The sequence below is a fragment of the Vipera ursinii genome (genome assembly GCF_947247035.1).
Source record: "Vipera ursinii genome assembly, chromosome: 6".
Classification (NCBI taxonomy): domain Eukaryota; kingdom Metazoa; phylum Chordata; class Lepidosauria; order Squamata; family Viperidae; genus Vipera; species Vipera ursinii.
In genome coordinates this window covers 68,059,900-68,174,128 of record NC_139515.1, presented here as the reverse complement: position 1 = coordinate 68,174,128, position 114,229 = coordinate 68,059,900, and the positions used below count along the sequence as shown (strand labels likewise).

Here is a 114,229-nt window from a genome sequence, read left to right as displayed (position 1 = left end):
AATCGCTCTCTATATTTTTCTGAGAAGCTGATACATATTCTATGGTGCATAAAATATTTGCAGCAAAAAAGATGAGAAAATTAAGTTTTTAAACTTCCTTTTTAGCAGGACACTAAACATCTTTAGTAATGATATCTCTGCTTAGTAAATACTATTATGCAAGCAGATAATTAGAAACATGAAAAGCAGATAATGCAATCTACCTAAAACAACATGCACTTCCTGTTTTACTACATTTTATAACTAAATGTTACTTCATATAGCAAGTATATTAGAAAAAAATTTTTAAGATTCACCCATGCTTTTGATTGAATTCATATATCACACTAAGCCATAGTTTGTTGAAAAGACCTTAGTAAGTTTAATCATGTTAAGCCAGATGGCATAGTTTATAAACAATAATGGCTCACACATAATGATAAACCAATACTAAACAAATCCCTGATTATAACTTGGAAAAGGAAAAAGTCACTTTGGAAAGAGATGGGGGTTGGGGGGGCAGAACATATACATTTATAAATAAATAAATTACAATAAGCCTAATCATTATAAAACCACTTCATTCTAAAAATGCCTTGCTGGCACATTGCAAGAATGGAAACTTGTGTTGTTAATGGAGTACAAGCGAGAAATTATTTATTTATTTATTTATTTATTTATTTATTTATTTATTTATTTATTTATTTATTAATTATTGGCATTTATATGGCACCCTATCTCCCGAAGGACTCAGGGCGGCTAACAATAACATACAATAATACAGAAGTTAAAAGAAAATTAAATGGCCCTGTAGAATAAATTAAAATTAAAATTAAAATAAGTTAAAAATTAAAGTTAAAAATTAAAAACATAATTAAAATCCCTGTCAGTCCAGGTCAGCCTGGTGGAAAAGGAATGTTTTGAGGCCGTGGCAAAAGGACTGGAGATCTGGGGCCATCCGAAGCTCAGGGGGGAGCTGGTTCCATAGGGCTGGCGCTCCCACAGAGAAGGCCCTCCCCCTGGGGGTCGCCAGCCGACAGTCTAGCCGACGGTACCCTGAGGAGGCCTTCTCTGTGTGAGCGCACTGGGCGATGGGAAGTCGTTCCCGGCAGCAGATGGTCCTGCAAGTATCCCGGGCCTAAGCCATGTAGGGCTTTAAAGGTAAGTATCAGCACCTTAAATCTCACCCGGAGGACAACCAGTAACCAATGCAGCTCACGCAGGAGGGGTGTAATATGGGAGTATCGGGGTGCTCCCATCACTACCCGCGCGGCCGCACTCTGCACCAGCTAAAGCCTCCGGGCGGTCTTCAAGGGCAGCCCCATGTAGAGAGCATTGCAGTAATCTATACGGGAGATAACGAGTGCGTGGGTGACTGTACGTAGGGCATCTCGGTCCAGAAAGGGGCGCAACTGGCATACCAGGCGAACCTGGGCAAATGCCCCCCTAGCCACGACTCCAATATGATCTTCAAAACTGAGTCGTGAATCCAGGAGGACGCCTAGATTGTGTGCTCTATCAACGGGAGATAACATCTCTCCTCCCATAACCAAAGATGGAACCTCTTGGACTAAACGAGGTGTGGTACGTAAAGCCACTCAGTCTTGGCCGGGTTGAGCCAGAGCCTGTTCTTCCCCATCCAAATCTGTACCACTTCCAGGCAACGGGACATCACATCGAGGACATCACTGGGTTGGTTCAGGGTGGAGATGAAAAGCTGGGTATCATCAGCATATTGATGATACCTCACCCTGAAGCCACGGATGATCTCACCCAGCGGCCTCATATAGATGTTGAACAGGAGAGGCGAGAGTACCGACCCCTGAGGCACCCCACAACTAAGGGGCCTAGGGGTTGACCTCTGCCCCCCTGCCAACACCGTCTGAGAACGGCCCGAGAGGTAGGAGAACCACCGTAAAACGGTGCCTCCCACTCCTAACCCCTCAAGACGTTGCAGCAAGATACCGTGGTCGATGGTATCAAAAGCTGCTGAGAGATCTAATAGGACCAGGACAGAGGAATAACCCCTATCTCGGGCCCGCCAGAGATCATTCACCAGCGCGACCAATGTCGTGTCTGTGCTATACCCGGGCCTGAAACCCGATTGGTACGGATCCAGATACTCAGTTTCCTCCTGCCGTGCCACCACGGTCTCAACAACTTTCACAAGAAAGCGAAGGTTGAAGACAGGACGAAAGTTATTTAAAATAGCTGGATCCAATGCAGGTTTCTTGAGGAGGGGCCTTACCATCGCCTCTTTCAAGGCGGCAGGGAAGTACCCCTCACTCAGTGAGGCATTGATAACTGCTAGGAGCCAGCCTCGTGTAACCTCCCAAGACGCATAGACCAGCCAGAAGGGACACGGGTCCAACAGACATGTGGCGGCACTTAATTTCCCCATGATCCTGTCCACTTCATCCGGAGTCACAGGGTCAAACTCTTCCCAAATGTTCTCGGCCAAATCCATCGTTTTCCCCTCGTCAGATACTGCCCAGTCAGAGTCCAGACCAGCCCGAATCTGAGCAATTTTGTCCACCAGATATTTACTAAATTCCTCGGCCCGTCCTCATAAGGGGTCCTCTCCCGTCCCTTGATTTAAAAGGGAGCGGGTCACCTAAACAGGGCGGCCGGGCAGTTATCTGCGGACGCAATGAGGGTGGCGAAGTAAGCACGCTTTGCCACCTCCATTGCCACAAGATAAGATCTAGAAAAGGATCTTAACTGTGTTCGGTCAGACTCGGACCGACTGGTTCTCCAAATGCTCTCTAGGCCCCTTCTCCGGCGTTTCATCTCTCGCAGGTCCATGGAAAACCAAGGAGCAAGCCGGGACCTGCGCCGGGTCAAAGGCCGCAAAGGCACAACACGGTCGAGAGCCTCTGAAGCAGCCCGTTGCCAGGCATTAACTAAGGACTCGACCGGGCTTTGGGAGAGGGAGGTAGGAATCAATCCAAGCGCCGTCTGGAACCTATCTGGGTCCATCAGGCGCCTGGGGCGGAACCACCTCCCGGCAGCGGGGGGTGACGTGACGGAGGCCCAACCGCAGGAGATAATGGTCTGTCCATGAAAGGGGTTGAGATGTTGGAGTAAGAAATATTCTAGAAGTGTAAAAAGAACCATGGCCATGATACTGATGGGCTGTTGCCAGAACTGGCCTAAATAATACAGTAGTACCAGTTAGTTTCATATGGGAAAAAAGGTGGGGAGAGGTTGCCAGGTTCTATATAACCTACACAGATATAAAACAGTCTGATGCAGAATGATATGTCCTCTAAACCAGCAGCTTGCAACTTTTTTTTTTTTGGCAACATGGACCAGTTTCATGGGAGAAGGGATGGTTTCAGTTTTGCAAGTTTGCCCACTGTTCACCTCCAGCTGTGTGTTCCAGTTCCTAACAAGCTACAGACCGGTACTAGTCCAGGGCCCCAGAGGGCTGAGGACTCCTGCTCTAAACTAATGTTTTTTTTTCAACCCTGGCAACTTTAAGATGAGTGAATTTCAATTCCCAGAATTCCCTACACAGGATACTTTAGAATTATGGAAGTTGAAGTTCACCCAACTAAAAATTGTCAAGATTGAGAAACACTGCTCTAAACCCATTAAGTATGAGGTCATACCATGTTTCCAAGAAACATGCAACCATATTTTAAGAAAATTTAGATAAACTGGAACAGTTGGAGGTGGTCTAGAGACTGAAATCACAGTCTTAAAAAAATGACTGAGAGAACCTGTTGTTTTGCCTTAAAATGAGAAAACTCTTGGCGCTTTGAAGAATATGAAGGAGTGTGAAACTCGGTGTTCAAAGGGCAAGTTCTGTTCTGTATTGTGCCAGCATAATGAACATAGAATAACAATCTAAACTGCAGGTAGGCATATGCCAGGTGAATATTAGTAAAAAGTAACTAATTTTAAGAGGAATTTGACTGCAGAACCAAATACCAATATGGAATTTTCTCTACTGGATAACCTTAAGTAGAGACTGAATTATAGCTTTTATTAAATATGGTTTAATTTGGATTCCTAAACTGAAAAGGGGTGTACATTTCCAATTCCCTGAATTGAAGGGAAATGGTAATTGTTTTCCACACAGAGGTTTCTCATGATATATTACATCTATAATTTGATGTTTTGCTGTATGGTGTTGCTTCTTATGTTCACAGGAGGAAAAATACAATCAGGATGAACATATTCAATAAAGGCCAGACTTCTCTGTATTTAAAATATTTGGAAAGAGAGAATTCTGCATCCATGGCTTGTATAACAGTTTATGACAGAAAACATAATTTTATAGCATTATAAAAGGTGCAGGTTGTAATTTGCCCATCTAGCTAGCAAGAATCTTCCTGGGTACACAGCTCACAGAAAAAGAAACAGAAAGATATTAAAACAGTAGGTCTATTCTTGGATATCTCATCCTCTTCCACATTTCCAAATCAGGCTTTTATTATAAAAATTCTGTCTTGCCTCAAATATGGATGTCATCTTCAATTTGTAATCCAGGAATAATGGGGCCTGATGCCATTGACAAATGGCATCTTTTTCTTTTCCACATCTAGAAGCAGAGTGTTTCCTATCAGTGGTGTGATAGGCTGGATTGGAGGATGCACAGCAGGCAATTCTTCAAAAAACAGCAAGGAGTGGGTCTGTATTGTTGTATTGCTTCTTTTTTTTCTTACAAACAAAAGATTTATAAAGTAAGAGAAATATAGTCATACAAAGCTTTTCTGTTAGTAGCTAGAAATTCTCAAGTCTGGAAGTACCACATCTTAAAATTTAACATACTGATTTACCTCAGGGAAGACTAATTTATTCTAAATTAATCTACTTATAAAATATTTTTTGATTCACTCAATCGTTGCATGATTGAATGTTCCATTCATTCAGAATCTTGTAATAGATTTTTCCCTATTCTTCTTCTTTAACCAGTGTTTAACTTAAACACAGTATCATCTTCCTTTCAGATAATCACAGTTCAAATAACTTTGTTTTCCAGTCAGCAACCTGGACACTGAAAAAAGAACTACTGGGTGTTCAAATTTCTTTAATATGCTTGCTATGCAACAAAGATCAAAGGTGTTTTGTTAGCATGAAGGCAACAACTACAATTCACCTGTTCTCTTCTCATCCTTTCTCCTGCAGGACTATTATCACCAAACGTCCTGCAGGTCAGAACCTAGTTGTTTGACAAATATTTAAACAATATTTATTGCACTTTTATTTACCAGTACTTACATTATTTGGAAACCACTTCAGAGGGCTATTCAGGTAAGATGTAAAGCAGGGGTCTTCAAACTTGGCCCTTTTATGACTCATGGACTTCAACTCCCAGGATTCCGGAGCCAGGCATGCTGGCTGAGGAATTCTGGGAGTTGAAGTCCATGAGTCATAAAAGGGCCGAGTTTGAAGACCCGTGATGTAAAGTATTGTTATAAAAATAGCCAGTTCAAAGTCCAATAACCTTAGTTTGTTCCAATTTTTTTTCAGGTGCTTCGTAAAACATTTTTAGGAGCAGCCCACCTGATGCGTTCCCTACATAGCCTACAACTGCTATCACCTCGTCAATCTGCATAAGGACAGCAGTAAACCCGTTCTTACACGAAGATACTGCAATTCCCATCATGCAAGCAAGAAGGCGGTTCCAAATATACAAAGCAACATCGACGTCATCCAGAGCATCCAGGCAATCACTACGCGAAGGTTTATGACGCGAGGAGCATGGCAAGCTGGGAAAAGTTGCAGAATTCCTTTTAAAAAATAATTCTTACAACGTAGGCATCGCGCTCTGTTCATTGGGTCACCAGCCCCAAAGTCAGAAAAAAATATGCTTGAAATAAAAATGTTTTTGCTAATTTCTGCCTACTCTATACTTTCTTCGCTTTCATTTGTCATAGGGCAGGGGTAGGCAAACCTCGGCTCTTTTATGACTCATGGACTTCAGCTCCCAGAATTCCTGAGTCAGCATAGCTGACTCAGGAATTCTGGGAGTTGAAGTCCATGAGTCATAAAAGAGCCGAGGTTGCCTACCCGTCATAGGGTATAAAAAAACGGAAATTAACGTCGTTACGGAAGCGGGTGGTTTGTTTGTTTTTTTGCTAACTCTCTGGAAAGTGAAACTCTCTGAAACGTGCATATCTTATTTTTTTTTCCTTTAAAAGAGGCACAGTCTCACACTTAATGTCAAACGCTGCTCGCCACACAGTCCAAGAGAGAAATTTTGAAAAATGAATGGAAAACAGTCAAACCGAGGCCTACTACTCCCGCCTTTAACCGTGGTTGGCCATTGAGCATAGCAACAACCAATGAAGCCCAGCCACGCTTTGGCGCGGGGAAACTTCACCTGGAAGACAATGATTGGCAGAAAGATGTCTCCACCTCCCCCCTCCTTTCTTGCTATTGGCTCTGGGTTTGGCGTGGTGCGCTCCGATTGGCGCGGCCGGGAGGCTTTTTTCCCCCGCCCCCTGCGTGTGGTAGTGATAAGCTTGGGGGTCGGGCTGGGCTCGGTTAGTGACTCCACTGATAAAAACCCGGGCAGGTTCTCCCGCGAGGGAGGGGAGGATAGTGATTTCTCCTAATCAATTGCCCTTGGAGGCCCAGGGAAGGCCGGTACGAAGCTGTATCTCTCTCCGTCCCGGGCACCTTTGAGATGAAGCAACTGTGGGGACTTGGCCTTTTATGCCTCCTTCTGCTGGCTGGTGAGTGCGCGTGGGGGGCGGTTTCTGGAATATTCCTTGCGTGGCGGAGGGGGGGAAAAGAAAATTCCTCCCTCAACTTTTTACCTCAAGCTGGTTCTCCTGCCGCCCTTAATACGGCTTTTAGCCTGACTGCCTCGGTGGCCGAGGGAGGAGGGTTAGGGTATTTTCCCTTCGTGCGGCTCTTTCCCTCTGGGGCAGGGGTCGGCAACCTCGGCTCTTTTATGACTCGTGGACTTCAACTCCCAGAATTCCTGAGCCAGCATAGCTGGCTCAGGAATTCTGGGAGTTGAAGTCCACGAGTCATAAAAGAGCCGAGGTTGCCGACCCCTGCTCTGGGGCAAGGAACTTAAAATGGCGGGGGGGGGGTGGTTATCACACTGAGGCGCCTCTTCGTCCCGAGGAGATTTGTGGCTTTTGTGAGTCGCCCTTCTGAGGGAATGGTCCCCGGTTTGTGGGGTGCAGGGTTTTAAAGGGGCGTCCCGAAGGCGCAGGTGTGCTGCCTGTCGGGATAGGGAAGAAAGCGGGAGGTCACCCAGAGGCGTACTACTAACTTTCGGGGCGTGGGGTGTGGAAGAACATTAATGAAAATCCTTTGAACTTCTGGAACTTTAGCGAAAATCTTTTGAACGTAACGGGTTGAACAGGTTTGAACGTCGAAGTTGCTCGCAACTTTTTCAAAAAGCTCAGCAAGGCCGCTTTCTGCCTGTGGGAGTCTGGCCGGAGATTGAAGAAGAGGGAGTTGACGCAAATGGTCCCAGGAAGGGGACGCTGGTGTCGGATTTGTGATTTTTACTCTGGCTGGAATTATTAAGGTCCAATTTGGCACGTGATGCGGAATTCACGCTTCCCCATCCTTTATTGAGGTGCGAAGGTTGATGACTTGAGCTTCTCTCCTGGGAGTACTGTTTAACGTCCACTTGCTGATTGGCAAGAGTTTGAAAGCGTCCTAATCTTTCCAGCCATTTTCACATTTTTTTTCCGTTGCCTCAACATGATGTCTGCTCTGAGATGATTTTGAATGGAATGGGCATGAACCCTGTGTCTATATGATCCTTTAAATGCCACTTCTGGCTCCCCATTCTAATTTTCAGCTGCTTTCTAATGGGAAATGCACCATTTCTTTTTTTACCAATTTCTTGTTGAAGTATTTGATATCCTCCATGCTGTCTGTGTTGTATAGATTGGCAGTTTTACTTTGAATGGTGTTGTGGAGCTAACTTGTCCAAATTATTTTTGCAGCCTCTGCCCAGGCTGAAGAAACTGATGTGGATGGCACTGTAGAAGATGATTTGGGCAAAAGCAGAGAAGGATCTCGGACAGATGATGAAGTTGTTCAGAGGTTTGCTTTTTAAAATGTCTGCTTAACCAGGCTTTATAATTCATATTTCATTCATATTCATATTTCAGACACATGCCTGCTCACTGATTAAAATGAGATACACCTCTAAGGATGCCTGCCATTGAGATCTAACATTGAGATCTAGTGGGATATTGATGATTTATATTAAGATTCTAATGCTGGTGAAATCTTGTAGGAGAACATTTGCCAGATTTATTTTAGGCTTGGAAAACTGGATTGTAATTGTTCTTAAAGTCATAGAATTTGTAAACATTTTGTTACTATTATGTTAAATCTTTCAACAATCTTTTTTCCAAAAGATTGCCCCCTGAAGTATGTTTAATATAGGAAAGCTTGCATGAAAACCTAATGATTATATAATTGCATCCAAAGTGTACTATAGAATTGGTTTAAAAATGAAATTGAAGTCTCTTAAATTTTTCAAGCTGCAAGAAAAGGATAAGATATATAGCTGAAATTGATGCTATGATGAAAATTGATATGTTTTCATCTCCATATAATACCACAGATAAGCATATAATAGTTTTGATATCAAAATAGTTTACTTTTGTGCTTGGAGAACTGATTATATGAGGGACATGCAACCAAATTCTTAGCAAGAATTTTGATACTTAGATAATTTGTATAGCATCTCCATTGTTGTTGATAAATGAAAGATAAATATCTTTCTCATTAATTTGGGCAATTCATCAAGAAGGATTATGTGCTGCTTCTACTGGCTGCATTACCTTGATGAATTTCCAGTTATTAAGAAAGTGCAGATTTATTATAACTTATCAGTGGACATAATACAATTGCTTAAATAGCTGCATGGAAATTAAATGTGAAACAAAACACTGTCCTACAATAATTTATAGTAGGTATATTATAGCTATCCAGAAGGTTGAAAAGTAGTATGTGGAATGTGTAAAATAGAGAGAGAGAAAAGGGGAGGGAGTTTTAGTTTAAAGAAAAGGCAAACTTTGCATTCAGCAGGGGAATTCTTCTGCAGACTAGTGTTTGACTTCACCTGGAGTTGCAGCAAAAGCATACATATGAGTCTAGAACAAATTCTTATTTTGCCAGCATTACTTAAAAATAAAGGATTAATAATACATGAATGGATCTTTGTTCTCTGCAGGGAAGAGGAATCTATTCAACTGGATGGTTTAAATGCATCACAAATAAAACAACTTAGGGAAAAATCAGAAAAGTTTGCCTTCCAGGCTGAAGTAAACAGGATGATGAAACTTATTATCAATTCACTCTATAAAAATAAAGAGGTAAGCCTTAATATACCTATCTAAAAGTTTTGATACAAATGTTTCTGTGCTTATGTCTGCCTACTCTAAAATTTCTTACAGATTTTCCTTAGGGAATTGATTTCAAATGCATCTGATGCTCTAGACAAAATACGGTTGATGTCATTGACTGATGAAACTGCTCTCTCTGCTAATGAGGAACTCACAATAAAAATTAAGGTAAGATGCTACTGATTTTCCTTAATGTTTCTTTAAATTGTTTCATTTTCTATTTTAAAAACATCTTTTGTATGATTTGGAGTAGTTAATGCAGAAATTCAAGTGTGCCTTTCACATTTTAGAAGGGATTGCAGAAAAGGATAGAGGATACTGTTGCATCAGATTCATTTAATAGACTGCCCTTTTTTCTTTAGATTATTCTGTATTAACAGCTTCTTTAGGACAGGTCTATCATTACAGTTCACACACACACACACACACACACACACACAAATCAGCATTGTTAAAACTGATGTCTATTGGTGGCATGTGAAATTCGTATCCAACTAGTTATTTTTGTTTTACAGTGTGATAAAGAGAAGAATATGCTTCATGTTATAGACACTGGAATTGGCATGACAAAAGATGAGCTAATCAAAAATTTGGGTACCATTGCTAAATCTGGTACAAGTGAATTTCTAAGTAAAATAACTGAAATGCAGGAAGAAAACCAGTCAACCTCTGAATTGATTGGTCAGTTTGGTGTTGGCTTCTATTCTGCCTTCCTTGTGGCAGATAAGGTTATTGTTACCTCAAAGCATAATAATGACAGTCAACAGATCTGGGAATCTGACTCAAATGAGTTCTCTGTAATTGAAGATCCTCGGGGTAATACCTTGGGACGAGGCACTACTATAACGTAAGTTTTACAACTTTTATTAATATTTTTATTAATGAAAATACATATTTGGTTTTTATTAAATGCAATGTATTTTGATGAAACCTGCAGAGAAAGATGCAGAAAATTTCTTAACAAAAGTTTCAGTGCTGTGTAATACTTAAAATTGGTATTAAAGTTCCCTCAACTAGGGTAATACTTTTAGCTGTATCTACTACAGTTATAGGCATTACCACAATTCCAATTTTATTTTATGTAGAATACTACAGTGGTATTAGATTGCTGTTTTCTTTGATTAATGGATGGTAATTTTTATACATGATGGAATCAGATTTTATAAAGTAATTTTATAATTGTGTATGTTTGACTAGACAAATGGTAATCTTTGAATGAAATGATTTTTTAACATAATTGCTACAAGGTGTTTCTGACAAAGTGTACATAAAGTCTCAGTTGTTAGGTTAATACATGGTAGAGAGATTTAGTGATAAAAACCAGGTTTCTGTATTGGAGGCTTTGAATTTAACTACTATTTCTTGTAGTTTAGTGCATTTCTTGAACCACCCTTTACTTCATTGTCTTCCATGGGAAGGAAGGATTTGATTGTGACCAAAGATAGGTTAACACACCTTCCCTGATGGTGAAACTTCTTGGTGTTCAATATTACATCCTCTCATTAGATACAGCAAATGTACCATTGTTATCTATATCAAAGTATCACAAAAGAAGTCCGTACCGTCACCAAATGAAACTTGTTTTGATAAAAGGAACAGACTATGAAATGTCAGAGCTCTCTTTGAAATATTTTAGCAGTAGAACTTATCAGTTCTGTGTAAAATATAATTTGCATTGTTGCACTTTTCTTTTAGTAACTTGTTTGTAAGGTTAATAGTTCAATTACCAAAATTGTTTTTAGTTAATACAGCACTGAATTGCTGTTTTTTGTTTTTTGTAGCCTTGTTTTAAAAGAAGAAGCTTCAGATTATCTTGAACTAGATACAGTTAAAAACCTGGTCACGAAGTATTCCCAGTTCATTAACTTCCCAATTTACGTATGGAGTAGCAAGGTACATATTTTGTAATACTGCTAATTGGCATAATATTTAAAGTGGAAGATATATTAGTCATGAAAATCAGTTTTCAGAGATGAAACTTATGAAGAATGGATAATACTCCATATTTGGCACAAGGAAAAACAAATCAGGCAACTTTGATAGGAAAAAATAGGACTGTAGTTAAATGAAATCTCAGAAATTTGTAAAAAAAATATCTAAAATTTGAATAGATTGGAACTCAGTCACATTCCCACCTGTTATTTTTGGTTGCATTTTGCAGCAATGTCAGTTACCAGTGCAAAAATTATAACTTCCTGAAGGCATAGCATTATTAGATTAGCAAATAATATATAAAAACATATATCAATCTTAAACAATGAATTGACATGGAGTCTCTCTTCAGCGTTTGTGACTGCTTGTTTAAAGTACACAATAAGTTTAGAACAGAACAGAATAATAGAGTTGGAAGGGACCTTGAAAGCAGAAAACCCTATACTATTTCACACAAATAAAATTTACATTCATCGCTTATGATAGTTAAATGTATCCTAATTGCTTATGAGAACATGTTTGAGAAATTACTTGAATTGACATGCAATATTTCTGTAGACTGAAACTGTAGAAGAGCCTCTTGAAGATGAAGAAGAAGTAAAAGACAAAGATGAGACAGATGATGAAGCTGCTGTGGAGGAAGTAGAGGAAGAGAAGAAACCCAAAACTAAACCGGCAAGTTTTCTAACATTTAAAATTATTAACAGCTTTTTTAGATTTTATCAAATCAGTTTGTGAAAACTGATAGTTTCATTTTATCAGAGTAAATGAATGAATTTGGAAATGCTTGCAGGTTCAGAAGACAGTCTGGGACTGGGAGCTTATGAATGACATAAAACCAATTTGGCAGAGGCCATCTAAAGAAGTGGAAGAGGATGAATACAAAGCTTTCTACAAATCATTTTCTAAGGTGGGTTTACCTTTATAGCTTGGGACTGATCTGGGATCATGTCTATCAAAATTCTTAGTATCAAGTATGGGGGGAAAATGGAACAATGTGAACCGCTCTGTTCTGAGCTGTGTCTTGTCCTAATGTATTGCTCATATGTGCAACAAGAACAAAAACATTTTCTCCATACATTGCATATTTTTTGCTAGAATGAGTAAAATATCCACTTCTTGCATTTGTAATACATTTATTTTCAACCTTTCTGGAAGTGAGGACTTTAAGATTTGGCTTTCTTTTTCCCCAGGAAACTGATGAGCCAATGACTTACATTCACTTTACTGCTGAAGGAGAAGTGACATTCAAGTCCATCTTATTTATTCCCAGTACTGCTCCACGTGGCTTATTTGATGAATATGGATCCAAAAAAAGTGACTTTATAAAGGTAAAAATAAGATCCAACTTCTTTAAAAAAGCAAGAGAAATTGCAGATAGTCTTGCAAAAGTAATCGGTTAAAAATTTGTTTTGCAGTTGTATGTCCGTAGAGTATTCATCACAGATGACTTCCATGATATGATGCCCAAGTATCTTAACTTTGTCAAGGGTGTTGTAAGTATTTTCAGGGATAATATGCACTAGCCATTTAAGAAATGTATAATTTTATTTTTTTTGCTAAACCTCTGTAAATGTTCCTTTTCTAAATTTAGGTAGATTCAGATGATCTTCCTTTAAATGTGTCTCGTGAGACCCTCCAGCAGCACAAACTACTAAAGGTATGTCTATTACTACTATAGCTTCTAATTAGTCTTCAGAAAAATATCTAGGCCTGTTTTTATATTCTCTACTTCCTACTTAACTTGGCAATGATGGTAATGAAATCTTTCAAGCCCCATTAGAATCAAGTCCTTGCTTGTAGATTCAGTTATTCCGTATGTGGGTTAAAGAACACCAATGGTAAAAGACCATGTACTAGAATGGATTTTATCTATAAATATCTCAAGGCGACAATACTCATCCTATTATCCCACAACAATGACTCTGTGAGGATGGGTTGGGCTGAGAGAGGATGGCTGGCTCACCTAGCTGGCTTCCATGTTCAGGGCAGGATTAGAACTCTGTTTCTGGACTGTTGTTTTAACCACTAGGCCAAACTGGATGTCCTCATATATAAATTTGCCGTACTAAAGATGAGAATAATCTTATTCACAGTTAAATAGTTTCAGAAGTGTGTGCAACAGTATTCATAACAGCTTTGATACCAAAATGGAAAATCATGATCAATACAAGTGGTATATTTAAATTGAGTTGCTGAATTGTGAGACAAGCAGCATATTAATTCAATAAATGTAATATCTGAAAATGGTACATGAGTTGTGTCATTTCTTCCCATTCATGCTGTAATATTTTTAACTTTTTAACTCTTGTATTGATGTTTTTAAATACTTTGTAAACCGCCCTGAGTCCTACGGGAAAAGGGCGGTATATAAATTCAATAAACTTAAACTTAAATGTAATAGCCATGGGAATGTGGATTATTCTGGTTGCTGGACACGGTCGACATATTAAAGGCACCTGTTACAGGAGGTTGAGTATATACATAGGAACCCACATTATGGCATAGAAACTTACATGGTCTTAGTTTTCTCAGATTCACCTGCAATATTTCCCATCAAAGGGAAGAATTTCCCGTTAAGTTGATTTCAACTGCTAAAATCCTCAGCTCATTTGGGTATACCATGAATTGAAATCAGTACATCTAGAAGTTGCTCAGATTGTAAAATGGTGTTCATTTAAACTGGGATCAAAAGATTAATCTTACATATTTTTTTCTGAATTTTTAGGTAATCAGAAAGAAACTTGTCCGGAAGACACTAGATATGATCAAAAAGATTGCTGAAGAAAAATACAATGACACATTCTGGAAAGAATTTGGCACAAATATCAAACTCGGAGTGATTGAAGATCATTCAAATCGGACTCGTCTAGCTAAACTTCTTCGTTTCCAGTCTTCTAACCATGAAAGCAACACTACTAGTCTAGATCAGTATGTAGAAAGAATGAAAGAGAAGCAAGACAAAATCTATTTCATGGCTGGTTCAAGTAGAAAAGAGGTAAAAAATAATTTTCTAGCTAACTCTTTCAATTCATTCTTTTGAAGCTATAAAAATAGAAATATAGCAGTTAAGTTTGTTTATAAAATTGTGGTATCTTGTTCCAGAAATACGATTTACAATGGTAAATGCATTGTTTCCATCGAAAATTTTACAGGATTATGTCATACTAATATTTTGAATTTATCTTATAGGCTGAATCTTCACCTTTTGTGGAACGGCTTCTAAAGAAAGGTTATGAAGTTATATATTTGACAGAACCAGTGGATGAATATTGCATTCAGGCTCTCCCAGAGTTTGACAACAAAAGGTTTCAGAATGTTGCCAAGGAAGGAGTAAAGTTTGATGAAAGTGAAAAGTCAAAGGAAGCTCGTGAGGCTTTAGAAAAAGAGTATGAACCCCTATTAACTTGGATGAAAGACAAAGCTTTAAAGGATAAAGTATGTATTTTAGAATGTATTTAGTATTCTTTCAAAAATATCTTGTGTGCTATATTTGTACTTATGCTATTTTTTTCTTTCTGTTTAGATTGAAAAAGCAGTATTATCTCAGCGATTAACCCAATCACCATGTGCTCTTGTAGCTAGTCAATACGGATGGTCTGGCAACATGGAAAGAATCATGAAGGCTCAGGCTTACCAGACTGGAAAAGATATCGCTACCAAGTAATACATAATTTATACAATTATTTCTGGGCCTCATTTGGATCCTAATTTAATTTGTTTCGTTTTGACTTAGCGCAGTATAGGAAGTTGGCCACTTATGTGTAAGTTAACAAAAATTTGCAAAGTGGATAATCCATGCTGTTTAAGTGCTTGTGGATAGATCAGTGAGGATTCCCAACTTTTTATATTTCAACAAGTAATGTTTCTTCCTGTCCCCTTCCTCCAATCTGCACTAAAAATTCTAGGAAAAAACTGGGAATTGTATTATCTGTGTCAGTAAATGATGTAATCTGAACATTTGTATGCTTAATCTATGGGTGGTCTCATTTAATGTGGCTAAATTGACATAGAAATGCACCAAACCTTTTGTCTTTCTATAAACTGCAATTCTGTATTCATTTAAGTTACTGATTTGTCAGACCGAGGTTCTTTCGTTAGTTTAGTATAGTAGCATTAATTAAGATTGGTTTATTTCTAGAACTTGTAACACGATAGTAGGTGTATCTAATTACCCTTAAAATTGTCATCTTCTCTTTTTAGTTACTATGCAAGCCAAAAGAAGATATTTGAAATTAATCCTAAACATCCTCTCATAAAAGACATGCTCAGGCGTGTTCAGGTAAGAATGTTAAAAGGTACAAATGAATCTAATGCAGTTTTGTACACCTAAAATTTTGGACAGGAAATGCAAAAAATAATTCAACTCTTGCAGTCTGTGAGACTTGATGAGTCTCAAACTTTAAACAATTTCTATAGTATTTTGTGGTGTTTTTTTGTTTTTTGTTTTTTTTGGTCAGGAAAATGAAGATGATCAAATAGTTGCAGATCTTGCTGTGGTTCTGCTTGAAACTGCTACCCTAAGATCAGGTTATCTGCTCCCAGATACAAAGGAATATGGAGAAAGGATAGAACGAATGCTTCGCCTGAGTTTGAACATTGACCCAGAGGAAAAGGTTAGTGAAGATCAGATACTACAATACAGAAGTCACCAACCTTTTCATACTGGCGGCCTGGATGGAAAGGGAGCAGGTGGGAAATTTGCGTTTGCAAACAGGGCCGCGCACACCTGCATGGCGCTAGCAGCCCTGTTTACGCAGGTGCTAGCCGCTATCGGTGCAAACAGGCTGCACAACCTGCATGGTATTAGCAGCCCCATTTGCACAGGCTGTAGCTGCCACCTCTGCTAGCGCCACATGCATGCGCAAATGGGCTGTCCAATCCTGCATGCACAAGGGACCCGTTTGCACGTGTTCATATGCACTAGTCACCGCCACTGCTAGTGCCACACACATGCAAGTGGCTCTGGGCTCTAGCGCAAGTGGGGGAGAGTGCCCACACTGGCCAGCCTGGCCTGCACTCCAGTAGCCAGTAGTCCACGGCCTGGCAGTGGGCCGCGGTCCATAGGTTGGGGACCCCTGCTGTAATACATGCAGGAGGTAGGCTCATGACTTACATTTTGAATTGAACGTGCCAGAATAATTCTTGAGACCATTTTCTTCTTCTAGGTTAACACTTGATTCAAAATATTGTCTGCTTGTCATTCCTATTCTGTTGTACAGGTAGTCCTTGACTTAAAACTACAATTAAACAAAATTTCCTTTGCTAATAAGTGAGGTGTGCCCCATTTTATGTGTTTTTTTACCCTGGTTGTTAAGCAAATCACTACAGTTAAGTGAATCATGCAGTTGTTAAACTTATCTGGCCTCCGCCTTTGACTTTTGCTTGATGGAAGCTCCCTAGAAAGGTTGCAAATGATAATCCCAGAAGCCCAGGACACTGCAACTATTGAAAATACATGCCAGTTGCCAGCATACAAAGTTTGATCACATACTCCAATGGTTATAGGTGTGAGAACTGGTCATAAGTCACTTTTTCAGTGATGTTGTAACTTTGAATAGTTATTGAATGATTGTAAGTCAAGGACTACCCTATACTTGAAGACCCCATTCAACTGTGCTGGAATTACATCAGCACATTTGGCTTATGAAAAATTCAGTATTTCAAGTACACTCATTCAGCAACCTTTATGACACTGCACATCTCTGTGATACTAAAATTTCTGTCTGGAACCTTTAACTGGGCAAAATAGTGCATCATAGAGCAAAACCTTTTCAATCAAGGTACATCAAATGGGCTAATTTACAGTGCATTTACAATACAGGACTTACATGGAATTGAAATTTGTCAAATTTTATAAAACATTTTACAACAATATAAAACAAACATTTCCTGTGGTCAACACCTGATGTTTGAGTGTGCATGAGCTACTTTCAAGGTAGGCACTTCTCTGAATATCTCCATAATTTTTAAAGATTTTTTCCAGTATAAGTAGTCCTCAACAACTATTTGTTTGGTGATGGTTCAAATTATACCAGCACTGAAAAAAGTGACTCACAACTGACTCTCACACTTATGACTGTTGCAGCATCCCCAGTCACATGATCAAAATTAGGTCCTGGCAATCATCATGTATTTACGACGATTGTAGCATCCCAGGCTGTGGGGAAGCCAGATTCACTTAATGGTGTGATGCACTTAGTCATTATTTAACCATGCCAAAAGAAGGTGGTAAAATCAGACACAATTTAACTGCCTTGCTTAGCAATGGAAATTATGCTCTGCCATTATTGAAGGCGCTGTGGAATCTGGTGAAGAAAAATATTTGAAACTAACCCTATTGTGTAGTGATGTCTAAAACATACTTTGTATTGATCAGGGTTTCATAGTCATATTTGTGTCTGTGTCTGTCTGTCTCTGTCATAATCAAATATAATGGCATATAAAGCTTTGCCTTGTTAAATATTTCTGAAAGGTGGAAGATGAGCCTGAAGAACCAGAGGAAGCTGATGAAGAAGTAGAACCAGAAGAGGAAATTGAAGCTGATGAAGATACTGAAGACAGTGAAACAGAAAAAACGGTTAGTGTGGTTAGGAAGAACTGGGGCGGGGGGAGGGAGGGAAGATAACAGGTATATCATAAGGTACCATCTTTTCTATCTGTATAATTTGTCTCAGTTGACAGATGTTTGGGGTGTAAGCATTACAGTATTTACCACCAGCACTACCATTCTGGGCCTTGCGTTTTTGACTTGATTTTAGAACCAAGTATGTCTAGCCTCTTTAACAGTGTCATAATAAACTTGCACTTATTTATTTATTATTTGGATTTATATACCACCCATTTCCTGAAGAACTCAGGGCGGTTTACGGGGCAATTAAAACAATACAATATACAAAGTTAAAATAGAATTAAATTAAATAGCCCCGAAAATTAAAATTAAAATTAAAAACCCAAACCCTCAGTCCAGGCCGGCAAGCTCGAATAGCCAGGGTTTTAGGTCCCGGCGAAACGAGCGAAGGTCGGGGGCCATCCAGAGTTCCATAGGCAGTTGATTCCAAAGGGCAGGCGCGCCCACCGAGAATGCCCTCCCCTTGGATAACTTGCTGGATTTTTGTCATCCTCCTTCCCTCAAAACTTGGAAGCTGTAAGATTCCTGTCTCATGAAGAAGCCACAGTGAGAACAGGCAGGATATTGTTGCTATTTTTAAACTATGCTGTACAAAGTAAAAAATGAAAAGTTGAATCATCTAAAAGTGACTTACTAGGGATTCTGACATCTACAAGATTTAATTTAATCTATACTTTGTTTCTTGCAGGAGTCCACAGATGGCAAAGATGAATTGTAAAATGCACTCTCAAATACTATCCTGTGTTTTGGATGAAGCAGGAATGTGAACTGAATTTGTTTTTTCACTGTAAAATGTTGGGGGGAGGCTTAGGGTTTGGGCAGAATTTTTTTAAGTTGCATTTTTTAAACATTCCTCACAATGTAAATTTGTACTATTTAACTGACTGCTTGGTGTAAAATCTTGTCGTGTACAAAATTAAAATGTTCACACCAGTTGTATGGGACATTGAAGTGCTTATTTACTTGCATTGGATGTAAAGAAAACTTGTAGAGACTCAATTTGGCAGTTACATTCTTCTGTAACAGAAGAAATATTGGAAAAGAAAACACTCGGGACAGAAATTATTTTCTAAAGGTCACTTTAGAACTGCTATCTTTCAATTATTTCCTATTCTACTAAAATGTGTACCAGAATCTTAGCCTGTTAAGGCAGGCTTCTGCTTAATGGAGTCTATTTTTTAGCTAGTTGGCAAAACTTAGGGAGTCTTAACTTTGCAGTAATTCATTCTAGTTTCCTGTGAAGAGGTCTTGGATTTAGTAAATTGCCATTTAAACTTTATTTTGTGAATCACTATAATATATTCCCTAATTTGGGTTAGATTTTGCTGGAGGGAAGGCAGGTGTTACCCTGCAGTGATGCTTTAAGATAAAGGAAGCCATCAAATACTCAAAAATGAATAAGTCATGTCTCTCAAGCTGGTCAGCATCTATTTTTAAACAAGGAGCAAGTAATGGTTTTATATACAGTGGAACCTTTAGCTCAGCCTACTGATTGCATCTATTATATCCTGAGAGCTAAATGGACTTGAATTCCAACAGATCTTTACCATAAAGTTTGGGTAATTTTAAGCCAATTATAAAGGTAAAGGTTCCAAATTTCACATATGTAATATTTAAAGTGACCTAGAAGAGAAAAATTTGGTAATTTTCAAAAAGAAGCATAAGGTAATAAAACAGTGGCTATGTGCACCTTTACAGAAGAGTACTAACTGAAGTTACTGCATGCCATAATAGGCATGTTTTATGCCCATTCTCATGCTTCCTCAAAATCTTGTAGCATGGAGTTTCTGTTCGCTTGTTCAATGTTTTTCTATGATTGGAAGATATTTTGAGTTGACTTAAAACAGTAATAAAACTTGATAACTTGAACAGTGTTAATACAAGGAATTGCTGCAGTTTTATCAAGTAAATGTTTGAATTTCATTCCTAGATTCTGTTTCCGATGTTAAAATTTGTTTTCCCAGCATTTTAATGCACATATTTAGACCCAGGTTTAATGGACGATTTCACTCAGATGTGGAATCAAAATACTTCTGTTAGACCTAAGAATAAAAATATGTATATGAAGAATGTATAAATGATTTGTTCTTTTCAGTTGCCCCATCAAGGTTTGATCCTGCCTACAGTTCAAGATACTACTTGTTACACATATTTAGGGTTAGGTACTTAGGTCTAATAAGTAGTTATAATTGTAGTGCAAAATAAAAATTGAGTCATCTTTACAATAAAGCACTTCTAATTAAATACACTGGATTATGTATTTTTGAATAGATGGAAGTCAGTATCTTTTTGCACTTAATGCTGATACTCTGAATTAAACCTTCAAAATACATAGACCAGTTTTCCCCAGCCAAGTGTGCTGACTATAGTTCCCATGAGTTTCCAGCCAAAAGGAAACGAATTAACGTTTACAGAAGCTGTATATTTAAACATTTATTATCAGAAGTTGTGAAAATTCAAAATAGTCAAGAACAAATACCACTGAAATAAAATTTCTAAGTTATTGACACAGGATGCCTGCTTTGCAGAAAACCATATTACAGTATAGACAATAAAGGTAAAGGTTCCCCCGCACATGCGTGCTAGTCGTTTCCGACTCTAGGGGGCGGTGCTCATCTCCGTTTCAAAGCCGAAGAGCCAGCGCTTGTCCGAGGACGTCTCCGTGGTCATGTGGCCGGCATGACTAGATGCCAAAGGCACACGGAACGCTGTTACCTTCCCACCGTAGTGGTCCCTATTTTTCTACTTGCATTTTTACGTGCTTTCGAACTGCTAGGTTGGCAGAAGCTGGGATGAGTAACAGGCGCTCACTGCTACGCGGCGGCAGTCGGGATTCGACCCGCCAAACTGCCGACCTTCCGATCGACAAGTACAGCCACTGAGCCACCGCGTCCCTTAGTATAGACAATATGGGAGGCTAAACCTAATTTTCAAATGGATACCTTGTTTAATTGGCTTATAACAAAACATGTTTCCAAACACAGCAAATGTAGTGAACTAAAAGTTACAGGTAGTTAACGGAAACGAGCAATGGCTGAGCAGGAGATCACCTTTGTAGGGATAAAAAAGACAGTAGGAAAGGCAAACTTGGACTTGAAAACAATACAGATAGAAAATAAGTCCTTTTAAATATTCATGATTTTCCAGTTATACATGTTCAGATAATAAATGCTAATAAGGAACACTTTATGGAGGATGCAACATTGATTCTTTTACGTTCGTGGTTGTAAAGGTTGAGCTGGCTCATTTGTATTTTTTAGACTCGACATTTCTGTTCTGAGCTCCCCAGCTTTTGGAGGAATATCTGGTGTCTACAAATAAAATCCAAAAACAAATCCATCAAGTGTCCATGTCAATCCACACATTTTAGAATTCCAGTTTATATTTAGCACTTACTAGAAACATTCATTCTCAGACTATGACAGCACCACCACCAGGTGGGTTTGTAACTGGCTGACGAATTAAACATGTAGTCCTCAACAGAACTACATCCACATGGAGGGAAGTAAGCAAGTAAGTAAGATTCCATTGGGTAACCCAATACTCTTCAATATCTTCATAAATGATCTAGATAGAATTGAAGAACACAAAGCTGGCAGGAATAGCCAGCACCCAAGATCCAAAAAGATCTTGACAGACTTAAAACACTGGGCCCTATCAAATAAAATGAAATTCACTGAAGATAAATGTAAGGTTTTACACTTAGGTTAAAAAAATCAACTACAGGTATAGACTAGGACAAACTTGGCTTAATGCCAGTAAACGTGAGAGGGATCTTGAAGTCCTAGTGGACAATCATTTAAATATGAGCCAACAGTGGGTGGCAGCAGTGTGCTGGACCAGTATATATTCAGCTGCTCCATTTTATTTCTAGTTTAGGAATTAAGAACTGTGTTAGTATATCCAGCATTTACAGGGTTAATACAGCACCCTAGCAGCATTGTAAGAACATGTAGCATTTACAGGGTTAAACATTTCCTCAAGAGATGCCTTATGGGAATAGTAGTTTAGCTGTTTAGTGAATACCATGCTTTCTAGTTAAATGGGTAGAGCTTTCATAGTTTATGGCAGGACTTCCTGCCTTTGTCTTTGTATTATCTCTCTGGATGAACCCTGGCATGTGGCTGGGGATATCAAGCTCCATTTTCAACATGTAACTTTGCACAGGATAGAAAGTTCATCATATTTTGACATGGGTTCCGATTACAACCTTGCATTCCAGATGGACCTTTGCTGTAACCGTGAGTTATTGACATTGGATGTATGTGAATATGGTAATTTGTTTATTCCCATTTCATTTGAATTTATTCTGACTGTTTCAAGTGAGATCAGCAATCACACTTCTACTTGAGACAGAACAAGCAGCAAAAAAGCCAATGCAATCCTAGGCTGCATTAATAGAGGGATCGAATCAAGATCATGTGAAGTTGTAATACCATTTTACAAAGCCTTAGTAAGATCACACTTGGAATACTGCATCCAGTTCTGGTCACCACTGGAGGCAAAATGTACGAAGAACGGTTACAGGAATTGAGTATGTGTAGTCTAATGAAAAGAAGGACTAGGGGGACATGAAAAGCTCCTACAAAAACAAGGGAATCAAACTTTTCCAAAGCACCAAAAAGCAAGACAAGAAACAATTGATGGAAATTACCCAAGGAGAGAAGCAACCCAGAACTAAGGAGAAATTTCCTAGTGGTGAGATCAACCAATGGAATAGCTGGCCTTCAGAAGCTGTGGGGGCTCCATCACTGAAGGTTTTCAAAAAGAGACTGGACAACCATTTGTCTGAAATGATATAGGATTTCCTGCTCGAGCAGGGGGTTGCTTAGAAGTCCTCTGAGGTCCCTTCCAACACTTGTTCTATGTTCAGTGACTAGCTCCAAGAAGCAAGTTGAACTAAAAGTGAAAAATTACCTAATCTGCTCTTTGGTGAATCTGATACATAGAGAAAATGGAGCACACGGGGCATCTTTAATAAGCTGTTGATATCTGAACTGAAAAAATCCAAACCACTACTATTTTTATTTATAAAAAACAACTAATTTAAATTTATTTACAAATCACTATTTCTAGATTTTATAGCCACATATGCCAAGTCTAGTGCTTAGGGCGTTTTGTATTCCCAATTACGTCATAGGGTTGTTCTATGGATAAAATGGGGGTAATCCCCATTTTGTACTGCCTTGACCTCCAAGCAGAAAGATACAGCATAGGTTGTCAACTAACATATAAGTAACTTCAGTTAAATGATAAGACACATTTCTAAGTTTTGAGTTAAAACAAAGTGTGTGTTTATTTTTTAAAATTTGGGTTTGTTTGTGTTTTTTAAAAAAAAATCAGGATTGAGTCCTAGGGAGAAGAACCTGTAGCTAAGCCACAAAGATAACCTGCTACAGACCTCTCATCTCTGCAAAAGACAAGACTTGCAGGTGAGGGAAGGCAATCGACCAAAGAGCTACGCAATGTATTCAGAGGGGTAGAAGAAAATCCCAATAGTATGTTATCACTAATAAGGCTCCCTTTCTGAAGCAGAAGACAAGTCAGCAATCAAAAGATGGGGGAAAAGATACTTACAAGGTCAGGTCTGTAAAATTTGTGGACGGTTTGTGCACCAGCAAGCATGGTCAAGAAGGCTGCAGTGAGGATTTTCAAGTATTTGGGCCAACTTACACCGGCAGGCATGGCTCTGGACCTCAGAAGAAAAGAAAATATCGTAGAAGTTAAGACATGGTCTTCCCCAGCAGGAATCACTCTTCTAACTAGCCAGAGCTAGGAAGTATATTAAAAATTGGGAAGGAAAATAATTATTTCAGCAGTCCCAAAGCTGCTTTGGGATATAGAGCAATCTACTGAAATCAAAGCAACAATGCATCATGGCAAGAACATATAGTAATCAAGGTGGTTTTACAAATCAGGGCTCTTTCTCACAAGCAAACAATAGCACTAAGATGGTTGATTAATCATTTTTAAGAGACATTTTCATGAAGCAACTGTAGCAAATGTGTCATAGCTGCTCTAATTTTAAATAAAGGTTTTCTATCCTCCTCCAGCACACGTGTGTGTGTGTGTGTGTGTGTGTGTGTGTGTGTAAATACATGAATTTGGTGATGATGAGGTCAGAAGCTGCAATCTTCTGAACTTCTATTGGCTGATTGAGGAGCTATTGGCATGGCCCTTCCCTATAGCTTGAGATGAAGGGAAGACCACATATCATGTTTTCACAGAACATGTAGAATCTGACCAATGACTTCAAAAGAAGCACTGCAATATTTTATTTTACTTATTTGCTGTCCATTTTGTTTTGGAGTAACTCTGGGCCAGCCATATTATATGGCAGGGGTGTCAAACTCGCGACGTCACGTGACGTCGCACGATGTATCAGAGCTTTTTCCCCATTGCCGGCAATGGGGTGGGCGCGGTTTTGTTGTGACACGTCCGGCCTGCGGGCCGGCAGTTTGACACCCCTGTTATATGGGGTCTTAATATACAGGACATCCTCAAATTACAACAGTAATTGGGATTGAGATTGCTGCAGCTAAGTAATATGGTTGTGAAATGCAATATCACATGATCACATTGCATAGCAACGACAATCCCAGCACTCCTCTTTGCTGTTGTAACCCCAAGATGAATGGATTGCTAAACTGGAAGTGGCAGGAATCCAAGGTGCCATGGCGGGCTGGGGAAGTGTCTGGATCATAATCATGTGATCACAGGGTTGCTGCAATGTCTGTCACTTTTAGGATCAGTTTTAGGACCATGTTTTCAACCCCACCCCCCCACCCCATAACTTGGAACAGTTGCTGAACAAATGAGCACTGGCCATGTACACTAACATGTGCATCTTTTGGAAGGCCAACAAGGGTTTCCACACTTATGTTTTCTATTGTTTTAATTATTTGGGGGGGTATCATTTGCATACTCTAGTCTAAGGGATACTTGCAGGTTACATCCAGTTACCGTCAGCACTCCATTACTCTTGCATCACTGACAGACCAGGTTACAAACAGAACATCACAGAGAAAATCTAACTATATAGTTGCCGAGACTTGATACATAATCTGCTAAAAAGCTGGGAATATCTGGGAACTGTAGTGAAACAGACAAAGGTTCTATATCAGTTTCCCCTTCTAGAACAAATAAAGCCAACAAGTGTAAACCTCTGTCCCAAAATAGCCCAAAGAAATATGTTTAGTAAGGCACAGGAAGACTTAGGATGTACTACTAGGAGGTATGCTGTGACTGTTCCTTCCCACATCAATCTGCATTCTTCCTCTCTGATCCACTGACCTGTCAGCTGGAACTGGACTGTATTTGGACACTGAATTTCAGTGGAGCTGTGTTAAAGAGCCCAAGTGAGATGAAATATTTACTAAAGTATTGCCTTAGGTGTAAAGACAGCTGAGTGACCTTGAGCCAGTCATTCACTCTCTTAGGCCTAGGAAGGACGAATTGGCAAGCCACTTCTAAAAACCTTTGCCAAAAAACCCTGCAGGGACTAGTCTACTCTAGACCAGGGGTCTTCAAACTCGGCCCTTTTATGACTCATGGACTTCAACTCCCAGAATTCCTCGGCTAACGTGCCTGGCTGAGGAATTCTGGGAGTTGAAGTCCACGAGTCATAAAAGGGCCGAGTTTGAAGACCCCCTGCTCTAGACAGTCATCAGAAGTCAAGACTATCACACATCCCGTGCTGGATTATTTCCCTTCTCCCTCCGCGAAACAAAGGTAATACGACAAACTCAGGTCCTACCAAAGTTTCCGAACGGATTTCCCCTGCAAAGGACGCCAGAGAACGGACAAAGCATCAGCGCTCAGCAAACTTGGGTCACCAAGTCCGGATCCCAGCAAGAACGAAGAGAAGGTTCTGCGGCTCCGCGGGGCAGCCGATTGCAACGGCGGAAGCCAACTTTACAACATGCAAAGCCACGTGCCGGAGGACGAAACGTCATCTCTGGGTCGACGAAAGAGAGAAAGGAAAGAGAAAGAGAGCCGAAAGCGAGCCAGTCGGTATCGCGAATTGTGAAGCGTGGGTTTTGTTTCAAGCCGCCTGTATTTTTTCTAGATTTGGTGAAAGGGAATACCTTGAACCCTCTGACGTATGGACCCTAAGTAGCTCCGCTGTCATTGACATTCCCGTTTGGCCGCCTCTTAGTTCAGTGCTTTTCAAACTTGGGAACTTTAAGAGGAGTGGACTTCAACTCCCAGAATTCCTTCTCCGGTATGCTGGCTGTGGAATTCTGAGAGTTGAAGTCCACCCATCTTAAAGAGCCCAAGTTTTTTAAAATATTGCTTTAGTTCAGGGGTAGGCAACCTCGGCTCTTTTATGACTCATGGACTTCAACTCCCAGAATTCCTGAGCCAGCATGGCTGGCTCAGGAATTCTGGGAGTTGAAGTCCATGAGTCATAAAAGAGCCGAGGTTGCCTACCCCTGCTTTAGTTGGTTGCCTTTGCCCACAGGCTTCTGCTAGTTTTCAGGTTATTGTTATCGATTCATTATTCTCCACTGCAGTAAGGGGAACACATTCGGGGAGTAGAAGTGAGCTTGCCTATAGAAATCAATGGAAAGATTAGATTGTTATAGTAGTAGTTCTAATGAACTATTATTAGCGACTGCCTAATCCAGGGTTCTTCAAACTCGGCCCTTTTATGACTCATGGACTTCAACTCCCAGAATTCCTCAGCCAGGCACGTTAGCCGAGGAATTCTGGGAGTTGAAGTCCATGAGTCATAAAAGGGCCGAGTTTGAAGACCCCCTGGCCTAATCAAACCGTAGGGCCAATTTAACTCAGGTCTCTTTCCCCCTGTAACGTATTGCTTCTTTACCCCGCATTTGAAAATAAACTGCATTATCAGTCCAATATCAACTGGCTCCGTTGTTTCCAAATGCGTCGGCGTGTATTTGCCGCGTGCGAGAGCTTGACGCTGTTCAAAAACCGTGATCGAGAAATGGCTTATTATATCTTAACTGGAACTGTATTGTGCACGTTTGAACCAGGCTCTCCCTCTACCGGAATGCGAGATTTCGACTTCAACAATCCTCCGGGCATGACCAAACGTAGAAGGGAATTAGGGGCCTCCGGAAAGCCGATCCATGTGCAGGTACTAGCTCGAGGTAGGCCGCTTTAAAATTTCCAAGTGGGAAATTCAACTTCGCCCTTCAACTCTTTGGATCCGGCTTCCGATCCTGCCAATATTTCGCCCGTGAATTAGGAGTGAGTTTCGCCTTCTTATATTCCACACACACCCCACCCCACCCCACCCCACCCCCGCGGAACTTAGAACATTGCTTTGTGGATCTCTCTTCAACTTTCGTATCTCTACCGGCTGGCTAGTCCCCGGCGTGCTGAGAGCTAGGAGGGCGCGCGAGGCGGCGGAAGGTATAGCGCGGAGGGGAAGGGGCGCCGAGGGGCTGGGTTGGGAGGGGGCTTGGCTGGGCTCGGCGCTTGTTTCCCGGCCTTCCCCCGAGAGAGGAGGTCCGGCTCGTTGGCCGGCAGAGCGGACGGCGAGGGGTGGTGGTGGTACCAGAGCTCGGAGATGGAAACCGAGGAGCCGGGGACCAGGTATTCGCGCGGAGGGGGGGGGCGTTTACACTGCTGGGGAGGAAAGGAACGACACCCACCCACCCACCCGCCCGTGGGCGCCTTCCTGTCGCCGGCTTGGCGGTTACTACAAAGGGCTTCCGGCTGAGCTCCCGAAGAAGGAAGGCTGAGGCCTGAACTGGCTTTTTTAGAAAGGAAATTTTACTGGATCTGGACCGCAAAAGTCCCGACCGTCATCAAAGGGCAGCCTCGCCTTTGCATCTGCTTCATTTCTTCGCTGCCATCTAGGGCGGCAGACAAATGTAATTATTATGGCTTGGTCGCGCAGTCAGCCAGTCGTTTAGACGGGATGTTGCGGCTTTGTCCATGGATCCAAGACCTTCCTAAGGATCTGGGATAGGCAAATGTGGTTTAATAATATTAAAGGTATTGTCACAGGATGGAAGCTTATACAGGTCGAACTACCTTATGCGATTGATCGATGGCGATTTTGTCCACGCTAATGATGTTCTGATGTTTTGGAACTGCAACCTAAGGCATCTAGTACTGTTGATACTATCTCTGCTTTCTCGTGCCACAGTCGTTCTATTTGCAGGTCTTTATCTCCAATTCTTTCTCCTCTACTGTATTCTGCTGTCTCCAGGTACAGCAACATCGACTATCCAGACTTTTTTTTTCTGTTGCAGGATCTTTACTACAAAGGGAAGACATTTTTTTGTCTTCTTTATCAGCGTTGCTAAACCTGCAGATGCTTGTCGGTTTGAATTCTAAAGCCCCAGAGTACTCCAGCTTCATTTTCTATAACTTTGTCTGTTTTATGGTCCTACCAGTTCTTGCTTGCAGGCAAATCCTACTTCTTGAAAAAGTTCCAATGCATCCTTGTTTTGCTTTGCCATGCTGTTGTTTGTAGTCATTCTGCAATTTTCTTGCAACTCTCAACTAGGTGGCCCATTGTTTCTTCAGCTTCTTTACATTTGCTGTCTTTGCTGTCATCTGAATTCTAGTTTTATATGCATTTGGTCTTAAGGCTTAAGCGAGAATTAGCTCTTCTGTTTGTTTTTTCAACTTTACTGCTGTTAGCTATTGTCAGGTCTTATGTTATCTGTTTTGCCTACTAGTTTTTTTAAAGTACTTACTGGCCATATAATACTGTGCCTTGCCATGTCTCATTTTTCTTCTTTATTTTGTCTTTCTCGTAGGCCAATTTAATCTCTGGTATTTCAGAAAGCCTTCATGGTGTACAAGCTTCAATGCATTTTCTTCACTGTCCTTCACATATTTTGCCAATGCTCTTTTCTTCTTCTTTAGCTGTGTGATGTACTTGCAACACTTCATGTTCATCTGTACTGTTTGATAATAGAGTCTGTCAACGTTGCTGTGTGATTGAAGGACATGATTTGTTGTTATTTTCTGGTCTTCCTCTTCAGGTCTTCTATTTTAGCTTGAGTCCAGTCTACTGTTCCAGGTGTGTGTGCATGTGTGTTTGTGCTTGTGTGTATTTCCAAAGGTATGTGTGTGCAAAGCAAATGAGGGCAGGGAGATTGGTTTTTAAAGAAAGCTACTGTTACGACTTTATTGTTATAGTAATGTATTGAAAATCACTGTAAAATGTTGTAAGAATGGGATTAATATCTGACAAATGGTCCCTGTAAGTCTTGATAAGATTTCAGATCTGCTTTCAAATAAAAGATGACAAAACCAGAGCTTGCCCCATATTGCTGATGAGAACCCATCATAAGAAAGATGAAATATAAAATGACATCCTCACCAGACATACAGCTCTCTGGAATCTGAGCATCTACTGAAGTTTTATTCAAAGGTGTTCTTTTACAGAGTTTACTTAGAAAAACAAATTCTTTTAAGATAAGCTAATGTGGATGGCACATTGCTTTCCACTAAGTATCCTACTTTGGATGCAGCCAGAATGAAGAAAAAAAGTTGGCCTCTTCCTGGAAATCTTTTTAATTCATTCTTCAGGTTGACACTCCAGTGTACTTAAATGATTGTAAGTTTAAATTTTAAGGTGCAGCAGAATTACTCCAGAAACTCCAACTAAAGAGCACAGATCTGTGAACACAGTTCTGGATAAGAATGTCCGACCTCACACAACAACTCTACTAGCTTGGTTAAGAGGCTTTTTTCTATTTTTTTTTAAATCTATGTGTAAATTAGTGGCAAGGGACACAGTGGCTCAGTGGGTTAGGACGCTGAACTTGTCGATCAGAAGTTTGGCAGTTTGGCGGGTCGAAACCCGAGTGCTGCATAACAGAGTGAGCGCCTGTTACTCGTCCCAGCTTCTGCCAACCTAGGAGTTCGAAATCACATAAAAATGCAAGTAGAAAAATAGGGACCACTCCGGTGGGAAGGTAACAGCGTTCCGTGCACCTTTGGCATCTAGTCATGCCAGCCACATGACCACGGAAACGTCCTCGGACAAACGCTAGCTCTTCGGCTTTGAAACGGAGATGAGCACCGGCCCCTAGAGTTGGAAACGACTAGCACGCGTGTGCGGGGGAACCTTTACCTTTTTAAATTAGTGGCAGGAAGTGCTGCTCTTTCTTTCCTGCTTTGCACACTAGGATACCTCTGCTTGCCGAACTTTTACTTTATAACTGCTCGGATCGGTGTAAATCATTGTATATGTTCATAGTCTTTATTCCAGAGTAACTGATAAAATGCTCATAAATTATGTAAGAGCACACTTCTATAGGTAGCAAATTTTTAAATTAATTTCAGGAATGCATTCTGAATACAGGCAGTCTTCGACTTACAACTGTTTGTTTAGTTACCATTCAAAGTTACAACGGCACTGAAAAAAGTGACTTATGAATGTTTTTCTCACTTACAATCATTGCAGCATTTCCATGGTAATGTGATCAAAATTTAGACTCTTGGCAATTGACTCATATTTATGACACTTACAGTGTCCCAGGGTCACGTGATCACCTTTTGCAAACCTCTGACGAGCAAAGTCAATGGGGAAGCCAGATTCACTTAACAACAGTGAATCTGTTACTGCTAAGCTTGTAAGCCGCCCTGAGTCTTCGGAGAAGGGCGGGATATAAATGGAATTTAAATAAATAAATAAACAGTGTTACTAACTTAAGAACTGTAGTGATTCACTTAATAACTGTAGCAAGAAAAGTTGTAAAATGGGGCAAAATTCATTTAACAAATGTCTCGCTTAGCAACAGAAATTTTGGTCTCAGTTGTGATTGTAGATCGAGGACTAACTATATTTATTTATTTTATTTATTTTAATTACATTTAATTTACATTTTCTAACAATTTTCAGTTGGTACTTCAGGATGCATTATGTTCACCTAATGGCACAAGCAACAACAGCTTGGTTTTCTTAATAAGCGACTTGATCTTTTTTTGTTAAAAAAAAATGCACACTGAAAAAAATGTGTCCTTGTTGGTTGTTGTTTAATAAAGGGATTCACGTCTTGCTGGGAGAAGGTTTGATAATATAAGACCACTGGTGAAATAGACAGCTGGTGCATTGACCAAAAACTGCTAAACTACAATTCCTAGTATGCCTTGGCTAATTGTTCATGCTGTTAAAGCTGCTGTGAGTTGTAGCTTAGCAGTATCAAGAAAGTAGAGAGAACCGCACAGTATTCACCAGGGGGACTGTGAAAAGGGCCTAAACAGTCATTTTAATTCTTGAAGAAACGCCATCTGGTTAGGCTTTTCTTCAGATAACCCTTTCCCAGCACTCTTAGGATTTCAGTCCAAAAACAAGCAACTAAAGCTAATGATATGAAATAAGTGTAATATGAGCTGAATATGTAGTTTCTTCCTTTAGTATCAGTTGCATTTCTAAACCAAACAGTTCACCACAGAGTGTATTACTGTAATCCAAATTGCATAGATGCAAACTGTATAGATGTAAACCATGCATCTGTATGACTCAATTTTTGCTATGTCATATTATCAAGCCAACTGGTGTAAAATAGATGGCAGCAGATATTTATGTCTTTACCACATTGTAGACATTTGTACACATCTGTATACCACATTGAATGCTGGTCTAGTTTTTGCAAACTAGATCTAGTAGGTTGGTATAAAGCATGCTGATTTCCAAATTTCAGTATACTGTATGATCCTGTACAACAAGGATTATGTAGGGCAATGAATTAGACCAGATCCATAGACCCGGCACCAGGCCACTGCATGCCAGAAATGGGACCACACAAACAAGTGAAACCCCATCCACAGGATGCAGGCAACATGCAAAACTACACCCCTTCTAGTCCACAGAAAAACCTCTCTCCACGGAACCGGTCCCTGGTGCCCGAAAGGTTGAGGACCACTGCATTAGACAATCAAGTTGGGTACCATACTCATCTACTCACATATGAATTTATCCCTGTGTGGAAACAGGCACATGTACGCATTTGATCCCTGCCTTACTTCACTGATTCCCAGCAGTCTTGTCCCCTGTGAGTTGGCTGAGTACTTAATTTGACTCAGTTGCAGGTAGTCCTCGACTTACAATTGAGACCAGAATTTCAGTCACTAAGTGAGGCAGTTTTTAAGTGAGTCATGCCCAATTTTACAACCTTGTAATGGTTGCTAAGTGAATCATTGCAGTTGTTAACTGAATCATGTGGTCCTTAAGTGAATCTGGATTCCCCTGCTGACTTTGCTTATCGAAAGCCAGCTGGGAAGGTTGCACATGACGATCATTATGATCCAGGTATACCACATCTGTTGTAAATACTGTACATGCCAGTTGCCAAGCACAACTGTGTGGATACTGGGCTGGTTGTCAATGTGAGGACTAGTTATAAGTCACTTTTTTCAGTGCCATTGTAATTTTGAACTGTCACAAAACAAATGTCGAGGAGTACCTGTATTAGCTTCTTGCTGTTAATGTCAGGAGAAAACTAGTAATCCTTTTCTGCCCATCAGCTGACCTGTTGGAAGCAGGGGGCGGGCGGGAGGCTTTCGGAAGCTGGATTCTATTTGGTTGTGGGCCCCACGCAGTTTCTTGGCTGATTTTTGCCCATTCCTGATCTAATACATATGGGTTAAGAATTACAGTACACACTGACAACCTGAAAGACACTCATATCAGCTATGCAAATGTATGTCCAGTACTATGGAAATTTCCTCCTTAACTTACTATTTGAAATATTAATTTTTCATCTTTTTTTTAAAAAAAAAGATACTACACTCCTCTTCAACCAGCCTTTTATCCCTTTTCGTACAACCAAACAATGGCTGCAGCTCCTAATCTGGAGGTGATGAATGAGCATGAAGGTCTTCAGGAAGTTTTGGAACCCAACATTGCTCAGGAACCTATTCAAGGTATCTTTATTTATTTTTTTTCCACTTGGAATATTGAGCGCAAACTTGCAACAATAGTTTCTTCTAGAATTTGGGGAAATTGCAGGATCATTTTGTTCTCCAAAAGTTGCAAAGAGTTTTCTTTAAGATAAAATGTATGCTTAAAATAAGTTTTGCGAGAAAAGTGGCTTAAATGAACCGTCATCTTAAATATATAATTTTTATTCTTGATGAAACAGCAAGGTATCTGGATTATATTTTAAAATAGTATGTACTGAATTCTACAATTTTTTTTACCGAAAGAATAATATTCCCACAACATGACATTCAAAATGGGCTACTTCAGTTAAGGTGGCCCTTCATTTAAAAGTTGCACTCGTGTACATATTTGTCCAAAAGAAAGCTTCAATGGGACTACATTTTGTGATTATCTTGTAAATCAGTTATTTTCCATGCATATTTCCCAACTGCCTTTCTTGAGTAGTGCACAGCATAATTTCTTTACCTACTAACACGATGGGACTGCTCATTTCTCCCATCACTTATTCAGGTCTTCTCAGTAAAGCTGCACATGGAGTCATAGAATATTAATTGAAAAGAAAGTTTTCATTCTTCTGTGTACTCTGAAATATAGAACTGAGTTCACATATCATGCTAAATCACAGTTTTCACTCAAGAAATCACAGTGGCTGGACTCACATAATTTGAAATTAATGCAAGCTTTAAATCAACCACCATTTAATCAACAGGACCAATTCACTGGATTTCTCCCATATGCCCCCTGGAAATAGTCATCATAGTCTGTCAAAAGATAAACAGCAATCTAGCCATTCTCCCATTATATGAAAATAATAGATTATTGTTACCTTGCAATTATTGTGCATTATTATACAAATTTTAATAACATTCTGTAATATTTTCTAGTAACAGTTGGTTTCAGAGACATTTTCAAGTGTGATTTCACTCAGTTGCATTAAAGTTTATGACTTATCAATTGCCAGTATTTGGGACAATTTGAAGATGATAGTATTTGTTTGATTAAGGATAAAGATGGGTGTGTGTGTGTGTGTGTGTGTGTGTGAAAGAGAGAGAAACTTTAAGCTCCTTCCTTCCTATATAGATTTTGTAACCTTAGGAAGGAGGTTCTTCAAAACACTAAGAGCTTTTTGAGGATTTTTGGAAAGTAGTCCTCTAAGGAATTGCTATGGGTTGGGAAAACCCAAGTAATTGCATAGTGAAGACACTGATGAACAATGGAAGAACATGGGGGAGAAGCCGTGTGGACTAGGAGAGACAATAAAGTTGCTGATTAGATCTATGTAGCAAAATTTCTCCATTGTTATGTTGGATGATGGTAAGTTTTGCTGGAAAAAAAACAGTTGATAAAGTTAAAAAAATTCAAAACTAAACATAAGAAAATTCTTCTGCTTTCACTGTTAAATAAGAGGTCTCTTCTCTTTCAGCAACTGTTAAAGGAAGGAAAAGAAGAAATAAATCTGAACCCAAAAAATCTGCTCCTAAGCCTGTAAAATCCAAAGGGAAACAGGAAAAAATCACAGATAGTTTCAAAGTCAAAAGAAAAGTTGATCGCTTTAATGGTGTTTCAGAAGCTGAATTGTTGACCAAAACTCTTCCTGATATATTGACCTTCAATTTGGATATTGTAATTGTAAGTCAATTGTAAAAAACAGTTGAAGTATAGATAATGGTTATAGTCAGTTAACTAAGCAATTTGTTGATAAATTCTTGGAGGTCTTCATGACAGCCTGTTGCGAGTGTTGGATATGTTTGGGCTTTATATGGAAGTATAGAGCTCTCTGCTGACATTTAATGACCTTGGATATATCATTTCTGGTTTTCCCTTGCTGAGTCGAAGAATTTTCAGGACCGATTGACTAGACAAAACAGATTATAAGTTCTGGAGATTAAAACTCATGATTTCTTTATTACCTTTGAATTTTAATACTGTATATTGTTTTAATCCGATAGCCTGTATTAGGAAACATAAAGGTGTCAATTTAATGGATGCACATTTAATGGATTTTCAGTGCAACAGACAAAGTTTCCATCTGAGCATGTCTAAAATAACTACAAAATTCATTTGGGTGGAACATGTATTAATTTATATGACAATATTTCTGTACTGACAATTTGTATTATTTGCTTAATGATGTCATCATGCAAGTTATATAAATCACCATGAACAGACCAATTTATTGGACAGTCAGGAGTGACAGATGTCCAGTTTATCCAAGTAGTTTACTTGTATTGTTATTGTTCTTTTCATTACATCTAATACATTTTTATCATGAGCAAAATTAAGATTTCATTTATGTATTCTTCCTTAGATTGGTATAAATCCAGGTTTAATGGCAGCCTACAAAGGTCATCATTATCCAGGACCTGGAAATCATTTCTGTGAGTATCCTTTTTCATGAACCCTGGAAATTTGGTTATAATCTAGAATTTTCTGGTTGTAGTAACAGAAAGTAATAGGTCCTAGGACTAGGTTATGACTCTAATCAAGATTTTATTCTTGCTAGAACAGTTTAGTCAATATGTTTATATATCAATGAAAGTAGTTCATACATTTCTTTTGCATAAATTCAAAGCAAATTATGTGACAAATTGCCTGTTAGGACATACAAAAACAAAGATGGATTTATTGATACCTGGACAGGGAACCAGTAGACTGGACCAAGAAATGAAAAGGTATCTTGAAGAGCACAAAAACCATCCGGTTGATAAGAAACCTGCTTAGATATAACTATGTATACACCATCAGTTGAGCTTGATTCAAGAGAGACTTCATTATTTCCTTTCAATAATAAAGATTATGCTATATTATCTTGACTAGCCTCATTTTGCCTATGATTATAGTTGCTTTGCTATTTTTAAAAGTAAAATTAAATATAATTTAATAAATATAATTTAAAAATAAATTATAGTTTTGATATGTACTTTCCAGAAAATATGACTAATATATTTTCTGACTCCATAGGGAAATGTCTTTTTATGTCTGGGCTAAGCCAAGAACAATTGAATCATATGGATGATCATACTTTGCCACATAAATATGGCATTGGATTTACAAATATGGTGGAAAGGACAACACCAGGTAGCAAAGACCTTTCCAGGTAGAGTTCATTTCAAATTATCATACAGTATGTTTCAGAAAATTATAGTCTTATTTTTTATTTGTGCTATTTTGTCCTCTTTTCAGCAAAGAATTTCGGGAAGGAGGACGTATTCTAGTGCAGAAATTGCAGAAGTATCAACCTAAAATAGCTGTTTTTAATGGAAAATGTAAGTTTTAAAAAAATAAGATTTAGGCATTTGTTGTGGTTAAGCTTGTATTATAACTGACAGATGTATTTCCAATTTTTACTATAGGTATTTATGACATTTTTAGTAAAGAAGTTTTTGGAGTGAAGGTTAAAAAATTAGAATTTGGACTACAGCCACATAAAGTTCCAGATACAGAAACAGTAAGTTCTTGTCTTGCTTAGGAATATATTTTTTTACATTTATGCAAGGACTTTTTTTATTGAAATAATATTTCAGTATATTATTTCAATATATTATTCAATATATTATTTCAATAAAATAATATTTATTTCAATATGTAAAGCAAACATCTTGATGTTTAGGATACAAGTCTTCATTTAAAATTATTGCTGTTCTCTTAAAAGTTTAAGCCAGGGGTGTCAAACTGCTGGCCCGCGGACCGGATGCGTCATGGCGAAACCGCACCCACCCCATTGCCGGCTATGGAAAAAAAGTCACGATACGTCGCAACACGTCATGTGACGTGGCGAGTTTGACACCCCTGGTTTAAGCTTTCAGCAGATGTGATAAAGATCAAATAACTTGGTGACAATTTTAGTATTTGAAAATAATTACCAGTTTGATGACATAATTAGTTGCTTTTTTTTTGTGCAGCTTTGCTATGTGATGCCATCATCCAGTGCAAGATGTGCTCAGTTTCCTCGTGCACAGGACAAAGTTCATTATTACATAAAGCTAAAAGAATTAAGGGATCAATTGAAGGGGGTTACATCAGCTGCTGAAGTCCAGGAAGTGCAGTATACATTTGATTTGCAGCTTGCACAAGGTACTCCATATGAAGTCAAAGTAGTAGTAATGGATTATTAATATGTCAAATCTCCAAAAGTAAATCAAAGTTGGCCTAGACATTTATTTCATGCTATGAACGAATGGTTTACAGTTCTTACGCATTTTGGATTTAATAATTACACAATAATGCAAATTCCATTGTGATTTCTTCTGCAAGGCAAGTCTTATCAATAGAACAGGATATTTACAAGCTTTCAAGCTATAATTTGGTTTTATTCTGAAATAGGATATTGACAAATGGTTCATTTTATGTTTAAGAGTTCAAAAAGTACAATTTCAACATTGTGAGTCTTGTTTATGCAGAGGAAGCTAAGAAGATGGCTGTTAAAGAAGAAAAATATGATCCAGGTTATGAAGCAGCCTATGGAGCAGCTTATGGTGAGAGAACAACCTCTGAGAATGAACAGTGTATCTTTCCCACAAATGGAACAGGTACAGCATGGAAAAATTCAAATTACATCTTTATTTTAATCTTTTTTCCCTGAGAAGGCAATAAAATTGTTTTTTGGGCAAGCTGGTCAGCTGCAATAATTTGAATGCTTTGATCTTCATGACCCCCAATTACCTCGTAATCCTTCTGCCAGTACATTGAATGGATGGAATAAAAGAAAGCAAAGATAATTCCATTTGTCAGTTTAAGCAATATTCATCTTTTGCATTGTATGCAGTGGGAGGGTATTAATTTAGTACAAATGGCAGTTCAAAGTTCTCTCGTATTGAAAATATAGAAAGCAAGTACAAGAGATTTAGCTTTTGAAGCCAACTTCACTTCTAGTCCTGTTTCTTTTCTACAATGTGGGAATGAGAAAGACTGCAAAAATATCCTCAAAAAAAAGCAAGAATCTTGGACTTTCTCTTCTGAAATTAGAGCTTTCTTTCCAATCTCAGAAAAGGAATTCCAGCACAGCCTGAGGCCTGAAATTTTGTCCCAGAAAGATTTGTTTAATTTTTAAAAAATATTCCTAAACATAAAAATGCATTTTGAATTCACTATAAACACATGAACAGCATAAATGTTATAAAATATGCTTTATATTCATCATGTATTTTGCATGTAGTTGCATTTATTTAGATGCTCCTTTTTCCTCCCTTAGTTTTAATAGCAGCAATTGATGTTGGTTTCTTTTTATGCAGCAACCAACATGGAGTACAGCAGTGGTTCTTCTGTTGGTGATGTACCTAATGGACAGTGGATGCCACAAACTTTCACAGATCCGATTCCTGAATTTAGCCTCTCAAGAGCACAAGAAGGAAGAGTCAGTAGTTAGAATCAACTATATTCTATAGTCATGATCAAGAACAGTACCTCAGTTCCCCAACTGAAGCATTTTAATAGCATTGTGCCTCTTAGTTTTTCTTAAGATGAGTCATTTTGGTAGACGAATTAGATTAATTTAAAGAAGTATCCTTTGTTAGAGAAAAAAAATTCTCTCTCTGTCCTTTTTTTTGTATCAAGTTTAGTAGCTAAAATTATTCCATTTTTGCAGTTTTAGCCAAGTGATTTCTCATTTGTGGTGTCCAATGTCTTGTTTTAAATCCATATTTTGTAAGATACTCTGAAGTTCCCTTCTTGGGTGTTGGGATATACCCTATGTGTGCTCCTATATATAAATTAAAGGGCAGAAATTTAACAGTTACCAAACAGTAACATTTTAACAAAATAGTAGAAACCCATTAATAGAAGTAACTCAGACAGAACTCCAAGTTAAGTTTACCTCTCTTTCCCCAAAAAGGACTAGGTGCCTAATTCCCCTTGGGTTTTGTCACTGGTAGTGGAATGTGAAAACTGCCTTTTAAAAAATGTGGGGGTTGAGACACATTTGCCCTTAAATTGAAAAATATTTTTCAGGGACCTAATTCTATATGTTTTATTTGTTTACCATTATTTCAGTTGCAGTTTCTCTTTTCTCTCCTCCTACCACTCTGCTTATAATTTATTCCCAAATTATTTTAGCTGTGAGTTACTACTGGATATGGTGCTCTCTGTAGGCATATGTTGCAACACATTCAGTTGGCATTGCTGGTATCAACAAATGGTTCACTTTGAGTAAAACAACGCTTTTCTATGCAGTCGATATAACTACTTTTGTATTTATCTTTCTAAGTTAGGCTTGGAGAAGGAAAGATGTGAGAACAGGAGTTGCACTATTTTTTCTGTGACACTTAACTGTTCCGCTTGTGGAGGATATGCACCCTGTTAGAATATTCTGTGCTAAATTTGCAATGCAACAGATTGTGACCATTGTCTTTCTGAAAACATAGTTCCTACTGAGAATGTTTGTGCTACCAGTATCTATGCCTTCTTTTCTCCTCCAGCCTGCTTTCTCCTTGAGGGGTGGAGATAAAAGCAATAAAAAAGTAAACAGTTTTTTTTCCAAAATCTATTGATTAAGTGCTTTAGATACTTGAATTATGTACCAGAACTCTATTTCAATGTGTATATAATTTAGATTATCTAACTACTTCAAAAATAGCTGGAAATGTTTAAAATGTTTTATTATATTGGCATTAAGAAGTAGGGTTGTATGGATCAATTTAAAATCAAACCATAGTCACTTTGGAACCTTTCCAGAGTGTTTTGATTTCTTGCTCATTAAAAGATGAGCATATTTATGACCTGCCACAAAATAATGTACATTAATCCTCCAAGCCTATTTGTTTTTAATATTATGATGTGTATCTAGTTCTGATCATGTTGGTTAGTCTCTGTGGAAATTCCATGTCAATAGTCTAGTAAATTCATTTGTAGCACAACTTAATGCATGTTTATTCAAATTGAGCTCCACAATATTCAACAAGGTTTACTTCCTAGTAAGTGTGCTTAAGATTGCACACTTATGCGTCACTGTTTACATGGATACTTTTTTGCAAGTGCTTGAAATGCCTTTGCATCAGGGATCTGGAACACTTTTTTAAGCAGAGAATTATCTTGCTGCAGATCATGCATAGCTCACTATTATGATGTGAAAAGGAGATGACTTGTTTTGAAAGAAACATCCAGGTTAATGAGATATGAATACACATCAGTTCTATAATATGGTGCTTTAAAATGTATTTAGTATGTCTGATCTGCCATTTTTTTTGCAAAAAAAAACACAAATTGTTATAATATTTTCTGGTGCTTTATTGTAACATTGTTTAAAAGTCAATGATTAATTGTATTGGTGTTGTTACAACAAAGCAGTTTTAAATTATTTGAAATAAAATAATGGATGCTTAATTTTATTTGGCCTAATTTTATATATAGAAGATGCACTTAAGACAAAAACAAATTTATTCGAACAGTATTACAAAAAGTATTTTGGTAAGTCCTTATTTACGTAAGGGACGCGGTGGCTCAGTGGGTTAGGACGCTGAACTTGTCGATTGGAAGGTCGGCAGTTTGGCGGGTCGAATCCTGAGTGCCGCGTAACAGAGTGAGCGCTTGTTACTTGTCCCAGCTTCTGCCCACCTAGCAGTTCGAAAGCACGTAAAAATGCAAGTAGAAAAATAGGGACCACTACGGTGGGAAGGTAACAGCGTTCCGTGCGCCTTTGGCGTCTAGTCATGCCGGCCACATGACCACGGAGACGTCCTCGGACAAGCGCTGGCTCTTCGGCTATGAAACGGAGGTGAGCACCGGCCCCTAGAGTCGGAAACGACTAGCACGCATGTGCGGGGGAACCTTTACCTTTACCTTTACCTTATTTACAGAATTATTTAAATAGCGACCTTGGTGTTATAAAGGTTGTTTCCCCTAAACAATGTTTCAGTTTCAGCTCCTGCTAGAAAGAGTGATAGTGTGCATACTTTGTGGCCTCATTGTCCTTGTGGTAAAATTTCATTTTGATGCTTATACATGAAAGCCATGTTCACTAAACATCATCTCAAATATATATAACCATGATCATGCTGAAAACTGTTTCTGATGTCTTAAAGATAAATGGCATAATTAGATCTTAGGACGAATCAGTTTAAAAGTTCCTGAAGGGTCAGGAATAAACCATTTTTCCCAAAAGTCAATGTGTCCACTAGGGTAGCCCCAAGGCTTATATCTCCCATTCCAGTGAAGTAACTTGGCCTCCTGAAGAAAATTCTCTGAGTATCTAGCATCAGGACTCCATCCTATGGGGGGGGGGAGGAAGAAAAATAACATTAGTTTTTACCAAAATTTTCTTTTGCTTAACAATAAATTGCATGTGGATGGCATTTAGTTAAATTTAAATGTGTTCAGTGCTAAACAAGGCTTGTTTACCCTGATCTAAGGTATGTTCAATTCAGCGTACTTTGGGATCTGTAGACATTGGAGTACATATGTGGAGGGAATCCACCTATATTCACACAATGTGTGAGCTGGGCAGCCATATAAATCTATTAAATACATAAATACATACATGCATATATACATACATACATAAAATCCATCAGTCCTTTTCAAATGATACTAGGATTTTTAAAATTCCAACCAAACACTTCTCAGAAGCTTACAGCCACAGAGATATGACTCATGGAGCCTACACAGCCAGAGCCAACAATTGTTGCGGCATAACAATTGTATATTGCAAAGGTCATTAAATTAAGCAGCTCAACTAATGACCCATCCCATCTCTCCCCAATGAATCATTAAACAAATGTGCCAGCATCAAGTTCCCTTCGTCCAACGCGCTCGCACAGGGAGGGTCTTCTCAGGGTGCCGCCAGTAAAAGATTGTCGGCGGATAACACCCAGGGGGAGGGCCTTCTCTGTGGGTGCGCCTGCCCTCTGGAACCAGCTACCCATGGAGCTCAGGACTGCCCCTGACCTGCGTTCATTCCGCCGGGACCTGAAGACTTGGCTCTTTGAGCTCTCTGGCCCAGGCTGAGAATTTTAACTGGGGTTCTATTTTCAGGGATACTTTAATCTTTTTAATTGTCTTTTAACTTTTATATTTTGTATTGGTATGATTTTAAAATGCCCTGTAAACCGCCCTGAGTCCTTCGGGAAAGGGCGGTATATAAATCTAATAAAATAAAAAATAAAAAAATAAAAAAATAATTATTTATTATTTATTAATTATATTTTTATACCGCCCTTCTCCCGAAGGACTCAGGACGGTGTACAGGGCAATAAATATAAAAAGCGGAATACAAAAGTTAAAAAACGATTAAATATTTAGCCCAGTTTAAAACAGTATTAAAACATATTAAAACCCCAACCCTAACCCATCAGACCAGGTCAGAACTGCTCGAATAGATATGTTTTTAAGTCGCGCCAGAAGGAGCGAAGGTCGGGGTCCGTCCGGAGCTCAACCGGCAAGCGGTTCCATAGGTCTGGCGCGCCCACAGAGAACGCTCTCCCCCTGGGGGCCACCAATCAGCATTCTTTGATCAGAGGCACCCTGAGGCCCTCTCTGTGGGAGCGCACTGGACGGAGGGAAGTTGACGCCGGCCGCAGGTGTTGCCGTAGGTAATCCGGACCCATGCCATGTAGGGCTTTGTAAGTCATTACTAACACCTTGAAAATGAGAGGTCAGTGGAGCATGGAGTGCCTCAGAGGTGGGGAAGGCCCTTGGAGGCCTAGGACAGGCCCACACCCACCTGCCCTGGCCCTCCCAAGGACTCCCCCGCCCTCTGAGAAATCCTGTGCTCTGCTTCCCCCATCCCATAGGCCTTTTCCCCACTCCTACCAGGTGTCCTTAGGCTTTCCAGGGGGCTGTAATGGATTGCTTCATTATGCAACCACATGGCATGATTCCATGGCGTATTTCCACTGGCTGAATTGCATTTTGGTATCGATGCCGCTTCTGGAATAGTGCCATGTGGCCCTGTGATAAAGCAATCCATTGCTGCCTTAATGTGGTTTGCACAGTGCTGCAGAAGTTTTCTATAGCTTTCAGAAGCTTCTGCAGTGCTGTGCAGACTTCATTAAGGTAGTAAAATAGACCACTTTGTTCCCTGGCTGCAAGGCGGTGGCCCAGAAGCAACTGCCATTATATTCCACCCAAAACATGTTACCCACATGACACAGGGACAAACTGCTTTGCTTCCTTAAGGAGGTCTCATTAGCCCTGCAGAAGCATTCTACAGCATTCAGAAGCTTCTGCAACACTGGAGACCTTGTTAAGGCACCAAAACAAAGTGGTTTGTCTGACAACCACCATTTTGTCCCCACCCACAAGCAGGCAGGACAAAATGGCCATATTCAGGTTGCCACCACATGGCCCAGGAAAACATGGCTTGTGCTGTGATTCCTCGCCAGCCAGTGGATCCGGCAGCTGAATCTAAGGAATCAGAGTAGGAGGAGGAGGGGGCTAGAGTGACATCAGAGTCAGAGGAAGGCTCTGAGGAACTCCAAGACTTATAGTCTGACAAGGTGCCTGGCCCTATTAGCGCTCAGACTGAGACACAGCTGTGCTGGGAGTCTGAGTTGGACAGTGATGAATCACAGCTGGGAGATATCCAGGATGCACGAAAACGCCAGCAAGAAAGGAGAGTAGGACAGAGGAATGCAATGGGGCGGCTACAAAGGCAAAGGAGAAGGCATTAGGAAGCCACGCCTTGGCTGAATAATAAAAGGGAAGATCTGTGAATAATAAAAGGGGATTGGTTTTTTCCTGCGGTTCCAGCCTACTTATTGGAAGAGGGGTTTCTCCTTGTGAGCATAACAAGGACTCATATAGCCTGGGACAGAACAGCTTGCTCTACTTTCCCAACATGAGGTCTGGAGAGCTTCAAAAGGTAAGTACAGTGGGTGATGGACATGTGAGGAGCAAGATGGAATAGGAGAGAGGTGGGGGGGGGCACTGCAGCATCCCTGTGGTCAGTCATAAGGTTGAATGACCATTGTAACTTTGAAACAGGACATAAGCAATTTGGGGACATCTGTTGTAACTTTAAATGTTCGTTAAGTGATCTGTCATACCTCAAGGACTACCTATATCAACAGATATAATAACATTATTCCACTGTTGTCTTGTAACAACTAATGTGTCAATACTAAAGAATATAATATTCTGTACTTTTATAAAAAAGTGGCACAATTTACTAGTTGCAGAGGAGAATACTGTGCTGAATATTATGTGTAAAGTGCAGCAACAAACAGAATATACATGATCATAAACATTCAGTTGAACATATCTTCCATTTTAATTCTTAAACTATACCACAATGCAAAGGTGTTTTTTTAAAAAAAATAGCCTAGTATAATCAAAGAATACAAGATTAAAAACATGCTTTATCAGAAGCAAATTTTACCTAAATGTCGAATATGCCACAAAGGATTAATAGTTGTATATCTTCCATGGAAAACAATGAGCATTGGAGAAGTGGCCACACCTCCTGCAAGGGTGCTGCTATATAGATTTTCTCTGAAAAAGTTTTTTAGAATGTCAAATGGGTGGAAGATTTATTTTTAAAGCAGCTATTCTACTAAATGGAGTTGCAGTCAATAAAGCAAAATACAATTCAACTAGAACTGTAGAGAAGTAGAACACGATTTGAACTCAGTACAGTGGGTGACTGGGCTAATCACACACCCTCACACTTTCAGTTTAGGTACGCTCAACTTCATTAACTTAAAATTGACTTTTGTTTTTAATCTGAGCATCATCAGAAACTTATCAAACTATTGGTTTGCTAAACTAAATACAATTACATCCTTCAAAAATGTGCAATATTGATTACATACTTAGTTCAAACTACAATGCTGTAGTAAGAATGTCTTTTGCGCTAGTGCAAATTAAAGACATTTCAGACAGTATTGATAATAACGTTAAGTCTTTGTGGTGAAAGTCTGATTGCTCAATAGAGCAGGACAAAATAATTATGGCATGCATTTTTACAATCATCATCTGTTTATTACCAAATAAACTCAATGGGCAATCAGTTCCTGCTATTAGAGGATTCTTGATACATACTCTACATTTTTCTGCATCCATTTTTCTAACTGCTTTGTGATGCGTTGGTGCTTCCATTCTGTCATATTGGCTACAATCACACCAGGATTAAATGTGCAGGTGCTGGGACTTATACCAAGATCTCGGATTGTTTGCTTTCGATAGTCCAGGAAGCCCATATAAGTGTTCTAGGGAAGAATATATGAAATCTCAAAACTATGTGTGCACAATTGGTGGGGGCTATGAGGACAGAGATCAGATGCCTTTTACTACTTGAGACACTACCTCAAATATGGGCTAAGGATTAAAAAAATGTGACCAGGACAAAAATCAATTTGGATTTAATCAGATTATGTTTGTTACGCAGTTTATATTACTTCCATGTATTTAGTTTCTCTGTTCAATAACAAGTATATTAAAATATGCTGGCAACTTTGGGAGGCTTGTTCGGGCCCAGATTCAATGGTTTCTATTTAGAAGTCAGAAGAGCAGATAGAGCAGGGATACGATAGCACGTGGTTAATTATGCTTGTCCTCAACCTGTCTCCCAGAATTTCTCTCCCAGAGAAATAAGAGGCCACATCCATGGAGACAGTTATTGATCATCCACAGGAAAGAGATTTGAATATTTAATACCTTTAATAGTACATAGGATATGCTGCCTGACTGAAATGATCGTATTAAATGTGATGGTTTGAAAAGTCTGATTTATTTATGATGTGTCATCAAGTCTGTGTCAGCTCTTAATGATCACATATTGGTAGATAGATATTCTCCATGATGATTTGTCCCTAACGTCCTTCAGTTCTTTCAATGGTAATGAAGACCCTAGTCTGTTTAAAATTGAGGGGAGATGTTACATGTATAAACTTTTAAAGGCAAGCAGCATTCATCAAAAATTTTAAGCCCGTTTATACAAGTCTTTTCTGTCTCAACTTCCTTCCCTTATTATAGTATTAGTGAAGCACAAAAGAGTTACACTGCTGCACATTCCTGCACTAAAAACACATTCATGTTTGACTCTTGAACAATCTATGTAGATTTCTGGGCATTACTACAGAATCCAAGATTGTTTTATTATTTTTTCAGTATCCCAATATAGCCTACAACCTTGCATTCCTGGAAGTCTCTCCTAGAAATATAAGCCAGTTCTACAAAACTTCTAAGATTAACCTAGGGCTAAGCTTTTTTTTTTAAAAAAGAGAAAAATATATAATCTTCCCCCTACCACCACCACCAATTAATATATCTTAGAAATGTTTTTTTTTACCTGCATTCCTACACTTCTAACCATTTCATGAGTTGAAGGTAGATCACAGTCATCTGAAAAAGCTGCAGCATGTCCTCGGATTAACTTTGTATCAAATAGATCTTGGATGTCTCCTAAGAAAAAACGAGGTTGTTTCCTCTCTCAAGAAATATTATCAATTGCCTTTATATATTCTGATATAAAACTTAAAAAGTCTCTAAGAATTTCATTATAAGATCCTTGCCACTACTTTCTTTTTTTTTTTATTTTATTGCCACTACTTTCAAACATTCACATGTATAAGACAGCAAAGTTGTAACAATGACATAAATATTTTGGAAACGATGTATTAGGAAAAAAACAGGATTTTTCCCCCCATAGCTTACCTTGTACAATCACGTCATCATCAAAATAAATCACTTTTTCATGTTCATGGATAAGTAGAGGGAGGTAAAATCGAACAAAGTTTAGCTGTTGAATGTTTTAAAAAAAATTAACAAAGTAGACAGTAGAAATTCTTTGTATCTAGTTTACTAGATAGTATTATTTAATGTAAATATCTATCCTTCATACAATAACATGTCTAACCTCCACCCAAAACAAGCAAGCACCCATGTAATATACACCAGTGGAATTTTGATTTGCGTGCACATTTGCATGTTGTCAATATTATTTACAAAAAGAAAACACTTGTTTCTCTTTTTGTATTGTTTGGGCTACGAAATCTACTATCTCTAGTGTTTGGGAGATATCTGAACATATCCCTGTTGACTGCAGTTTTGCCAAGAAAAATAAAGAGAATTTCAGGGCCCTTCAAATGCATTCAACTTTCATAATCCCTAAACAATTTTTCCAGCATCCAAGTGGAACCTGTTTTTCTCCAACATAAATCCATTATTTCATGTCCTGCATTTGAGAAGATGAGAAGTGAGAAGTGAGGGCTAGTTTGGCTCTAGTGGTTAAGGCACCAGACTAGAAATCAAGAGTCTGTGAAAAATAAAAAGGACAAGTATAAAAAGTGGAAAGAGGGGCACATAACTAAGGCAGAATATCAACAAATAGCCCGAGCCTGCAAAAATGAAGTGAGGGAAGCTAAGGCTCAAAATGAACTAAGGCTTGTGACCAAAGTCAAAAATAACAAAAAAAGCTTCTTTCAACATATAAAAAACAAGAAAAAAGTTAAGGAAATGATTGGTCCATTAGTGGGGGAAAATGGCAAGAAGGTGACAAGCAGCAAGGAGAAAGCAGAACTATTTAACTCATTTTTTTGCATCTGTCTTTACACAAAGGGAAAAAACAGTCCAACCTACCAAAACCCAGTGCCATAAAAAACAGAAAGTTTGGAGCCTGTCCAAAAGCAACAGTTCCCACCCCACCCGATCACTGCGGGGCCTCATTTCCAAAGACACTCTGCACAGGCTCTGGACAAACTAAGATCTGGGTCTGAAAACGCAGCAAAGGGGTGTTTAAAGGAGGAGGAGGAAGGAGAAAGCGAGAGAGGCCACTACCGAACAGGCAAGGTGTGACAGGTATGGTGGCATGGTAGGCCTGGCTGCGGGGGGTCCTTTGGCATGATAAGCAGTTGCAGGACATGTGGGGCAGCTTCCCTCCCCCCCACCTGCCTTACCTCATGGCAGCAGCACTGGCAAGATGCAGAAGTTAGTACTGCTGCCATGAGCCGAGACAGGTGTCAGGAAAAAAAATAAGACATCCCCCGAAAATAAGGCCTAATGCCTTTTTTTGGAGGCAAAAAAAATATATAAGACCGGGTCTTATTTTCAGGGAAACATGATAGATATGTTCGCTGCCTATAATGACAATAAAGGCACAATAAAAAAAATCTTCCTAAAAAATTGCTTGATCTTTGGTTTCCATAGTTCAGTGTAATTCTATCGGTGTTTTTTCAGCTAATTAAAGGGTGCTGTTATATCCTTGCAGTCTTCTCATTCCCAGACCCCTGAAATTATTTTCAGTTTCTAATTCCTTAGACATCCTTATTGCCCTGCTCTGAACATATTTCAATTTATTTCAATCCTGAAAAAAGTGCCCAGAACTGCACTTAAACTCAAGGTTGGGTCTGGCCTATACAAAGTTGGGTGGAATTGTTACTTCCTCTGATTCTTCAATTATATGTTCAGTGTAGCAGCCTCTCCTGGCATTTGTACTTTTAGCTGTCATATCAATATTGACACATAATAAGTTTATGATAAATTATAATGCAAAAAGGCACAGTTGCTTTAAACAGTTGCAATCAGGTGCTCTATTCACTCACCATACATTTTGTTATCTTAAATATGAAGTGCCAGCCTAATCCTATTAGCTCTCCCACTCAATTTTACTTCATCAGCAAATTTGATTGGCATATCCTCCTCGTCATCCCAGTCTGTAGTAAAACTGTTGAAGAGTACCCTGGTAGAACTAAGGTTTTGTAGCATGTTTTTAAAATCTACAATTTTTCCTTATCAGCACATTTAAAATTACATTTTAATATGAATTGTTAAAAATCTCTGGGACTACATACAAGATTTTGGATTAGCATAAGCATTTCTGGAACTTCAGATTATGCACCTCTCTTTCACATGTTTATCTTATAAAGGAAGTTTTGCATACTCACAGGCTGAAGTAATTCAGGACGGGTTGCGTCTGGTCTGATTTTCCCTTTAAGCACCATAGGATTGAATTCCACAATTTTAAACTTGATATCTTTCAATTTAGAGTTTTCAATCCACTGCCTGAAATGCAGAACAAATAGAAGCATGTTAGATTTCTAAAGCAATAATTATAGTGTGGTAAAAGCTTGCTATTATTCTTTCACTTCATAAACCTTGTAACTTTGTATTGTAACTTATCTCCAACTGATTATTGCTCACAGCCTAAGTAGTAAAGTGTACGTTGTTATTATTAACACTACAAAATGACAGATTCTTCTGACTTTATATGACATTTGTTAATCATCTGATGTTTCTTAACTTTTCAGTTTTCTAAGATAAACTTTCCATATGCAATTTAAATAGCTCATATAGCAACATCCTTTAGGTATTCTGCACTTGCTGTAATTGTTTATTTGTGCACTAAGTTTTAGAAATCATTCTGAATTGTGTAATTATACACATTAGCATCTGAGATATGGTAATGACCCAGCAACTTCATATTCTTTCAGCTAAAAAGGCTTCCAGATGGATGAGGCCTTGAGCTAGGGATCAAATAACAGTGCAGCTGTTCAGTTTTCCCCTCCCAAACTGATGTTTACAGTACTGTAAAGAAAGACAAAAGACAGAGTGGGATGGTTAGAGAGGAACAGCTTTTTAGTGAGGTCTTAACTTTTAATTTAAGTTACTTTTGTTTAGTTTAAATTATTGTATTTAGTGGCCTTGATTGGTAATTTTAGTGTTTAGTATCAGTAATTCTAGTATTTAGGTTAACTAGTGTCTTAAAGCCCTAGAATCCAATAGTCTCAATGATACAAGGGAACTGTAGCTTCAAAGCTGTAACAAAAAACAAATTTGAAAAGAAAGAGCAAAGCGAAGAATAAGTCTGAGTTTTTGCAAGGAGAAAATTCCAGTCATTCAATACAAGGCTCTGGTGACTTCTAGACAGCTACCATTACAGGGATGGTTACAAATTAAAGACACAATTGGTAAAAATTCTGTAAATATAGAATAATTACACAACAAAGCCTTACTAAAAGCATCCTTTGGATGTTTCCAGGTAAGCCTTTATAGAATTTTACAAATGTTTTTTTTTATATAATGCCCATTTGTTCCCACCAGTTTTTGTTTGTAGAAAAATAATATATAAAGGAAAGATAGAACTGCATGCTGTAATACTGTATATTTGGGTGAGCTACCCTAGGTATCCTCTGTCTGGAAGCACCCTTAAAGAGTCCTCCACTATCCTCTTCCACCTAACCAGACCACGTCCTCCACTGGCCCACCTGTGCTAGACCTACACTTCTACCCAAGTATAACTATTCTGACACTAGTTCATCACAGCAGATCAATTCCTGGCATTATTATACTTAAATGAAGATTTTTTTTACCTTAATAATTTTGCTGTTTGGTTTTATGTTGTCTTACTGGTATTATTACCCATTACAGTGTTTCTCAAACATGGCAACTTTAAAATGTGTGGACTTCAACTCTCAGATGTTGGCTGGGGAACTTCTTGCTGGGGAATTCTGGGAGCTGAAGTCTGCACATCTTAAAGTTGCCAAGATTGAAAAATATTGTAATTTGTATTAATGGGCTGATAAGATTGTCCAGTGCACTCTGTTTATTGCAAATCAATCAATCAATATGTGGCATTTGTTCAGGGTCATGGACTTCCCTGAATAAAGGATTACACTGTCACTCACATATATTACAGCATTGTGTGATTTCACCTGATATGTGGAATGCCGCTCTTTAGCCCAACGATGTAGAACAAGACATTTGAATCCGTGTTGGTATAAATGCTGTTGATTGCAGCTATTGTTGCACCCATTCTGCCTGCAGCAGCACATAGCACGACTGGAATTTCTTCTTCCATCTCCTCCATGCTCTCCAAATCAACTAATAGAGGGAGTAAGTAATAGCAGTGAGAAGAAACATGAATTATCATATATATTGTGATTTGTTTAGTTCGGCTGCATTAAGCAATAAGCATTTTACAAAAGCCTCTGAAAGAGATGAGAACTTGGGAGAGTAGGGTTGAAAGCTAATATACTTCTAAGCTTCTGTTAATTACATTAAATGGCCCTGTATTTCTTATGCAAACTCACTTATCTGTTCCTAGTTCCATATTCCTTCTGTTATGGATACCCCACCTCACAGGGTTTTTTTACATGCAGTATTTCTGATATAAGCCTTTCTCAACCAGTTGTAGGCACTACATGTGCCATAATTCTCAATCAGCAGAATCAGTGGCCATCAAGATGTACAAAATGTTCAGAGGCATTACTAAAAGAAAGAAAGCCAAAGCAGCTCTAATTACAAAGCTTTTTCTGTTCTAGTTTGAAAGATAATTTTAATTTGAGTTATAATGCTACCAACAAAGCATATGTGATCTCAGTAATATAAAAAATAAAAATAGGTGCTTACTCGATTCATTATTCAGGATAGCAGATGGCATCTTTTGAACTTTATTATACAGAATAACACAGAGAGTCAAAACAAGAAGGAATAGTAGGATCTGATTAACTGAAACATAAAGAAAGCTGTTCAATCAATCACATATACATAATTTTCAGCACAAATATTTTCATTAGTATGCCCCATGACTAATTAATAAATGCAAATGGATTTTAACTTATCTTAGCTGCATGATTTATTATGTACACCTGGCTGCTAATACTGCATTATATTTCAATTAATCTCTAACTCACCTGAAGATAAATCTCTACATGTTAAAAACTTAAACATTTTCCCATGAAACTATTTCTATTCATATGTACCAGTAAGTATCATGGGATTAAATGAAAGCATTGATGACAACAAAAGTGAGAGCTCTTTACATAGTTTACCATCATACAATCATCATATGATTGTAATTTTATTATAGTGATTTTAAGGATGAGAATAATTTAAATCTGGTTCAGAACTCCCATTAATTCCACTAAAATTATTTATAGATCTCAGTTAAAAAAATACTAAATTGGCTACATGTCAAGTCTTAATATATAATTTTTTAAAATTCCTGCATTATATTTTAGCAGAACATACTTTTACAAAGGATACTACTATAAACAGGGAAAGGATAAGTGTGTGTGTGTGTGTGTGTGTGTGTATACTTATATAGAGAGACAGCTTTCCAAGTCTGTTTTTCCCCTACACTAAATCATCTTATCACAATTTAAAATGCCACCTTGTCCAATGTGTTGAATTAAAATTCTAAATAATCCCATTTGAAGCAGAGTACCTATGGTTTACAAACAGTTTTACTTCCATAAAGGTAAAAGGTAAAGGTTCCCCTGCACATGCGTGCTAGTCGTTTCCGACTCTAGGGGCCGGTGCTCATCTCCGTTTCAAAGCCGAAGAGCCAGCACTTGTCCGAGGACGTCTCCGTGGTCATGTGGCCAGCATGACTAGACGCCAAAGGCGCACGGAACGCTGTTACCTTCCCACCGTAGTGGTCCCTATTTTTCTACTTGCATTTTTACATGCTTTCGAACTGCTAGGTGGCCAGAAGCTTCCATACAGAATTTTAAATGATATCAGAAAAGCAGTTGCCAGACATCAAAGGCGAGTGAATGAGAAAGTGCTTCTATTCAACAATTGTATCTATGCAGCTTTGTACCTATGTAACAACAAGTGCAGGTTCGAGTCCCACCAGGCTCAAGGTTGACTCAGCCTTCCATCCTTCCGAGGTAGGTAAAATGAGGACCCAGATTGTTGGGGGCAATAAGCTGACTTTGTAATAATGCCGCTTGGGGGGGGGAGCCCTAATAAGCAGGCATATACATAGAATGAAGGCTACTGCTAAGCTTGTAAGCCGCCCTGAGTCTTCAGAGAAGGGCGGGATATAAATGGAATTAAAATAAATAAAATAAATAAACAAGGAACAATGGTGAGAGATGGATAAAGAGAAGGATAAAGGCATTCTCTCTTTGTGTTTTTCTCTCATATGGCCTATTATTAGTTAAGTTGGTCTCTGTTTTTAAAGACACTCATTTAACTTCTTGTCTGACTCTTGTGCTTTTCTCTCTGCAAAATGTAGTTTAGATATAAATGTGGCATTTCTATGTTTGTATATCCTAATAGATCTACTTTTACTTCAAGTATTTTGTAATAATTTATGTGTTATGTAATATGTATTAGTATTCATAATGAATTCATTAGGTATTATGTAATGTTTATTAGTATTCATTAGAGTTACAGCTATTCTCTGCAGCCAAGGAAACTAAATTATGAATATTTATCTTCTTTTTCAATGGTACCCAATTACTTAGTATACTTCCAGCACTTTGCTTAACTTCAGGAGCTTCCTCATCTTTTACTGAATTCAAATCTCCAACAACTTCCTTCTGGACTATTCAAGCAATTCTCTTTTAGAATATTCCAGAGTAATAATAAAGATGTTTCATCTCTTACCTTTGTCAACATCCTCACATACTGATGATTTTGCCTTGGAAATTCTGACATTTAGGGATGTTTTTTAATAGCCCCAAAGGCAACAAGAAGCACACTAATTTGGCTTGCTAGTGTGCCACTTGTTGCCTTTGGGGCTATTAAAAAATACCCCTAAATGTCAGAATGAAATGGTAAGGTTTGATCACCTGTACAATAGCCCAGAAATTATGACTGTAATTGAACCTGTTAATTTTGGATGTAAGTTGTGACAGGTGTAAACCAGGTCATCACACAACTGGACCCAATTTTGCAACCTTTTGCTGTGTTCATTAAGTAAATGTGGCAGTCATTAAGCAAACCCATTGTTTGCAATGGGCCTGTTTTTGTCAGTAAATACAAGTTTCTGGTAAAATCACATAAACCATTGGCATGTGATCATGGGGCCCATTACAAAATGGCCCCATGTCAGAATTTCAAAACTGGATCATAAGTAGCTTTGGGGTGAGGGGTCCATCATAACTTCTCACAGTCATTAAGCAACTAGTCATAAGTCGAGGACTACCTGTAAGAAGGCAAAAGCTTCTTACTGGTGATCAAGAACATGCCTTCAAAAGTTTCACAATAGTAATGGAATAACATCTAAGGGCATCTGATCTTTGCTCTTTGTCATATAACATGAGACTTATCTTGCTTTCTTTTCTGCAGATGACTCTCTCCCTTCTAATGTTTAGCCACCAATTACAGCAACCATATATGTAAACTGGAACTACTCATTTCTACCACTTTGCATGGAAGCATTGACTTCCTCTGAAAACATCAGGTTTAAATATGGAATCTGAGGATCACTAGCCTTGGTGGCGCAGTGGTTAGAATGCAGTTTTGCAAGCTAACTCTGCCGACTACCAGCAGTTCAATCCTCACCGGCTCAAGGTTAACTCAGCCTTCCATCCTTCTGAGGTCGGTAAAATGAGGACCCAGATTGTTGGGGGCAATATGCTGACTCTATAAATCTCTTAGAAAGGGCTGGAAAGCACTGTGAAGCGATATATAAGTCTAAGTGCATAAAACATTATTTTCATTTCCAAAAATGTTTCTGCCTCCAATTATATGTATTGGATTGGGCACCTCAGCATATTGGTTGTAAATACATTTCTTTTACACCAGAAAGTTTCATTAACTTTCATTAATGTAGGACTGTGTATTTTATGAAGGGTGTGTGTGTACTAAAGACGACAACATTTTGGTACATCTATATTTTATAATTGGCTCTGCCCTCAATGGAAACCTGTGGACAGGAAAGTTCCCTTCCTACAGCCATTTTACATTATATGTTTGCAAAATAAAAAGCAAAAAAGAGCAAAAAAAAGATATAGGCCTTTAAATTACACTATTTTTTTTCCTGAAGATGTCTTACTTTTTCGTAATAAAGCCATATGGCTCTTTCATTTGGTTGCAGCCTGTGGATGAAATAAGAGAAAGAAATCAGAAAGTTAAAACGCAACAAAAATATCAAATCTATGTTTACTGAGACCTCTAGAAGTGCAAGTTCAATAGGTTTAACCTGAAATGTATAAACAAAGCTTGAAGAGATGTATTTTCTTTCTTATTGTATTCCACCAGTATTTATTCAATACTTTCTACTCTTTTCTTTTGTTTCTCTTAATGACTAATAATGAAGAAGCAAGAGTATATATTCTGTCTGCTAACTACTATAGCAAATGTACATCTACATAAATGAAGGGCTGTCTCTCATCGTTCCTTATACCAATGTATTTCAACCTTGATAAATTTAAGATGTGTGGGCTTCAACTCCCAGAAGTCTCCAGCCGTCCTGGGTATCTTAAAGTTGCTAAGGTTGAGAAGCACAGTTTTATACTAAAAGAAATTACTGTAAATAGCAAATTTTAACTTTCCCCTCAGTTTATAGTACTCACGCTCAATCATCTTAGGAAACACAACCCAAGTTTGTATTTCAGCGTTCTATCTAACATAATACTGAAGAGTAGTTTGTAAATTAAAGAAAGGATAAACAATGTGACATTATTTTGCCATAGTATTAGCTAGAAAATCATGAGAACTATCATGAGGCCATTATCATAATGATGATTTTAATCTAAACACTTTTATAATTCCATATTGTCAACTAAGTAATAAGGTTAGATCTTGTCATATTTTTAGGTTTTCTAACCTATTACATGTAAATAGTGTTTAATAATAAATCTATTAAGTAATATATTTGATAATATTAAATGACAAGCACAGAGGTTTTACATTTAGGGACTAGTTCTCAATATAGCAAACATACTCATAATTTAATCATTCATTCCACACACAATTAATTTCTTTTATTTCTGGTACACATAAAACACGTTTTCGCTTTTCAACCTTAAAAAAGTTAATGCGAAACTTTCTATAAATTGACAATAATCATATCTATACCTACAAATTTCTAATGCCCACTTTTACTTAATTAATGAAAAGAATTTCAGAACAAAACTAAGTTTTCATTTTTGAAAATGAGATCATATCAGCTCAGTACTCTGCTGACATTTCAATACTTGGGTTTTTTTTTTAAAGCTGACAAACTCTAGCCACAATAGTAAAAAAAGAAAAGTGCAAATATACCGTTTCCAATAGAATTCAAAGTTTTACCTTTCAAGGCAGCAGCAGAGCAATTGTGGATTTTTTTCTCCAGAAAAATAACTTCAAGCAAGCAGTTGCTGTGGGTAGCTGGCTGATTCAGTGTAATAAACATTCGTGTAAGAATCTCTTTTCTCGAGGGATTCCCGTTGAAATCCTACATGCGAGACACCTCAAGTTCTTTTTTAGTTTCTTCAAAACTAATTTGAGGCAGAGTTGTTTTTTAAAAAAATTCTTCTGTGTTTTATTTGGAAATTACTTTTTTCCTTCCTTTCTCCGTGGTTACGGAACTGTGCAGAATCTAGACTTGGGCCTGTTGGAATGAGAGAGCTACATATGTAAACTGCTTCCAGATGTGGTGAACAAGGCAGCTGCAGAACTGGGTGAACTTTTCTCCTCCCACCTAGTTATTCTTCATCAGAAAGAAAATTCCAGAGACGCGGGGAAAAAGATTTTAGGAAGAGCTCAAGTTTAGATTTCTTTGAATGTTGTGTATATTTCGGATCATCGTGAACAAAGAAGCATCTATAAAGTTACAAGCGTGAAAAATGAGTAACTGTAGAAACCCCCCTATTTATCTAAAATAATAACCTCGGTCTGTGTTTGCATTGAAAAAGTAATTAGATTCTGTATCTTTTAAAAGATACAGTGCAATATTCACCCTATAATGTTAAAACATAGTTGCAGAAAAGTCATACAGAATATATTTTAGCTCTGCACTGTGGATATTTCAAGAGGAAATTAAAGCTGAGAGCAAACCTACAATCTATCATCAATGGGAAACTCTCAGGGGCACCTATGGGGGAGGAGGGGTGTCAGTCCAGGCCCCTTTTTACACGTGTCACATGATGCAGCTAAAATAGAGATTTAAACATACAATCACAACTACCATTTTGACTTTTTTATTTCCTCCCATGCAGATGCTTCACGTCTGTTAGATGATCATTCCCCTTGTGAAAATAACATTTAAAAAAAGAGGTTTAAGAAATCCCAATGACAAAAACAACTATCTTACTGCCTTAAATGCTCCAAAAAACAACTGTTCATGCTGCCCATCTTAAATGAAAATCGATAATTGCTGCAAGAGAAAGGCATTGATTAATGAAAGAGAGCTTAAAAAATCAGGAGTCTGGTAGCACGTTTTCCAAATGACAAGTTGTATTAGGCATATACTTTCAGAAGCTGCATCTTGTTGGAAAAAGTGTCACCTAAATCCTTCTGATGCAGACTAATACGATCATAAACTAACCCAGTTCTCCTCCTAGTTAGAAGGTGTGGCCTAAGAGGAAATTAAATTAGAATAGAGGTAGCAGGACCATTTTGCCCAAGGGGTCTAGCTCCTGACTATTTACTGCATGAATCCAAATTAAAACATTCCCAACAATTTTCTAATAGAACAGATCTAGAAAACTCTCAAGTCTTCCATGAGAAAGTAAAAGGGATAAGAAACTTATGTGAGAAAGCTGTACCTCAGCTTTATAACCACCATGCTGAACAGGATTTTCTTATACATATATTTGCACAACTCTCCTTATCATTCTGATCTGAACTCACTCTATTAATTCAAATATCTGGTTTGGGATACTGTACAAAGACAAATATTGTGTACCTCTGTCATGTCCAGATTGGTTGCACTATAATATACTATACACAGAATTATCTTGAAGAAAAGTACAAAAATTACAAGTGAAGAAAGGGACAGGAAAATCTTTTCTTTAAAAAAATATACTCTTTAATAATTCTCTTTATTTCTAAGTTCAGCTCAAGATATTTATTGCTTCTCTTGTGCTTCTGTTGTGGTTTTAACAATTAACGAAATACCTGAGTTTAGACTATGGACCACTGTGATAGGTCCATTAATTTAGAAAGATTAAAACATGTTAATAAATTAGAAAGATTAAAATATGTTAATAAATTTAAATAATTGTTTGAAGATGTTTAATGGGAAGCTGTATCATTTCAAATGAATACTGTACATAAACATTGGTTCAGTAAATTTGGCCTCTATATGAACAGCAACAATGGCCTTGCAGTTTGTTAATAAGCCCAATGTTTAGCGTATGTTCCCTAAATTAGGAGTTCCTAACTCCTGGGCCATGAGCCAGTATCAGTCTGTGGCTTGTTAAGAACTGGGCCATGCAAGCTTCATCTGCATGCATGGGATTAGATTGTGAGTCTAGGTTGGTGCCAGAAAGGTTGAGGGCCGCTGCTCTACATAATATATAGAACAATGTTTACACTGTACGGTAATGTGCAGATGCTTGTATTAAAAGCACAATTTTGCACTCCCAGGAACCAATCTAGTCTTTAGCTAAAGGCATATGATGATGGCTGGATAGGTGCTCAGGCATATATGTGTGGTGGCATTTTGAACACCACTTTTTAGACAAACCAGAACTGTAGGTCTCCCTCAAAGTACAACTTCCTGCAAGCTCATCTAAGCTACCTTCAAGGCTGCACTACACCTGATACTGCTGTGCTCGACAGATACTGAGGTAAAGGCAAAACATACAGATTTTAGAATCCAGACCAGATGGATTAGACATATTTCCTGGGGTGTTTCTTGCTTATAGAAATGAGCTCAATCACCCTGGAAATATCTTGCTGCAACATGTATTGTATAGCTACTGGAAAACTGTTGCCTTCTGGTGATTGTCTGGATTTTTGCAACCCAGACTTCATATCTCCATGTACATCTGAATTTATGGAGTGATAAGGAAACTACTGTACGATGGGAAGGTAACAGCATTCTGTGCGCCTTTGGCGTCTAGTCATGCCGGCCACATGACCACAGAGACGTCCTCGGACAAGCGCTGGCTCTTCGGCTTTGAAACGGAGATGAGCACCAGCCCCTAGAGTCGCAAACGACTAGCACACATGTGCTGGGGAACCTTTACCTTTACTTTAAGGAAACTACATTATGTTCTTTCTTGGGAGCCTTTTCAACAATTATTAGCATGAGGAGGAGGAAGATGTTTTAATGATGGGCTTCCCTCTTAAGAGAGGCTAAGGCAAAGCCCTGCCACAAATAATGTCCTAATCTTGAATCCAAATGGTTTTTTTTTACATTTCCAGGTAGATTAGCTTTAAACAAATAACCATTTTGCTCCTACCCAAAAGCAGCAATGAATGGCAACTGTGCAAGTACTCAAGACTAGACTCCAAGTTCAGTAATTTAACACAGTACCCTTGGGGTACAACCGTTGCAAAATAATCTATCCATACGATGACCCAGCTCATGAGCTTGTTGATCAGAAGATCGGCAGTTTGGCCTTGAAACGGAGATGAGCACCAGCCTCTAGAGTTGGAAACGACTAGCATGCATGTGCGGGGGAACCTTTACCTTTACCATGACCCAACATTTTACTTTCAGATAACATCTCAAAAAATGTAGGATTTAGCATTCATTTTCTGCTTAGCTGTAGCGAGAAGCATATTCATAAAGCTAGAGACGCTATGACCATTTAGTAATATTATGCTTATGGTTGGTCGCTGTTAGCCAGGCGTTTAGATTGAGTTTGGCATTTTTATCCACCGATCGAGTCCTTCCCAAAGACCTGGGATCAGGCAGATATCGTTGTTTGATGGCGTTGTTTGATGGCAGGATGCGAGATGCCAGGTTATTATTATTATGGCCGTATTATTATTATTAAGGCTGCTGCAGCTCCATTCCACGAACTTCCCCCACGCCGGCCATGCTCGGCTTGCCTTCCTCGGCAAACTCCCCAGCAGCTGCCTCGGCCCCCGCCGCGGTGCATTGTGGGCGTGGGCGTTTAAAATGGCGGCAGGCGCCGCTGCCCTGAATTGGAGGCGCGTTTCTTCTTTCACGGGGCCGGTCCCCCGATCCCGGCATGGCCATCGCGCCGTGGCGATCCGCGAGCTGGTCATCATCTTCGGGGGCGGCAACGAAGGCATCGCCGATGAGCTGCATGTGTACAACACGGGTGCGGAACGGGGGGAAGAAGGGAGAGAAGCTGGGCGGGCTCGGTTGCCCCGGCGGGGCGCTTCTCCCTCGGCAGTAACTGCTGCTGTTCCTCTAGCCGCGAGGGCCTTCAGCGTGGTGGCCTCGGAGTCCGGCTGGACGGGAGAGAGGATGTGTCTACGAAGCGGCGGCGGCTGGGGCCGCCCGGCGATTCGCTGGGGATGCTGGGGCTTGGGAGTTTGCGCTGGGGTTTCAGCCCTCTGCCCTGGCGTAGCTTCGTGTCGGACCAGAATTTCTGCCCTCATTCCCTGTTAGGCTTTAAGGGGACACTGAGGACGTGTGTATTCGCCGACACGGAGCCGGCCTTCTGCGGGTTAATCGAAGGGAAGAGGCTCCGAAGCAGTTTTCTCTCAAGGGCATCTACGCCGCTCTTGGTTACCACCGGAGGTTTAGTCCTTGTTCTCTGGGCTGAACTTGTTGTATAGCCCTTTCCGTCTTTATAACCTCGATGGGGGTGCAGATTGGCGACTGGAAGGTGGGAAGCAGCCTTGTCAGATTGCCTTGGCAAGATGCACTCAACCACAAATTTCAGCTTAATGTGTTGGCCATAAAGTGCACCAATGTAGAAAATTGAGTCAATGCAGAAAATTGAATTAACAGGTTAATTCCATTGTTACATTAACTTTGGGTGTATTGCTTTGTATTTGCTTTATAGTTCCTATTTCCAAGGGCATAATCTTAGTTCCTGCAAGCACCTTTATTTTTTGTCATAAATGACTTATTCAAGCAAGGAATTACTATCTTAGTGTGGTAGAAGCAGGGAATGAAGGTATTTTAGGGTCTGAGGTATACTGTATATATCTTTTTGTGCTGTGTGTATGCATGTGCACACACACATGTGCACACAAGATGAGTACTAGTGAGGACTAGCTATATAACTTTGCAGACTTCTGTTCCCATAATGTATAGCATACCTCTTATTAGATGAGGATGGACTAATTTTTGTCTTTCATAACTTTGCCTGATGGTGATGCTAATCAGAAATCAGATAATCAGAGATGTGTGGTCTGAATAAAGATGAATATAACAGTTTAAAAAGTCATTGTATCCAGAGATAAGGAAGATTTATGTAAAGCAATGCATAATAAAGAATATGAGCAATATAGGTGCATAAATTATAGATAGGATGTAGGTAAGATAAAAGTAGCATGTTGAGAACTGCAAAGTTATCAAAACACTTTTTCTATGAAGTTTGATTAACCATGTAAAATACTTATAACGCTTTCATCACAGGGATTGTGAGTTATTGTATAATTTATTTCAATTAAGCTTTCCAATAAAAATGCTTTGGATCAGGATAATGAAAAAATATTGTGAATCTATGTTAAAAATGGATTATATTGCTATAAGGATGGGTCAAGAAGTAAGAAAATATTTGGTGAGAATATGTGAAAGCATTTGAAACTGTATTAAGATATAAAGTAGAATACCGAGTCCTAGGAAAAGATATCTGCCCAACAATTTTGCACTGGGAGGTTGTGAGTGACCATTTGAAATTTTAACGGCACTGAAAAAAAATGATTTAGGAGCATTTGTCACATGACTGTTGCAGCATCCTCATTATGTGATCAAAATTGGGATGTTTGGCAACTCCATACTTTGCATGGAGTTTTGAAGTTCAAAATTGTGTGATCAAATTATCCCAATCCCTGCCTTAGGTTATTCTGCTAAAATGAAAACTGGTAATTTGGTATGGATATTTGCATAAAAAGATTTTTACCTCTGTTTTATTTAAACAGTTATCTCAATGTTTTATTACATAAATGCCCATCTTTTGCACTAGGTTCTAACTGGCAGATCTTGAGACTAATTGGAAAGTAAAAAAATCAAACAGTTTTCATTTTCCAGATGAAGAAAGGAATAGCTTTTTGTCTAAGAATGCAAGATTCAAAACCTAATAAAAGTAATGAATATTAAAGTCCCATTATTAAACATAGGGATTCTGTGTTTAAATTTTTGGGTGCCACCCAGAATTACTATTAATTCTGACCTAGGGACATTTTTGTGTGTCTTTTGATGCAGCCACAAACCAATGGTTTCTTCCTGCTGTCAGAGGAGATATTCCACCAGGTTGTGCAGCCCATGGATTTGTCTGTGATGGTACCAGAATATTAGTTTTTGGAGGGATGGTTGAATATGGAAGATACAGTAATGATTTGTATGAACTACAGGTACTGAATGATTAATTTTCACAGTTATTTAACTAAGTTGAGAATCCTGGTATCATTTAATATATTCTTAAATGGATGCCTATATTGTACCTATTAAAATTGGAAGGGATTGATATAATGATTTAGAAACCAGGAAACCATGAGTCCTGCCTTAACTACAAAGCCAACTGGGTAACCTTGGGCTACTAAGTCTCTCTCAGCCCTAGGAAGGAGGCAATAGTAAACCATTTCTTCCATGCAGTCACCACAAATCAGCATAGACACCACCACTACCAAAAGGAATACATATTGCTTATAATGGTGCATGGAATTGATGCATGGAAACAATATATTTAGTGCTCCTGTTCATGTCTGTTGATAGTATCAAGCTGACTTGGAATTTCCTTTGAAACTTTTGCAAGATAGAATCTGGAACGTAAAATAAGCAAATCCTTATCTTTTGGATCCTGGAATGGCATCTGTAGATAACAATGCACTTTCTAACACATTCTTTGGTGACTATTAAGTATGCTACCTTACTTTTTTTAAAAAAAAAATGTAAAAGCTAGCATGCTGGAAATGAAAGAACCAGCTCCTTCATAACGTTTATTTCCATTAATGTCTCTGGTCCTCATGTAGTTTCTAGAGGCATTTTTAGAAAATTAAGTGACTGAAGGCCAGTGCTTTGCTTGCGTCTGGTGGATGAGAGTTTGGTGACTGGCAGTCAGAATAGCGATAATTTTGTAAACAATTTTGCCTGCATTTCTCAACGTTCTCTTTTTCCATCTACAAGGCAAGTCGATGGCTGTGGAAAAAAATGAGACCTCAGCCCCCTTCAGCAGGTTTGCCTCCATGCCCTCGCCTTGGCCATAGCTTCTGTCTATATGGCAACAAGTGTTACTTATTTGGTGGACTGGCAAATGAGAGTGAAGACTCAAACAATAACATTCCCAGGTATGCCGATGAGTTTGGAACAGAATATTAGTATGATTTGTTTAGGTTTTCTTACTTTTAAAACGTTGTACGGTAAAAATAGAATGTACATAGTGAGCCTATTTAGTGTTCAAATCTATTCATAATTACTAATATCAAGGAGGAAGATTGGCAATCAACTGTCAAGCTGATCATCCTTAAATCCAGAAATATGAAATACTAATATAAACTCGATGCTTAAAAATAAGAACAAAAGCATGCTTATTGGTAGCATTTGGAGCAGTTCACATTAAGATTATTTTAAACGTATAATGATATATGGTTTAATGGTTTTCATTAATCGATCAGAGCTAATTAGTGACATTTGAAAACCTCTTAGTTTTTGCTTCAGCATCTTAAGTTGCAGTGTATGTACATATTTCAGTTTCTTTGTTATTTAGCCTATACTTATACTAATCTAAAAGTTGGTGCTCCACCCCATCTCTTTTAAAATTGGCATAGTGAATAAAAATGTTTTAAATGCTTGTGGAAGACATAATTTTGACAAATCTCTAGGGAGAGGAAAATTCTTCATTTTTTTTCTTTTTGAAAACTGTTTTTATAAACGGTTAATATATTTTATTTTATGTTTTTTATTTTATTTTATTTTATTTTATTTATTTATTTTATTTTATTTTATTTTATTTTATTTTATTTTATTTTATTTTATTTTATTTTATTTTATTTTATTTTATTTTATTTTATTTTATTTTATTATTTTATTTTATTTTATTTTAATTCCATTTATATCCCGCCCTTCTCCAAAGACTCAGGGCGGCTTACAAGCTTAGCAGTAGCCTTCATTCTATGTATACGCCTGCTTATTAGGGCTTTCGCCCCCCCCCCAGCGGCATTATTACAAAGTCAGCTTAATTGCCCCCAACAATCTGGGTCCTCATTTTACCTACCTCAGAAGGATGGAAGGCTGAGTCAACCTTGAATATATCCTATATATCCTATATATGCTATATATCCTTTGCAAAAAAAACACGTTGTAAAAAATGGGGGATTGCATTGACAAGTTGAAGTTTCTTTATGGTAGTGCCATAGAAAGTTATTGCCATTTTATGTATTTATAACCCACATTAGATATTTAAATGATTTCTATGAATTGGAGCTGCAGCATGGATCAGGAGTCATAGGCTGGGGTATTCCATTGACCAGAGGAGTTTTGCCCTCTCCCAGAGAATCGCACACAGCTGTTATATACTGTAAAAAAGACTTGGGAAATCCAAAAATGTTTATATTTGGAGGGATGTCTGGTTGCCGGCTTAACGACCTTTGGGAACTTGATATAGGTGAGTATAGTTGCAAATAAAATTGTCTGAGTTATTTTTTAAAAATACACTAAGGAATAATTAATTCTGTAGGATTTCTTGTGTGATGGGAAAGTTTGCACCACCTTGTAAATGTATTCTTAAATTTCAACTCTACCTGAATGCTGTATCATACTGTAGACAGCAAAATAAACTACTTGCCCCTAATGGATTGCAGCCATTCCTAGGTTTCATCAAAAGTAGATGGGATTTTTTTTTAAATCTTATTTCTTGTGTTAAGTTTTAATAACACCACAATTATTTTTAAACTCATTTTTCAAACGAATTTTGAAATATTGTTCCTTTGAGTAATTATTTAAAAACAAAATAGTTTTGATTAAATGTTTTGAGAGATGGCTTTGTCCTTTAACACTTGTTTTGCAAATAGAATAATAATTGGTAGGATACCACAGACTCTAGAATTGAATGTGGATAATAATGCACAAGTGTGATGAGAAACGTTCCATTTCATAACTCAAAAGATCTTGTTTGAGGGATGAAATCCAAGTGTAAAACTAATGATGGGAATTTTTCTTTTTATTTTGTTTGGCTATAATCTTCCATAAAACTTTATATTTTGAATTTGATTCTGAAAAGTCTAAGAAAGATTACCAATTAGCAGTTGGCTGAAAAATAAGTGTTCCACCATTTAAAATACTACCTTCATATATGTTGTAACTTAACTTTTTGTGCCTACAAATATACGTTTCAAAAATAACCCTCTTTAGCATCTGTCTGTGCACGACAAATTTCCTGAAGTGTGTCTTACATAAATGTTCATGAAGTAATTAAATGTTCATAGAATTTTTATTGGGAGTCACCTAGAGATGGCTAGAAGATGTATGGCTATATAAATGTTATAAATAAATAATCCCTTCTATATGATTTCTCTGTTTGTTTTTTCTCTTAATAGAGACAATGACTTGGTCGAAACCAGAAACTAAAGGAACAGTGCCACTTCCCCGTAGTCTACATACAGCCAGTGTAATAGGAAACAAGTATGTCTGTTGTTAAAAGCTCACCTATAGAAAGGTACACCTAGTAGGAGACTGCTACTCTAGTGTTTGTATTTAGGGATCCTGCTTGTATGTGAAATGTAGTGAGTTTCAGCCCTGTGAGAAAGACTGCCTGCAGATTAGGGGGGATCTTACAATAGGCCTCCAGGAAACCAAAATGGATTTCTTAAACATATGTTTTTTATTTGGGGACATATAATCCTCTGCGCATGACTTCAGATTTAATTATAAAAAGCCCATTACATCTTCTAGAAAAGAAAAGAAAAAAGGAGCTTTGAAAATAGGGAAAGGCTTACTTATGCATAATACATGTTGTTGCATTACGAGAGAAAACAACTTTATAGAATGAAGTAGCATAAGAGTAATTCTAATATCATATTTCTAGAAGTTGCAATTTAATACTGTAAACCAATCCATATAGTTTGTTTAAGCTGTTGCAGGGTTATTCATGATAAATAAGAACTTGTAGTTGATTGTTATCATTGATAATACTGCTTTTTTGTAACTTACGTATTTTTTGCCCTATTATGTCACTGAAAATAGGGACTATACAATGTAGCATATATTCTTGTGTCTATTTATTTATTTACTTATTTATTTTATTACATTTATATACCGCCCTTTCCCGAAGGACTCAGGGTGGTTTACAGGGTGATTAAAAAACCAAGATACAAAAGTTAAAAACAAATTTTAAAAAATTACATTTGTCCCTGCGTAAATAAAACCCCAGTTAAAATAAGATTAATCCTCAGCCTGGGCCAGAGAGCTCGAAGAGCCAGGTCTTTAGGTCCCGGCGGAATGAATGGAGTTCGGGGGCAGTCCTGAGCTCCACTGGCAGCTGGTTCCAAAGGGCAGGCGCCCCCACTGAGAAGGCCCTATCCCTGGGTGTCGTCCGCCGGCAATCTCTTACCGGTGGCACCCTGAGAAGACCCTCCCTGTGGGAGCGCACTGGACGAAGGGAACTTGATGCCGGCAGCAGGTCTTCCCTCAGATATCCCGGACCCAAGCCATTTAGGGCTTTATAGGTCATCACCAGCACCTTGAATCTCACCCGGAGGGCAACCGGAAGCCAATGCAGCTCGCGGAGTAGAGGTATTTAGCCTCATCCCTCAAGCATACATTTTTTGAGCATTACATTTCTATTTAAGTTTGAATCATGTGATCTACCTACCACCCCTGCTAATGTGATGCTCAGTTTGTATATGTAACTCAGAGGAGCTCAGAAGCATGATAGATAGAATATTTGTTTCTCTACAATCACTGTGCATCAGCTGTTGCTAGAGATCTGACTGGGACTCAGGGAAAGGAGATTTGCCTCTGAACTCCACCACTGTAAGCACTGGACACCAAACATGATGTTCTGTAATAAAATAATCCTACGTTACGCACTTTATTTCTTGATTTGATTTATATAGTTGCCTATCTCACCCAAGTGACTCTGGGCGTCTTACACAGATTAAAACACAGACGATGACATTGTTTGATGGAAGGCACCTGGAGCATGCCCTCTCTACTAGATCTGGTGGGCCAGACAGAAACAATAGGAGAAAGGTGATCCTGCAAGAAGTTTGCCCCATGCCTTGAGAGCTTTACAGATAACAATCAGCTGCTTGAATTAAACCCGGAAGCCACCTGAGAGCCAATGCCACTTGCGGAGCAATAGTATTTGGAGGGCATAACACGAAATACCAAAAACTGCCTATGCTGTTGCATTCTGGACCAGCTGCAGATTCCGAGTGTTCTTCAAGGGTAGCCCCGTATAGAATTAAATTACAATAATCCAAAGAGGAGATGACTAATGAATAGCTTTTAGGTTCAGGAATGGGTACAACTGGAACACTAGATGAGTCTGTATAAAAGCCACCCTGGCAATGGCTGCCAAGTATTCTTTGATCACCCCCAATGTTCCTTTTTGCACTTCATGAATATTTTCTTACATAAAACATTCAAACAAATTATTGATTAGCTATATTGCTACAGACTCCAATGCCCTCATATCATTTACTAGATTCTTGTGTTTTATTCAGTTTGCAGAATGAAAAAGCAATATATCCATAACCTTTCAGTGGATATAATCCCTTCTTGTCACCTACTCGTAACTGAAGAACATTGTTAAAATTAAATATGTATAATGTTGAAATTAAATGTGTATAATTGTGCTATAAGGGAATGTATCTAATGATCTAATGCAGAGGCCCCCAACCTTTGGGGCACCAGGGACCAGTGCCACGGAGAGAGGTTTTTCTGTGGACCGGAGGCAGCGTGGTTTCATGTGCTGCCTGCATCCCGCAGATGGGGCTTCGCTTATTTGCACGGCCCGGTTTCTGGCATGCCATGGACTGGGGGTTGGGGACCCCTGATCTAATGTATCAATGATTAGGTTTAGTAATAGATGATAAGAGATACTAGGATAGTTTGCTATGATGTTTATTGTACCTCCAAATCAGCCTTGACTCTAGGCAATTGCCTAGACAAGTCTCTACAGTTTTCTTAACGTTTTTGAATGTGGTTTGCTCTTGCCTCTTTCCTAGGGCTGAAAGGGAGCGACTAGCCCAAAGTTTCCCAGCTGGCTTTGTGCCTAAAAAGTACTAGAATTTAGTTTCAGGTCTCATGCTTTTAACTACTCCGCCACACTGACTCTCTACTGTCATGTAGTCACATATAAAGATGGTGGACTATGGAGTTCAGCCACCTCGTGAGGGAAATTTTGCACTATCTCTACATTATCACGTTCGCCATTAGTATGGCCTGGTTTGGCTTGTTGCTAGAAATGATCAGATTTTAAAATAGTTTGTATCACCATTCGGAAGGCATGTAGTAATTCTGTATTCTTTTTAAAAAATGATTTTCTGTGTGGAAAAAAAGATAAGAAAATAAGGGAAAGATAATATTTGGATCTCCCTCTCCATATAATTCTGAATGAAACAGTAATTTCATGATTTGAGAAAGATTGTTTGAAAGAAGCCAAGTCCTCTTTCAGTTTAATAATAATAATAATAATAATAATGATGATGATGATGATGATGATGATGTTGGAAGGGACCTTGGAGGTCATCTAGTCCAACCCCCTGCTCGGGGTTGTAATATTCTGTGTCCAAATATTATGGTGTTTTAATGTATATTTTTAAAGTAATTAATGCTTATGCACAATAAGCAAACATGCTAAGCTACAATGTGATGTTTGCTTTAAGCCTAGTAAGCCATTGATTTATGGCACAACATATTCATAATTTCAATAAATCATGGCTGAATAAGCCATAGTTGAATGCAAATTATGAAGCCAGTTGAAATTGTTCTATTCTTTCAAAACTAAGGCATAACACAAATAAATTAATACTATATTATTTTAATGAAGCTTCAAAAGCAACAGTTATAGTCAATTTTGTATTAATATCTTCTTTAAAATCTAGTAAGTAAAGACATTGGCTCCTACTTAAATTGTTCTATTCTTTCAAAACTAAGGCATAACACAAATAAATTAATACTATATTATTTTAATGAAGCTTCAAAAGCAACTGTTATAGTCAATTTTGTATTAATATCTTCTTTAAACTCTAGTAAGTAAAGACATTGGCTCCTACTTAAATTCTCTTAATGTGTTTTACTGTATGGCTTGGGAGGACTGGGGAAATGGGAAAGGGTATTACGTTCAAATTTTAGTTAGGAACTAGTTTCTGTATAATTTGTAAGATGAAATGAAATTAATTGTACGTATACCCTCTGTCATTTCGTTCCTGTCTTCACCCTCTATGTACTTTATATTTGCAGAATGTACATTTTTGGTGGATGGATCCCACAGAGTACAGATGAGAGCCTCCCTGCTCAAGATGGGGAATGGAAATGTACTGGTTCATTTTCCTACTTAAATTTAGGTTAGTATACTTCATTTTTGTCAGTTACAGAATAACTCTGCATACCACTTATATTTGCATATAACCTTCTATCATGTTTCTGCATTGTGCGTAGCAGGGATCCCACTATATTGGATAATATAATATGGCTATGTTCTTAATACTGGAAATTGTAACAAGTGTTAAAATAATACATTTAATTTATATCACTCAAAGTTATAATAAAGTGATTATTGCTCTGTTTGCTTTGGGAAGATGGGAGTAATTGTAAATATAGCTTGCTTGTCAGATTCTACCAGGCCAGCTCTATAGTACTCCATCACTTTGGGTGAGAGGTGGGGGTTGTTTCACATGTATGTAAAAAAAGTCAGATTTTCCAAGTTCTGCCCTGTGCTGGAGATAGAAGAGATTTGGTCCTTTTGAAACACAGGGTAAAACCTGGCAAAAGTCTGTGGAGCCTGCTTTCAAAGGTGGGATTCTTTATCTCTCCTACAAACACTAAATAACATGTACCCCCAAAAGCTGTAGAGGTCCAGGGAATTGGAGCAAGAAAAATATGCTTCGGGTAGTTGCTATTTCTGTAGAAAGAGGCAACATGTTTAGCGATGAATTAGCATCAGGTTCACGATCTGGAATGTAAGTAAATAATAATTCATATGATAACTTCACTTACGTGTCATCATTTTTTATTTCATTGTGCTTTGCTCTGGGTGTTGTTTTGTGTTACATAGTTAGATATATGAATAGGGTCAATAAACAAGGGTGAATAAACAAACCATGATATCTTTTAAGCCTGTAAACAACTATTCATATTCACAATCATAATAGTAAAGTTGGAAGGGACCTTGGAGGTTATCTAGACAGACATGTTGCTAGTTTTACTCTAGTTAATAGTTACATACATACGGGTTGCACAGATTGTATAGGATTTCCTGGTTTATTTTGTTTTCTACCCCCAATGAAGAGTGGTAAGAATGAATTTGCTCATTATAAGTTAGTGTAGAGTTAATTTGTCAAATCCTAATGCAGTCAAATATTAATTTGCTTTTATTCAATTTGTTATCAGATACTTTAGAATGGATAAATCTAATCCCAGATTGCCAAGAAGATAAAAACAATTTGTTACCAGGTCCAAGAGCTGGCCACTGCACAGTCATTGTTGGCTCTCGCTTGTATATATGGAGTGGCAGAGATGGCTATAGGAAAGCTTGGAACAATCAAGTTTGCTGCAAGGATCTTTGGTATTTAGATACAGGTGAATAGTCTCCTAATACTTTCTGATAATGTTATTGATGGTGATTAAAAACCTGGGCAATGTATTTCATTTTCTGTTTTTGAAATTTTAAAAAAAATCATCTAGTGTAAATATGTAAGAATTGCTTTGAACTGAGCATCCACATTTAGGTTAAATTTCACAGTCCACAAGGCTGAAACATGGTTAGTTTGTTGTTTAGTGTTATGAAAACCCTGGCAGTTATGTTAGTTCAGTAAATAATGACTCACTACTAAACTATGAATTTGCACAATGAACATAATTTTGTGGTTGATTCAATTCTAACATTTCTGCCTTGCAGTTTGAAGAATTAAGAAAATACTTGAAACCATCATCTTTTCCTTTCCAGCTTACATATTTGAGCAAACCATCATTTTTCCATTGTATCATAATTGTCCAAACATGATATTGAGGAATTTTGTGCCTGTACCTTCAAGTATCAGAAGGATTCTCGGGGGGGAATTCTGGAAGTTGAATTCCACACATCTTTAAAGTTATTGAGATTGAGAAACACTCTGTTGGAGCTTTTGACAGCAGAGATAACATAGGTTTGGACTACCTTTACAATGTTAATGTACGTTCCTTCTCTTCATTTGAGAGTTTGCTGGAATAAATACTTTTTTTTCTGTAGCATGATGTGTGCATAATTCTTTGATTAGAAAGTTCTAAATCTCCTCAAAAAAGACTTACAGTTTATTGTAATTGAATGTATTCTTCTCTTTTAAGAGAAACCACCAGCACCATCACAGGTACAGCTCATCAGAGCTACAACTAATTCATTTCAAGTTAAATGGGATGAAGTTCCTACTGTGGAAGGATACCTTCTTCAACTAAATTTAGACATGCCAACACCTGGTGCAGCTGACATATCCTTTACTGTGACACCTGAATCACAATCATCCTGTGTGCAAGGTAAAATCACATTTTCCAAAATTAAAGCAAGTTTATAGGTTACATGAGTAAAATAGTTGCATAACTCTTTTTCTGGAATGTCTCTTGTTGTTCAGGCCATAGCAAGCAAAACAGAAAGTGACAAAGGACCCAATTGGTCTTACAAAGATTCATTTTGTAGAGTAGCTTTCAAATATCCAAGGAGACTTGAAGTCTTACGACAAACCAAAAGATTTCCACAGATGGAAAGAAAACATAATAGGGTTCTCTTGAAGCAACCTGAAACCTACTGGTTCTGAACAGTAGGTTCTTTCTCAAAGAAACATAAAAATTCAGAATTACATATCTTTAAAAATGTTGTTTGAGCTTCAGATCAACGTATCATGTAAATCACAACTGGACATTTTGTGGCCCGTGGGCCACCTCTGGCCCTTTGGCTGCCCCTATGTGGCCCATGTGAGATCAACTGGAAGTTACAAAATAAAATGTAAATAAGTGCATTGCAAGAGTGGGAGAAGGAAGCAAGAACTCTTTTAAATGGCTGGAGAGAGGAGAACAGTGGCCGGGCTGAGGAGAGGCTTCACTCACCTTCCTCCCTTGACACATGGGCACCACCAGCAGAATTTTAAGTTCAGCCTATTGGTTTGGCCATCCATAATAGGCCCAATTTCTCATGTGCCCTTGGGAAAATAATTGCCCACCCTGGTATACATCAACCAAATAATCATAATTGATCAAACTCCATGGTTTTGGAGATGACTAATTTCTTCAGCATTATCAATCTTCATTCCAGGATTGCGGTTGGCTGATTGTTTTTAGCAGAAGATTAAAAAAAACGAAAGGCAAAATGCGGGTGGTCCCCGTTTCTTTTAAAAATAATCACCTGAGACAGTGAAAATGTTATTTAGAATTAGACTTTCCCATGCTTTACTGAATTGTGCCTACTATCCAGATTGATTAATTCAGGAGTCCCCAACCCCTAGTCCGTGGACTGGCACCGAGCTACAGCATGCCAGAAACCGGGTTGCGCAAATAAGCAAAATCCCATCCATGGGATGTAGGCAGCACACAAAACCACACCCCCTCCAGTCTGTGGAAAAACCTCGGAACTGGTCCCTGGTGCCCAAAAGGCCTCTGGATTAGTTCATCTTGGAATCTGTGGGAAGGTGTTTTCTCCTTTAACTCCTTTAACTATTTGTACATTTACATAGAAGAGGATCCCACCTCCCCCTTTTCTTATGCTGCAAATTCTAAAATTAATGAATATTGTCGTTCTTCCAGGAGCTAAACTGGATCTCCACCCCCAAACTCTCAATGCCTCAAGCAATGTAAGTTAATACTGTGAAGAATATCATTTGTTGTTGTTGTTGTTGTTGTTAGTTGCGAAGTCGTGTCCGACCCATTGCTACCCCATGGACAACATTCCTCCAGGCCTGCCTGTCCTTTACCATCTTCTGGAGTCCATTTAGGCTCACACCTACTGCTTCAGTGACTCCATCCAGCCACCTCATTCTCTGTCGTCACCGTCTTCTCTTGCCCTCAATCTTTCAGAATATCATTAGGAATTTTCTAAATAATAGGAATATGTGCTTACAAATTGTAATTTAATTGATCTATATTATTATTAGCCAACAAATTACCTAGTAGCTGTTTTAAAGCCAAAATACTAATTTTGCCCAATCAAATCTCCCTAGTATTGACTAATTAGGACAACTTAAGATGCAAATGTTACACATCCAAGGATTCAGCGGTATGGTGATACAACTCACACCAATCAAACAGCTCATCACACCCTTTATTGCCATTGCTTTCCTAACTTAACAAAGGCATCTTCCGGCAGACCGTGCCTATGTATCCACCCTAATGGCTGTCTAACACTTGTTCCTCACTCCAAGTTAGGATCTCTCAAACTTCTTTGTATCCTACCGAAAGTAGCATCAAACCCATGCTTGCCACAGACCCACTGGAGAGATACTGTATTAGGCCTCTGGACCCAGTTGCTAGATAGATTTTTCTAAAGGAGTCTCTATATCACTATTTACATTAGGACTAAAATTCAGTGACAACTTCTAGAATGGATTCGGAAGCCCAATCCAAGACTTTTTGAGGTTATAGGTTGCATACCCTGCTTGTTTTCTCCTCACACAGCAGCATATGGGAGGATGTAGTACTAGACACCAGTATTCAGTTGATTAGCGGCCAAAGGGGATATTTTTTTGTGTTAGCCAGTTAGAGATCCTCTCCAGCAGAATGAGCCTATGTGAACCATGCTCCCCCCCAAAAAAAGTTTAAATATTAGTTCCTGTATAGACCATAAAGTATAGAGAGAGTATTAGGCAAAAGATTCATAAAGCTGTTGTTTTCCAACCTGAAGCAGAATCAGGAATGCTTAGATGCTAACAGTCATAATCATAGCAGTTCTTACAGAGAAATTGCTGCTGTCTTTTCTTTCTAGGTGCAAATTTCCATTTCAGAGGCTAAAGCCAAGATTCCAGAAAGTGAAAATATGAAGAAAAAACATTCCGTTTCCAAAGAGCCCAGTGTCCCTTTATGTTTGCCTGCTAGCACTTTAGGTAAGCAGCACTAAGTTGAAACTTTATTTGCCACTTGTGATTCCAGATAGATGTGGGATAAGAATGGATTTTAATGTTTTGATTTTTATTAATACATTTTATTATTATTGTCAATGGAAGTAATGTTGAAGCAACAAGGGCAGATCACTTTTATCGCATAGAGTTATGCCATGTGGAATTATCTCGTGGCGAGTTGTCCCACCGTGAGTTGGCTTCAGCAAGATGGCCGTGGCGAGTTGTCCCATTCTGTAAAAATGAGCACACCAGAGAAAACCATGTAGAGACACCCTCTCTTTGGTTTGTTTTTAATAGTTTTTAAAATACATTTAATGTGGGTAAACATTCAAAACGGACATCTTACATAGCCTGAAGACCTAAAACCATGTTATTAAGCCAGCTTGCTGCATGGACATTCCAGCTACATCTGAAGGAAAAGAATTTCTGTAGAAAACAAACATCTGTTATTTCTGTCTTGGGATCACAGGTGATGGGCTTTTGCTTTTCTCTCCTTTCAGCTTCTCAGATGTCAGCAAATCTAAATGAATTACTTGACTTTGATTCAAGAACTTCCCAAGTAGATACTTCTACATCCAGCATAGCCTCCAATACCCAAAATATAGTGACTCAACAGGCTGTTAGAACCAACTCATCAAATGGGGCAACTACAAAAGATGAAACTCCGTTATTATCAACAGGTAGTTCAAACCTGGAAGTCAGAGTGTGTCACCTTTTGTATTTTGAATCACATTCATAATGGTTTTTCTTTTCATGGTTGTTATAGAATCCCATTTCTTGAATAGCATCAAGAGGTACATATCTAATATTTTTAACCAAGGTTTTTATAAGACATGCAGGCAGTGCCTTTGCTTGAATCAATAAACAAGATATTAACCTTAATTTCTCATTTCATTCAGACTGAGAAAAAATGATTGCCAAATTTATACCAAGACAGGCCATTAAACCAGCTTTAAATTGTAGATGAACTTGAAGCCGATATTCATATTTTTGAAGTTTAGATGAAATGGGAAGCTAGGGTGGATAGAAGAGTTTCCAGTTTTTCTGCATGTGTACAAGTATAAAGATATGTTCATGCCTTGCCTTATAAAGCAAAAATAAGATCAAATGACTTCTTTAAGATGCAAATAGGGATATCTGTTCCTAATGTAGGTGAGGACGTCTTAAGCCAATCTAATAACCATAAGGCTGTCTTTTAGTTTATTTATTTTATTTATTTATTCGTTTTATATACCGCCCTTCTCCCGGAGGACTCAGGGCGGTGTACAGAGCAAAGTAAGTATACAATAAACCAACAATAAAACAAATAAAACCCCAGATCTACAAATAAAACCCCAAATCTATCAGGCCAGGCCGGTTTGCTAGAATAGATAGGTTTTTAAATCTCGCCGAAAGGTGCGAAGGTCGGGGGCCATCCGGATTTCGGCTGGTAAGCGGTTCCAGAGGATTGGCGCACCCACCGAGAATGCTCTCCCCCTGGGGGTCACCAGCCGGCATTCTCTGACCGGTGGCACCCTGAGGAGGCCCTCTCTGTGGGAGCGCACAGGACGGAGGGGTGTTGACGCTGGCAGTAGGTGCTCCCATAGGTAATCAACAGGATGATCTATATTTTGAGATCTCAACAGAAATGGTTTAGTTCTCAATGTAATAATTTTATTCAGTTTTTCCCTTATTGTTCTTTCATACCTTTTTTTTTAAAAAAAAGAATGTTAGGTTTCTTTTAGTTTTCTTCTCAAGTGGAAACAATATATAATTTGGATAGAATGCAGATTTTTTTTTGCAATTTTTAAACTTCCGATACATATGCAGTATATGAAATTATGTTGTATGGATAGAATATAGATATTTGAGTTACAAATAACTCTGTTTAAAACTGCATTTTTTTAAAAAAAACCTGGTACACGTTATTGTGCATCAGATTATTTTTTTGTTTCCATATATTTAGTTCATATTTTGAATAAAGTTGGGATATAAATGTCTCAAGTTTTAATTAAGCCACTGGTGCCTAACATTACAATTTAAACTGTTCACAATACTTAATATTATTCAGCATATTAATATTTGTGTCATGTATTTTTAATATGTTCCAAAAAATGCAGGAGAAGAAACTTTTTTTAAAAAAGGCTGGAATCTGGTAAATATACAACATCTTACAGAAGATACCACATGAAAATGTAGGATTTGGAATCTTGGTAGCCCTTGACCACTTTATAAATGAAATTATTTTTATTTAATTTTGTCTGGTCTAAATCTCTGGTGTCAAACTCAATCGCGTCATGTGATGCATTGTGACATATCTTGACATTTTTTGCCTTCAGGGGAGCTGGGGTGGACGTGGCCTGCACGTGACGCATCTGCCCGGCAGGCTGCCAATTTGACACCCCTGGTCTAACTTGAATTCAGGTTATTATTTTTTTTGTTCAGCATATATTTATCTTTTCTTGACAGTCATGCATTGCAGGCAGTTTGTCAGTTGCTTTCCAAATAAAAAGCCAGCATTTTTCTTCTTGCACATAGAACAGAAATTCTATGAAATCTTTTCACTGAAAGACGTTTCCAGTGTAATGGAGTTCTTTTTTAAAGTCTTTGTACCTGCAGTAAAAGAATTTCAAATATGTTTCTCCTAGTTAAAGAGTCTCCAGTGGCCTCGACTAGAGTCACAGTTATTAACCCACTTGATTCAGCTGTACAATCGCCTGTAAGTACATGACACATTTTGAGCAGCAGATATTGCCAATAAGACTTAGAGAATGATCCGTGTTTATAAGTGTTAGTGGAAACTGAGTCAGTCATACCAAACTTGTCAGCTTTTATTCTGTATGTGATTTAATTGCTTATTCTGTAAATTGCATTAATTCAACATAGCATTGACAACTATGACATCAAATTAATTTCAGTTGCTATTATGACTTTTCTGCAGCATAATGCAGCATACAATATTTCATAGAGGTTCAGTGACTTTAAATACATTGTATAGGCAGTCCTTGACTTATAACCACACTTAGGATTGGAATTTTCCATAAGTTATTGCATCATAAGGTGCGTCAGACCTGATTCTACAATAGTTGTACAGTAGTCATTAAGTGAATCCAATTCAATGTGTGTTTTTGCTGGAAATAATTGTAAGGACACTGCAATTGGTCATAAATATGAGCTGATTGCCTGAGGTGCAGTCACATGACTACAAGAGTTTTACAGATGTGGGTGCAAGCATAGTTTGTAAGTCACTTTTTCCGAGGCCATTGTGACTATGAATGGTCATTAAATGAATGGTTATAAGTCAAGGACTACCTGTGTAAATGGTAATTGACGTGTAGTACTATCACATAATTTGCTCTCTCCTTCTAGCATTGGTAGGGCTGTCGTTATGGGATGGGAGAAAAGATTTAATTCCTTCCACATTCAGGTCTCCAAGAATAAATTGTACATTAGACTGTTGATGAGGAAAACGTCCATACTTTAACAATGCCTACTGTTTGAATTATAGAAAACTTCACCACCAAAGCAGAATGCAAGAATGAGGACACAAGAACGAAAGTGGTATGATGTTGGCATTTTTCAAAGCAACACTGCATTAGTAAGCCAGTTTTATTTGCTGCAAGAAGAAAAAGTTCTTTCCAGCAAGGTCTGTTGGATTTTCTTATTAAATAATAACAACAAAATTAAGTATGGACATGATTGGATCTTGGAAAGTTAGATGAAGGAATTAGCACCTTATGTAAAGAACTAAACATGCTCGTGCCCTATGCCATTACTAGTTGTTGTGATTTGGGGTTTGTTGTATTTACATAGTCTCTTTTTGTCACCAGCTAATTTTAAGAATCTTTCCTCTTTGAATTTGGGAACCCAATTTTTTGAAGGCAGAGAGTTACATCGGCTTTTATAAAAATGAAATTCAATGTCATTTATTTTGATTAACATTAAAAATCATAATTATGACTGTCTCCCAAATATGTGTTTTAACATTTTCAGTTATGGGAGCCACAACCAAGATGCTTAGGGGCACGTTTAGCATTTGGGCTTTAAGCTGCATACTTTAATCATTGGATAATATTCTCAAATTAAGCAAATAAGTAAATGTCATTTGCCAAGGTGAGAGAAGGTGTATCATACGTTCCACTCCCCCATTTATATCAGTGGATCTTAAAAACATTCAAAGCTGTGTTTGCTTAGTAGGCAGCTGTGCTGGAAGGCTCTTCCTAACAGGGATGTTGTGATTCAGGGTCAGCCTGTGGGTTTGGCAGTTGGGTCGGATGACTCAGAGGAGGAGGGGGGTGTTGAAGAGCTTGCTGAGGGGGGTTGGAGAGCTTGCTGATGAGAGCCCTCAGCCAGGCCCCTCCCACCTGGTCACGACGCAGACCCAGCTGTGTGAGCCTGACAGCGTGGATGAAGATGACCCACAGCTGGCCCTGTTCAAGGACGCCCGACGCAGGAGGCAGTCAATCAGGAGTAAACAGAGGAAGGCAATGGGGCACCTCGGAAGGAGGCAGAGAGAAGCCACGCCCTGAAGTGTATAAAAGGGGAATGCGTGGGAGGGCTGGTTTGCTGAAGGCAACCGCTTGAATAGCTCCTGTTTCGTGGTTCGTGTCTTGTTTGCTTTTGTATCCATAAATTTGGCAGGCTTAGTTCCAGCCTCTTGCCTTCTTGTAAAAGGGGTTGTCCCTGCCTTTTCTGCAGGGCCGGTAGCAGGCTGGTACAGAACAAGGGAATTCAGTCTAGCTTAGAACACACTAGAGTCTTTAGGATCTGTGTTTTAAGGAAAGCAAATAATTATTTACTTGTTTTCATGTTATGTTTAGGGAGACTATACAGATATTCCAAATGCCAGTTTGTTTAAGAAACAGGATCTCGCTCCTGGCACTTTATACAGGTTCAGGGTTGCTGCAATTAACGGATGCGGTGTAGGACCTTTCAGCAAAATCAGTGAATTTAAGACTTGCATCCCTGGATTTCCTGGAGCACCTTCAATTGTTAAAATTAGCAAGGTAATAACCCTTCCTTCCTTCCTTTCCTCCCTCTGGGTGTGTAAATCTGAGTAGGGAATTTTAACCTTCACGGAAGTCTTAACAGAAATGAATGTTCTTGGACAAAGGCAGCAATGGTAAAATATGGCATTCTGAGCAAAGTAAGTGGCCAGCAGACTTTTGGTACAGTGGTTAACAGTATGGATTCTCAATGGAAAAATCTTGCGGTTAAATCTAAGATTGGATTTTGGATCAACTTTAGTCATGATGTAACTTCTGCTTTTGTATCTAGAACCTTTATATATACAATCAGCCCAGGTTCAAATCTCAGAAGGGTATGGCTGACTGATGAAAACAAATAAGTTTGAAATGCATATCAGTCTCCCTTTAATTCTTTGTTAGCAATCTAAAAAATTTACACAAATATGAGCTGTCACTGTTGTGACTACTGCCCTGTCGATGGCCTTCGGTTAGGCCGAAACAGGAAATAAAGATTTGTCCCATGTTTGGGGCCTAGCAAGGTAATCTAAATAGTTAACAAGCATTTAACATATGTATATATGTGTATATATGTGTATATATGTGTATATATGTGTGTATATGTATATGTATATATATATATATATATATATATATATATATATATATATATATATATATATATATGTATGTATGTATGTATGTATGTATGTATATTTTGTTGTTGTTGTTAGTTGCAAAGTCGTGTCCGACCCATCGCGACCCCATGGACAATGTTCCTCCAGGCCTTCCTGTCCTCTACCATCTTCTGGAGTCCATTTAAGCTCACGCCTACTGCTTCAGTGACTCCATCCAGCCACCTCATTCTCTGCCGTCCCCTTCTTCTATTGCCCTCAATCTTTCCCAGCATTAGGCTCTTCTCCAGTGAGCCCTTCCTTCTCATTAGGTGGCCAAAGTATTTGAGTTTTAGCTTCAGGATCTGGCCTTCTAAAGAGCAGTCAGGGTTGATCTCCTCTGTATATATATGTGTATGTATATGTATATACACACAGACACACATACATATAGTGCATTGTAATATGGTAACTATCTTAACAGGTTTACTGCAGCAGATATAACTCAGACACTGTAAGATCTCATAATCTCAACATAGACATAATGTGTTTTGAAGGACAATATTTAATCCCAGATTGGTATGCGAAATCTAACTGTGTTTTATTGAATAAATCATCAATTGCTCTATTCACCGATCACACTAAGTTAGAAACACAGTACATTTGCAGTCCTGAACTGAATTTTCACAACATGCAAACCCAGAAAGCTACATTATAGCTTGATACAATGTATAAACTAGATAGTGCCTTTCCTCAGTATTGAGCAGCTCTACTAATCTGCACATACCTGCAATTAGAGAACAGAATTACAGTTTTTCTCTCTAGAATTGTCAAGTGCCTTTTCACTTCTTCCATAGAGTTTAGACTGTATTCATCTTTCATGGGAGCCTCCAGTTTCACCTTCAGGAAATATTTTGGAATATTCCGCTTATTTGGCAATAAGAACCACCCAGCTCCATGAAAATCCTAATCAACTTATGTTCATGAAAATCTATTGTGGCCTTAAGACCTCATGTACAGTGACTGATGCCCAGCTTGCAAATGCTCACGTTGATCATACATCCAAGCCTGCCATTGTGTTCAGGATTTCAGCCAAGAATGAGAGGGGATATGGACCAGCCACACAGGTTCGATGGCTGCAAGGTAAAAATGAGTGATTGCGCCAAATCTTTCTCAACACAGGCAGTCCTTGACCTATGACCACAACTGAGCCCAGAATTTATGTTGCTAAGTGAGAAATTTGTTCAGTGAATTTTGCCCCGTTTTACAGCTTTTCTTGTCACATTTGTTAAGTGAATCACTGCACTTGTTAAATTAGTAACGCGGTTGTTAAGTGAATCTGGCTTCCCCATTGATTTTGCTTCTCAGAAGGCCACAGAAGATGATCACCTGACCCTGTGACACTGCAACCATCATAAATATGAACGGGTTGTCAAGCATCTGAAGGTAAATCACGTGACCCTGGGGATGCTGCAACGGTCTTAAATGTGAAAAAATGATCATAAGTCATTTTTTCAGTGCCATTGTCACTTTGAACTGCCATTGTCACTAAATGAACTGGTGTAAGTTGAGGACTACCTATGATATGTGAAAAAATATTTTTCAAGAATATATTTGACAAATTTTCAGATTTAACTATGTAGTGTAGCTTCAGTAGCCTTGACAATATTTCTTTGTTCAGACAGTTAACCAACAAATCAAATAAGTCTGCACCATGTAGCAAGTCTGCTAATACAACTTGAGAAGGTAAAGTTGTGTGTCTTTGACTACTAGCATTTGCCTCCTCTTGTTCAGGGAATTCTAGGATTTATAGATAAGCATCCCACCATAACTTACTTGAAGTACACCTATCTATCAACACCATCCCTTGTTAAAAAAAAAACTTCTAAAACTTCTGTTGTATGGAGAATAAAGTCATCTACACACTGCTTCTTGGGGCTCTAGAATACCACCCTCATGATTATAGCTGCATTTTAACCTGGAATGTGATAGGCAACAGGAGACATGACAAAAATATATAAACTGTGTATGTTTAAGTTGAGTAAAGAAATACTTTTTTTTAGCATTCATGAACCTCCCTTTATTTCATTTTAGTGGATGTGCATGTGGCAGTATTGGCATTTATGTAGATAATGAGAAAAATAAAATGTAAATTTTCACCCTTTCTCTTGGGTTCCAGGAATATCCATTAAAAGTAAAGGTAGGCAGATTCAGAAATGATAAACAGTATTTCTTTACTCTGCACACAATTAAACCACACAATTGGTTGCCATTAGAACTGATGATAGCTGCCAGTACGGCTATCTACTTTTGAAATCTATTTGGAGATTAGAAACAAACTATGATTTGAATCTTTACGTGAGCTTAATATATATTATAAACAAAAAAACCCTCTCTAACAAACATTCTGTTCCTAGCCACGTATATAATGTAACTCTGCCCATTTTTTTATAGTTGCTCTACTACTACATTTTTTTAGCCCTACCAAAAAAAGTCATATGTGACCCATAACTACCAAAAATTACATATCCTTGTTTTATTCAGAGTATAGAGCATCAGTGAACAATTTGGTATATAATGTTCCATTTGGATAGTCAAGAATAAAGCCAGTTCTCCGGTTACAAAGAAATTTTATGGAAAGCCTGTTCTGAATGCTTGAAGATGTAACCAAACTTTCTTTTTCCTTACAGAAATGAAAACATCAAGCTCAAAGTAGAAGCAGGTTATTACTGTGCATGGTGAATTAGCAGTTAGTACTCTTGAAGTTTTGTGAATCTTCCAAATATTTCACTTTATGCCAGCTTGAAATCAGCATGGTACAGTCTTGAAAAACTGAGCCTGTAGTGACCACATTTTTTGGTAGTAGTACTTTATCCAGCATGGTCACTGGCTACTATCCAGAAGGTTATGTAATCATCTGAATTTTTGGAGAGTCTTCCTTACAACATCTCCTAACACAGAGATCCCCAGATGTGTTAGCTTCCAACACATAGGAAAGGGCCATAGCTCAATGACTGAGCATGTGCCTTGCATGTGAAAGGTGCCAAGGGTAAATCTCTGGCTAGTCCAGCTAGGGTTGAGAAAGGCCCTGTCTGAAAGCTCAGAGAATTGCTCCTGATTAACATAGACAATCTTCAGTTATATTATGGTTTGAATAAGGCTTTCTGTGTTCCAAAACAAAGATGCTGAATTACTGTTTAAATTTCATTAAATTTAAAAAGCAAGTTTGTGGGTGTGTTACGAAAATTGCTTAAAGAGAAATTTACTAGAGGAGGAGGAAGAATCATGTGTTTTAAATTACCTTATTGGTGAGATGGGAGGCATATAAGGTACATAAATACTAATTTCTCTTTAAACTATTTTCAGGACAGATTTATAAATGTTTAAAATAGAACTCAGAGATTTGCTTGAGCAAATGAGTGAGTCCCCTAAAACTTTGCTCGTGTTCAGATCCTTGTGGATGATGGTCTGTAAAGCTGTTATATAGAATGAGCTGTTTGAAGAATGCCGTAAATATATAGCATCAGTGATGTTGAAAGTGAGTTATTTGATTTTCAACAGCATAATAATGGCCTTTTTATCGTTAATATTGGTTATCTTTTTACAATAGTAACTATTTCAGAGAAAAGTGTTTTGTCAGCCTTTTTTTAGTTCATTTTTGTGGCGTAGGGCTGCTTTTGATGTACAGCTTTATTCATGAGTATGAATCTCATCAATCTTATAAAAAAATTAGGAAACAATATGTATCCTTGTCAAATAAGAGTTGTTTCCCTACCTAATTAATCACATGTTTTCAAAAGTATTTGTGGAAATGACTTGGAGGGAAGGAAAGCCATCATATAAAAATTATCTCTGTAGAATGAACTATAGTTTTGTATGGAGACAGCACATACAGCAGTGCAGCTTTGTCCAACGAGAGGTTAAAAGACTGCTGAGTTAACATGATGGCCAGCCTAAGAAGGAAAAACAACTTCAACAAGCAGAGGCTATATTCAGTTACTATTGTGGACACCACAATCAACTGGTTACATTCATTCATTTAAAGCTACAGTTGTGCAGTATCTACAGGCCCACACAGCTCTGTCGCCCTATTTCTGTGTTTGGTAAGACACAGTGCTAAACCAAAATTCAGCATTGTTAATTTTTGATAGTGCAATTTTTTCTGATTGTTTATAAAGTAAAGGGCTAGACTAGTGCTTTAACGTCGTCTTACCTGCTGCCTGAGAAGCAAATTGAAAATTTCTCCGTTAATTCTCTGGCAGTTCCTCTGTCTTCTAGTATCCACAAAAATTGCAACCCAGGCTTCAAAACACTGGCCTGTGCAGTGGGCATAAATCCCATTGTGCTGAGTACAGCTTATTTCTGAACAGTTTTGCAGAAAGAATTTTTTAAATGCTACCCATAATGCATAGCTTAATGACCTAATTTTGGAATGAAGGCAAAGCTGATGTGATGCCATAGGTCAGTACAGGTCTTCCAGCAAACTCTGACCATTTGGCTTAATACAATGATGTTATATAAGGTAGAACCCTATAGATAAACATCACATGCAGTCCCAAAAGTATGACAAATCACAAGTGAGTAGATGATGCTCCTGTTCCTCCTGAATTTGATATATATGCAGATTTGTTCTCCTCTGGCTTATATTTTGTATCCATGTTTAGTGTAACAAAGATACTTTTGTTTACAGTAACTTAAAATGTATAGAATATTTTAATATATTCATTTTTGTAAAGATTTTTCTAGTGTTTACAAACACATATTCTAATCTTCGAGAATATCCTAATATGCAAATTGCTAAACTAGTCACTTCTGTTATGAAAAGCAAACTCTGTGTAAATGCACTACTATTAATTTCTCATGGGCATAGAAATGTTAAAATCTGTAGAAAGTTTGAACGTATACAAAAGTGCTCCATTAATGAACGCTTCACATACCCACAAAACGAAGAAAAAAAGAGAGAGAAAAAATCCTATGCTTTGTTTTGGCATAATCATGCTATTTTGCACTAGTAAGAATTGTAACATTTTTGTGTTGCTTCCAGAAACTCTCTGTATTGGTCTAAAGTTAAAGCAGATTTGCACATCTTTGCATGCTTTTCCAACACACATTTTCAGGACTTTCCTTAAAGGCTTGGGATTTTATTTTGCTAATTGCCTTAGTTTCCTATCATAACATTGGACTTCTGTAATATTTTTATCTTAATCATGTGATGACTAATGTGCCAGCTGCTTCATTCCCCTTCACAGTTTTTCTACATGAGAGAGGAAAATAGTGCAAGTGCACCAAACAGTAATAATCTAGACTATGTTCAGAATGCCAGTGTGTACATTTATTTACCACCTTATGTAGCAAAAATTTGTATGAAGCACTTACTAGGAATGTTAATCTGTTCCTAAGCACACAAGTGTATTATATAGAGGCATTTAGATGCCATTTTATACATGAATAATTGTTTATCATATTATAGCATAAAGTGGCTAAATTGTGCCAGTATATAATATAGGTGGTGAATAGAGCTTAATGATGCATCCCATAGGGATATTTCTGTGAACAGTAGTGCTTTTTACATTAATTTGCATGGACCTTATACAGGTTCCTGTGGATTGCATCCTTTGGCATCTAAATAAAATGATTTTTTTTAAAAAAATAATCTCTATTTTGAAACCTGATTTAGTGCATATGTGCAATAGAATGAATATTTTGCACTTCAGTTTTCCATCAATGCATAAAAATTAAGATGGGAATCACTTGATCTGCAAGGATCAGTTTTAAAGTGGATTATGGTAATACTAATGCTTTACTATCATTCCATGTTCACAGTTACAAAACATCCTTACGAAGGCCCGTTGTAATCCATTTTTAGGTAGAGAGACTGGAAGAAATTTATGTGAAGAAAGTCTGTTTTGGATTAGTACGTGGTAAACCGTGAGATGATTGGTTTGCTTATCCCTTGTGATATATGAACTAAGCCAATGTGATTTGCATGGTTTATGGCTTACTATAAGACAGACCATTATGGCTTCCTCAAAATGGCTTAGCATAACCCGAGTGAGTTCGTGGCTTCGATAGAATTAGGACCCAACTCCCCCAACTTTATCTCCAATACTTATTAATAATCTTCTTCCAGAGATATTTGAATAACAGCAGCAAACAGTTTGATGTATGGGAACAGGTGATTTCTACCCTCAGATGTTTGGGGACTGAAAGTTCCAGAATAGCGGCTAAAAGCTCCAGTCCTAAGACGTCAGGAGGGTAGAGAAAGCCACCCTAAGATAATAGAATTCTAACTTTACCACAATTATGCTGATGGAGCACAATCTGTAATGCCATGAAAAAAATAGTGAACTACATGTTAAAAGCTTTCTTGAATTACTAATAAGCTAAGTAGCACTTTTTACTGGCTACTCTCTAAGAAGGAATAAGTTCCATCAACAAACTTTGGTGTATCTTAGTGAGCTGATAGTAATGTTTGCTTACTGGGTTTTTCCTGAGATAAATATTTGCAGTGTGCTATAAAGAGGATAGGGACGCGGTGGCTCAGTGGGTTAGGACGCTGAGCTTGTCAATCAGAAGGTCGGCAGTTTGGCGGGTCGAATCCCGAGTGCCGCGTAACAGAGTGAGCACCTGTTACTCGTCCCAGCTTCTGCCCACCTAGCAGTTCGAAAGCATGTAAAAATGCAAGTAGAAAAATAGGGACCACTACGGTGGGAAGGTAACAGTGTTTCGTGCGCCTTTGGCATCTAGTCATGCCGGCCACATGACCATGGAGACGTCCTCGGACAAGCGCTGGCTCTTCGGCTTTGAAACGGAGATGAGCACTGGCCCCTAGAGTCGGAAAAGACTAGCACGCATGTGCAGGGGAACCTTTACCTTTATAAAGAGGATGGAGCAGGATGTCAGTTATACTACCTATACAACACTGTGTCTATTTGTGGCATAACATAGATGCTCAGAGTGAAACTAATATACTCTTTCGTGCACCTTATGATAGATATGTACCCTTTCCTAAGGCAAATACATAATAACACCCCAGAGAAAATGTCTGTTGCAGCCATACAATTGTGGTTGTTCTTGGCAATTAAAGATCACTCCAGATTGTTTTAACCAGTACTGTGAAATGGAAACTCCAAAAATCTATAAATACGGTCTTCAAAGTTGAAGGTAGTGTTTCCTGAGAAGGTCCATTTTAGATGCTAGGAGAATTTCAGCTCTTCCTTGAATTGTCATAACAAGAAATGTGCTTCCTTTCACTTTACCTGCCACATACTTCCAACTCTGGATTGAATCCAGGTATCCCAGTGGTCACAGGGTCAAAGAGAAGTACCTTTAAGAACTCAACTCAAAATAGTTGTGGTGTTTTGTTTTCTATAACTTTTTTTGAATTAGGAGGCCTACTGTGACAATGTGAGAATTATATGGCTATTAATAACTTTTGATTGTAGATACCTTACTTAACAATATGATCTGTTGAGTATATCTGTGAGTATTTTTGCACTTTTGAGTTCATATATTTCTGCACTTGTTTTAAGAGTATGTCATGATTACCAAAGGTAAAATTGTGGTGGTGTTAATTCAGACCTGAGATTCAGTGTACATGTGCTTATGCCAATAGGCTATTATGATTTACCACAATTCAGCAGTTTCCCATATATGGAACTAGATTAGTAACAAGTGTATAATTTTTTTGGTAGCCATCCCATATATTGTCAAGCTATTTTTGCAGCCTGCTTCTCTTAATAGCACTTAAAATGTATTTCATCCAACTATAAATTTATTTCAAGCATATTCTGTTTAAAAGTATCAATATATTTGGATAAATGGGTCAACCTAAGTTCACTTAAAATATAAAATCAGACTATTTGGGAAACTGGTTGTTGGTTTGTTTTTTTTTGCTTGCCTTTGTAAATATAACATTGTATAAATTAGTCCATCCTGTTGCAACTTCAATAATAGACTTAGTATCAATCTTTATAAATGGAAAACTCCGTTGCTATTTATAGCTTGTTTCATCAATTCGACTTAAGTTTTGTTTGTGACATGGAGTGTGAATAAAAATTTGGCATGGTTCAGAGGGTCATATATTTATTTAATAAGCTGATACAAATAAACCTTTTGCCCATGTATGCGGATTACAGTTCCAAATAATTGCTTACCAGTTTTAGAATAAAACCAAAGTGAAAGTCAGCTTCATGGTTTCATATACTGGTTGGTTCTAAAACGTACTCATGCTCGATCTTTAGTAAAATTGAATACATCAATTTGAGATTATTTCCCATTGGCCTATTGTAAGGTACAGTACTTAGTGTAAAAATGCTGAATAATTATTCAGTAAAATATATAAAAAGGAGGAAAAATTGCTTGTGTGTCTGTTTACTAAAGTAATGTGACCATCTGAATTGCAGCCATTGTTATGATTTATAGCAATATTTGACCATAATTTTGAAGTTAGCTGAACCAGTAAATCAGCCTTTAACAAAAATGACACCACAGTTAACTGGAATTCTGAAGTGATGGTTAAAACCAGCTATTTATGGTTTTATGATCTGCAACTGAAATGTCTTGAGAGAAATCCAATATTTTCTATAATAAAAATAGCATTGTTATTTGTAATAAAGTGATTTGTCCTAATAATGTTTATTTCTGGTTTTTTTAAACCTATCATATTGGTTGAATCAATGCAACTTTCAATGGTAATTACATTTAGAAATAAACATTTCACATATTCACATTGCAGAATGGAGTTTAGTGTTCTAAGAAGCTAAATCTTGCAATATGTTATTTTGGCTTTAGTGCAGGAGAACAACAACAACAATAATAGAAGAGTTGGAAGGGACCTTGGTCTTCTTGTCCAACCCGCTGCTCAGGCAGGAAACCCTATACCATTTCAGACAAATGGCTATCCAGTCTCAAAAACTTCCAGAGTTGGAGCATTCACAACTTCTGGAGGCAGGTTGTTCCACTGATTAATTGTTCTGTCAGGAAATTTCTCCTTGGTTACAGATTGCTTCTCTCTTTGATTAGTTTCCATCCATTGCTCTTGTCCTGCCTTCAGGTGCTTTGGAGCAGGAGTATCAAACTGCCAGCCCGTGGGCCGGGCGTGTCACATGGAAGCCACGCCCACCCTATTATCAGCAATGGCAAAACAGTCCCGATACGTTGCGTCGTGAGTTTGACACGTTTGCTTTAGTAGCTTGATTCCCAATTCTTTGTGGCAATTCCTGAGGTATTGGAACACTGCTATTATGTCACTCCTAGTCCTTCTCTTCATTAAACTAGACATACCCAATTCTAGCAACCATTTTTTATGTTTTAGCTCCCAATCCCCTAATCATCTTTGTTGCTCTTCTCTGTACTCTTTCTAGAATCTCAACTTTTTTACATCATGGTGACAAAAACTGGATGCAGCATTTCAAGTGTGGCCTTACCAAGGCATTGTAAAGTGGTATTAACAATTCACATGATTTTGATTCTGTCTCTCTGTTAATGTAGCCTAGCACTGTGTTGGCTTTTTTGGCAGCTGCAGCACACTGCTGGCTCTTATTTAAGTGATTGTCCGCTCAGACTCCGAGATCCCTCTCACAAGTTACTACTACTGAGCAAGGTGCCACCTATACTGTACCTGTGCATTTGGTTTTTCTTGCCTAAATGTAGAGCCTTACTTTTTACAATAGTAATAACTCAGAGGGATTTCAAGAATCCTAGTGGACATCACTTAAATATGAGCCAGGTTAGATGTGTGAGGTTGAATTTTAAGTATGATTATCTCAACCTGAATCATGTGAACAAATCTAAGCTGTTATGGATAGAGATGTAAAATGTTTAAATACATCTAAAGTTTAACAAATTTGCTTCATTTCTTAAACATTTAAAACCACAAGTTCACTGTTCCTGAGTACTTTTATCACAAAGCCCATGTTTAACTATAGAACCAATAAAATTCTAAACAGATTTCCCCCCTTCACCTAGGAATTCAAGGGAGCATAGTTTTTCTCCCCTTACCACTTTGTAAAGTTGAGCTGAAAGTAACTGGCTTAAAGTAATCAAGTGATCTTCTGTGGCTACAAGAGGATTTGCATCTCCATTGTCATTTAATAAGTGCACAGCAAAATCACAAATGCAAGCTTGTTTATCAAGTTGTGTTTGGCAGTTTCATAAACATGTCTCTTTTTTGGATTGCTACGCTTTAATTTCACTTGAGGCTTGTATTGCACAATGCAATAACTTCAGCTCAATTAAAAATTAAGTCATTCAACTTTTTTTCCAAATCCTTTAATGTTTGATTTTATATGAGGTGAATTGTAAGTTAATCCTGATTATTGATAACATTGGTAGCCAAAGTTAAAATAAAACTTTCTAGAAAATTAATTTGGCAATTTGCTTTCCACGTTTCTAACAGCTTTTCAGGTTCTCCCATATCCAATTATTTTTATTGCACCAAATCTACAGCTTTGTGAAAACAAAAATGTGTATTAATTTCCCTTAACCTGTTGCAGATAATTATTGTTAATTGCAAAGTCATGTCTGACCCATTGCAACCCCATGGACGTTCCTCCAGGCCTTCCTGTCCTTCTGGAGTCCATTTAAGCTCACGCCTACTGCTTCAGTGACTCCATCTAGCCACCTCATTCTCTGTCGTCCTCTTCTTCTATTGCCCTCAATCTTTCCCAGCATTAGGCTCTTCTCCAGTGAGTCCTTCCTTCTCATTAGGTGGCCAAAGTATTTGAGTTTCACCTTCAGGATCTGGCCTTCTAAAGAGCAGTCAGGGTTGATCTCCTCTAGGACTGACCGGTTTGATCGCCTTGCAGTCCAAGGGACTCGCAGGAGTCTTCTCCAGCACCAGAGTTCAAAGGCCTCAATTCTTTGGTGCTCAGCCTTTCTTATGGTCCAACTTTCACAGCCATACATTGGTGCTATTTTTTAAAAAGAAATTATCTTGGACTATACAGCTTCTGAGCAAAAATTATATGAGGTTTGTTTTTCAAATGTTAAATACTGCTGGGATGTGTTTTTTCAGTTTTAGATTTAGAGTATTTTTGCCATCATGATTTAAATAGAGACCAGTTCCCTTGGAGGGATGAGCATCAGATAGTCACATATTTCTCTTCACGGTTTAGAATTTAGCAGCTCTTTTTTGTTGTCTGATTTTTGTCCAGGAGTAAGCTTTGCTGATCAACAATTTTATTCTCAAGTTCTCAGTGGCATTTGTTCACTTATTATCATTTTACAAATCACAATATTTTTGTAGGTATCTTAAAATTTATTGCAGCAACAGGAAACAGCCAAATAGATGCTCAAGCCTTCCATTTACATCCCCCAAAATACATGCCCCTCTAACGTCCAGTTATTAAGCTCTGAAATCCCACACGTCATGATTATGAAATGTTAAAGAGGTAATTTGACAAAGTATAAAACAGAATCTGACTTCTTTGAAGAGAAATCATAAATTAAAAGGAATTTATTTCAAAAGTAGCAAGATGAATATCCCTAGTCCAAAGATCAACAAAAAAAAACCTTTACTACATACTTCTAATTGTTGCAAAATAGGGACTGCACTACCAGATACAGTTAACACTGATATTGGGTACCAGACAATCCACAGAACTAATTCTGCATACAAAAAACAGTTCCTGACAAACCCACCTTCATTCTTTTACAGCTTGTGCAAAATAGTTCCCAGGGATCATGACCCAAGGTTATTACGCTATGATCCAAAGATTGGCTAATTCTGGATTCCCATTATTTAAATGATTATATTAAAAGTAATAAGTGGGAGCACTTATTTTGAACTGTGGGCATTTAAGGAATTTCCTTTCAAGTTAAATATTAATAAATATTTAATTCAATTCATGCAAGACAGATACAAAACAAAAGGTCATCTCAATTTTTATAATAAAGGCAACTTGCATTCAAAATAAACTGTACCCTTATGTTTTATTCAAAGGGTAAACATGAATTAAACCCAGCTGTTTACTTGAATTACAAAAGTAAGATGATTCAATATGAAAATAAGAAACTGTCTACAAATCTGACAGTAGTAAATTGCAATATACAATGCATACAGGAGTTATACAGAGCAACAAACTCTTGTACAAAACAAAAAAAATATTTTAATACCTTTAAAATCCAATTTCTTTTAAAATCACTCATGAAAAAAGGTTTGAATCAGAGTTCACATCTCAATTAGTCAAGCCTCAGGAAGCTACATTACAACTATTGAATATACAAAGTGACATTTCTTTCTTCACTAGCCAATTCAAGTTCTCTTTCCTTTAGCAAGCCTTGTTCATATTTCTTATGTGTCTAAAGCCTTCTTCAAGTCATGAGAACTGAATCTGCTGAACCCCAGGGATCTAGGGAATAAAAAACAAATACACATTAATTTCAAAAATCAATCCAGAAACACATTTTTGTTCGTGTAATCTATTGTAGTGATCTTAGCAATACCACACTTTTTCATTGTCCTGACTACCAAAACTGGAAATATTTAACAAAAATTAAGGGGGTGAGGGATGGGGGGAGAGAAGGAACTGCTGTACCTGTTGATAGGACGTTGTATAAACCATGACATTTTGTTGTTGGCCATCTGTAGTTATCAAACCTGCTGGTAACTGGTTAGCTACATGAGAAAAATAGCAGTTAGAAGATTTCTGCTCATGAAGAAATAAATACCAAATCCAAGTTAAATATCTACCATTAAACAGTACGAAATCTGATCTCTTTCACTAATATGTACTGGAACTGCAACCTGACAGTACAAGTTGAATATTAGACCTTCATAACAAGAAACTGAGTTCAACTGTGAACTAATTTGGAAGATAAAAATACACAGTAGTATGAATAAAAACATTAAATAGCGTATTAACTGTCTATCCTATAGCTGGAAGTCAGATTGATTCTTTACAGTGGCTATTAATATTTTCAGTTTTTTAAAGCATGACCTCTTGGAGCACATCACTGTACTTTAACGGAAACACATGCTCAAAGGTTCTCTATCCTCTTGCTCTTTTATAATTGTCTATGTCTGGCAAATATTTTTAATAACACACACACGCAAAACAGAACAAATATCACGATCAGTTCAACAGAGCAAGTTCCATCTAATACAACAAGCCTGTCAAATTATATGCAATGTTTCCGACAAAACAGCATGGTTTCAAAGAGATAGGTCTACTAACTACAATCATCAAGTTTCACGCATTTGCTGCTCCATCTTTACTCCACCAATCCACTCCCAAAGTTTGAGTATTTTAAAATTCAAACAAAATACAGGCAGTCCTCCACTTACAACCACAATTGAGCCCAAAATTTCTGTTGTTGAGACATTTGTTGAGTGAATTTTGCCCCATTGTATGACCTTTCTAGCAACATTTGTTAAATGAATCACTGCAGTTGTTAAGTTAGTAGCACAGTAGTAAAGTGCATCTAGCTTCCCCATTGACTTTGCTTGTTAGGTTGCAAAAGGTGATCACATGACCCCAGGACACTACAACAGTCACAAATAGGAGTGAATTGCCAAGCACCTGAATTTTGATTACATGACCATTGGGATGCCACAACGGCCGCAAGTGTGAAAAACGGTCACACGTCACTTTTTCAGTGCCGTTGTAACTTCGAATATTCACTAAACAAACTTGTATTGAGTCAAGGACTACCTCTATATGTGTTATATTGCAGGAGGGTGATAGAGACAGCATGAATTATTAAAAATTAGATGCCTCTTTTGTATGGTGCTTACATAGAGGTCTCTCTGCCTTACTTTCAAATATTCTTCCTCTCATTCAGGAGGATCATGACCTTCAGATGAACCTTTTGGGGCAACAGGAAGATAGGAAGTAAGCTTCTATCAGCAATGCCTACACATGCTTTGATCTGCATTCAAATGATCTGTCTAATCAGTATAGGGATTTTTTTTATATATAGTCATTTAATACTTGGAATATAATTCATTGAAGAAAACAACTGTGTAATTAATGCAATTCTGTTGTGATAAAGTTTTATCAGAGAATTCCTCCTTCCCTGCCTGTTTAGACCTTCTACTTTCTAAATTCCAGAAGTATGTACAATTATTAATTATCTTCATGCACTCAAAAGCATCTGCATTCCATTAGAAAAAATGCAAAGCTCAAAACTAGTGGAAGATATCTAATTAAAATCTCAATGAACTCTATGCAAAAGGAGAAACACACCTGTTATCAAAATGCAAAGAATGCTATTTAAAAATGTTTTAAACAATGGAATCATTCTTGGGAGAACTCTGCATAATTTAAACATAACTCATAATGAAAGAAACAGTTGTTTTCTACAGAAACCTTTATTAAAAAGATTCTGTCTTAAAGAGGAGTGCATGGTTAGTTTTAGGTAAATTATACCACTGTTGTACCAAGTTTCAGATAAACAAATGTGTATTTTAAACTGAGTATTTCAAATTAATTTTCAATTTAATTTTACTTAGTTGTATTGTTTTATTCTCTTTCTTTATTATAACCAGCATGAAATGTTTTGAAGATGGACAGGGCATAACTATTTCAAATAAGTAACAACGCTGGATTGAGGTCAAAGACTTTACTATTTGCAATTGAGGGATATTAGAAAAATAATATTTTTTTTCCTACATGCTTCAGTAAGTTATCCAACAGCAGCAGAATTGCTTTGTTTCTGTGTTTTCATTAAGGAATAAACCTTCATGCATCAAAATACATGTTATATTATCTCACATATAATTTTCAGTGGAAACTCTCCTCTGCAAAAATGATTTACAGTGATGGGAACAAGTGAAATAGTAGATCCATATGAAAACTTACTCAAAATTGTAAGTCACTCAGTATAACTCTTAGTTCATGTAGTTTCAATCTTGTTTTCAAGGATTCACGAACAAACTACAGATAGTACTTGGCTTATGTCCATTTGTTCACTAACTGTTCAAAATTACAGTGGGGCTGAAAAAAATAGATGTATAACCAATCCTCAAAGTTCTGGCCATTGCAGCATCCCTGCAGTCACTTGATCACATTTGATTGCCTGGCTCACAATTATAACATTATTCCCCTTGGGGGGAAGTGATCATGCAATATTGGAATTCAACATTATGGAAGCACAAGCAATAGAATACAGCCAAACTAGAGTCTTGGACTTTAAAAGAGCTAATTTCAATTAAACTTAGAGAGACCTTGGGAAGAATTCCATGGATGAGAATCCTAAAGAGGAAAGCAATTCAAGAAGCTTGGGAAATTTTGAAAAGTGAGATAATAAAGGCCCAGTCTAGCACAATACCAACAAAGAAGAAAAATAACAGCTTTCAAAAGAAACCAGCATGGCTGCATAAAGAACTCTCTGATAAACTGAAAGATAAAAAGGACAAGTATAAGAAGTGGAAAGAGGGGCACATAACTAAGGCAGAATATCAGCAAACAGCCCGTGCCTGCAAAGATGAAATGAGAGAAGCTAAGGCTCAAAATGAACTAAGTCTCGCGACAAAAGTCAAAAATAACAAAAAAAGCTTCTTTCAACATATAAGAAACAAGAAAAAAGTTAAGGAAATGATTGGTCCATTAGTAGGGGAAAATGGCAAGAAGGTGACAAGCAACAGGGAGAAAGCAGAACTATTTAACTCGTTTTTTGCATCTGTCTTTACACAAAGGGAAAAAACAGTCCAACCTACCAAAACCAGTGCCATAAAAAACAGAATAGAAACGCAAGTTAAGATAGGCAAAAAAATGGTAAGTGAACACCTGTCCAGCCTAGACGAGTTCAAATCACCAGGACCAGATGGATTACACCCCAAAGTTCTCAAGGAACTGGCAGACGTGATCTCAGAACCACTGAACTATATTTTTCCAAAGATCCTGGAGCACTGGGGAACTACCAGAGGACTGGAAGAGAGCTGATGTAGTTCCTATCTTCAAAAAAGGGAAAAAATAGATCCAGGAAACTACAGACCTATCAGCCTGACCTCAATACCTGGAAAGATTCTGGAAAAGATAAACAACAAATCAGCGAACACCTTGATGCGAACAAAGTTATCACTAAAAGCCAACATGGGTTTGTCGAAAGCAGATCATGCCAGACAAATCTTATTGCATTCTTTGACCAAGTGACAAAACTAGTGGACCAGAGGAATGCTGTAGATATAATTTACTTGGACTTCAGTAAGGCATTTGATAAAGTAGATCACAACCTTCTACTTGGTAAGATAGAAAAATGTGGGTTAGATAGCATCACCACCAGATGGATTCGTAGCTGGCTGACTGGCCGTACTCAGCGTGTGGTCCTCAATGGAACTGCATCTACATGGAAGGAAGTGTGTAGTGGGGTACCCCAGGGCTCTGTTCTGGGCCCAGTGCTCTTCAACATCTTCATAACGATTTGGATGAGGGGATAGATGGGGAACTCATCAAATTTGCAGACGACACCAAGCTGGCAGGAATAGCCAATACTCCAGAAGATAGGCTTAAGGTACAGGAGGATCTGGACAGACTCGAACACTGGGCACTATCTAACAAAATGAAATTCAATTGTGAAAAAAGTAAGGTTCTACATTTAGGCAGGAAAAATCAAATGCACAGGTATAGTATAGGTGGTACCTTGCTCAATAGTAGCAACTGTGAGAGAGATCTCGGAGTCCTAGTGGACAATCACTTCAATATGAGCCAGCAGTGTGCTCCAGCTGCCAAAAAAGCCAACACAGTGCTAGGCTGCATTAACAGAGGGATAGAATCAAGATCGCGTGAAATACTAATACCACTTTACAATGCCTTGGTAAGGCCACACCTGGAATACTGCATCCAGTTTTGGTCACCACAATGTAAAAAAGATGTCGAGACTCTAGAAAGAGTATAAAGAAGAGCAACAAAGATGATTGGGAGACTGGAGGCTAAAACATATAGGGAATGGTTGCTGGAATTGGGTATGTGTAGTTTAATGAAGAGAAGGGTGAGGGGTCACATGATAGTAGTGTTCCAATATCTCAGGGGCTGCCACAAAGAAGAGGGTGTCAAGCTATTCTCCAAAGCACCTGAAAGCAGGACAAGAAGCAACGGATGGAAACTAGTCAAGGAGAGAAGTAACCTAGAACTAAGGAGAAACTTCCTGACAGTTAGAACAATTAACCAGTGGAACAACCTGCCTCCAGAAGTGGTGAATGCTCCAACACTTGAAGTTTTTAAGAAGAGACTGGACAGCCACTTGTCTGAAATGGTGTAGGGTTTCCTGCCTGAGCAGGGGGTTGGACTAGATGACCTCCAAGGGGGTTGGACTAGATGACCTCCAAGGTCCCTTCCAACTTCTTCTTCTTCTTCTTCTTCTTCTTCTTCTTCTTCTTCTTCTTCTTCTTCTTCTTCTTCTTCTTCTTCTCCTCCTCCTCCTCCTCCTCCTCCTCCTCCTCCTCCTCCTCCTCCTCATTATCATTCTTATTATTATTATTAACAACACTTCAGGGAGACATGGTCATGATTGCCATTTGCAACCTTCCCTGCCAGATTCCCACAAGCAAAGTCAATGTGGAAGTTGGCAGGGGAGGTCACAGATGATTCCAGTCCCCTGGCTACCCTGGACTCATGTGCAGCCCACGCTGGATTTCCCCCTCTACCCCATGCTACCTACCTGGGACTCCTCTGCCACTTTCTGCTTAATGATCTGTGGAACTTAGAAATATTATGGCACCCTGAACTATCACTAAGCGATGAGGACACATGACTTTGCACTTTAAGGCTGCAACAATCCCAGTCCCAACTTCCCAGTCTCTAAACCCAAGGACTACTTACATATAGCATCAATATTTTGTGGACTACATGTACTTTGCCATTAAACTGTCACATAAATACTGGCTATAGTTCAATACAATTAGCAAGGTTATTTAATCGTAAGTATTAGGCAACAATCACCACAGCTGCACCAGTAATACAGTACTTACTAAATGCTTCCTCTGTGAGCTCCTCACTAAGGCCGTCTGCTGTGGTAACTGTTCCACCAATGCCTTTTTCTCCCTTCATTGCCTTGAAAAACAGTAATATTTTACATATAACACATGTATTTTCTACAATTCACAATACAATTCTAGTTTGAAATCTTTCTCTTTTATAAAAAAAAGGCTTTTCCTAATAGGAGACTGTTAACTTTGCCCATCATTTATCGTATTAAATATTCATATAGTAGGTTTTCTGGGTAAGCATCTTAGACAAAATGGCAAATTAGGTAGATCTTTGGAAGAATTTTCCCAGTTGGCTTCCTACTGCCAGCTCATTCTGTCTTAACCAGAGGCTGATGTGTAATTCTGCCTTCCAACTGGCTATGAATAGCTATTTACAGAAAGTAACTGCAACAAGCACCATTCCTTATTATGAGATGCATATTTTTCAGCTCTGCTCCATTCTGTTCATTCTTAGCACTACGGTAAACAAAGTAGAAGTAAAGCAGATGTGAAGCAAGACCACAAAAACCCAGATCCCTATGCAACAGAACATAGTGCAAATTAAAGGGTGAAGAGAAGAAAGGTTGCTTGTGTGACAAAATTTATATACTTTAGTTTGGTTTTGTGGAGATTCTCATCCATTTTCTTCTTGAAACCTAACACATTAAATTATACAAAACACTTAACTGCAAATGTTGATTAAGCCACATTGTTAAAATAACAAATTTGTAAATACAAGCTGCTTTTTTAGTCTAGTCCAGGGGTCAGCAACCTGAAACAGTGAAAGCCACTCGGAACTGTTTCCATCACAAAAGGAAAAACTGGGAGCCGCAAAAAATGTGTGCGCATGCGCATGCATGCGTGCATGTGCAGAACAGGGTTTGACTGAAGAGTGGACACGGCGAGATATGCACCTACCCTGCATATTTGAATTGATTGGTTGAACTTCTTTAGTCCCACTTTTTTTTGGGGGGGGGACTGCACATGGCAGAGGACTGGGAGCTGCAGGAGACGGCTGAAAGAGCCACATGTGGCTCCGGAGCCGCGGGTTGCAGACCTGTGGTCTAGTCCATGTGATACAAATACTATTTTTTCTACTATAATAAAACACCTGTATATAGGTAAAGGAAAATCTTTACAAAACATTGCAGAACAGGTAAAAATGGTCTTCTTTTCCAAAAACAAAACAAAACCCCACATACAAATTACCCAGCTATCTTTACTTCCAATACACAAATATAAACACACAATGAAACAATTGCAAACAGAATTACAAACCTCTCTAAACTTCTGAAGATACAACTTCAAAGGTTCAACATAGCTATCAAACCCCAGAGTAGACATAGCAAAGAGAATATCTTCTCCATTTATGGTCTTCCGTTTCTCTTGATGACACCTCTCACTTGCTTCTGATGTAATAAAACTGATGAATTCACTGACACACTCCTGCACACATTCTTTTGCATCTTTAGCAATCTAAAATATACACAATATACAATATTTTTATACCACTTTACCAAGAGATAAAAATAATAACCCCCCAAAACATAATAAAAATTATTAAAAAGGCATAATAATGGAGGCATAATAAATGCATTATAAAATATAAAAACAAGGCAGGCAGATACAGGGAAGTATGTTCTTTCAGACACTTAAGCCCCAAAATATTTTCACCTTAAAGATCAACTCAGGCATTGACACAGACTGGGAATCAAACTAGCAACCCATTCAGCTTCCTCAGGATCAATGTAATATAATCAAGTCTACCTGAACCTGTCAGAAATTTATGCATCTTCCGTAATAGCTGACATTTTCCATTATCAGAGATAACCATCCTTATGTAAGGATGGTTGAAGCTGGTAAAGATTCTTCATGCTAATAAAAGTTGGTGATGCGGTCCCAAACAATACATCTGGATCAAGATCAACCAAATGACACATCTTCTGTTCAAGAGTCTGTAACAGATTCCTGGACCCAGGAAACTTATATCACAAGGCATCAATTTTACTGGAGTTTTTCTTTGGTTTGCTGATTCTCATTCACGTTGCTACTAGATTCAAGTACGATTGACATTTCACTTGATTAATCAGTGTCCCATCTGATTCAGATGACAAGCAGATCAGAGCTGAATACTAAAACATCGATATCTTTGTGCCAAATCCCCAAATCATACTTCTTAATAGAAGTACCATGTACTCTAGCAGAAATGTTGCAGAACCATTTTTAGAAACTCATCTTGCTCCATGGACATCTATGTCTAATCAACGAGCCAATCTAGCTAGTTTTCAACACTAATTATATTAAAAGCCATTAATGTTTAAAATAATAAAGCATGTTACCCAGCTTAATCTCAATTAATTCTTAAGTATACTAAAAAAGACTGTTGACAAAAATATGCATTTTATACAGAGAATTGGAAAGTGGAAAATATTTATAAGTTCTAAACACTTCCAAAATAAACAAAGTAATCCGTTTGCAAAGCAGCCAGGATGATCCTTATTGAAAATGGTTGAAATTCAAAATACTTTGTGTGCCACTAAGTGAAAAATACTATAAATGTTCTTTCATTGAAGGAATGCTTCTATAAGTTATTAATTATTTTCTTCTCTTCTCAATATGAAAAATGACCTGGCCATCTTCTTTTAAGATAATGAAAACTGTCCTAGAACTTAAAACTTATTTTTCCTCACAAGAGAAAAATGCAAACTTCTATTCTGGACAATATGGAATTGTGATTAACTAAAAATATGACACTCTTGCTTGTTAACAGAAACTAATGAACATTAAAAAACAATACCAGATCCAAAGTCCCTAATCTAGATTTAAAATATGGAATACTATCAAGGATTTATTTTAATGATATTACCTTTCCTGTCTGAGGTATAGCATTCTTCATTATCCTTGCCACATTTGCAATAGGAAGGTATATATCTTGTTCTCTAAAACTCTCTTTGGAACCATTTGTGTCTTCATGATCATTCATGCTGTCCTCAGTATCTAAGAAAACATATATATTAATTATATAATCAGGATCATTAATCAATGCACTGATACTTAACTGAAAAACCTACACTTACTTTATATTACCTTTGAGTTACAACAGTACAGGGAGTGCAGAATTATTAGGCAAATGAGTATTTTGACCACATCATCCTCTTTATGCATGTTGTCTTACTCCAAGCTGTATAGGCTCGAAAGCCTACTACCAATTAAGCATATTAGGTGATGTGCATCTCTGTAATGAGAAGGGGTGTGGTCTAATGACATCAACACCCTGTATCAGGTGTGCATAATTATTAGGCAACTTCCTTTCCTTTGGCAAAATGGGTCAAAAGAAGGACTTGACAGGCTCAGAAAAGTCAAAAATAGTGAGATATCTTGCAGAGGGATGCAGCACTCTTAAAATTGCAAAGCTTCTGAAGCGTGATCATCGAACAATCAAGCGTTTCATTCAAAATAGTCAACAGGGTCGCAAGAAGCGTGTGGAGAAACCAAGGCGCAAAATAACTGCCCGTGAACTGAGAAAAGTCAAGCGTGCAGCTGCCAAGATGCCACTTGCCACCAGTTTGGCCATATTTCAGAGCTGCAACATCACTGGAGTGCCCAACAGCACAAGGTGTGCAATACTCAGAGACATGGCCAAGGTAAGAAAGGCTGAAAGACGACCACCACTGAACAAGACACACAAGCTGAAACGTCAAGACTGGGCCAAGAAATATCTCAAGACTGATTTTTCTAAGGTTTTATGGACTGATGAAATGAGAGTGAGTCTTGATGGGCCAGATGGATGGGCCCGTGGCTGGATTGGTAAAGGGCAGAGAGCTCCAGTCTGACTCAGACGCCAGCAAGGTGGAGGTGGAGTACTGGTTTGGGCTGGTATCATCAAAGATGAGCTTGTGGGGCCTTTTCGGGTTGAGGATGGAGTCAAGCTCAACTCCCAGTCCTACTGCCAGTTTCTGGAAGACACCTTCTTCAAGCAGTGGTACAGGAAGAAGTCTGCATCCTTCAAGAAAAACATGATTTTCATGCAGGACAATGCTCCATCACACGTGTCCAAGTACTCCACAGCGTGGCTGGCAAGAAAGGGTATAAAAGAAGGAAATCTAATGACATGGCCTCCTTGTTCACCTGATCTGAACCCCATTGAGAACCTGTGGTCCATCATCAAATGTGAGATTTACAAGGAGGGAAAACAGTACACCTCTCTGAACAGTGTCTGGGAGGCTGTGGTTGCTGCTGCATGCAATGTTGATGGTGAACAGATCAAAACACTGACAGAATCCATGGATGGCAGGCTTTTGAGTGTCCTTGCAAAGAAAGGTGGCTATATTGGTCACTGATTTGTTTTTGTTATGTTTTTGAATGTCAGAAATGTATATTTGTGAATGTTGAGATGTTATATTGGTTTCACTGGTAAAAATAAATAATTGAAATGGGTATATATTTGTTTTTTGTTAAGTTGCCTAATAATTATGCACAGTAATAGTCACCTGCACACACATATATCCCCCTAAAATAGCTATAACTAAAAACAAACTAAAAACTACTTCCAAAAATATTCAGCTTTGATAGTAATGAGTTTTTTGGGTTCATTGAGAACATGGTTGTTGTTCAATAATAAAATTAATCCTCAAAAATACAACTTGCCTAATAATTCTGCACTCCCTGTAATGGACCCTCCTCATAAAAGTTGTAACTCTTGATCGTTGTAAACGGGGTCACTCACATGACCGATTTTATGATCTTTTTAGTGATGATTGTTAAGTGAACACTAGAGTTGTTAAGCAAACCACTATGGATGTGATTTTGTTGAAAACTGGAAGTAGATGTTGGTTTTTGGCAAAACTGTCATAGAACAACATCATGTGACTATGGAACTCTGCAAATGGCTGTAAGGTGGCCCAACTGCTAAGCACACAAAATATGGTCATATGACCAAAGTGGGGAGTGGCAGCCATCAACTTCACATCTGGATTTTAAGTACCTCCAGGAAGGTGCACTAACTTTGAATGGTTGCTATGCTACTGGTCATAAGTTGAGGACTACCTGTACTCTTCTTTAAATGCATTTAAAAAAACCTAGTAGTTTTTCTTTTATATTTTTACTTAACATTTCTGCATTGTAAGAATGAAAAGACCATGCTACTAGGCCAATACCACCAGCAATATTAAGCCTGAGGCATAACTTATATCAAAGGTGGGCAAGCTCAGCCTATGAGCAAGATGTCATTCTTGAACTAACTTAATGCAGTATTTGGCCTTCCTTTAAAAAAGTTCTTTTCAATATTTTAATTCAGACACTAAAACAAATTATTTATATCTTCCCTGTCAGTCTACTGTATAGGAAGAAAGAAAAAGGTATTTAAAAAAGAAAGGGATACCAAGAAAGAACGGGTAATTCTACCCATTGAAGAATCAATACATTCTATTCAACATATTACTTACTTACCATCATGAGGTTGGATCACATAGTGACTACCACCAATGTAATCTCCAGCAATTCCCAGCTGTGAAGCATCTGTTGTAGAATTATCACCATCCATCTACAATAAGATATTGTAAAATAAACATTGGCTATATATACACATTATTACCATCATGGTTAGAAATATATATAGTATCAACAGTCTTCCATATGTGAACTTTAAAATTTCAGATATATTAAGAAATTCCCACTGCATTTCTTATTATTTAATTCACTCTATCTACTAAATTGTTTTAGAACACAGGGATATTATTATTCATGTGTGATGGTATGGCATTTATCATCCCCACGCAATCTACTTTATTCTTTTGTGGGGCACTAATACAAACTGAAGTATTTCAGACGTTATCGAATACATATCAAACGTTAAAGGTTTAACATAAATACTTAATTATCCACCATTTCAAATAACTGAGTATTTCTCAGGGCTTTAAGTTCTGTATGATGCCACTGTTCATTAAATACTGTAATGATAAATTCTTCACAAAACAGTGTTGTTTCTCTCTGTGTAAATATTTCATGCTTTGGCTCCACTTCAGGAAGCATTAAACTGAATTTTAAAAAGAATTACTGTGACTTCCATTAATAAGGACTGCAATATTGCATAATACTTTAATAATTGGGAGAGGGGGGAGTTCCTTCTATTTGAAAATGTATGTATCTCCATCACTATTACCTTTGTTTTGGTCTTTTCTGGTTTTAATTAAAAAGCAATAAAAAATCTCAACTTTCCCCCCCACACACAAAAGGAACCATCTACTGCTGTTTTACTAGGCCAATATTGGAATAAAACTACTTTAACCTGAAGCAGTTGAAGTGGATGGAAGTAGTAAGAGGCTTATAAATAGCCACACTGTGACCCACAGTGTGCCGAAAGAGGAGTTTGAAAGATGTGGGCTGAAAGGGATGGGCATTCAGTTAGAGCTGCCTTCATCACATGCCAAATTACTACAGCCTTTTCTTTGCAATCTGAAGAGAGATACAGTACCAGACCACAGAACAAACTGCTTTAGATTGCTTGACAAGAGTCAGAACAGTTCTCTTATCATTCCAGCTGGAAGAGAATGGTTAGCTGCACTGGTATCCCTAATGTAGTCCCAGGGCACAGATGCCGGTGCTTGCTTCTCTGCTCAGAGAATGGCTGCAAATGATCCGGCCTATCTACCCCAGTGATTACAGTCAATAGGATGAGAGTGAAGACAAGATCCTAACAGCAAGAGCAAGAAGACATGTCAACAAACCATGGCAGATTACTCTCAGAACTGGTTGTTCCCTAATGCAGACAATACTTTTGGATATGTCTACATAGACGATTTGATATCACTAGAAAAGTGGCATCCCTCTGGGCTATTTTTCCCCAACTTCTCTAGCTTATAGTCCTGGTCCTTCCTAGTACAGTATTTCAGTCCTATCTAGTGTAACCCTACTCACGTTTTCAAGATGTGTTAAAATCAGCTGTCAAGGATGCAATTATTCCAGGTTTTATTAATTTGGCATGTTCTTAATGGCAAAAGCATCTATGTGCATGCATGTGTGTTGGAAGATCAGTATTTTACAGGGCAAAAAAGAAACAACCATCAACAGGCATATACAGGTAGTCCTCAACTTTCAACACAATTAAGCCCAAAATTTATGTTGCTGAAACATTTGTTAAGTGGGTTTTGCCCCATTTTATGACCATTCTTGCCACAGTTGTTAAGTGAATCCCTGTAGCTGTTAAGTCAGTAACACAGTTGTTAAGTGATTCTGGCTTCCCCATTAACTTTGCTTGTCAGATGGTCACAAAAGGTGATCACATGACCCTGGGATACTGCAATCATCATAAATATGAGTCAACTGCCAAGTGTCTGAATTTTGACCATGTGACCGTGGGAATACTGCAACGGTCATAAGTGTGAAAAATTGTCATTTTACTTTTTCAGTGCCATTGTTAACTGAACCATCACAAAATGCTATAGTAAGTTAAGGACTACATGCATTAGTCTCAAGTCTAACAAAGTATAGACAATTGGACAGATTAATTTGTATATATTTTCTCAGAGAATGATTTATGTTGAAACTTTTAAGAATAACCTCACTTGAGATCCATGATTTGCTTGTGAGTTGCTACAGTCTTTTTTATTCATTTGTTTACCAGTGAGCAAAACACAAGAGAAGATCTCCTATGGATTTTCTAATAAATATCAGTAATTCTGGGAACCAAAAGGTCATATACTTTCTCTGTAATGGCTAAAATACTTTTAATAATAATTTCTGTCTAAATCAATAAAACAATCAGAACACAGAGAAAATATGCAAGGCTCCCTTAAAAAAAAATAAGCCAGAGAAGTCTGATGAAATATTTGCACTCTGATAGGTTCACAAGCATTTACTCACATGGTTGGATGTTAAAATTAGGCAGGCAGGCTGGCCCAAAAACAACAAAACCCTGATTCAACAACATCGGTCTGCTTGTAGTTGCGTGTGCATTTTAGAGAAAAGGCTCGCTGGGAATTCGTATAGTGATCATCTGATGGGTTGAATCTTTTCAAGCCCCAGCGATAAGGCCATTTGACAACTGAGGGTGCAGGAGACGCACGTGGGAGACGTAACAAGAGAAACAACAGCAACGTCTGAATGCTAATAACGCGCCGAGGGGGAAAAAAAACAAAACAACAACCCAGCACCGACCCGGAGAAAACGCTTTCGGGCAATATAGCCCCACGGCTCCCACCCACCTTGAGGGCCGCGATGCCCGGACAGCGGGACGAAGCATCTCTCCGGGCTGGGACTGCGGGAAAGCTTTCGGACAGCGTCTACTTTCCCCCACGGACCCAGTCCTGTAACCGCGAAATGCCGAGCAGCGCGACGTTGGGCCGGGGCAGAGGCGAGAGGCCAAACCTTCCGGAAGGTCTCCCCCACCCCCGCGATCCCTCTTCTTTAGGCCGAGCGAAGCCAGAAGCAGACAAAGCGGGTCGACTTAAGCCAGGGCTCGGCAACCTCGGCTCTTTTATGACTCGTGGACTTCAACTCCCAGAATTCCTGAGCCAGCTATGCTGGCTCAGGAATTCTGGGAGTTGAAGTCCACGAGTCATAAAAGAGCCGAGGTTGCCGAGCCCTGACTTAAGCAAACCCAGCTCCACCCGAGGAGGGAAAGGGAGCCTTGGGGAGGGGAGGCGGGTGGGTGAAACGGGGAGGCTGCCCCCGAGGGTACGGCAGACCCCCCCCAAATAGCAAGGGGGGGCGCAGAGGGACCCTCGCCGCAGGGGGACCCCGCGGAGCTCCCTTCTCTCGCCTGCTCTGCCCTCTGCCCCGAAGAGGGCGCGAAGGGGGAAAAAAAAAGGAAGGCGAGGCCGGTTTCGCTCGCAGGCACGGGAGGCGACCCCGGGCGAGGCGCCGCGCTCTCCTCCTCCGCCGCCGCCTCGCGTGGGCCTGGTTCTCGGCCCCCCGCGTTCCCAGGGCCCGGCCGGCCAGCGCCGCCATCTCGCCTTCCCCTCCCCTCGCGGCGGGCGCAGAAGCCGCGGCACAAAGACTGCGGGAGGCAGCCAGCCGGGCCCGGCGTGGGCTCCGCTCGGCTCTCGCCGCTCGGCTTTTCCAGCTCCCCACACTTCCTGGTCCCCTCAGCGGCGGCGCGGCGGCAACGCCAGAGCCCGGGGAGGGAGACGGACATTTCATTCGAGCCTGCAGTGGAACCGGTTAGCAATCATTGGCCGGAGCCAGGCACAAACCTCCAGTGCGGCCCTGGTTGGCTCCCTCCACAAATCGGCTGTTTGGTTGGACAGAAAATGGCTGCGAAGGAACCAGTCCCAGCGCGGAGCACCGCTTCCCGAAGCCGGCCTGCCCTCCCTCCGCGCCGCCTCCTGCCCGCCCCCTCCCCGCACAGGAGGCTGTTCCCGCTGAAGGCTTCCCTCCCGCCGCTGCCTGAGCCCAGCCGCGAAAACACCGCCGGCGGCCTCTCCGGGAACGGCGTTGCCTGACCTCTGCTCTTGATCCCCGCAGCGCAGCTGCTCTCTCTCGCCGTCTGTGGAACCGAGCTGAGAAGAGCAACTTGCCAGTCCTCTTTTTCCAGCGTTTTTTGTACCCTTTCCCCTCCTGTTTTTTGTTTTGTTTACAGGCTAGGGACCTTTTATCGCGGAAATACATGAGTTATATACACGTGGCATGCCAAACCATAGTTTAAGCAAGGCTTATTGAATCAGAATTGGCTACCCTGCAAAATCAACCCCAATAGCTGTAGTCACACTATATCAGGGGTGTCAAACTCAATTTCATTGAGGGCCGCATCAGCATTGCAGTTGCCCTCAGGGGGCTGGGTGGGTATTACCTGGGTGGGCGTGACCTACTGGGTGGGCGTGGCTAGAGTGCATATGGCCTACTGGGTGGGCATGACCAGCTCTACATCGTTCGCATCAAGGGTGCCTATGGGGGCCTGGGCAGGAGTGGGACAGATCTGAGGGTCTCTGGGCCAGAGCCAAGGCAGTGGGGGCCGTTCCCTCACTGTTTCCAGGATGGCTTCCCGGGCCGCATGAAACCACTTCGCGGGCCGGATCTGGCCCCCGGGCCTTGTGTTTGACATGTCTGCACTATATGTTCTGTGGCAAGGAAATCGGATGTTGATTTTGTGAGATGGTGTTAGAAGGTCCCTTCCAAATCGGATTTGAAAGAAGACAGAACCGTTGTTTGAAGCAGAGAAGTTTATTTCCAAAGGCAGAGAATAAGACCAGCTGTTTAGAAGTACATGTCAATCCAGCCTCCCCAGTTCCTTTTATAGCAGACATGTCAAACACAAGGCCCGGTGGCCGGATCCGGCCCGCAAAGTGGTTTCATGTGGCCCACGAAGCCATCCTGGAAACAGTGAGGGAATGGCCCCCACTACCTTGGCCCTGGCCCAGAGACCCTCACATCTGTCCTTCTGCTAGAGACCCTCAGATCTGTCCCACTCCTGCCCAGGCCCCCATAGGCACCCTTGATGCGAACGATGTAGAGCTGGCCATGCCCACCCAGTAGGCCATACGCACTCTAGCCACGCCCACCCAGTAGGCCACGCCCACCTTGGCCATACCCACCCGACCCCCTGAGGGCAACCGCAATGCTGATGGGGCTCTCAATGAAATTGAGTTTGACACCCCTGTTTTATAGGAAAGCCTTCCTTTGTTCCTTGAAAGTGCCTGAACAGATCCTGCCTTGGAAATGCAAATGGCCAAAAGGGAGTGCTGTGTGGTCCAGCACTCTGTTTTTGCCTTGTGAATGAAGTGGTGGCTTTGTAAACAAAGATCTTCCTTGTTTATAAAATGGGGAAGTGTCAGACAGAGGGAAAAATCTCTGATATCCTAAAGAGATTTTCCTTATTTGAGAAGGCTGACACCCTTAGTTAACTTGCTAATTTCAACCTTGGTGATAAATCCTTTTAAGTTAAGGTAGACATGTCAAACACAAGGCCTGGGGGCCAGATCTGGCCCGCAAAGTGGTTTCATGTGGCCCGTGAAGCCATCCTGGAAACAGTGAGGGAACGGCCCCCACTGCCTTGGCCCTGGCCCAGAGACCCTCCTTCTGCCAGAGACCCTCAGACCTGTCCCACTCCTGCCCAGGCCCCCATAGGCACCCTTGATGCGAACGATGTAGAGCTGGCCATGCCCACCCAGTAGGCCATACGCACTTTAGCCACACCCACCCTGTAGGCCACGCCCACCCAGGCCATACCCACCCGGCCCCCTGAGGGCAACCGCAATGCTGATGCGGCCCTCAATGAAATTGAGTTTGACACCGGTGACCAATCGTCCTCCTTTAGGGAGGACAGTCCTTCTTTTGTAAGTTCTGTCCTCTCTCGAAAAGTGTTCTCCTACATGTTCTCCTTTTTGATATTTGAAGACTAATCTGTAAATCTCCATATTCGATCGATGCCGATCCGATCCGTTGCGTGTGATGTGACGTATTTGTATTTGACATGATGATTTGTCAAGGGTCGGTATAGTGTGGCGAGAAGCGATTATGAGATGCATGCGCTCCGCACAGGAGAATTGTTTTGAGAGAGTGCACCGCGCGCAAGTGGCTTTGTTTACTTCTTACTGAAAAATGACACGGCACACACGCACGCATTACACTCACTTCTTTCTCAGTGAATATTCAATCATACACAGGTGAGCACAATAATTCACATTTTATTAATTCATTATCTATTTAATAATTTCCAAATATGTATAATTTTATTTACAAATATATTTGCTTATGTTATTGTTTCAGTTTTGGTAATTTGGTAATTGGAAGACTGAATGTATTTTTAAATTCTGAAAAATTAATACAATGGGAAAATAAACATGCTGAAATTGATAAAAGATGGGTGGAAATATTCAGCCATTTCAAAAATGAACATATTCCATGTGAAAATTATTTATTCTTGTTCAATTTACATTGTGCTGCCCTGGAATTAATGCAGTAGTTGAAAGGGTTTTTTCAATTGCTAATGATTTTTGGAAAAGTGAGAAATCGAGACTGAATGTTGATACTCTAGCTGTAGCACTTGCCATAAAATTCAATATGAAGGATATTTCTTGTTCAGATATTTCCAATATATTGTTAGAAGATGCTACATTGACAAAAAATATTCATTCAATGGAAAAGTACTCATTTAAATAATAATAGGCATGTAAGGATAATTACAATATAAAATGTTATTGTTACTAATGTTTTTTATTATGCATTCATCATATTATAGTGTATTCTGTATTATTGTTGCAGTGAATAAAATGTTTCTTTTATTTACGATATTTTTTTTCTTCAATGTATTTTTGTCCTTCTCATTGTAAAAAAGTTGGTCACCTTATTTAAGTGTAATTTTGATGAGTGGGGGAAGAGTAAATGGTGAATGGTGGCGAAGGGAGGCTTAGTTTGCTTCCTACAGTGGATACAACCTATATACAGTAAATAACACCTAGGCTTTGGGATCTATCCCATAAGGGAAATATAATTTCAGTTAATTTTACAGTGCAAAATAAATCCTTGGCCTTGAAATGGTAACAAATGGGCGAGTGATGTAGGGTTCTTATCCAATGGATTTGTGGGAAGGAATGAGCACAGATATCTACAGTATAACCTGGTTGCACTACATAGATAAAATAACTCAAACTTACTATGGCCTTGATTCCTCGTGCTTCTTTGCTGTTGTCCCAAAAAGCCTTCCTGTGACCCAGCAAGGTAAATGGACTGTAAATGGACTCCAGAAGATGGTAGAGGACAGGAAGGCCTGGAGGAACGTTGTCCATGGGGTGGCGATGGGTCGGACACGACTTCACAGCTAACAACAACGACCCAGCAAGATTGGATATCAACCAGATGCCAATTTTCCCTCTTTAGACAAGGTTGTTGAGCAGATGGTATCATTCCAATTATAGAATGCCTTAGAGGAAATTGGATCCTTTTCAGTTAGGGCAAATTGCTGTAAATGACTGGAGTGCACTCCTCTTTGTTCCTCTTCATCTCTTGATAGCTTTCAATACCTTCAGCCATAATATCCTTCAGGATTGCCAGCCAGCAATAGGGATTGGAGATGTTGTTTTCAGAGATTCTGCTGTTTTCTAACAACAGTAGTGGTAACATCAGTCCCATTGGGCATTCCATTACAGCAGACATGTCAAACACAAGGCCCGGGGGCCAGATTCGGCCCGCGAAGTGGTTTCATGTGGCCCACAAAGCCATCGTGGAAACAGTGAGGGAATGGCCCCCGCTACCTTGGCCCTGGCCCAGAAACCCTCCTCCTCCCAGAGACCCTCAGATCTGTCCCACTCCTGCCCAGGCCCCCATAGGCACCCTTGATGCGAACGATGTAGAGCTTGTGCATGCCCACCCAGTAGGCCATATGCACTCTAGCCACGCCCACCCAGTAGGCCACGCCCACCCTGGCCATACCCGCCCGGCCCCCTGAGGGCAACCGCAGTGCTGATGTGGCCCTCAATGAAATTGAGTTTGACACCCCTGCATTACAGGGTTCTACAGGGGCTGATTTTCTCACTTTGTGAAATATTTAACATCTACATGAGGCTTCTGGGATAAATTAATCATACCAGAGGGAGATATCACCAGTACATTGATGAAACCCTACTGTAGACCATCACTAGAGACTGGAGAATCCCTGGAAGCTGTGTAGATCTGGTTAGAACAAAGTAAGCCAACATTGAAGTCAGACAAAGTGGATATCCTCCAGTTTTCTGCTTCAATGGTTACTCCAGACAATATATAGGACTTCTTCTAAAAGAACAGATCAGCTACTTGGATACTTCCTGGATTCATGCTGATGACGAGCAGGTGGAGGCTGTGGCTTGGGTGAGAAGGCATATAACTCATTTTCTTATCAACATCCCTATATTGTATTTCAATATGATGTACATGAAATTAACTTTGGAAAGTATTTGGAAGCTACAGCTGATGAAGAATGCAGCAACCTGCATGCTGACATAGGAGAGCCATTATAACAATATTGTGGGTGTTGAACTGTGCCATAAGGCTTCTGGATACAATTCACATTGTTGTTTTTGACTGTTAAACCCTTGGTTTGTATGCATTTGCAGGATTGTTTATATAGTACTGACCATCTTGTAGGCTCATCCTATCTGAAAATGTCGCAGGCTCTCATGCTACATCTGGTGACATTTGTGAGAACCCAGAGAGACTGTGGTTTGTTTGGTGGTTGCCTCTGCTTCAGCTACAGGAGATTAAATCTGTGACAATCCTGGCTTCATTTCTGAAGGCAGCCCAGATAGAATTATTCTCCAGGGTGTGGAAAATAAATATTCTGCATATGTTAATATTTTAACTGAGTTCCATTTTTTGCCATTTAAACCTCATTTTACAAATAACTGCTTTTATTCTATCTAAGCCTGCCAAATGAAATGTAGATAGCACTTGACACAACAGATTCTATGAATTCAATGATTTTCAATCATTAATCATTAATCATAGATGACATGGATTCTCATCTTAAATTTATGAATATGTCTATGTGTCACAAAAGATAGGCCTCAACTTTTTACCTCAATTGAACCCAAAATTTCCATTGCTAAGTGAGGCAATTGTTAAGTGACTTGTGCCCAGTGGTGGGATCCAGTCAATTTGCGCCACTTTGGCAGAACCGGTAGCTAATTTTTTGTTGCCCAGGCCCAGAATGGACTTCCAGAACTGGCATCCATACAGAGAACCAGTTGTTCACATATTTGAATCCCACCACTGGTTGTGCCTCATTTTACAAACCTTTCTTGCCACAGCTGTTAAGGAAATCACTGCAGTTGTTAAATGAATCTTGCGATTCACGTGAATCTGGCTTTCTGGATTTTGCTTTGCTTGTCCAAAGCTGCCTGTGAAGTTTACAAATGGTGATCACATGACCCCAGGCCACTTGCCGAGCTCCTGGATTTTAGTCACGTGACCATGAGGATGTTGCTATGGTTGTAACTGTGAAAACTGATTGAAGTACAAAAGCATTGAAAAAAGTGACTTATAAACAATCATTAAACAAATGATTTAAGTCGAGAATCAGTAGAGTCCTAGATCCAATTCTTCCAAAACTGTTTCATGCTTTTGTCCTACATTAGAATTATGAAAACTTACATGACAATCCATGTGTTAAGAACTTGAGATATTTTACTCTTTTGTCCACATTAACAGTACACAAAGAAATGTCTGCAATTTTAGTCTTGGGTATTCCTGCTCCCTCCCACCATTTGAGAAGCAGCTATTTTGTGTCATTTCATTTGTTAGTAGAAAGCAAACAGATACCCAATACATGCATTGTTTTAATGATCCAATTGCACCACAGAACTGAACTTTACAAATATATCTGGGGGCAAAATTACTGTCAAAATAATTAAGGTTTTTTATGACTTGCAATGCCATTTTGTGTGTGTGTGTGTGCGTGTCATCTATTGTTATTGTTATTGTTATTGTTTTCAATGTGAGCTTGACAACTAAGGCTTCTAGCTGACAGGGCACACCCAATCCTATACTAATTTATCTAATAAAAGTCTGAGGTTGTAGGACATACAAGGAAAAAAATATGGAAATTATTCCATAATTTCATGGAATAATAAATATTCCATAAAATACAAATTGCCTAGCCAACTCAGATAGCTCAGGCCATGCTGGATGGAGAGAAAATGCAACCCATCCTTCATTAGCCTTTCTGAGAGCAACCATCCTCCTCACCTTTTTCCATTTTATCAAGAAAAAAGGCGACGCTCAACTTTATGGAGCACCTTCCTGAAGACTAAGGTACATTATATCCGCAGTATTCTTTCAGTCTATTAATCTAGTCACTTTGGCAGTGCTTTTTTGGTAAAAGAAAAAGGTGCCGGAACTCACACATGTCATACAAACCACCTTGCCTACCCTACAAGGTTCCATCCAAAAAAAGGTGCCGGAACTCCGTTCTGAGCGTTCTATGAGGAAAAAAAGCCCTGCACTTTGGTATGATTTGTCTAACCATTTTTAACAACCCCGAACTCCCTTTGTCCAGTGCGCTCGCACAGGGAGGGTCTTCTCAGGGTGCCGCCGGTAAAAGATTGCTGGCGGATAACACCCAGGGGGAGGGCCTTCTCTGTGGGTGCGCCTGCCCTCTGGAACCAGCTGCCCGTGGAGCTTAGGACCGCCCCTGACCTTCGTTCATTCTGTCGGGACCTGAAGACCTGGCTCTTCGAGCTCTCCGGCCCAGGCTGAGAATTTTTAACTGAGGTTTTTAGTTAAGGGATAATTTAATCTTTTTAATTGTTTTTTTAACTTTTGTATTTTGTACTGTTTGATTTTAAATACCCTGTAAACCGCCCTGAGTCCTTCGGGAAAGGGCGGTATATAAATTTAATTTAAAAAAAATTAAATTAAATTAAATTAATTCTACTGTGCTGCTACATCGCCTGGTTTCCTCCCTTGCAAATTCAGTTACGCGCTTTCTTCCAGCAGGGGTCGCACGATCCCTTTCGGAATTCAGAACGTCGTTCTCTCGCTCCAGGTTCTATTCCCCTCGCAACCGCCTGGCGAGCGTCAAACCCGCTCCCGCTGCCTGCCGGGGTCCGCGGCAGGGAGAGCCGCTACTCCGCCCGGCGAGGGGGACGCCAAGAGCTGCAAGCGTCGCCAGACCTCGGGCTTCTTCCGCTTTTTACAAGACTCTTTCCAGCTCAAGTTCAATTCCCAGACGGAGAGAGAAGAGAAGGGACGGCTGACGTTTCGCTTAGCGGCCAGGAGAGGTCGTAAGGAAGGGGAAGACGGACTCTGGAGCCGACGAGCCCAGCCATGGGCAATTCAGCGCGGAAGGGCAGAGTTGTCCAGCAGGCACCCGAGGAGCAGCGGAGCAGCGCCAAGCTTTTCGAAGGTGGGTCGTGCTGGCTGGCGAAGTGGATGCTTGCGGGAAAAAGGGCGAAATGGGTCAAGCTCCGAGGTTTGGTTGGCTTTTTAGCTGGGCGTGCGGTGTGAATTCAGCCACTTGCTTTTTTTTTCCAGCCGGTTGCGATCAGACAAATCAAGAGACTGGACAGCCATTTGTCTGAAATGGTATAGGGTTTCCTGCCTTAGCAGGGGGTTGGACTAGATCACCTCCAAAGTCCCTTCCAACTTCTTCTTCTTCTTCTTCTTC

General features: G+C 38.8%; 5 protein-coding genes and 1 long non-coding RNA gene across 11 annotated transcripts; 3 read left to right on the top strand and 3 right to left on the bottom strand.

Annotated features, from left to right (window-relative positions):
- Nucleotides 1-6,448: 6,448 nt before the first annotated feature.
- Nucleotides 6,449-19,892, top strand: HSP90B1 (heat shock protein 90 beta family member 1). Its single transcript, XM_083365698.1, has 18 exons — nucleotides 6,449-6,668; nucleotides 7,908-8,007; nucleotides 9,149-9,290; nucleotides 9,372-9,488; nucleotides 9,836-10,167; nucleotides 11,102-11,213; nucleotides 11,811-11,927; nucleotides 12,046-12,162; nucleotides 12,446-12,583; nucleotides 12,671-12,748; nucleotides 12,847-12,912; nucleotides 13,981-14,250; nucleotides 14,445-14,690; nucleotides 14,779-14,915; nucleotides 15,456-15,534; nucleotides 15,713-15,868; nucleotides 17,728-17,832; nucleotides 18,572-19,892. The coding sequence occupies exons 1-18, from the start codon at nucleotides 6,620-6,622 to the stop codon at nucleotides 18,599-18,601; spliced, it is 2,391 nt and encodes a 796-aa protein (XP_083221824.1). The 5' UTR covers nucleotides 6,449-6,619; the 3' UTR covers nucleotides 18,602-19,892.
- A 553-nt stretch (nucleotides 19,893-20,445) lies between these two features.
- LOC310642195 lies at nucleotides 20,446-25,808 on the bottom strand. The gene is made up of 3 exons (XR_014492843.1): nucleotides 25,640-25,808; nucleotides 23,461-23,572; nucleotides 20,446-21,194 (listed from the first exon to the last, which is right to left on the bottom strand). It is a non-coding gene; the product is annotated as an uncharacterized lncRNA (long non-coding RNA).
- A 1,049-nt stretch (nucleotides 25,809-26,857) lies between these two features.
- On the top strand, nucleotides 26,858-38,234 carry TDG (thymine DNA glycosylase). Of its 4 annotated transcripts, none has more exons than XM_083366787.1 (10): nucleotides 26,858-26,989; nucleotides 32,606-32,748; nucleotides 34,191-34,396; nucleotides 35,076-35,145; nucleotides 35,729-35,864; nucleotides 35,951-36,033; nucleotides 36,121-36,215; nucleotides 36,670-36,841; nucleotides 37,168-37,296; nucleotides 37,999-38,234. In XM_083366787.1, the coding sequence occupies exons 1-10, from the start codon at nucleotides 26,982-26,984 to the stop codon at nucleotides 38,130-38,132; spliced, it is 1,176 nt and encodes a 391-aa protein (XP_083222913.1). In that variant the 5' UTR covers nucleotides 26,858-26,981; the 3' UTR covers nucleotides 38,133-38,234. The 4 variants fall into 4 exon arrangements, with proteins under 4 accessions (XP_083222913.1, XP_083222914.1, XP_083222912.1 ...); XM_083366788.1 differs by lacking the exon at nucleotides 26,858-26,989 and adding an exon at nucleotides 27,222-27,267; XM_083366786.1 differs by lacking the exon at nucleotides 26,858-26,989 and adding an exon at nucleotides 27,324-27,450.
- A 2,025-nt stretch (nucleotides 38,235-40,259) lies between these two features.
- Nucleotides 40,260-55,824, bottom strand: GLT8D2 (glycosyltransferase 8 domain containing 2). The gene is made up of 10 exons (XM_083366790.1): nucleotides 55,664-55,824; nucleotides 54,426-54,468; nucleotides 51,044-51,142; nucleotides 50,347-50,515; nucleotides 48,580-48,697; nucleotides 46,352-46,436; nucleotides 45,987-46,099; nucleotides 44,738-44,904; nucleotides 44,076-44,188; nucleotides 40,260-40,968 (listed from the first exon to the last, which is right to left on the bottom strand). Exons 2-10 carry the CDS (start codon nucleotides 54,442-54,444, stop codon nucleotides 40,796-40,798), a joined length of 1,056 nt encoding a protein of 351 aa, XP_083222916.1. The 5' UTR covers nucleotides 54,445-54,468; nucleotides 55,664-55,824; the 3' UTR covers nucleotides 40,260-40,795.
- Nucleotides 55,825-59,429: 3,605 nt separating this feature from the next.
- Nucleotides 59,430-93,707, top strand: HCFC2 (host cell factor C2; the record flags this gene model as incomplete). The annotated part of the gene is made up of 17 exons (XM_083366792.1): nucleotides 59,430-59,595; nucleotides 61,656-61,804; nucleotides 62,577-62,737; nucleotides 63,845-64,053; nucleotides 64,985-65,069; nucleotides 68,856-68,959; nucleotides 70,005-70,193; nucleotides 70,938-71,123; nucleotides 72,384-72,430; nucleotides 73,558-73,675; nucleotides 74,191-74,370; nucleotides 76,318-76,388; nucleotides 77,178-77,315; nucleotides 78,490-78,675; nucleotides 80,105-80,390; nucleotides 81,938-81,996; nucleotides 93,033-93,707. 16 exons carry the CDS (start codon nucleotides 59,430-59,432, stop codon nucleotides 81,961-81,963), a joined length of 2,301 nt encoding a protein of 766 aa, XP_083222918.1. The 3' UTR covers nucleotides 81,964-81,996; nucleotides 93,033-93,707.
- On the bottom strand, nucleotides 91,067-106,459 carry NFYB (nuclear transcription factor Y subunit beta). Of its 3 annotated transcripts, none has more exons than XR_014492972.1 (8): nucleotides 106,347-106,459; nucleotides 102,604-102,697; nucleotides 100,022-100,152; nucleotides 98,434-98,631; nucleotides 97,159-97,240; nucleotides 92,986-93,056; nucleotides 91,787-91,866; nucleotides 91,067-91,600 (listed from the first exon to the last, which is right to left on the bottom strand). XR_014492972.1 is itself a non-coding variant. In XM_083366791.1 (7 exons), exons 2-7 carry the CDS (start codon nucleotides 102,695-102,697, stop codon nucleotides 91,568-91,570), a joined length of 618 nt encoding a protein of 205 aa, XP_083222917.1. In that variant the 5' UTR covers nucleotides 106,347-106,459; the 3' UTR covers nucleotides 91,067-91,567. The 3 variants fall into 3 exon arrangements, 1 of the variants encoding a protein (XP_083222917.1); XR_014492973.1 differs by having other exon boundaries at nucleotides 93,007-93,056; XM_083366791.1 differs by lacking the exon at nucleotides 92,986-93,056.
- Nucleotides 106,460-114,229: the final 7,770 nt, after the last annotated feature.

Coding starts and splice junctions, on each gene's coding strand:
- TDG (XM_083366786.1), top strand. CDS start 27,425: ATGGAAACCGAGGAGCCGGGGACCAG. Junction 32,749..34,190: donor TGCTCAGGAACCTATTCAAG/GTATCTTTATTT, acceptor CTTCTCTTTCAG/CAACTGTTAAAGGAAGGAAA. Junction 34,397..35,075: donor TCAATTTGGATATTGTAATT/GTAAGTCAATTG, acceptor ATTCTTCCTTAG/ATTGGTATAAATCCAGGTTT.
- HSP90B1 (XM_083365698.1), top strand. CDS start 6,620: ATGAAGCAACTGTGGGGACTTGGCCTTTTATGCCTCCTTCTGCTGGCT. Junction 15,535..15,712: donor ACATGCTCAGGCGTGTTCAG/GTAAGAATGTTA, acceptor TTTTTTGGTCAG/GAAAATGAAGATGATCAAAT. Junction 15,869..17,727: donor ACATTGACCCAGAGGAAAAG/GTTAGTGAAGAT, acceptor TATTTCTGAAAG/GTGGAAGATGAGCCTGAAGA.
- GLT8D2 (XM_083366790.1), bottom strand. Junction 50,516..51,043: donor TATCCTGAATAATGAATCGA/GTAAGCACCTAT, acceptor TCCCTCTATTAG/TTGATTTGGAGAGCATGGAG. Junction 48,698..50,346: donor AGCGGCATTCCACATATCAG/GTGAAATCACAC, acceptor TCTGCATTTCAG/GCAGTGGATTGAAAACTCTA.
- NFYB (XM_083366791.1), bottom strand. CDS start 102,697: ATGGATGGTGATAATTCTACAACAGATGCTTCACAGCTGGGAATTGCT. Junction 100,153..102,603: donor TGTGATCCAACCTCATGATG/GTAAGTAAGTAA, acceptor ATGTTTTCTTAG/ATACTGAGGACAGCATGAAT. Junction 91,867..97,158: donor GCTCACAGAGGAAGCATTTA/GTAAGTACTGTA, acceptor TTTCTCATGTAG/CTAACCAGTTACCAGCAGGT.